Source organism: Nothobranchius furzeri, chromosome 11 (genome assembly GCF_043380555.1).
Source record: "Nothobranchius furzeri strain GRZ-AD chromosome 11, NfurGRZ-RIMD1, whole genome shotgun sequence".
NCBI lineage: Eukaryota > Metazoa > Chordata > Actinopteri > Cyprinodontiformes > Nothobranchiidae > Nothobranchius > Nothobranchius furzeri.
The window spans coordinates 56617913-56759885 of record NC_091751.1 but is presented as its reverse complement, the minus strand read 5'-3'; the positions used below and the strand labels follow the sequence as shown (position 1 = coordinate 56759885).

General features: G+C 40.6%; 9 protein-coding genes and 1 long non-coding RNA gene across 19 annotated transcripts; 5 read left to right on the top strand and 5 right to left on the bottom strand.

The window, feature by feature from the left end:
- Positions 1-915: 915 nt before the first annotated feature.
- LOC107384098 (E3 ubiquitin-protein ligase RNF126) lies at positions 916-6521 on the bottom strand. Of its 2 annotated transcripts, none has more exons than XM_015957156.3 (9): positions 6369-6521; positions 5604-5662; positions 5460-5523; positions 5134-5372; positions 3975-4043; positions 3827-3896; positions 2908-3001; positions 2574-2689; positions 916-1278 (listed from the first exon to the last, which is right to left on the bottom strand). In XM_015957156.3, exons 1-9 carry the CDS (start codon positions 6441-6443, stop codon positions 1120-1122), a joined length of 945 nt encoding a protein of 314 aa, XP_015812642.1. In that variant the 5' UTR covers positions 6444-6521; the 3' UTR covers positions 916-1119. The 2 variants fall into 2 exon arrangements, with proteins under 2 accessions (XP_015812642.1, XP_015812643.1); XM_015957157.3 differs by having other exon boundaries at positions 5460-5520.
- Positions 6522-7146: 625 nt separating this feature from the next.
- sugp1 (SURP and G patch domain containing 1) lies at positions 7147-18327 on the top strand. The gene is made up of 14 exons (XM_015957155.3): positions 7147-7502; positions 7871-8039; positions 8122-8216; positions 8858-9106; positions 9252-9375; positions 9466-9566; positions 10383-10506; positions 10615-10925; positions 11140-11246; positions 11345-11522; positions 11643-11749; positions 17119-17264; positions 17558-17687; positions 17862-18327. The coding sequence occupies exons 1-14, from the start codon at positions 7484-7486 to the stop codon at positions 17886-17888; spliced, it is 1887 nt and encodes a 628-aa protein (XP_015812641.3). The 5' UTR covers positions 7147-7483; the 3' UTR covers positions 17889-18327.
- Positions 18328-19137: 810 nt separating this feature from the next.
- On the top strand, positions 19138-33465 carry stk11 (serine/threonine kinase 11). Its single transcript, XM_015957154.3, has 11 exons — positions 19138-19895; positions 20780-21752; positions 26765-26848; positions 26971-27060; positions 28014-28146; positions 29397-29533; positions 29611-29738; positions 30691-30748; positions 30852-31048; positions 32194-32444; positions 33071-33465. The coding sequence occupies exons 2-10, from the start codon at positions 21469-21471 to the stop codon at positions 32400-32402; spliced, it is 1320 nt and encodes a 439-aa protein (XP_015812640.3). The 5' UTR covers positions 19138-19895; positions 20780-21468; the 3' UTR covers positions 32403-32444; positions 33071-33465.
- Positions 32343-35555, bottom strand: LOC139073149 (uncharacterized). Its single transcript, XR_011521909.1, has 3 exons — positions 35370-35555; positions 32625-32757; positions 32343-32470 (listed from the first exon to the last, which is right to left on the bottom strand). It is a non-coding gene; the product is annotated as an uncharacterized lncRNA (long non-coding RNA).
- Positions 35556-37739: 2184 nt separating this feature from the next.
- Positions 37740-49023, bottom strand: LOC107384095 (voltage-dependent calcium channel beta subunit-associated regulatory protein). Its single transcript, XM_015957153.3, has 10 exons — positions 48685-49023; positions 46686-46757; positions 42324-42469; positions 42144-42205; positions 41881-42034; positions 41642-41813; positions 41445-41558; positions 40329-40527; positions 40047-40251; positions 37740-39974 (listed from the first exon to the last, which is right to left on the bottom strand). The coding sequence occupies exons 2-10, from the start codon at positions 46731-46733 to the stop codon at positions 38216-38218; spliced, it is 2859 nt and encodes a 952-aa protein (XP_015812639.3). The 5' UTR covers positions 46734-46757; positions 48685-49023; the 3' UTR covers positions 37740-38215.
- Positions 49024-53691: 4668 nt separating this feature from the next.
- Positions 53692-58022, top strand: LOC107384093 (midnolin). Its single transcript, XM_015957150.3, has 7 exons — positions 53692-54125; positions 54202-54289; positions 54362-54424; positions 56245-56673; positions 56771-56834; positions 56934-57161; positions 57599-58022. Exons 1-7 carry the CDS (start codon positions 53914-53916, stop codon positions 57793-57795), a joined length of 1281 nt encoding a protein of 426 aa, XP_015812636.3. The 5' UTR covers positions 53692-53913; the 3' UTR covers positions 57796-58022.
- A 1509-nt stretch (positions 58023-59531) lies between these two features.
- On the top strand, positions 59532-63417 carry cirbpa (cold inducible RNA binding protein a). 2 transcript variants are annotated; one of them, XR_008562903.2, is made up of 8 exons: positions 59532-59657; positions 60308-60413; positions 60519-60625; positions 60712-60853; positions 60956-61097; positions 61177-61235; positions 63172-63257; positions 63323-63417. XR_008562903.2 is itself a non-coding variant. In XM_015957151.3 (7 exons), exons 2-7 carry the CDS (start codon positions 60314-60316, stop codon positions 61620-61622), a joined length of 561 nt encoding a protein of 186 aa, XP_015812637.1. In that variant the 5' UTR covers positions 59532-59657; positions 60308-60313; the 3' UTR covers positions 61623-62370. The 2 variants fall into 2 exon arrangements, 1 of the variants encoding a protein (XP_015812637.1); XM_015957151.3 differs by lacking the exons at positions 63172-63257; positions 63323-63417 and adding an exon at positions 61612-62370.
- A 3259-nt stretch (positions 63418-66676) lies between these two features.
- On the bottom strand, positions 66677-68406 carry ndufa13 (NADH:ubiquinone oxidoreductase subunit A13). The gene is made up of 5 exons (XM_015957148.3): positions 68103-68406; positions 67451-67529; positions 67292-67363; positions 67131-67200; positions 66677-66899 (listed from the first exon to the last, which is right to left on the bottom strand). Exons 1-5 carry the CDS (start codon positions 68194-68196, stop codon positions 66780-66782), a joined length of 435 nt encoding a protein of 144 aa, XP_015812634.1. The 5' UTR covers positions 68197-68406; the 3' UTR covers positions 66677-66779.
- Positions 68407-70736: 2330 nt separating this feature from the next.
- LOC107384091 (transcriptional repressor p66 alpha) lies at positions 70737-101613 on the bottom strand. Of its 8 annotated transcripts, none has more exons than XM_070556119.1 (11): positions 101477-101613; positions 77007-77530; positions 75216-75354; positions 74754-74882; positions 74320-74397; positions 74100-74219; positions 73659-73850; positions 72503-72755; positions 71894-72309; positions 71550-71808; positions 70737-71106 (listed from the first exon to the last, which is right to left on the bottom strand). In XM_070556119.1, exons 2-11 carry the CDS (start codon positions 77525-77527, stop codon positions 70967-70969), a joined length of 2247 nt encoding a protein of 748 aa, XP_070412220.1. In that variant the 5' UTR covers positions 77528-77530; positions 101477-101613; the 3' UTR covers positions 70737-70966. The 8 variants fall into 8 exon arrangements, with proteins under 8 accessions (XP_070412220.1, XP_070412221.1, XP_070412216.1 ...); XM_070556120.1 differs by lacking the exon at positions 101477-101613 and adding an exon at positions 101189-101325; XM_070556115.1 differs by lacking the exon at positions 101477-101613 and adding an exon at positions 101076-101298.
- Positions 101614-130789: 29176 nt separating this feature from the next.
- armc6 (armadillo repeat containing 6) lies at positions 130790-134112 on the top strand. Its single transcript, XM_015957139.3, has 8 exons — positions 130790-130882; positions 131103-131269; positions 132175-132260; positions 132339-132909; positions 132989-133134; positions 133221-133352; positions 133461-133598; positions 133685-134112. Exons 2-8 carry the CDS (start codon positions 131149-131151, stop codon positions 133895-133897), a joined length of 1407 nt encoding a protein of 468 aa, XP_015812625.3. The 5' UTR covers positions 130790-130882; positions 131103-131148; the 3' UTR covers positions 133898-134112.
- The last annotated feature ends 7861 nt before the right edge of the window (positions 134113-141973 follow it).

Below are 141973 nucleotides of genomic sequence, written 5' to 3'. Positions count from 1 at the left end.
AATTTTTCTCTCATAAATCCCAAAGTTTACATGGAAAGTTGCTTGCGCAGTTTTAAGACCCTGTTTTGTGCGTAAGCAAGCTTGATAAATGAGGCCCCTGATTATTTGCTTCACCGTTAGCATTGTTAGCTCAAGGTTCCTCATCTCCATTACCATGGAATGCAGTGATGATGTGTTAAAATAGACTATAAACAGGAAGTCTTAAATTCATTGTTTTAAGCACTTTATTGTGACTGTACAAAAGGAATTCAGCTAATAAAATAACACTTGATTTGTTAAATTCATTTGGCAAGTTCCATAGAGGTAAACTGAGCCCATACATCAGTCCTGTTTAGTCTTTTACACTGTTCAATACGTGCTTTAGTGAACACACTTCTGTGATTTTTTTTTTATTTCCTTAGAAGAATAAAAAGATGTGTCCACTGCTAAACTGCAACAAACTCTACTTGTCAAAATACAGCAAATACAATTCAGTCCACTCGAAGGAAAAAGAAAAAACCTATAGAAAAAAAGCATTCTCAAAGTTTTACTTTAAAAATATCCTGCTCATTTTTGTACAGTAGTTTACCAAAATTCACACTCTCAACATCAAAAACTATTTTGTGCAAAGTAAAGATGCAAATAAATTTAAAAAAAACATCAGATACATGAACTTTGTTTTTAGAAGATTGTTTGATCCACTCGATGTATGCGGTTGAAAGATAAAATGAAAAATTCCTATCTAAACATCTAAAAGTCCACCACAGGCATTGTTTTTTTTTTTCTTTTAAAATAAAATGTGTCCCAGCCTTGTGGAAAGAGTAGGTTTTCATCCCAAAGCAAACCTGGTTTAATTTCTACTTCAGGTCTGGTCACAATTCAATTTTTATTTCACATTCTTTCTGGGTTTTCTTTAAACTAAGTCTAAACCACTCACACACTCAGGATCAACAGCTACAAGAGATCAGCACAGAGGGGAGGAATGACGACTAAATGTCAAATTTGTCCCCAAAAATTGAGACATAAAGCTGTCCTGGTCTCAGCTGTGGAGACAAACTGCTGGATCACAGCAGGGGTGCCATGCTTTCAGGTGTGTGTCAGTGTGCAGATGTGTGTGTGTGGTGGTAGACTGGGAGGTGTCTAAGAGTTGCTGGCAGCATTTTCGTTACTAGGTGAGCTTGGGGAGGAGGAGGAGGAGGAAGAGGAAGTTGGTGAGAAGTTCATTCCTGATAATCCCGGAGGATTTGTGGCTGTGTTCTGTCCACTAAGACTCTTCCTGCATACGGGACACGTGTCGTGCTGTTGGGGGAAAAGCATCAGAAAGACTTTAATTTAGGTGTTGTTCCATTAAAATAAATGCTGTTTTATCCCTCTGCAGCTGAGAAATATACTTGCACTGATTAATCTTTCCACAACCCATAAAAAGAAGTTCAAATACAAAACTCTCAATTACTGGATTTGAAGCATCAAATGTGTTACTTTTTATTTATTTAACGTCAATACAAATGAAGTTTATAGGTACAAAGCCAATTTATGCACACACGTAATCTGGTTCCAGACTGGCTTTAAACCTGCAACCTGCCTTGTTGCCATCAGCGTTAAAGGGCGGACTTGGGCCTCTGAGGAAATTCAGTATACAGAGCACCTTCCTTTGCAATTGTCCGTCTTCGCGATAACATCTCCAGCATCAATCGACTAAGCTCTGCAGCCCCCCAGGGCTGCGTTCTCAGTCCATGCTGTTCACTCTACTGACCCACGAGTCACGACTGCACCACCATTCATTCCCAGCTCAAACCACATCATCAAGTTTGCAGACAGCACAACTGTGGTGAGACTTCAAGCAAAGGAATGATTCTCAACTTCAGGAAATCCAACCACACCCCACTCAGCATCCAAGGCTCAACGGTAGAAGCTGGACAGAACACCAAGTTCCTGGGACATCTCAGACGGCCTCACCTGGACCACCAACACCAACAAGAAGGTCCAGCAGTGCTTTCACTTCCTGAGATGTCTGAACCAGGTTCATCTCCTCCTCACTGTTCTACAGGGACACCAGAGAGTGTCCTGACCTACTGCATCTCTGAATAGCTTGGTAACTCCTGCGTGGCCAATCAGAAATACCTTCAACGGATTGTGAGACAGATGGCAATATCACTGCAGCATCTCTCCCCTCGCTGCAGGTCATCTTCCACAAGCCCAGCATCAAGAGGAGATCCTGCATCGTGCTTGACCCTTTCACAACCCCCACATGGACTGTTGACACCCCTCCCGTTCGCTACACACAATCACAGACTGTGCGATAGCATTTTCTAACAAGCCATGATACTTACAACACGCATAACACCCTACTCATCCTCCCACTGCCCCCACACACATCCGACCTATAACCTCTACTCAACTGTTTCAGGCTACAGAATCAGCCTACTGAAACAAGACACTAATGAGTTTTATCACAACTTTTCCAACAAAATTAACACATGATGTCCTTAAGTAGACAAGTAGGTTGTGAAAATAAACAGATGTGTACGGCTGTAACGCCTGATGTAACTGATATCAATACAAATGTAATAAAATAGCCTTAAAGATGTACATACCTGCTCCAGCCACGGGACTATACAATCATTGTGAAACAAATGATTGCATGGTAGCTGCCTAACAGTCTCTTCAACCCCGTAGTCTTCTTTGCACACGGGACACTCTAAACAAGCACCTGCACAAACATAAAACGACACACCATCTGTGTATACAATCCAATCCAGAGTCAGGCAAATGCACTGCAGCTCCTACAGGTTTGGTTTATTTTTGAGAAAGCAAGATTAGGTTGTGTAAATGTATTAAATTACCTACCTTATGATGAAAAAAACCAACATGATCATGTAGAAATAAAAGCCAAAAGAAAATTTTGAGATCACTTTGAGAGAGACTTACTGACGTGTTCTTGTGTGATGGAAATAGTCGGTAAACTCTTGATTCTTTCTCTGTCAGCAGGAGGTGGGCCGGTGTTTTCAAACTGGTTTAATAACTAAGGGAGAAATTACATAATCATAATAATGATCACAAAATCCCTTCTAGGAAAAATATATTTTCAATGAGTGGCAATGTTTAAATTGCAAACGTAATTTTAATAACATAAGTCAGATTAAATAGAAAAATCTACCCGAAACTTGATTTTCCAGCACTAAATGTTTTTGGAAGCATTTTTTCCCCCCTGGGGTATTAAAATTATCCTGAATATAATTTAACCTTCCCACTGTCTTTATGGGTGACCCTGCGAGGAAAGTTGACCACTGAGCATGACTGATGGTTTATCCCTTGAGGTCCACGTGGCAGTGCTCATTCCTCACCCCTGCCACATGGACCCAAGGGAAAAACCATCAACCCTGCTCAATGGTCAACTTTCCTCGCGGGGTCACACCCATTAGAACAGTGGGAGGGTTAACTGGAAATCCTGGGAATCTGTCATTTCTATAATTCATCCATCCATTTTCTATACCCACTTATTCACGCAGGGTTGAGGGGGGCTGGTGCCCATCTCCAGCAGTGTTCGGGCAAGCAGGCGGGGTACACCCTGGACAGATTGCCAGTCCATCGCAAGGCAACACATAGACACACAGGACAAACAACCACGCACACACTCACACCTAAGGACAGTCATGTTTTTGGACTGTGGGAGGAAGCCGGAGTACCCAGAGAGAACCCACGTATGCACAGCGAGAACATGCAAACTCCCTGCAGAAAGGCCCCAGGCCAGGATTTGAACCTAGGACTTCCTTGCTGCAAGGCACCAGTGCTAACCAATGAGCAGCCCAATTTCTATAATATTATAAAAAACATTTATTATTTTTACCTGTGTGATGATTGCATCTAGACCGTTAGCACCCCAAGCATAGTCCATTGGATTGGAATGCAGCATACCCCTGCAAGATGACAGTAATGAGCCAAATTACAACAGATTTTCACAACATGTAACCATTATCGCAGAAATTTGTACTTACCATGATCCCATACCAATGTTGGGCATGGCTGTAGGTGCAATGATTCCATTGACTAGCTGCTGGATTATCCTGAATTAGGACAAGACAAATTTAGTAAGGCTGAGTGTTTCCAAAAAGACTTCTTACTCTCTTAATAGGAAGCACCACTTCTTTTTTGAACAATTACTCTACGTGATACAGGAAAAAAATATTCAATAGGTGCACTTGAGCACACAGAGTCTCAAACATTTGAGGTAAACTCAATAATTAAGGGACCTGCTGCTGCTGCAAGCTGGGCCCTTATAGTTATTCACCGCAGGATTCTCTTCACTATTCTTCTTCTGCGGACATTAATGCGGCTTGAACGACAGAGTGCACCCCCACAAATTATACATCAAACTGAGCAGCTCAGCTGTGGGAGGTGTACTATTACTTTTATAAGCGTTTTGATTTATGATGACAAAGTTTTTAGCAAAAAAACAACAAAAATTTTGGGGGGAGTGTGTGACACTCTAAATTTGCATAATTATACATTAAATATGCACAAAATGGATTGATTAATTTGATGGCAGGCCAGGTGGAAGGTCCCTTTTTAAAATTTCTTCAGGAATTTTCTAGTTAAAGTTTTTGTTTCCTCTGGACTGATGTTTTGCATTCATGAGGCAGTACAAATCATCAACTAACTCAAGTGTTGTTTTGACCACAGACTAAAAGAAAAAAGTGATGTTCAGTTTATAAAATAGGCCAATGAGAAAGAAGGCCCCAACTGAGGGATTCTGGATCAAATATTTTAATTTTAGAATGGTTATATGTTATTAACTTTGAGTTATCTGTGTCCTACCTGCAGTGGACAACTGCCACAGCACTAACACATTTAGAGACTTTCGGAGGAATTCTGACCAGTCCAGGATCCAAACATTCAGAATGGGTTAGAGTTAGGATTATCCGTTTCCTGTTATAATGCCTCCTCATACTGTAGTAGCACAGAAATGTGGTGTAGATATGGAGCTATAATGTTTTGTGAAATTATGCTACCCAGGAATCCCAAGCTCTATATTCTAATCAACACCATAAATCACATTACTAAGCACAAAAATAAAACATATTTTTTTAAAATCATACCATGAAAGAAGCAATTGCATAATATTTCAATGTAAGATTCTCTAAGAAAATGTCTCACCCTTCTAATGTGGGCACTCCTTCATGGCGTGTGCCCTGCCGCCGAGGCACATGTCGACCCCGTGGTTGCCTTGCACTATACCGCTGCCGTGATCCCATTTCCCTTTCTCTCCTGCTTTCAGCCTCTCTGTTGTCCTCTGTGGCTAGCCGTGTTCGAAGGTCAAAGTTTTCATCAAAAATCCCAAGAGCAAACGGACCATAGCCAGAGGGGAATGTGAATAAATGATGGTGGTCCATGTTCTAGGAATGAAAAGAAGACAAAGTCAAATCATGAAGCAAGGTGAAAAAAGGGTCTTGTCATAGCAGATGTAAGGTTTCTATACTAACCTCAAAAGTGGAGCGATTTTGCTCACTGGCAGAAGATGTGGAGGCAGACCCATTTTCAGTGCTGCTTCATCACAAATATTAAAAATAACAGTTAGTTATCCACAAAGAGATCAAACTCACGAGAGGAATAACAATCCACCTTACCTTCTTTCATCAGCCAATTCCTCAATAAATCCAGACTCACAGCGTGGGCATGTGTAGTCCTACAATGTAAAATATACATGCTAAGGTCTAAATTAAACACGTAACAACATCAAATAATAAGAAAAAACCTCCTCCTACAGGCTTTAAAGTGTGGTAATTCAAGTTTATGATATGATGAATATTAATAATACAGCAGCTTAACAAATTTGGAAACTCTAATTATTCATTGACAAAAGAACTTAACATAGTAAAACAGGTGACTAAAGTAAAAGGTGCTGTAACATTCAAGAAGCTTCCCGTGAAAAGCTTGACAACAGAGGCCTGGGTCAGGAAGGCGGCACTGATGTCGACTGACATTTACCAGTGACATTCCTGCTATTATTTACTGGTGTGCTAACTATCATCTAATGGCAAGTTTTGTAGAAAACAAACGATCGAGCAGTTTGTAGTTTGCTGGGTAAAAACAATTAACCTCTGACCAGTTGGAAATACACAAACTGTGTCTGTTACAATTACACAAAACCGCTATTAAACCTGTCAAGGGCGTCTCTGTGTAGTCGTGTCTTCGTGTTACAGTATTTTAAAACTAAATACATAAAGCACATCATTTTAAGTCGACACAGTACAACTTTGTCACTGACACTCAACCATAGAACTAGCTTAAACGGTAGCGAGAGGACATGGCTCTCTTAGCTCAATAAACCTCACGAGCTGCAAATTAATTTTTCGCTCCTACTCAGACAAGGGTGTATTGATGATTCTTACAGGTAAATGCGGAGTAATCTCTGTTGAGCACCGGTGACAAAAATACCGGCAGGGCCGTGGAGGGGCTTCGGCCATTTCTAGCACAAGAAGTACAGTCGGTACAGACGGAAAGCAACGAGGGACAAACAGCAAGCTTTGCTTCAGAGACAGGAAACAGGCGTGACGCAAAACGGAAAATGGAATTGCTGGCCTACATAATAAAAGAAAGAAATGTATCTTTTATATATCGCCTCTCAAGATAAAAATAACGAGGTGCTTCACATGAACAAAATACAAAAAATACTCCAAAAAAATTATCAAACAAAAAGAAGAAGAAAGAAAAGATAAAGAAAATGAATGGGAAAGACGGAAACACTAACATGAAAAAGGACTTCCTGCTTGTTTAGTTTGCAATTAAATGCAAATGTTGTTTTAAAAACAACAACAACAATAACAACAACAATAATAATAATACTTACAAAACAACCTGTGTGTAGAGCATAAAAACAAACACACAAATCATCACACTGATGTTCTTTTTTTTTCAAATATGATCCTGTTTAGAAATTTCATTCGACTCTGAAGTGTGTGTGTGTGTGTGTGTGTGTGTGTGTGTGTGTGTGTGTGTGTGTGTGTGTGTGTGTGTGTGTGTGTGTGTGTGTGTGTGTGTGTGTGTGTGTGTGTGTGTGTGTGTGTGTGTGTGTGTGTGTGTGTGTGTGGTAACATCTACAAGAACAGTTCCTCATTGAGCCTTATCGTGATTTTCTTTTAGCTCCTGTGAGCCAATCCTGATTAATAGAGATGAAGAAAACTTCAGAAATTCAGCTTGATAATTCAGTTGTGAATTTGATTGCGATTAAAAACTATAAGTATTGTAAGGAAAAAAAGGTTGATTAATTGCGACTTGTTGATTATATCATAGGTGACACAACTTTCTGTTTTGAAATACATGAACAGAAATTGACATTCAAGTTGAAAATGGAGTGAATCTTTTATTATGAAAATCTGGGACCGGAAAGGAAAATGTTATTTTTGCTAGCATTTGTTAAATGTGTAGCTGCTATCGTATCGCTAGCGGTATTTTTCTCATTTTTTGAGTTTTGTTTTCCACTTATAATTGTATTCTTGCTACGACCATGGAGTCTAGCGGTGCAGGTAACCATTTATTGTGTCCATGGACCATAATACGTTTTAATTTTGTAACAGCAAGTCAGCGTTGCTACCAGTAGCTTATGTCGCAGCTAGTGTTGGCATTAACTAGCTAACTGGTTAGTTAACCTGTACACCAACCTCTGTTAAGAAAAAGCTTTTAATAGGTAATCACTGAATTTCGGCTGCAGCTAGCAATTTTTCATAATCTGTTATGTAAAAATGTGCAGTTTCATTAGAAATACAGATTTAACGCATTTATCTGTTGTTACATATTCATAGATAAACTAAAAATCACCTGTTAGGGGAATTTAATGTGCAGAACTACCTGTGCTTGTGAGTAGCTATTAACAACGTTCTTAATCTTGTTTTAGGGCGAGGAGGATGGATGTCCAGACCAGCCCAGCCACAGAAGAACAAGATGAATATGAACATTCTTCGTCAAGAAAAACTAATTGCTCAAAAAAAGAAGGAGATTGAAGCCAGAATGGCTGAACAAGCAAAACTGAACGTACAAACCCCCAGCAAGCCTCCACCTTCAAGGTAATACAATTATTAACAATACACAGATACAAAAGTATAATAGAAGTATTATAATGCTTTATATTTGGAAATGTCCCACCAGCTGCCCCAATCTTCAAGGACCCTCTTCCAACAAGTTTGCAAATGACGGAAGCTTCCTACAGCAGTTCATGAAGCTGCAGAAGGAGAAATCATCTGGTAATTTTCTTGATTAGTGGCAAAAAATATTTCTAAATGGTTAAATTTTGTTTAAACAGAGAAATGTTCAGATGCACACATTTGTAGTTTTGGCTAATGTTAAGAGACAGGAAATGTTTAGACAATCTTGCCATTCTACTAAGATTTTAAAAAGTTGTGTTCACATGTGGAATTTTATTTAGAAACGTATTAAGCAACAAGGAAACTGTCCTGAAATCAATCAAGTTTAAGATTGCCATTCGATGAAGAACACAGTTAGATAAAACATTACATCCATTCTGAGAGTGAGTCCTTCAGATAAAGGGTCTGCGTTCTCTGATACACTCTTTTTGTACCCACATCCAGAGATTTCTAACAAGTTCACACAAACTCAAGGGACCAATATCTCCATCTGTCTTTGGTACATCAGATGGGAAAGGAAGTATGACTGAAACCAGGGAAGCAGGCTGGGAAACCTTCATGCATAGCTATCTCAGGGTTTGAATTAAGCTAAAATATGTGTTTTGCAAATCACATTCTTTCATTCACCACAGTATTAATGAAAAATAATCAAATCAATCCACAACAATAATGTCAGTAAGTGGAGGACATTGTAAGGGTAATAAAACATTTATTTAAAAAAATATTTTTCTTTTGTCTAGATTGTTCCAGTGATACAAAGACCCCGTCAGCCTCATCTTCATCTCCAGGAGGAAACTCGATGCAGAGAAAGAGTGTTGTGTTTGGCCAGCGGCCCGGCCTTAAAGTTAGCAAAATGCTTAGTCAGTTCAAGAGCTTTTCACAGCCCAAGAAGAGTCCTGTTCTCGGCCAGAGGCCGAGCGTTTTTTGTTCTCCAGACGATGAAGACGATGACGAGGAGAACGATTACTCAAAATTCCTAGAGATGAAAGGTAATTCAAGGCTCATGTTTTCCAGTGTTTGTTAGGACAACATCGTGACATGGATCTTCTGCGTATTCCTGTGGCGCATTCGCCTTGTGTCTGGCATTTTGTCCTTGGTGACATTTGAGTAAATGTACTCATAGCCTGCTTAAAGTCTCTCCTCCAGAGGATTCAGACACCAGACTTATAATCAACAAGATGGCCTCATTTGTGGCAGAAGGAGGACCTGAGTTGGAGAGGAAGGCTGTGGAGGACTACAAAGATGATCCACTTTTTTCGTAAGTTTGATACAGATCGAGGCTCAGTCATCTCCTTCTTTAACTCACATAATTTCTTACACATTTTTTTTCTCCTATTCTGCTAATCAGGTTTTTACACAATAAGGGCAGCCTGGAGTATCTTTACTACAAAAAACAAGTCGCAGTATTAAAGAGGGAATTGGAGAGAGCCGAGAATAAAGCAGATAATGGTAAAATTATAAATATCTTCTCACATTTACTTTCTGAATACCATACCATACCAGATTATTTATACAGCACATTTAAAAATAGCATGGCAGTTAATTCAAGTGCTGTACAGTAGAGCGAAAGACTCACACACAACAACAAAGACAGCATAGGAGTAAAATATAAAGCTAAAAACGTATAATACACATAACAGCAGCACATACAAGCAAGGCATAAAATTACATTAAAAGTTAACTAACCATAAAACAAGTAAAAATACTAAGATAAGAAATAAAAGAGAAACAAGTAAAATGACTAAAACAACATTTTGCAGCAGCTTTTATAAACATTGACTTTACACTGATTACGTGGTTTACATCCACCGCTTACTAACTCATCAGAAACAGGTCCAGTTAAAGGCATGTGTTGGTATACAGAACCCTGTCGACGTTTAAATTTTTATAATTCAGACCACTGCTGAAACATTACATCTTCACTTACACATTTTTTGCTGTTTTTAAGTTTAAAATCAAATAGAAATTTATCATTTGAACACATAGTAAAGTTTTATGCATATGCATGCAGATGCAGGGTTTACATTACAATCTGTCTGTACACGGGAGAAAATGTCTTTGCTTTATTTGTTCTTTATTTGTTGTAGTCAAAGCCTCACATCCAAACAGTTCCCCATTCACCAGCCCTGTCCCTTCCTTGCCCCTCCTTCCCCTTTCCTCCTCTTATTCCCTATTGGATCTAGACTGGTGGTGTGTGAGGGCCAGTTGAGTACGATACAGTAGTAGAGTGTGAATTGAGTCCCAGTACTAATAGGCTGCTTAAAGTCTCCCCCCCAGTGGACGAGGAAACCCAGCAACTGGTTGAGAATCTGGCCAGGTTTGTGGCGGAGGGTGGCCCTGAGGTGGAAGCCATCGCTGTTGAGCGCAATCGGGACAACCCGTCCTTCAGGTCATTTACAGAAGCTATCTTCTGTTATCCTAAAGCATTTTTGGTTTTTCACAGCCTTCCTTTGCTGAAAAATATCAAAAAATAATCTTCATTCTACTTTTCTTTTAGCTTTTTGTACAACCATCAAAGCCTGGCCCACCAACTTTACAGAGAAAAACTGCGGGAATATCAGGCCACAAACTCTCAGAGCTTTTCGCCTGCAGTGGAAGAATCTAGGGGAAGCATTCACCGACCAGGAATCTCCCCACTGCTCAACAGCACACCCGTGCATCTGAGTCAGGAGTCAGCAACACCGCCTGTCAAACGCAAGAGAAAGAGTAGATGGGGTTCTGAAGATGACAAAGTTCATCTGCCTATTCCTCCAGTTGTTATTCCTCCAGAGGTTAATATCCCAGACCCAAACGCACCTTCCCTCTCCGGTGAGCAAACTTAAGTATCTCTGAAATGTTTTTGTTCGTTATGTGATTAGCTAATATTTCCAAACTTTTTGATGCTAATTTAACCAGTGTTTTTGTTTTTAAAGTCATTACGGATTTTGTTTCCCTTTTTGCTTAAATGTCACACAGTCAGGGACATAACCTAACATTGTAGTAGCGACTGCGGTATTTGAAACTGGCATTTTTCTTTTTTCAGTCCAGGAGCTGAGTGGTCTTGGTTATAAGAAGGGAAAACCTCTCGGTCTGGTTGGAGTGACTGAACTGTCTGAGGAGCAGAAGAAACAAATCAAAGAACAACAAGAGGTAGATACAGACAGCTGTTGTTGTTATTATTATTGTTCACACCCTAACTCAATTTTGGTTTTATATCTCTGTATCCTACATATTGTTTCTCCTCACAGATGCAAGAGATGTATGAGATGATCATGAAGCACAAGCGTGCAATGGCAGAGATGCAGAATCTGTGGGATAAAGCTATGAGAGAACATCAGCATGAGTATGACAGCGATGAAGAAGTGGATGATAAGGCTGGTACCTGGGAACATCAGCTGAGACAGATGGAAATGGAGAAGACGCGTGGTATGATACAGATAAAAACATATTCACGAGAATTTTTAATTCTAGCATCTGTTGATGATAGCATTTTTGTGCTTCACGGTTAGTTACTGCCGTAAAACCTTTTCTTTTCAACATTTGCAGAGTGGGCAGAGTCTCTGACAGAGATGGGTAAAGGGAAACACTTTATTGGTGACTTCCTTCCACCTGAAGAACTGGACAAGTTCATGGAGACCTTTAAAGCACTCAAAGTTAGTACTTCTCTAAATTTGTGTGTTTAGCCTGATTTAACTAAATATATAATTTAGGGGTGTTATGGTAAAGATGGGCAAGCTTACTACAGTAAACATTTTTCGTACATCTGTAGTTTAAAGGGACTCTAAGGAAGTTTGAAGTTTTTATGCTTGCGATCGCCACTCAGGCCTAACGCGTAATGGCAGCTTCAAAAGTAATCTCGTGCATGAGGTGCGCATGCTGTACGTGCACACTCCTTAACGAAAATAACAGCTGAGACAGTCCTGTGTGTGTGTGTGTGTGTGTGTGTGTGTGTGTGTGTGTGTGTGTGTGTGTGTGTGTGTGTGTGTGTGTGTGTGTGTGTGTGTGTGTGTGTGTGTGTGTGTGTGTGCGTGCGTGCGTGCGTGCGTGCGTGCGTGCGTGCGTGCGTGCGTGCGTGTTGCCCGGAGGACAGAAGAACACAGCAAATTAATTAAAATAATGTGCCTCTCTCTGCAGCTGCACTTACTCGTCGGCCTGCCGAATGTGCAGTGTGTGTGTGTTTGTTGGGGGGGGGGTGGCCCAGAGGACAGGAGAACATGCAGCTAATTAATTAAATAATTTGGTTCTCTTCAGCACAGCCGGCAAAGTTTTATGCATGCTCAGATCATTCTCTCCCTTGCTTGAAAAATAGTTCCAAAATGAAAGCTGAACCCACATCTTTTTTATCCTTGAATTCAGTGCCTTTCGGTGGGTCTCAAATAATAATTTGGGCGTCTTATTACCGTAAAAAAATATATCATTAATGTAAAAAAGAAACTCCAAACAAATTATGTTCACACCTGGAATCGAACCCAGTTCTTCTGCATGTAAGTCAGACATCTTACTAGGTGAGCTGAAGCACAAGTGACATTGATTCTATCTGTAACGTTTATATCCTTGATGACAGCTGAAACAGCGTCAATCCAAAGAATGGTTCGGAGCAAAAATCGCTATTTTGTTGCTAATTTGCAGGAAATATTTAGAAGAATGTTCCACAGAAAGTAGCTGAGGGTCCTCAGAAATGTAGCTACAATGTTTCCTCTAGGAATTTTTCCAGATGTGGTGGTGGTGGTGGGGGGGGTTATGACACGTCGTTGTCGACTTCCTCGGCTTATCTGGGTCTGGGCCGTGGGGGCAGCATCCCAACTAGGGAGCTCCAGACCGTTCTCACCCCGGCCACCTCCACCAGCTCCTCCGGCAGGACCCCAAGTCGTTCCTGGACCAGATTGGAGATGTAACCTCTCCAACGTGTCCTGGGTCGACCGGGGGCCTCCTGCTGGCAGGGCATGCCCGAAACACCTCCCCAGGGAGGCGTCCAGGAGGCATCCTGACCAGATTCCCAAACCACCTCAACTGACTCCTTTCGATCCGGAGGAGCAGCGGTTCTACTCCGAGTCCCTCCCGAATGTCCGAGCTCCTCACCCTATCTCTAAGGCCGAGCCCGGCCACCCTACGGAGGAAACTCATTTCAGCCGCTTGTATACGCAATCTCGTTCTTTCGGTCATGACCATAGGTGAGGATTGGGACGTAGATCAACTGGTAAATCGAGAGCCTGGCTTTCTGGCTCAGCTCCCTCTTCACCACGACAGATCAGCTATGACACGTCTCACCTTTATGTTAATATTGTTTTATTTGATGCACTCCACTTTGAACTGCACAAATCCGGCAACTGCTGCATTTTAATAACTAGTATTAAAGGTGAATACACCAATATTTGCACAAGAATAATTTTTGTTTTAAACTCTCAGTGACACACTTTGCAGGGGGGGAGGGGTTGGCATTCAATTTTTCTTGGCATCTGGAAAAACATCTCCTTCTGCCCCCCTTTATTTGACTTTCTGCCCCCTTTATTTTGGTCCAAGCTCATTACTGGGCTGACCCTATTAAAAACGTTCGACACCCCTGCACCTTCTACTTAATGAAGTGTTTTTAAGCCAGTATAAAAATGACTGAAACACAAATTTACATATTTGTCATTACTGACCAATATCTTAGATTTAATTTATTTGTTAAGAACATCAAGATGCATTACAGTGAACATTATAATAAAGTAAATTTTTCTAGTGCAGAGGGGAGACGACCCATAGAAGCACTGATTTGATCTCATTTCAGAGAAAAATAGAACAGATCAGATGCACCAAATAAATAAAATTACTAACATAAACTCAGGAATCTGTTTCTTTGCTTCATTGTTCTGGTGCTGAAAATATCACTAATGCGGATTAAAGGAGATACACGATGAATGCACCTTATTATTTGGAAATCAGGGGGTGTGGTTTACATCAATACATTATTTTAAATCTGAAAATGATATGGATTGATCAGAAGTTGCTATGTGTATTGTTTATTTGAAAACTATTTACAGAGCAGCCTCAGAACTGAGATTAAATATTTTCGATCACAATAGTAAAGGAAATATTACAGAACAAGTTTTTCAGTAAAATCAGAACATTAATATTTAAGTGCATGAATTAATGCATCTGAACTCATGCAGTAGGAACTAGGAAAAATGAAATACTAGAACCATTTTATTTTAATTTGAATAAACTGATTTTTCCTAACGTTGTTGGCATTTTTCCCACACACAGTTAAACAAAACAATGTTGACTGAGGTGTGTGTGTGTGTGAGAGAGAGAGAGGGAGAGAGAGTTAAAATAATTTTAACAAACCCGACCGGAGCGCAGGCAGTGACCGACGTATGCACGAGCCGTTTTCATCTCCGTCTTGTCAAATGCACCACGTACGTTACGGAAAAAGTAACTTTAAATATTCAGCCGAAAAAGAGGCAAGCTGTAGAAAACCTAGGGAGCACTGAAGGAACGTGAGCAATAGTGAGGCAAGCACAGAGATCCATTACTGTGTGTGTGTGTGTGTGTGTGTGTGCGTGCGTGCGTGTGTGCGTGGATGCATGGGCCGGACTGAGCTCCCAGCTGCAGAGTTTTGTGTGTAGGGAGGGGCGGGCGCTCTATGTGACTGGCCAAACACAGAGCGTGAAGACAGTCAGTTAACCAATGAGGATTTTCCTTCAGCACGATTACAGATATTTACGAGTTTTACTCGTTTCATGTTCGTATTCGTCAAAAATGTTTTATCCGTACCGGATACTCGTCTGAAATGAGTATCCGGCTCATCCCTAGCTGTAACCACCCTGCCCTGCCTCCTCCTCCTTGCTGCCTGCCGGCTGTGATCACAAGCAACAACAGAGTAGTTTCCCGCTGCTTCTTCGGGAAACGGCGCAAAAAAAAAATCAATAAAACTTGGGATTTTGTCAGGCGTAGCGCTGAGATTTCAGCCACGGCGTGCCGCCACGGCTACGCCTATGTAAAAGAAACACTGAGCTAGGTTTGTCACTAGGTGTTAGGAACAGCGACAAAGTTGCTGAGTTGGCACTGCCTCTCTCTCTGCCGCTAAAGCTACGGATAGCAAATGCTACGGGCTATGCCTGAGCGTGAACGTGCATGAAGCAGCCTGCTCGACCCGAACGTCTCTTTTTTTGTGATTTTACAGAAAAACAAGCAATCACAGTAAAAATGCCAGGGCTCATTCTACAGGACCAGGGCATTGCAAGAGAATGTATGAAGAAGAAATTTATTATTTCTATACATGCTTTGACTGTCAAACTTCCTTAGAAGTTTAAGTTTAATTTGTAGATTTTTTAAAGAGAGAGGTAAGGTACGGTTTATTAGAGCTAAGGTTGGTTAGAAATGATAAATAAACCAGATTGTAATCAGTAACTCACAAGCTGTTTATCCAGATCTGAGGGAGTTTAGTTATAGCTAGTTAAGGCAGCTATAATGGGCGTTGGTTTCTCTGAAAGTTTTATTTGTTGATGTTGTAGCCAGCACAATTCATATTCCCTTAAAAGATTTGTTTATTAAAACATGTTTATAAATAAGATTTCAACCCAAAAGGTCAGCAGTCACACAGGAGCAGAAAGTTAAAGTTTTTGGAAACTTTTGAAATCAATACATTTGCAGTGGTCTCTAGTATTTGTAAGTTGTACTCGGGGAGAGAAATCTCAGATGCACCATAATCAGGAAGTCCGAGTCAGCTGGAGGAGAAAGGAGCTTCAGATGGCAGGTTTTGGAGTCTTATTTCCCTATATTTGGAAAGCTGTCTTCTGATTGGATAACAGCAACGTGACTCAACCACTGACTCAAGTTTGCTTTGCAACGTGGAGGTTTTATCTCCACAAATAACACAAACCTGAAGGAGTTCTGCCACATGGTGGAGTTGCTAATACTCTATTAGCTTATTTGAACATCTTAGGTGTGTTCTTGCTGTGCGTTATTTCTAATTCCATGTTGTCGTTCTTTTTTAAAACACAGAAACGGTTTTGTTACCTGTTATTGACGCTACAGTTTCGCCGACGGCTGCCAGCTTCTTCAGGCTGACGCTGATGGTGGCGCGTCACTTCCTTCTCCGTTTATCTGCGGGCAGCAGAGGACGTTGTCCCCGGATGGGACTGCATCGTCGGAGAGGGGGGAGCGGGCAGTAGAGGGCGACAACGTCCTCTGCTGCCTGCAGATAAACGGAGAAGGAAGTGACGCGCCACCATCAGCGTCAGCCTGAAGAAGCCGGCAGCCGTCGGCGAAACTGTAGCGTCAACAGGTAACAAAACCGTTTCTGTGTTTTAAAAAAGAACGACAACATCTATTAGCCTCTACTAGCTGAGACGTTCTCTGCTGTTTCCTGGACGCTAAACAAAAAACAGCCTTCCCCGTCATGAGCCAAAATGGATGAATCCATGAATGCTAAGTGACCGTGTGACGTAGATCTGTCAGGCTTTTAAAATCCTAGCATTTCACCATCTATTTTCTATCAAGCTAACGCAGGAGATCAATGTAGAACAGTGTTTCCCAATGGTTTTTCCACCAAGGCCCCTTTGCTTGTGTCCAACCCCAACTCTTACCCACATACACACATTAAAAATGATTAAACATTAAAATGGAATTGTAACTCTTATACAGAGCTTTGATTATACTAATGGGTGTGTTATTGGGATTTTATAAATGTAATTTTTACAAATATAATCTTTGTAACCTCACAAGCTGAGCACAAACAAAATTATGGGGACCCCCTGCATCTTGTGGGACCTCCTTGGGCGGAGTCACAAACCCCAGTTTGGGAACGACTGGTGTAGGAGACTATTTTCATGTTCAACCTGCATGAAAAACTCCCGAGTTACAGATTATAATCACAAATAATAATAAAAAAATGGTTTTTCAGTGTTCCACACCTTTAAAATTTGTCTTTAATTCATTTACGTGACATATTTCTTGTAATTTTTAATAGACAAAGTCTAAACGAATGTGGTAGAGCATGTTGAGTACAAGTGCACAACTTAGTGTTCTGGATTTGCAGGAAGGTCGGGACCCTGACCACTCGGAGTACAAAGAATTTAAGTTGACCGTGGAAAATCTTGGCTTCCAAATGCTCATGAAAATGGGCTGGAAGGAAGGAGAAGGTCTCGGCAGTGAAGGACAGGGAATCAAAGATCCAGTCAACAAGTGAGCCCTTCACCTCAAGTTACCACTTAGAGACTAGTAAAAATAAATGCTTACACCAACAATATATGTTCAAGTGTTAAGTACAAAATTACTAATGGGAAAAGTGGGTTAATGGGTTGAGTCATGAAACTGATGAGGTTTTTATTTGAGCATCTTAATATTTATGATTAATTCTTTGACATGTCTTCTGTAAACATTGGTATCGATTTCACTTTTTCAGACTAACATCTATTTTTGTGGGTTTCAGTCGTGCGAGAAGCTCATTTCGTGTTTCTGTCTCCTTTGCGCTGCAGGGGAAACACAGCCATGAACGGAGCGGGATTAGGAATCGACCGCCCAGCTGAGCTCACAAGAAACGATGATGAGTATGACGCTTTCAGAAAGAGGATGATGCTTGCTTACCGCTTCAGGCCCAACCCGCTGGTAACATTTTTTCTTAACGTTGCTCTAATTTGCATTTGCACTCATTTGAAACTTCATATAGGATCTCGTTATCATGCAGCCACACATTTTTAATTATAGGAATTTTTTGTGTGTGGACAGAGTTTAAGTGTCCTTTGATACTATATTTGAATCTGCTGTGTTATCTTCCTGCAGAACAATCCCCGGAGGCCGTATTACTGATACAGAGGACCACTTCTAAAGCTCGTTTCTGCATCTGCCTCTTGTCTGCTCGCGCATTAATTGAACGTTTTAGCTGTGGAGATGTTTGAGTCCTACGTGTCAGAGAAGTTATTGAAATCCAAAAATTAACAACAGATTAGCTACATTTTATGTTTACCACAAAACAAAAATAACACAGCTCACGCTTTTGTTGCATTTCAGCTTTATAATGTAACGTGTTACAGTTTATAAAAACTTGTATTTAGTTTCTGTGATGATTTTACTCTCATCATTTTGCATCCTCAGAAATCTTTGCCCTCCTGACTATATAACAGTTTTGCATAAGAACACACTCTTCTGTGTAATTTGTGCATCTAGTGATGTTTTCACTGTGCTGTAATTATTGCTTCCTCTCATTGTATGCTGCAGTGATGACAATAAAAAAGATATCTTACTGAAATCTGAAATTGTTACCCAAGTCCTAACAAATGCTGACTTTAGAAAAATTTAACCTAAATCTGTTTTTGTCTTTTTCTCGTTGGTATTTTTTCATTTCTTCATTGCCGTAAAGCAGAGACGATTGGACTGGAGCGACCTGTGAGGAGGATAACAGACCAGTGAAATCAGACCTTCAGTTTGCCATTCCTTAGAGAGGTTTACATGGGATAAATATAACCCTGGAGACCCCAGCTAAGCAAGAGACACCTTTTGGCCACACCAGGAACATCTGAGGTTGATAAAGTTAAAAACATCAGTTGTAGGGGTGGCGCAAACTCACTGGGTTTTAAAGTGTTACAAAATGCAGGTTTCAATAGATACGTTTTGTTTCATTTATTTTGCCTAAATAGTTCCTAAAAATTGTCGATGAGATTTTTTGGGAGTTTGAAATCTTTAAAAATACTTTAATTTTACCATTTTATAGGTTTTGAACGTGCTTGAGTTTTTAATAAGTGCTTTCAAGTAGGAGTGCACTCAATAAATGACTGGTGATGCCAATCGCCCAACATTCAGCTGATTTGAGTCCCAAAGAGTAGATCCCCCCCTTTTAAACAGCAATAAAGTGCAAACAGATTTTCCATGCCAAATTTTTTACTTCTGGTCTTGAAATAAAATAAATTCTGGTAATTATAGTTCTTTAAGATAATGCAGATTATGCCAAAATTGATATTAGCAGGTCAGACCTGTGCAGAAATCAGCATCAGCCCTCGAAACACGAATCGGTGCATTTCTATTTGACTCTAGTTTTAGCACAATAACATTTACTTTTGCAAATAAAACAACGATTAACAAAAGGTGCTTTAATTTTAAAGGTGAAATGAACGAATTGTGGGGGAGTTTTGCAGAATTTATAAAAAATAAAATATAAAGCTGCGCCATATTATACTAAGACTGTCCTATTAGTTTTTAACTATCATTTTTCACTTATGCTTTAGTGAGTTATGAAGAAGGTCACAGATTTGAAAAAATGTTATGAATTTTTCAAAACAAAGCCCTGATCGTTTTATATTAATACCATAAATTCACATAGTTGAAACTGCAAAGGAACAAAAATGAAAGTTAGATAATTTAGTAATTTTTTACAATATACGAAAATAATGTAAATTTAAAAAAATCTGCGGAAACAACAAAATATGCAAAAGATGTTATTTTCCTGTAATTTTCTTTTTGATTATTTTTATTTTCGTCTAACTTACATTGCACTCATTTTTTAAATAAAAATAATGTATTCTTTACTGTGCGTTTTTAGGGAATTAATGACGTAAAAATAAAGCAGACAGGTCAGTTTTGTTGTTGCTCCAGAAGGGGAGGGGTGGGGAGGAGGACTTTGATTTGACGCAGTAACGTGTTGGGGCTGCTAGGGGGGGAGGTAAACAAGATGGCGACAACCTGAGAGGCAAGAGTAGCACGAATAGTGAGGAAATTTTTACTGATATTGTGTTATACTGAAGCGGAACGTTTGATTAATCGAGGACGAACACGTTAAAAGTATTTAAGCCTCACAAAGAAATAACCTTCATAAAGATTAAGGTAAGAGCCGGTTACTGTAGCTGCTTAGCTTGCTAGCTAGCAAATTGCATTGGAATCTGAGCGTCTCCGTTAGCCCGTGTTAGCTGGATCCTTCTGGTGAAATTTAAAGCTCGTTACGTTTTAGAACTGAGTTTGGTTTTATTATCAGACAAACACACTGCGATATAGTTGGATAATATCGCGCGTCTTCTTGTGAAGTTGGTTAATTGTAACGTCTGATGAAGCTTCTGCACATCATTCATCGTTAGCTACAGTTGTGTGACGACGTTTCGCTAGTCTCCCCGCACCCCCTCAGTTGGTCACCGGCCAAACAAGTTACTTTGGTTTTAAACTTTTCATGATTGTTCTAAAGGGGCACGCCGAATAAGTTGAAGTTAATACTGGAAAGCTAATTCATTCAGTCAAATTTTCTGCTAACCGCTAGCTCTAAGGTGTTCACACATTTTTGTTGTTTTTAGTTGTTTCCCCACGTTACTGTTAAACTACGGCTTATTAAGAAATACCCGAGGTTTTTTGTCCACATTTGAGCCCTTATACAAGAGGATTCTAGCTGTAATTCCTCAACCCTTTCTCAAGATGTGAATACCACCTATTTGAAAGCTCAGTTTTTGCATTTTAAGCCCAAACTCTTAAGCAAGTCCCTCAAATATGTTGTGATCAGCCAATTAAGTAGAAAACTTAACAAAACTGTGTCACAGTACTTTCTGACAAAGTTGTTTTTTTTGTTTGTATTAATGAAAAGGATCATGTTCCTGTGTCTGATCACAAGATGTTTACCCAGGTGTTTAAATATGTGTAAATAGATTTTTACTCAAATGTAATTTTGCAAAACAATCAGTGATTGTTCTGATAATTAAATATTTTTTTTTGCCCTTTTTCCTCAGACATCAGGCTGTAGAAACTGTAGTGACATGGAGGACACCTGAGGGCAGTTCAGCGTGGTGGACAGTTCAGTCGATCCCCTGGAGCCTGACTGACACCAGGGATTGGATTGATACTGCTGCATGCTTTGGTTGTCAATTTATGCCTGGATCCAATCCAACTATAAACACTTATGTGTCGGGTGGAAACTATGACATCCAGCAAGGACCTTTGACAGAAATGCTGTGCTGCAAGGCCTTGAAACAAGACTGGTTTCCTTTACCTAAAGTTGTATGGTATTAAACTATAAAACGATAGCCTAGACCGTCGGAAAAGAAAATAATAGTGTAGAATCCTTTTTTTTCCCATTTGAAGTTCTGTTTAGCTGCACTCATCAAAGACGTAGCTCATAATGCACAGTCTAAAGCACTAAATTAGCACTTGAGCCAATAGGTTCTGCACCTCTTTTAGTTTCTGTCTAAAATGAGCCCTAATTTTTACAGGTTTTAGATTTCTCTCTTACCTTTCGTCAGTTCTCAGGCTTTATTTCTCTCCTTCGCATTTTCCGCATTTTAAAACTTCTCTAATGGAAACCCTCGGTTCAGTGCTGAAAGGCTAACAGCAGATTACACCCCAGCAGCAATCATAGCCAGTTTTCAAACGTTTATTTTTTGCACGTAAGGCTTAGGCTGTGGTTGTAGAACCACCAGTCATGAGTGCCAGGGAGCTGCAGCATCTTGATTATCTAAATGAAAACGAACTTATGGAGATGGACACTTTCATTCACCGCATTGACTCTACAGAGGTGATCTATCAGCCACGGAGGAAGAGGGCAAAGCTGATTGGAAAGTATCTGATGGGAGATCTGCTAGGGGAAGGATCTTATGGCAAAGTGAAAGAAATGCTGGACTCGGAAACACTTTGTCGCAGGGCTGTGAAGATACTGAAGAAGAAAAAGCTTAGGAGGATTCCCAACGGAGAAGCCAATGTGAAAAAGTAAGTTGTTTTTATTTTTTTGTAAGCCTGTTATAGATTGTCATTCTTGGAAAAAAAAAAACTTGCAGCGCCGTAGCATCAGACCTACTACAAAGCTGGGTTATTAATTATTTTGAGTTAACACAGTTAAAAAATTAGGCTAACTTCTCTTCATATTGGTTTTTAAAACAGCACAACAATACAAACAACACTTCATGCTCAAATCATCACTTGAAAACATGATAATTTATTAATAGCTGCCTGGCAGACAACTAGCTTTATCACTGTTTTCCTGCTTGCTAGAATTGTTGTTTTAATCCCACAGCGCAAAAACATTTATTTCTGTGTCGCTTGCTTCCTGTTAAGAGAGAAAGGAGTTTTAATCACATTAGTATTGTTAAATATTACTCCAGCCTTTCGCTTTGGGCCTGTGCTAATTATAGTTGGCTTTAGAAAACTGTCAGAATGAGTTCACTCCGAGGGGAAGAAGATGTTTTTAGACCAAAATTCAAAACTGTAGCAGAATAATAGAACAGTGTGTGCTGTAATAGTCTTCAGGGGTTTTGTGGTGTCTTCTTTTTGTAAGAATATCCGACTAACTTTAAAGCTGCTTATTCTGTTTTTTCCTCTTGTAGTTGGATGCTAAAATGAGCTGGCAGCAGCTGTGCTCTCTGCTTGTCTTTAGTATTAGCATAAAAATACCACAGGTCATAATAAACTGTTCAAAGATTCACATAAAGTGTTAAGTATATCAGATAAATTTGATTCTAATGGACTAAATTCTATTTACAATAACTTGTTTCCCTGTTTTTGTGGTATGTCTTTTTTTGTTTGCTTTCAATTTAAACCCTAGTAAACTCTGAATAGTGTTGTGATAAAAGGTTGCATTTTACAGAGTACTCACCTATGGCTGATTATTTGACTGCATGAATATTCAACCTCCAAATCTAAAAACAATTAGACTAATTTCCTGCGTAATCAGAGAACCTGAGCAGTTTTGCAGAGAACTTATAAAGATCTGTCCATGAACGGGTGTAGCAGCTCCCTGCATCTCCATTCAACAGCTGTTTAGCATTCCTGTCAGCCCAAAAACTTCTTGCTTTTAGTGTTGCTTTTGAGATGGGCATGCTCATGCTGACATTGATTGTTCAATGCCACTTCTGTTGCTATGGTAACTTTTCAGGAATGCCTGTGTGGAATGTCGGGAACGTGCTTGGACACATGGCCTATGGAGCTTAGATTTAGGGTTTTAGGTTGTTTTGTGTTGCTGCTGCATGACAGTATCGCTGATTGTTGCACTCCTGTCAGCTCTGCAACCTGCAGGCTGTAAGTGCACAAGGTCCTTTAGTGCAAATTTGAACTCGGACTGCAGATGGACTGCAGTACTCACTGAGCCTTTGTGTCAGCACAGCCTCTATTTTATGAGCTTGTGTTATGGAGATGAGCTGTGGTCTGCATGCAGTGGCACACACACACACACACTAGCAGCACCTATGACGAGTCATCTTTCGTTGTTTAGTTGGCAAAATACACTTTACAGTTTGGAATAAGTAGTCACTTATTCGTCTGATAATGTTTTGATCATATTTATCATCTTCTGTGGCTAAAGAGGCTGTGACACACTGGAGCGGTGATGCAGCAGTAACTTGTGGGTTTGTATCAAAGCAAGAGGCGTATTAGACCCAATATATCTGTCAGTAGCAGGGTTGTGCTAACGGAAAGGGGCTGACAAGGCTCATCAGCTCCACGGTGACTATTACATGCAGAAAGACTCCAGTTTGTTTGTTCTTGTTCGCATGCGTGCACCCGTGCGTGCGTGTGTACGGATGTTTCAGCCACGCTTGGGCCTTAAAGTTTAATTTTAAGCACTGACACACACTTCTCTTAGAGCTCTGACCTGTTATTACTTCTTACAGTACATTATTTGTTGCAAAAGAAGCAAAATAAACATCAAATAAGGAAGTTTTAAATTGATGTTTCTACATTTTTCAAAAATAAAATATTAGTCCTTTTCACCATTTCTTTGCTAAATACGCAGCGATAATACAGCACTCATCAGTGAGCTTATGTATCCAATATGTAACTGATGGCTTCGGCTCACATTAGTCACTTTTAGTTATTATTTTAGTTTAAGTGAGGCACTGTTGATAATGTTGAGCGCCATTGTACACACTTGGAGAAGGTGAATGGCAAGGTAAGACGGTAAAATAACGGGAAGACTAAAACATTAAATTACTCAACAATTCAGTTTTCTCATATCTGCTCGTCACATCACACCAGTTAGTTTCTGCATGCCAAGCGTTCTCTCGTCATATGAAACAGACTGGGAGTAGCCCCTAAGCTGCAGCTCATCTTTGTTTCACATTAGACCGTTAATTACCGTGTGCCTTTGTGCATTAATGACTGTTGTGATTCACTCTTGTGGGTAAAGTAATTTGTTTGTCATGAGGTCGAACTTAGTGAAGTTTGAAATGTAGCCAAGAATCACCAGGAGAAAACACACACATCAAATGAATTTGCTGTCAGATTAATACAAAGCTGTGTGTCTCAAAGCAGCTTTGATGTCAGACCCAGCTGTGGTGGTTTTCATCGATGTGGTTATACTTGAGGAGCTTGCATCATTCCTGTGTGTCTGCACGAGTATTTTCAAATTGTCTTTTGCTCTATGGTTAGCTGGAAAAGACTCAAAAATTGGGATAAAATCAAAATTGGTTCCTTAACATAGTTGTGACGTTAATTTATCTTTATCCATCCAGTGTCATTAGTCTTTGTTGTTGACTTTATTAGAGATGCACCAAAAACACAATATTATGCACAGTTATCAAGTAGCAAAAAACAAATCTCAACATTTTTTTCTCTGTCCAGTAACTCACAGTCGCTCAATGATCATTTACACTAGGGCTGCAACTAACGATTATTTTCATAATCGATTAATCTGTCGATTATTTTTTTCGATTAATCGATTAATCGGTTTGTTATTGTTTAGCTATTTAACCTATACAAGTGATGAATACATTTCAGTTAAGAAAAAGAAAAACATAAGAGAATTGTGCAGTTGACTGCAATCTATTTTATTGCACATGAACACAGTCAGCGGTGTAAAATGAGCTAAACAGTGCAAAATATCAGTCTAGAATAATTTTTTGGCATCAAAATATAAGAGGTTTGTAAGTGGTATGCATTGCTGGGGGTGAGTGTCTTGTTTCCCATGTAGTTGTCCATCGTTGCTTGTTTTTTTCTGCATAAGAAACACAAATAAACTGAATTAAGTACACATATAAAATAAAGCAGCACACACACTACAACACTAAATCAATATTACATTATTTGAATTAATTAACAATATACAGTGATCATTTAATTTGACAAAAATGTGTTGTGAGGCGTTTTACGGCGTTAGATAGTAAAACAGCCTTTTAATAGTAAAAAAAAATACTTTCTGAATTTCTCCTTATTTAAAAATTGAAAGCGTACAACTATGCCGCGTTATATTCACCTGGACACAGCTCGTCTGTATATTTTTCACCGCGGAGTTGTCCTTTTTTGAATGAGGAACATAGTTATGGGTTTGTGCCGTTTTTCTCTTAACGAGAACATTCTTATAAACAGACGTGCTGAATTTGGCAAGCGCATGATTCACAACACGGAGGAGATTCACGATTGCATCTAGTCAATCAGAAGTAGAACACCGTAAACTGACGCGGAAAAAAAAACATGTTTAACATCCACTATAACGAACTCAGCTAACACTAAGTCCCAAATGTGATCTGCGTTAGCTTGTTTATTTTCTGTTACTTACCGGACATTCCTCTGCTGCATCAGCCCCCACGTTTTCGTCTCAAATGTTCACTTAGGGACGTCGTGCTTCCGTCGTGCCATGGTTTTTGCATATTTTGCAGGTCACCGGTCTTTTCAAGGCATGTAGTGAAGTGCTCCCATACTCGTGAGGTTTTTGTCCGGGGTTTCTCTTGTTTTGTCGCTTCTATTTTTCTTCCGTATTTCTTGTTGATCCGCCATCTCTCACAGCAAGATGAGCGTCAGTAACGTGATACGTCATGAAAACCGAGGGCACTTATTGGCTCATTTCTTCTTCTACGGCTCCACTGGTAGATCAGTGGCTCATTACTGCCACACACTGGCGGCAAATTTAACAGATTGTAACCGATGTCAGATTGTGGTAAAAAATAGACTTTATGCGGTAAAATATGATTATTAAACAACTAATCGATGACTAAAAAAGTTGTTAACTATTTTAATAATCGATTAAATCGATTAGTTGTTTCAGCTCTAAATTCAGCTCTGTAAATTTTACACTAATCTTCCATTTGAAAGTTTTTCCTTCCAGATTTGTAATTTTCAGGTTAATCAGAAATTGGAAGGGGAGTTGTGATATTTACAAAGGATGTGAGAAAATATCGATATGGTAATAAATCGTGATACTTTTTCCAGCGATATTATATCTATTTTCAAAAGCCGTGTATCGAAAATATGGTTATAGCAATAGATTGTGATATTTTTTCTAGCGATATTATCTCGATATTCGAAAAGCCATGTATCTAATTTTGGGAAGAATTTGCATGCAAACATTTGTGTATTTTCTTTTCGTACAATTCAAACGCCGACCACTAGTTGGCAGCAGTGTGTAATGGGTTTTGTTTCTACCAATGAAATGTAAATCCCTCTGTTATGTTCAGATACCTTATGGTATTTAAACATGTTAAGTATCAGTTTGGACTGTTTATTGAATTTTCCTACAATAAATTCAGTCTAAAAAATTGCTAATATCATCTGGCTGAATGTATCGCAATATATCATGATATATCGTCTCCCCTGTATCATGATACATATCGTATCGCCAGAATTTCACCAATACACATCCCTAATATTTAGTTTTTTGAGAAAAATCTGAATTTGATGGCATGTAAGAACTATGAAATTTAGTGCCTGTGCTTTAGCCAACATTATAGGATCAAACATCAAGGGCCCAACTCCTGCAGATTTTTTAAAATCTCTTTCCTTGTCTCCTTTTACAGGGAGATTCAGCTGCTAAGAAGACTTCAACACAAGAATGTGATTCAGTTAGTTGATGTGCTCTATAACGAAGAGAAGCAAAAAATATATCCTCACCGCTCTAAATGAATGAATTAAACTAACTGTACTGCTTGTGTACTTTTTTTTTGCGTATAATTATAAAAGACCTGTTCTGAATCTGCATTATTCTCCTTGACTCTTTCCCTACGTATATGGTAATGGAGTATTGTGTTTGTGGGATGCAAGAAATGCTGGACAGTGTCTCAGAGAAAAGGTTTCCAGTATTCCAAGCTCACGGGTAAGTCTTCTTTTCTTTTTTTTTTTTTTTTTTTGCTCCTTCTCCCCCTTCTAGTGTCTCGTACTCTGAGCCTCGGCTATATTTAGCCTGACACTTTGTGCTGTCCTAAGTTTAGATCAGAGTGTGCAGGGCCTGTACTGTTAAAATCACTGACTAGAGATTGTGTGAATGTCTGCTCTTTACTGGAAAGCTGCTGAAGTAACAACTGGTAACACTTGTGACCAAATATATTGCTTCTTCGTACAAGTCTTTCAACAAAGAGGCAGAACCATGCAATTAAGTAAGCAAGCATGCAGGAAAGACCCTGGAAAGACATGTTTACTGATGATCCTCATGGAAAAATGTTGACTTCTTGTAAACTAAGATCACTTAACTGTTCAAACTCAAGTAATTCAACCATAGAAATTTCAGCAATGTTCAGCACAGTGGAGAAAATTCTCCGTACTGCAGCTAAACAGTTTTAAGAAAGCCGCACATTTCTGAGGCTAATAGAAAATAGGTTAAAATTTGTGGAGGAGCATGAAGATTGGACTCCCATAAAGGGTGAAGGGTCCACCAGGATTGGAACATGTGTCGTCATTATGGCTGTGCCTTCAGTGCAAGGTGAATGTTGTTCTATTGGACGCTTTGGTGGTTCGGGTTTATGCTCAGCAACATATGACTCCAAAAACGAGATCAGCTGTTGACATAAACACATCAAATGACCTTTTTCATGTTCTGTCAATATCTCTGTTATTTAACTTCCTGTTGCAATGAACATAATCTGAAATGAAATGGTATACAATCTGACAGTTGAAGGTTTATTTTCTGAGTATTCACTTCGATTAGCGACCAAACATTTTCATGTTTTAATGTAAAATTCAAAGCTAGCAGCGTTAAAGCCAGTTGTATTGGTGTGTAATGTTTTCTTGTCTGGTTTTGTTTTAATTGTTGCCATTTCTTGCTTTTTGTAGGTACTTTTGCCAACTCATAGATGGCCTTGAATATTTGCACAGCCAGGGAATAGTTCACAAAGATATTAAACCAGGAAATCTGCTGCTGACCACAGACGGATCCCTTAAAATCTCTGACCTTGGAGTAGCAGAGGTAAGCTCAAGACCACATCAGAACACTATTATTTTATAGGCGGCAACAGCAACTCTTCAAAACAAGCTAGCTTTTAAATCCAAACACCGTCATCATCGTCTCTTGGCCACATCTGCATATACTGGAACCCACATTGCCAGCAGAAACGAGAGAGCGCTAAACACCAGTCGCTGTTTTCTACATCCAAACATCTTTTGTTGTCCCTGACTTCAAATGTTTTTCTTTTTAGACCAAGTTAAGGTGGTAGCAGCTGGCTGTTTCTCCTCATATTATTAAGCCGCAAACCTCTCACACCAGTGGTGGTGCGTGAGCTTGTAATGAGTGGAGGACCCAGGAAAATGCAGTGTTTGCTGGTTTTGGTTCGAGCCATGGTATTGGCTGAGATTTTTAGACAAATGCAAAAGAACCAATTTATTATTGGTTTTCTTTGTTTATTTTCCTCCACATTTTATTTATAGCAATACTATGTTAGAACATTGTTTAAGGCATACTGTGCAACTTTTTCAAATTTTAAAATCCTTTACTTGAGCCATTATGTGCTAAAATTACCCTTTATAGCATTAATAAAATGTCACTCAGACCCCCACCGCACTCTGTGGCCAGAATACCGCATTTGCAACTTCAGAGTGCCGGTCTGGTCAGTTGGACCTACAAAAAAACTGGAGCTGACATACCTGAAGCTGCAGTCTGTTTCCAACACATTTCCTGCAATCTTTAGATCGTGAACACAGCTGATTTATTTGATTTAGGTATGAACCGCCCCTGTAGACACTAATGAAGGCTGGGGAGACGTTTAGGCTGTTAAATGAAGGTGATAAAAAGACAAATGCGCATGAGGAGATAAGTTTCACTTTTGGTTCTACTAAACGGACACTAGGGGGCGCTAAAAGCAAGCCAAACTGTCAGGTTTGCCTTTAAAAGGCATGGATAAAGAAGTTTTAAACTAGCTTGTTTTGCATATTTGCCATTGTAGCTTTGAGTGTAATGACCTTGTTCGTGATATCCATTGTTTAAATTTTAATGGCGCTCGAATAAACTGGACTGTTTTTACTTTTCTATGTTTTTTTGTTGTTGTTTTTTGTTAAAATAGGATCAAATTCACTCTTAATTTGTAGCTTTCAATGTTTCTTATACATTGTAAAATCTATTTAGCCAAATGTGTTTTTTTCTTTTTACAATAACAGACCTCAGATTGTTAAAGTTTCTAAAATGTAACTAATCAAATGTTGTTTTTCCTCCAACTATGTCAGGCCCTTCATCCTTTTGCTGAGGATGACACGTGTCGCACTAGTCAGGGCTCGCCAGCCTTCCAGCCCCCAGAGATCGCTAATGGCCTGGACACCTTTTCAGGGTTTAAAGTGGACATCTGGTCTGCTGGAGTAACACTGTGAGTAACACACACCACGTCCTTAACCCTATTGTTCACCTTTGAGGTCTAACCCACTTCTGCTACTTCAAATTCAGATACAACATTACAACAAGTCTTTATCCTTTTGAGGGAGACAACATCTATAAGCTATTTGAGAACATCGGAAAAGGCGACTACACTATTCCTGAAGAGTGTGGACCCCTCCTGTCGGACCTGCTACGAGGTGGGTGTTCTGAGCAATCTAAGCAGATTTCGCCATCTTCTGGTATTTTCCTTATTTTGCTATTTGAAAATGGCACTGGATGAATTTCCAGACATCTACAGCCCGAGAGTGACTCAGATCTAGTGTGACCAGAAGGTGGCGCTCTGACATTAGGAGTCACTGTAGCTTCCCAACATGGGTGGCTTCCTCCTAACTGTAGAAATCCCTTTTGCTGCTGACGTGGTTTCCACTGATCTGAAGTGAGCAGCAGAATACTAAGCACTTCATCCCCAGCTTCTGACGAAGATGAATGCTGCAACATAGCCATCCTGAACATAATCACCTTTTTCTCATAGTGAATCAATCAAATTTCTTTTTAAAATAAAAATAGCCTCTTTTTAAAGTCAAGATTTCTGAAATAATTCTTATTATAATTTAAAAAACAGTAACTCTTCAATGATGGCTGAATTCTTGAGATGAAGTCCAAAATTTTGCCCCATTTTTATTCAACAGCAGCTCTTTTGAACCGTTTCTTTGTCCCAATGACTTAAGTGGTTAACAGAAAATAGAAGGTTGTTTTGAACCACACTTCTGCGAATGCGTGACGTCTGTCTTTGATGACGCAGCACCTGAGAGACAGTCGGTCCATAACTGCGTGGTCTAAAATAAGCCTGGCGCCACAAAAGGTGTCCTTCAGCAGCAGGCGCAGCACTACTATCAGCTCTTTGAATTCTGCTCTTTTCTGCCTGGTGGTTCGTGGCTCTGCCTTATCATACTGGCACCCTGCTGTTCGCATGAGTCCAGTCAATTTACAGTAGTTTATGGCCTTCACCCCAGATTGATGGACGTTCTGTTAAAGTCTCTGCTGGTAGCGCTCCCTCTCATCGTCGAGACCTCCCCTGTCTTTGTGGAAAAATAAACTAGGAGTAGACCAAGTAATTCCTAATCCTGTTTCATAATGTGTGTTTTTCAGGAATGCTTGAGTATGACCCTGCCAAGAGGTTTTCCATACAGAACATAAGGCAACACAAGTGAGTCAACATTCGGAGCACCTTTGTCAAATTAGATTTATAAATGTAGGAAACTGAAACATTGCTTTATTATTTGTAACTTACTAATGCCTCTTCAACCTAGCTGGGTGAGGAAGAAACACCCTCCATCTGAGCCCCCGGTACCCATTCCTGCCAGTGCAGAATGCAGGGACCCGTGGCGGAGTATGACGGTAGTCCCCTACCTGGAGGACCTACACGGCTACACAGAGGATGATGATGATGATGAGCTTTACGATGGAGAGGATGAGATCATTTACACTCAGGACTTCACAGTGCCAGGTAAGGGATGGCTTTAAGGTGTGGTTGACTGAAGAAAAAAAAAACATTTTTAAATGTTTAAAAAATATTTTAAAAATGTTTTTCATGCAGGCTGAACATGAAAATAGTCTCCTACACCTCTCGCATTAGCTTCTGATAGAAAATAGATGGTGAAAGTCTAGAATTAGAAAATTCTCACGTATCTACGTCACACTGTAAATTAGCATTCATGAACTCACTGATCTTGACTCACGATGGTGAAGGCTGTTCTTTAAACGTCTGGGAATCAGCAAGGGCATCTCAGCTGGTTTAAGCTAAGGTTAGCATTAGCAGCTTCACCACACAGCAGAAGCTCCTCCAGGCTTGTGGTATTTGTGCAGATAAAACATCCATTTTGCAAATCAGTGGTAGAGTCGCATTGCTGTGTCCAATCTGACGCGAGATGTCCAAATATCAGGAAATAAGGCTCCAAATCCTGCCATCTGAAGCTCAGCTGTCATGTGAGCAACTTTTAGGTCTGATAATGCACTGGCATATTTCTTCATTTAGACATTCAGACTGTTTTACAATTAACCCCTAATCTATTCGGAAACATGAAAACAACAAAGTCAACGAGTTCTGTCACTAAGTCTCATGGCTGAGCTTCATTCAGGCATGTAGAACAAGCTGCTGTCTGTCACTTTCTGTTTGTTTAGTTGGTAGTAAGCCGAGAGGATGCTATTAATTAACCGTGTGTGCAAACTCTGTAACCCATCAATGACAGATGCTGAGATGAACCGACTCCAACAGAATCGTTCAATATTTGATTACACTTGTTCCCCAACTCTGTTTTTATCCATTTCTCCCCCTTGAATTTAAATCCTTTAACTGTTGCTAGGCAACCGCCTGTAGTAATAAATGCAGCAGTCAGTGTCGGGTACCTAGAAGTAGTGCTCCATATAAAAAGCCCAAACGGAGCTGCAGAATGTGAATGGACAGGACTAAAAATAGTCCAGCTGGAATTAGTTATTTTTGGGGGGGGGTGCTATGAATGGTTCACTCCCACGCACGCAGATCATTGTTCCTCACAGGAGGAATGAACAACCCCCCTCCAATTTGCATTGTTGGCAGAAACAATCAGCATTTTCGTTGCGGATGCATTTATAGACTTTTCTTTGATTTTTAAGGGCAAGTGGTAGAAGAAGAGCTGCATCAGGGGAGCACAGACCCCAGTCTAGCTGTAGCCAAGCCAGTTTGTGTGAATGGGACAGAAGGAGGGTCTCTAAACAGCAAGACCAAAGCTGAACGCAGATCCTCGTCCTCATCCAACCCCTCACGTAAAGGACTCTCCACAGCCAGCAAAATCCGCAAGCTCTCCACCTGCAAGCAGCAATGACGCCCCACAACGTGGTCTCCTCCCAAGACAACAACCCACCTGGTGAGTGTGTGTGCTTCAGAGGATGCCTTCAAACAAATAGAAAAGGAAACTATTATGAATAAAGGGGTGGGGGATGAAAAGTGGAGTAGAATGAGGAGGAGGAGGAGGAGGAGTAGAAGAACAAAGCTGGGTTAGAGACAGGATCTGTGTTGATATGCAGCTCGCGGTGCTCTGACTCACCAGCACCACTTCTCAGGCAAACGCCGGAACGTTTTCATCTAAAGTCTCAAATCCACCTCTAGACGAGCCTGTCGAATCTCTCTTCAGTGGGCCGTCGGAGGCTCTTGCTCACATCAAGTGGGACAGATGTTTACTGCAAACATATAAAAAATTTGAAACAGTTGTTCCCCCTTTTTTGTTCTAGTTGCCACCCACCTCTGCTCTTTGTGACTTGCGCACACACACACAGCACTCTCAGCTAGTTTGGCATGGCACAGTGCATAAGAGACACTGTGAATTCATTTGTTCTGGCGATGACTCATCCTGACTCAGATAAAGTAGGTTGTGGGATGTTTGTCTCTTTCTCACCTTAGGGGTTGATTGTTTCCGGTTTAACGCCACGCATTAGAATTCGTGTGTTTAATGCCATCTCATGGACATCTGTTATGTCTTTTGTCTTTGTTCAGGTTTTTGGAGTCTGCTGACATTTATGTCCCCCACACCTCCCCAGACCACAGAGTCTTTGGACGATGAGGTGCAAGTGACCTGAAAGAGGAAGACAGCATAACATTTTTTTTTTTTGTTTGAGACTGAGGCACTTGCTGTGAAGATGGTTTTCATTTCCTGCAATATTTTGGTTCCTCTCAACTTGTGTCATCCACCTCCGTCCTCTGGTCCCCCAGACATCCCCTCTGTCGTCCTCATCAGATGGACGAGTGTTGCACCGGACGTTTTAGACATCATCCTGTCCCTCCACCACCTCCTTCTGTTTATTTGACTTCCTTTGTTTTTATGGATCCCTAATGGCAGTTTTTAATACACATTGTGATGTGTAAAACATTAAAGTGGAAAAACAACAACAGTTATGAATAATTCTGTTTAAATCTTCAGTGTGACTGCTTCTGATATTGTGACCACCAGTGTAAAAGCTGCATGCTGAAGAGCTGAAGGGAAAAGGGAAGTTTGGCTTGTGGAGCGACCAGCAGGATTGTTGACTCCCATTTAGGTTTTAGTTTCTTTTTTTCCAATGAGTAATTTTCTAAAAAAGAAAAAAAAAAGTTATTATTTATAAAGAACGTGTCCCAAACCGGCTGCTTTTGTTTTATTTCTGTTTGTTATTCAGTTTAAACCCCTTTTCATTTATTTTACAGACCCCTCACAAGGTCATGTCATCACGTCTCTTTGTAGTCGGTGCTTCGGCCCTGATAACTGCCTAGTGGTCTGTTTTTAGTGATGCTTTGCTGTACCGATCACATCCGCTGCCACCCGTACCCACTCCGCTCCGCTCTTACGCAGCCAGACCCATCATGAGCTCCTCACCGGGAATAGATCAGAGAGCAGGTGAGTCACAGCTGCAAGGTAGGGAAAGAGCGGCACTTCCCACGTCAGCAAGGTCAGCACAGAGACTCAAACGGGAGGATGGAGAAACGCCTCGCGGTAACGAGCTGAGAAATGTTTCTGTACTGATTAGTGAGTGAGAACACGAGGCTGAGCTGTTAACAGTTTCAGACTCCATGAATCACAACAGATGAGAAATAAGGCAGAGGGGGGAGGAGATAAGAAATAAGGCAGAGGGGGGAGGAGGCATTTTTTATTATTTAGAAAATAAAATACTTGCTGCAGTTTGTTCATCTGTCAAGGCTGCAGGTCTTTATTCATTTTACCATAAAGGGGGTGGTGCAACACAAAAGCCACTGGGTTTACCTTCTCGTTTCCCAGGTGAAACCATAGAGCACTCGACACTACAGCATTCATTTTAATGACCCTTTTTCAGTTAAACACTAGCTATTTTTAAATAGTTGCTTTGATGTGCTGCAAACTCAGTCGCTGCTGTTACTTTCCCTAAAAGAAAGATTTTAAATACAAAATATTAGAATTTTTGAAATCCAAGGATTTGAGACTTGCCTTTTTTGTCTACCTGCAAATTTGATGTTTATAAACAATGAGGTGTTTCACATGTGACATACTAAATACTCTGAATTTAATAGGACTCGGATCTTCAATCGTCATTGGCTGTCTCTTCTCCAATAGTGCATTTATTAATATTTAAATTTTTTTAAATGTGGTGAGATGACATTTAAAGCTTTTCTAATTTATTTTTCAGCCAGTACACAGGCTTTGGGGAGTTGTCCCTTTAACCTGGTGTATGGTGTTGGGAGTAACGCCGTTTAAATATAACGGCGTTCTTTTTTAGGTAACGGAATAATCTAATTACTTTTCCCACTGTTGCAACGCCGTTACCGTTACTGGGGACAGAAGGTTGTGCGTTACTATGTCCTTGTCGAACCTAGAGCAACAGCGTGAGGCTTTCTGACCGCCACACTTCAGCTGCAGCCAGGGAGAGAGAGGTGTCGGTAACGCACTTACAAACACGACTGGCCGGGTGGGCGGAGACCCTCACGGTCTCAGTCGCTGCATACTGTAGACACAACAGAGCAGTGATGGGAATAACGCTGTTTAAAATAACCACGTTAATCAAAAAATATATTCATTTCTTTCTGTAACGAGCAAACTAATTAATTACCGTCTTCTTTTAACAAAACGATCGTTTCTGTTACTGATAAGGAAATGAGTGTGTTAAGCAGCGCGGTGTGTTGAAGCTGTCATCAGCTGATCAGGAGCTAAAGAGGCAGATGTTTTCACCCAAGCGTATCACGGCCCGTGAAGAACGAGGAAGACGTGATGAATTTCTACCCGCAGAACGAATCTGCGGGTCTGCAGCCGTGTCCTTAGCGTGACAGCGGGATGTCCTGAAGGTCTGCTCACCTGTTCACCGCTCAGACGTCCTGATCTTCTACCTTCCTAGATCATCCAGCTGTAACCTGTTTCTGATCATGTCTTTAGTCCCGCTGTAACACTGATGCATCAGTCTCAGACGTCATGGAGCTCAGGTGTTATCAGAACTACCTGTGTGTGTTTACCACCCAGCTTCAGCTCTTCTGTGGTTGGGTCTGACCCAAATTAGTAAATGTAAGTCCTCCTTTAGGCTTGTGCCTCTTCTAGTGTCATTTTAAAGGATTTTATTTATTTATTTAACCGTTACTAGATTACCAGCAACAGAAATGCTGCTAAACACACAATTATGTGAAGCTGGAAACATTAAAATGCTGTGCAAAATTACATTAATTTCTGTAATTTAACTAGACTGAGAGACCATTTAAAGGCTCGGGAACCTTTACAGGTGTTTCTATTTGCAATTTTAAATTTTAGCTGATTGGGGTCTTGTTAAATATCACACAGTAACCTTTTAATAGTCTAGATAAGTGTAATGCTCCTGTTAGTAGTTCCTCCTGTTAAGTGCTTATTTATTTAAATTATTCAGGTTTATAAAAAACATTTGGACATACATTTTATTATGTTCCAGTCATTAGTCATTTATATTTCACTATTGTAATTCTTGCATGCTTTAATGAAAAAAGTAACTAAGTAGTTATTTTTCTTTGTAATTGGTTACTTTTATAATCTTGTAACTCAGTAACTGAGTTACTTTTTTGACAAAGTAATCAGTAACTATAACTAATTACTTTTTTTAGTAACGTTCCTAACACTGTTTCTGACATTCTTCCAAAATTTAAAGTGTCTTTAAAGTAAAAAAAAAACTGTTTAAAATAATTACATTAAAAGTTGAATATGGGTCAATTTAATATGTTTTTAAAAAAATAAAAATTCCATGGGGTGTTAATAGATTTGCAAAATGAAGGCACAGTATTTCCTTTAAAAGCTAAATTTTAATTTAAAATAATCAAATATTTATTTTGACGTTACAACACTGGGTTTATGTTTACATCTACCAGCAAGTAGAGGGCACCATTGCGGGTTGCCAAACAGGCCCAATCCCAGTACTCTCACTGCACCATGTGGTCTTCTGTGAAGTGCTCTTGGAGGAAGTGCACATTACGGCTTGTACACAAGTTGCAAATAATTTGCGTCATCGACCACAACCGAAGACCACAGTGCATGCCAGGATGCTGGTCGCTGTGCTACTTTTTACAAACCTTTAACAACTTTCAAACGAACAACCTATTATTTGAAATAAATGTTCATTCATTGCTGATTTCTCTAAAACATTCAGAGCATCAATTAAATGTCCCAAAATGAAATACTTTAATTTGAAAATGAATATTTTAATAAAAGGCACTTGAACCTTTTATCCCCAGAAATGGATTGTGGGTAATACCCTTCTCCCAAGTCTGCATCGACGCAAACTTGGGCAAAGTGCAGATCAATTGTGCAAATGGGGTGTGGTCAACTTCCCCACTTGAGGATTGGGACACCCTACTCCCATCCCTGACTGGGATCGCTCAACTGAAGCGCACAAGTGTGGAAGTGCGAGTGTTGGGATCGGGCCGCACTCCGCTCAACACAGCGAGGCTGTCGCTGTGGAAGAAGGCGGACTTGGCAAGTCAAGCAGCTGCTTCTGAGCTCAGATGTTATCCTCAGAAGAGGAGCTACCATCAAAGATCTAAAACCAGAGTGAATTTAGGTCAAGCCTATAACAAATGGACCCAAAAAAAAAAGTTGCGTATCAGCAACAAACCGAATCTCCACGGCTGAATCCTTGTTCTATTGTTGCGACTACAACCTCCACACACTAGATGTCGCTGTTGTGTTCATGTTCTACACTCCACCTTTAATCTGACTTTTCTCAAGTTAACATATTAATCCCCATTTAACATGGTTGTCATGAAGTGCTTGATATAATTGAACAAACATTTTTCGTAGTCCGTCTCTTGCCAATCAGCCATTGCATTATGAGCATTTAGTTTACACAATGAAACTGTTCAAATACATCAGGATGAATAAAATATATATATTCTTTAAATCTGGGGTTGTCACAAACAAAAACAGAATCTCAACAGTTTTATTTGGTGTTGGAGTGAGTTTATGTGTTCCTGCAGGGAGCAGATGGTGCCACCGTTTATCAGCTTCAACATCTACATGTCGGCATCAGCTCATCGGTAAGTCATCCGCCTAGAAGCCTCAGAGGCTCCTGTGTCAGTCACTTTAAGCATCATCATTCCATCTTTCTCCAGAAGCTCCTGGATACCTTCTATAATGCGTAACGTGGACAGGTGGTCAACGCAACAAACAGAAACAAACACAAGTATAAAAATCAACACTTCTCCAGCCGTCTGATATTTTCTGCTTTCTTCTCTGGTTTTATTTGAACCGATCTCCATACTGGATGTGTTGTGATGTAAACATGGTCTTCCTCTCACTACATGCATACAGAGTGGCTGTCACTCAAACATTTACCCCACGATGGCTGAGACAACAAGGACACTTGAGGAGATGGTTTTAAAATAAAATAAAAAGCAATGGGTGACAAACATCTTATCTTTTTTCACCATCAACGTGCTCTGTTTAAATGTCAGGCTGTAGAGTATTCACAGACACACCGTTTGGGTCTACAGTAGCATGCTAAAAACTCAGATATGTCAGAAAATAGTTTCTACGTCTTCAGTGCTATGGGATTAGTTCAGTTTCTTCTTGTGATTGTTGAGGGAAGAGGACATCACATGTCACATGGTGTCACAGTAGCAGCTGATGTGTGAGAGGAACGGTGTTTGGGTTGTTTTAGTCCAGAGGTGTGCAGATGAAGCTGGTGGGGATTATGTGGGACTGAATCCAGGAGAGGCTGTGCGAGACACTGTGAGGACATGCTCTGGTTCTGCTTGGTCAGGTTTCTCTGACCTCCTCAGGCTGCCGTAGAGCCTCTCCTCCACTGACGCCACCAGCTTGTTTGTTAGACTACTCTCTTCCTGCAGGGAAATCTCTGACAAGATAGCTTGACTGCTGTTGTTGTTCCTGTTGTCCACTCTTGGGTCCATGTGGCTATTATGTGCTGTCCCCTCTCTCACAGACTGGTTGCTTGTGCTTTCTGTGTCTTCACCTCGTGTTCCTCCAGAATTTCCTGCAGCTCCTTCACCTGACTGATCTTTGACCTCTGCTCTCTCTTTGGCTGCTTCCTCACAAGCTGCAACCTCACTGGCTTCTTCGTCTGCAGCGCTCGCTATGCGTGAGAGGGTGCTGTGGTATCTGGTGTCCAGGGGGTACCCGGCGCTATCCCCCCTCCTCAGCGGGCTGAACCTCTGTCTCTCCAAAGATGGAGAGTACCTGCCCCCCGAGGCTGACCCCGGGTCACTGTATTGCTTATGTCTCTGCCATTGCTTCCGGAGGTGAACTCTGGATCTGTGCCTGGAGCGTAATGGAGAATCCTGCTGATCGAAGCGTGGGTCGTGACGAAGGAACTCGTTGAAAAGAGCATCTGTCTTCTCGTCGATGCTGTAGTCACGGCGTCTAAGACGAGATCGGTGGGGACTGGTGGGCTGGACTGGTTTCATCAGCGGAGAACCCATTTGAGGCTGTGATTCTGGAGCTTTCTGGGGTTGGAGGGATTTCAGGAGGTGACATGGCTCTTGGAGGATTTGACTCAGTGGTTTCTGCTGCTGCTTGTCCTCTACACCATTGCTGTCCATCATCTGGTCCTCCAGCTCCTCCTGAAACAGCCTGGCTTCGATGCTCTCGCAAACTGTCCCTTTTCTTCCAGAGCTGGTGAAAAACAGTCTCCTCTCAGATGCAGACTTCCCCCGTGGAGCTCCAGGAGCTCCGAACAGCCGCACCTCCTCTGGCGCCCTGGATGGTGCTTCAATTGAGGCATAGCCGCTGTCCATTTGAAGCAGCTTCCTGTTTCCTCCCTCCCCGTCTCCTCCAGTACCACCTCCCATCTCACTGTCTACACCTGATGCCCCTCTGGGCACCCCCTCTGACTCTTCCGCTTCACCATCTCCTTCGGGCTCATCATCCAGGTCTTGAGACAGGCAGCTGTCCAGGCCGGAGCGAGCTCCGGCGCCGCCAAAGGACGAGACGCTGTCTGCATCGCTGCGGATGGACTCCCGGTCCGTGCTGCTCTGATCTGAGGCGGCATATTGCTCCAGTGAGGCTCGCAGGCTCCAAATATCTCGATACAGGGAGTGTGGGGGCTCCGAGCTCTCTTGGCGAATCATAAACGACACAGACGAGCCTGAGTCAGTTCTTTGCCTTGCTTCTGCCCCCTGCACCACCTCTTCTCCATCATCCACCTCCTCCCTCACATCTGCTCTGCTGTTATCTGCTTTTGTGTCTTCAGTTTTCCTCAACAAGTCTTCAAACCTTTCCTGCATGGCGGCATTTTGTTCTGACCCAAATAGGTCATCGTCTTCTGTAGATTCTAGCTCATCTCCTGCTGCCTCTGAACTCCCCTTTGTGCTGAACGTTGTCTCCTGTTCTGCTCCCATCCCGTTGATCATGGCCTCCTCCTGCCTCGCAGCAGACTCCTCTCTCCTGGTGCTGATGCTGCCACCTGCCTCCACCATGGCCTCCAGTTTCAGCCTGTGCAGAAGTAGAGTTCTCAGTTAGGAAAAGACTGTAATAGATATTTCGTGGTGACGTGAGCAGATTTACCTTCTGAGAAAAACTGATGAGGAGGATGTGGAGGAAGGACGAGACAGAGACTCTGCAGAGAGGGACTGGAGTCCACTCGCCTGGATGGGAATATGTGGGAATGATTCAAAGGCGTCATCTCGGAAAGGGGAAGAGTCCTCGTCTGTGTGGTCTGTGGTTTCACTCGCTGCTCTCTGTCTCTGGAAAGGCTTTCTCCTCGGGGATCCTGGCAGTAATTTAAAACACATCTTCAAATTTCACACATTCTGAATTTTGTCAGAAGCCTGATTTCCAAACACACACCTTTAGCATCCAGGCTGGCAGCTCGGTGACTGGTGTCAAACTTCCACCGTCTGAAATAAGGCCCAGCTCCCTCCAGGCTGGCGTGTCGCCGCAGTTTGGAGAAGAAGCGCAGAACCGAAGTCTGGCCCAGAGCTTGTGTGGACTCTCCCCTCGGCCCCCTGTCGCTCTCAGCCTCCCCTTCATCCCTGAAAGCCTCCATCTGACAGGAGAGATGAAGGGAGAGGAGGTTGGAGGGAGGTGATGACACATTAAAGAGGGAGACGAGCTGAGATGAATCGTGACAGTCGGAGTCAAACTCTCGGGGGACAACGTTTTGTCATTTTGTCACTCAGGCACTGTGATGATGGATGTGATTGTGCATCGGTTAGCTTGAGGCTGTGGCCATCGCTGAATTAGCACTGCAGAAATTACCTGTGCAAATGCTTTTCTGGTCAAAGGATGCTAACGTAGATGCTAAAAGCTTCAGTCTGAGAAATGTGTCAGTAGCATTTTGTGGGAGGGCGCTGACAAGACGAAAAACAGAGAAATCTTTTGTCTATTTTGTTGCTTTGTTTAGTTATGTCGAGTTTTCTGCTCATTCTTTGTTGAATGTGCTTTCTCAGATATGCTTTAATGTTCTAAAACCATATATATATATATATATATATAGGGTTTATGTTCATTTATATTTTGTTCTGTTTCTTGTTTTTATTTTCTCGTGTCTGCTTTAGTGTTTTTTTTTCTAACGTTTACTTCATTTTAATATCCCGTGTTTCGCTCTGTAAAGCCACAGTAGGAAGTCGGGTGTGTTTAATCGCATTTAGTCTAAACTGATTTCTGGTGAGCACTTCAATGGAAATGATGACTAAGAACAAAACAAAAACCTGTGAAAGTAGCAGGTGTCTGTCCCTCATTAGGAAGTGAATCTGTGACGTTTGGAGCTGAGCACACAGATTTTCTGAACGTGACATTTATCGGGTTCGCGCTTCTCTCTCCATCACATTTAAGACCCACTACTAACCCTGAATAAAAGCTTTTTTATCTATGGGACTAAAATGGACTGATTAAACTTAAAAACGGATATTTCTGTCATTGTTATTGACTCGCTGTCTGGGACTGTGTGTGTTGTGTTTTTACAGTGGATGAAGACAGTCTGCGTTCCTGGTCCAGGACAGTGGAGTGATGGGGGTCTCCTGGCAGTCCCCCGCTCAGACTCTGTCCCATCCAGTCAGGGAGTCGTCTCTCAGCAGGCTGGAGACATTTAAAGGTTTTTTGTTGTTGTTGTTTTTGTTGTTGAAAGCTCACAAATCAAACCCCTCATGTTTATTAGCTACCTGATAGATGGTGAGTGGTGCTGCAGTCTCGCATATGTTGATGCTGCTGCTCTCTGCAGAGTCACACTCCATGATTGTGAGGATCTTCAGGTCACATGGAGCCGGAGACAGGTGGAGGTGAGTCAGTCTGGCCTTTTTCAGGTGGTGGAAGTCTCCTTCGGTCAGCGTGTACCTGAGGATGCAGATGAATCATCAGGTCTCAGCCCATCAAAGGTCTGAGTCCACAAAAAGAACCATACCTGCGCCCTTTTTCCTGAGTGCCTTTTTCCTGTTCGTAAAGAGCAGATTCATTGAAGGAGACTCTGCGGCCGGTGGAGACAAATCTCTCCGACTCTCCATCGTGACAGCTTGATGCTGAGAGAGCATCTGACTCATCCAGACGAATCGTGATTTCTGAGCATCAAGGGCAACAAGGACGCACCAATAAAAGGATGTGTGTGTGACGACACCGGACCAGAATGTACAGCATGTGTGAATTTCTGTTTCTAATCAAAGTGCTGACCTTGTGTGGGCTGAGAGTCCTCGGCATACGTGGTGTTTGTCTTCTCAAGGTCATCGCTCGCTCTGAAAGGAAGAAATTACTTTTTGTGCCTTTTTTCCCCCCACAGAACCAAACTTGTTTAGTCACACTTGATACGGCCAGTGTTGACCTGTCGGCCTCTCCACGCAGACCTGGACCCACCTGGAGTAGTGCCGTCCACCCAGGCAGCAGCGGTGGCAGAAGAGGAGCAGCAGGGAAAGCAGAACCAGTGTCCCACCAGCAAAGACACTCAGCAGCACCAACAGCAGCACATAGTTCTCCACCTGGCCCGCCGACACGTCCCGGTTCTGCACAGCCATGAAACTGGGTCAGGACCTCAACAGCACTTGCTCTAATTCAAATGCATCCAAATACGGCAATGAAAAACTTCTGTGTTAATGGTTAATGTTATTTGTAGCTTTCAATCATTTTAGCAGTTTGTAAGCGTTCTGGATGATCTGATCTTGTCACTTCAACATAATATAATTAAATCAGAAACAGATTAGCTGTAATCAGTAAATATGGAATTTCATGAATCAAAGACAAAACATTTCATACATTTTAGAAACAAATGAACCCTTATTTCAGTATTTGGAGAATTTGTCGAACTTTACCGTCACAAATTAGATCCTCTGAAAAGCTAAAATTTGACACAAATTTTTATAAATATTTTTCAGTTTATAAAATTACTTTAATTTAGATGCCCTCAGGGCTGTGCGGTGGTTAGCTCAGTTGCCTTGCAGCAAGGGTTCAAATCCCAGACTGTATGTTCTCTCTCTGGGTACTCCGGCTTCCTCCCACAGGTCCAATAATACGACTGTCAGGTTGATTGGTCTCTCTATCTCTATTGGTCTAATATTAGTAGACCCTTTGACTTTATTACTGTTTATTATAATCACCATAAATAATCACTTGGTTCAGTATAAATGTATTTTAATTACATGAAATGAATTATTATGCTTTGGGTATAAGATGATCATGGTTGATGACAGTAATGTGTGTTCAGCAAACGATAAGAACAGCTTCCACCTTATCCATCTAACACAGAGTTTATCCAGAGTAAACAATAACTGCCAACACATGTTTTTGACGCATGCCCAAAGCTTTCTTGCTGAGAGGGGGTGTGTTCTGAGGTCTTTGTAAACTAACCTCCACCAGCTTCACGTCAGTTCTTGAACCAACACCATTTCGAGGAGACGGGTCAGCCGCCCGGATCCTCTGTCACGCCGATAAGAATAGCTAAGAATAAACGTAAACTGAAACCAGCTGACGAAAAACTCCTTCCAGAGTTATTGATTTCTGAGTTAAGACGAGAAACTTCTTCAGAGTTAAGCCAAACGCTCGACACTGTGTACCCGGCGACTTCTCTGGACCAGAGGATCGGTTCACTCGCGTCTTCTCTACCGGACCGAGTACCCCGAGGTGGACACCATCCTCCCTGATCTCCGGATCCACAAAGAGGATCTCCTGTTTGGGTGAGGTAGCACACAGGAATGTGTTTGATGCTGTTTTCTCTAAGTAAACAACTCAGGTAGCTCCAAAAGATCATTTCCAGCCAGAACACTTTCCTCTCTCTGAAAGAAACCTTCTGAGAACTCCATTCACGCATCCAAACTCATATTTTCATTTAGCTTTCATCCAGCCACAGGTTTGCCTTTTAAAACAAGTTTAATATCAAAACTGTTAAAAATTATCATTAAATTGTCATCCATGAATCGTCATTTTTAATTGTCGTTCAAATCTTAAAGTTTAAAAATTGTTAGTAATAAAATTCTTCATTTTTAAACTTGCCTCATTCTTTGAAATGGAACACAGAAAGGTATAAATATTTCTGGTTATTGAAAAGCAAAGATTCCTAGCTTCTGATTCAAAAATAAACTTTTGCTATTGAATTTAATTACCTTAAATTAAACATTAATCTTTGGATTAAAAATAGACCAAGTGAATTGGTGTATGAGCTTCTATTGATTATGTAAGTATCTTGGATATTTACACATGATATAAGCTCATATGCTAATATGCTCAGCCATTCTCAGAATCTAACAGCTGAATAGCAACAGTGAAGATTCTAGTATGTAGATTAACCCTACAGGTGTGAGTGTGTGTGGTTGTTTGTCCTGGATGGGTAACCTGTCTAGGGTGTACCCCGCCTGTTTGCCCGGAGTTTGCTGGAGATAGGCACCAACCCCCTTGTGACCCTGCGTGGACAAGCGTGTACAGACGATGGATGGATGGATGGATGGATGGATGCCTGTTCTCTACATTTAAAAGAAAGGTGAAACGGTGCCTTATTTAACATTTTGACAGTATTTTGTTTTGAAGAAGTTGTTGTAATTTTAACAGTAAAATGTTTATGTTTCTATTTTTGAGTGAAGCTTTAAGCCGTTAAATGGTTCATAGTTGTTTCTGTAATTTACCATGTAATAAACAGCAGTAGAATTTGGATTTTGCATGGACTTGTTGAAAAAAGAGAGCGTCAATGGAAAAAAAATCATATTAGACTATAGCACATTCTGCTTTCAAATGCTTTCTGCACTCCAGTGTCACCTATCAAGGTTTTTGAGTCAAAGCAAAGATATTTTTTGGTGTTTGGTGTTTTTTGTTTGTTTTGTTTGTTTGTTTTTTTTGGCATCAAACAGCATTTCTGGCATTCTGACCTTCATGCTGCAGATGACATTTTTATTGCCATTGTTTAGGGGTAAAATTTTGCGCAGTTATCACAAAACACAGCCAGCTAAAGAGGGTTTAAACAAGTGCTGTATTTATTTGAAACTCGATCTAAGGACAGAGTGATTACTGGAGTCACTCAATTATGTTTGTTGTTCCCATCAAGGCAGCGATTCAAACCAGATTACACACAGTGATCCTGTTCCTGGCTGTGTGTGGGTAGGGATGGGAATCATCCCGGCTTTGAAGTAGATGGTGAAAATGAAATGTTCACATAACTGGATGAATAAGCCACAGAAGATCCTTCCTGGACTGTTAAACAGATGTAACCGAAAGCGTTGTCCCTGTACTGACGTGTTTGGGCTGCAGAGCCCCATCTAAAGCTAGCTGAAGTGAAGGATCTCTTTGTGGCATTACGCTGTCAGCTGAGATTTAATGAGTGGAATTAATGCTGAAAGACTCTCCTAAGTCCCTCTCTATACTTATCAAGACACACACTTCTACACGTCCACACAGACAACACTGCCGCTCTCTTCTGATTAATACACTCGGTCTTGGCTGAGCGAGGCTGAGGATGCTAATCGAAACGTCAGCAAGACCCTTAATTCAATTTCCCAGCTCTTCTCAATGAGAGGAAAATGAGGCCTCCGCAGGCTAAAAATGGAAACAGAGGAGGAGGAGGAGGATGCCGACGCACATGAGCAATCCCCGCAGAAGACTTTCCTGGCTCTTTTCCCAAAGTCAGCATCCAAAACAAGTGCACCAGCACAAATGGGAACTTTATCAGTGGCAACATTTATCTTGAGGAAGTAAGAAAGTTGTTGTTCATTTAAGGTAATGATGCTGTCCCATCACCACTCTAAGGGTTATATGGGAGTTCTATGGTTTTTTGCCCTAAATCCCTCTCATAGGAAGTGGTTTAAGCAGTTTTACTCTTGATGTTTTCAGCACCTTCCAGAATGAGCCACTCCAGGGCTCTTTCACTTTAAGAAAGCAAGCTGGCCACGCCCACCCCTCACTCACTCTGGCTGCTATAAGCCGAGAAGCTCCAACACAGGAGGGGCTCAGCGTAGAGCCGCTGCTCCTCCAGCAGCAGCTCTCTTTTGAACAAGACAAGTGGTTCTTTTCTATTTTCAAAAGGATGCAAAAGGTAAGTTTTGCACAACTTGTCCCCTTTAAGGATTCTTCAGTGAGTCTCCACACACAAGACAAGGAGGCTGTTATTTTCTTCTAATGAAAGCAGACAGGGCTGATAATGAGTGTGTTCACAACCACAAAAACACTTTTTCTCCTCTTTACCCTCAGAGACGATTCAGGCCTGGACACGTCAGAAATAAATAGAATAGATTTAGTATTTATAGATGCAGCAGATTGAGCACGGAGTGTGAAAATGGTCCCCTAATCCCTGAGACGATCTGTGTGTAGCATGGAGAGCAAAGATGCTCACGCTTTATCCAACCTCGGATGGATCTCGGTGGTTTTCCATAATGGATCTTAAGTGTAAGTGTTATCAGATTGAGATAAAAGAGAAAGACACAGCAAATCCTCACTTGTGACAGACTCGGTTCTCCATCTGCACAGAAAGCTTCTTCTTACCACTTCAGAGATGAACTCATCCTCCAGAGGAGGCACCAAACTGGCAGCATGTTTGGTTCCAATTTTAAATAAGCTCCTCTTTTGGCAGCAGATGGGGTCACCTGCCAGCGCTTGCACACCTGCACCTCAAAGCTAACACACTCATCTCAACATGTTTTCCTGCACTTTTGGTTTTTGCGTTTAGCTAAAGTCACGACGCGCCGGGGGGCACACGGTGTGCGAAGACATGGAGGCTGATGGTGTTGATGGAGAGGCACTCACAGTGGAGTTCTCAGTCAGACTCGTCAGAACAGGCAGATCATTGCTCATGGTCCACGTCACAGTGAGAGAGACCTGCAGAAGAGAATCACGACTTAGATGATAAATAAGCTCAGATCACTAAATCAGTCTTAGAAAATTATTATTAAACATGGTGAAATAAACGAAACAAGATGTGATTCAGGCCAAAAATAAACAGTTTTTATTTTTAAAGACTTAAAATATCCAATCTGTTCTATTTAGTAAAATTTGGTGGCAAATTAAGCAGCTGTTGGGAAGGTTTTTTTTTCAGCATGCCAAATTAGCTTTTTATTAGGCATTTTAATGAGTTTTAATCAACTCAAAGAAGCAGAAATTAAGTTTAGTTTAGTAAAGTTTCATTTACTGGTGCAGACAGAATTTGTAAGACAAAAAACTGAGGAACATTGTTTCTGGTTAGTTAGAGGTCATTTTATTCTCTAGGTGAATGTAAAAAGGCTGATGACTTCAGTGTGACCTCACTGCAGGTGTGTTTACAGCATTTACCAGATAAAAAATGTAAACAGGTATTTAAATGTGATTATATCACAGCTCTGCAGCACAAACCATTAAAAATGCATCTGACATCTTTGTGCTGAGGTACTGTGGACCAGTGCATGGTGCTGCATCTGAAATCTTCTCCATTTCTGATTTTTATCAACCTTGAGGAGCAGTTTGTGTTCCAGAATTGCAATTAGAAAAGGCCTAATAAATAAATAAAAAGAATGTGCTACAGCGTTTGTAACTCTGGAAGCTAAGAAATTCTGATTTGTGTTGAGGAAGAGTCAAACGCTGCGCTCAGGGCTGCAAGTGAAACCTTGAAATACCAAGTCGTGATTCAGAATTTTATTCTAATTTCTGCCTTTTTTCCCCCAGATTTGATGATTTATTGCCAACCTTGCACACTGCAAAGAGCTCAGAGCCAAAGTAATGTTAATCAGTTTAGCTTTAAGTTGTTTAATTCTTCAAATCCTGCACCATAAACTCAGTTCTGTCCAACCTCTATCGAATCACCTCGTGACGCAACAAGAGCAAAGCAGACAAAGGAATAATGCTAAAAGATAAAGTAGGAGTGGAAAAATCTAAAGTCAACTTCAAGAATAAATCAAATAAGCAGATGTGATTTTAACTAATTCACTGATCACTGCATGTTATAGCTCATTTCCTCATAACTGATTATTAATTACACTGAAATGTTTTCCATCGATTTTTTAAATCAGGTCAGACGCTAAATATCCTCTTCGATAAACCACATTATGACAATTAAACTAATTCCCTCGCAGCATCCATAATGCATTTTCCAACCCTGGTGGTTTACATTTTCTGGGATGAAGAGGTGAATGATGAAGTCATGCTCAGACCAAAATACAACACACTGGTGGGTAAATAAAACCCAAAGTGCACGTGTTATTATTTTTCTCCCCCAGGATTTCATCTTTATCATCATGTCTGCCGTTTCATCCCGACAGAAGGAAGAGGCTCAATCAGATGCACTTTAGTTTGTGCTGCTGCAATAACACTGATGGCGTTTATGTGTTTATAAATACCACTATGCGGTGGGTGGTGTGTGTGTGTGGGGGGGGGGGGGGATGCTACAGATGTGCTGTATCTTACAGACTATGGGTGGTGTTGAGGGAGCTTCCCTCCTCTCTATGCAAGGGGGTGGAGGGGGAGGGGGATTACAGCGATGTGCTGCAGCCGGCGGCGCTCAGCATCCTCAGCATCAGCACCAACAGCAGGAGCATCTTCCCTTCTCCACTGAAAACCCGCCGATCGGAGCTGTTTCGCGTCACCGCATCGGCCGCTCTCAGCCTGCCGGGCAGTAAATCACGTGTCCGCGAGTTGGGGAAGCTCCGGAGCATCACGGACCCTCTCCATAAATCAGCATATTATCTGTCTCCTGTCTCCACATCTTACATAATAAAACACTCTAGGCGCGCCTGTATGAGATCATCTGAGAGGGGAACTCAAAAATGGGACTCACCCCGATGTAGTCTCCGTCCGAAGCGGTCCACAGGCAGCCTGTCCCGTCTGCATACTTTAATTTGGGCTTTAATAAAGACTGTAGTTATGAATGAAACCACACGCGATTAGACACACCCACCGCCCGGTCCTCACGCATCACGTGACCCGCACTGACGACGGTGGTGGTGGCAGTCATGATGAGGGATGGTGGGAGTGATGCCGTCCTCATTCACAGCTGTGGCGGCGCATGAATGGCAGCAGCTGGAGGGGGCAGCGGGTTCATCATCATCCTGGTGCTAAAACAAAAACATAAACACATCAGAAAAGACTGAGGTATGTTTGATGCTTCAGTCCTGGTTTGGAGATGAGATGCTCACGGACGGACGGGTGCGGCAAAGCGTTGTGTCATTCCTCATGTGTCCACTTGGTGGCATCATTGCTTTGACACGTAGAATAGAAGATGTTTATTTCTGTTTCCTTACATCAAAATCATCTCGTTCCTGTTTAATTAAAGAAAACACAAATTGATCCAAAAGCAACCAAAACAAACAACATTTTAAAACAATCTTGACTTGATGTTTATATCATGAGTGGTTTCTGAGAGCTGCATAATTCCAGGTTTTAGGGTTTTATTAGAGCACAGGAAGAAAATTAACCCCTTGTAAAGGTCAGACACTTGGAAAAATCACATTTTTGTCCCTAGTCTTTATTAATGCATGCACAGAGTAGTAGTAGTAGTAGTAGTAGTAGTAGTAGTAGTAGTAGTAGTAGTAGTAGTAGTAGTTGTAGTAGTAGTAGTAGTCGTCGTAGTAGTAGTAGTAGTAGTAGTAGTCGTAGTAGTAGTAGTAGTAGTAGTAGCAGTAGCAGCAGTAGTAGTAGCAGCAGCAGCAGTAGTGGTATTAGTATCAGCAATATTAGCAGTAGTAACAGCAGCAGTAGTATTAGTATTAGTAGTAGTAGTAGTAGTAGTAGTAGTAGTAGTAGTAGCCGGGATTTAACCTGCAACCTTCCGATTACTGGACAACCCGCTAAACCTGTTGAGCAACTCCTGCCCACAGTAGTAGTAGTAGAAGTAGCAGTAGTAGCAGCAGTAGCATTAGTATTAGTGGTATTAGTAGTAGTAGCAGCAGCAGCAGCAGTAGTAGTAGTAGTACTAGTAGTAGTAGTACTAGTAGCAGTAGTAGTAGTAGTAGTAGCAGTAGTAAAAGTGGTAGTAGTAGTAGTAGTAGTAGTAGTAGTAGTAGTAGTAGTAGTAGCAGTAGTAGCAGTAGTAGCAAATGTAGTAGTAGTAGTATAGCAGTAGTAGTAGTAGTATTAGCAGTAGTAGCAATAGTAGTAGTAGTAGTAGTATAGCAGTAGTAGTAGTAGTAGTAGTAGTAGCAGTAGTAGCAGTAGTAGTAGTAGTAGTAGTAGTAGCAGTAGTCGCAGTAGTAGTAGTAGTAGTAGTAGTAGTAGTATTAGCAGTAGTAGCAGTAGTAGTAGCTGTAGTAGTAGTTATGTTAAAAAATGCTGAAAGTGCTAAGTTTTCTTTATCCGTTGGTGTTGAGATTACAGGGTTATTTTTCATAGATAGCTAAAGCCAAAGTAGCAAGTAAAAATATCCCTAAGTACCTAACCATCTGCTTCCAAACCATGTTCCAAACAGGTTATTTATAAGAAAAATAATAGCCAAATAATCAAACTCATCAAATAAATACATGTACAAAAGTTTAACAAATAATTTACATTAGAGATTAGACAAAAAAAAACATACACAAAAGGAGTGAAATAATCCAGTGTGTCATCACAGAGCAGGAGGAAAGCTGGGCATCTAATAAACATGTTGTCTACTTTTAAGCAGCAATATTAAATGAAATCTTTGAAAAAGTGGTTCTTATCTGGAACGGGTGGACTGATGGAAAAAACAGCCCATGCTGGGAAGCTGATGCCACTAACTTCACAGAAAATGACCTAATTTTATTTGTTTGATGAACTGAGACGCCAGTGGCTGCTTTGCGACTCCAGCTCTGTTTGATGTGTGTAGCAAATTTCTCATTTTTTCAACAACTTTTCACTATTATTTTTTCCTTATTCATTAACTGACGGCTCAAACATATGAATAAACTGCAAGCATCATTCAAACAGATGTCAGTGCATCGGGCCAATTTTAGGACAAAAATTTTGCAGTTTTTAACGGTGCAATTCTAATGTTTTTCTGTTGACCTCTTGTATAATTTCATCAAAAGGCGATGTGCCTTATTTTATTTTAAGCCTTTTTTATTTTTATTTTTTTTTTATTTCTGCTTATTTATTCTCAGCCTGGAAAATAATCCATTTCAATTTAAATTCATTTAAATTGTCTGATTTTTGTTTTTGCACTATTGATATACCAACAATGCTTTGCGGGTATTTATGTATTTTTTGTATCGCATCTGAATGCTCCATATTTTTTTTATTTTTTTTTTTGTTACTTATACTGAAGTGAGACTCCTTCCTCTCTGCATCAGTCTGACAACATTACAGGACTAAAGATGGAGACAGCGTGCTGAAAATGGAAGGTCTTTCTTCTAAAATTAGACAAGAGACACTTCGTTTTTCTGACAGGGTTGATTTACCCTTCATGATGATCACAGATTAAATCAAACTGTTAGAGATGTGTGAGTCATTCTGAAGTAGAGCCAGTCGACAGACTCTTAACTTTCAAGTTATATAAGTTAAATTTGAGTAAAAACAGATGATAATAAACTCCATTCTATTCTGTTTCTAGCTAAAACTTCAACATATGTAGTTAACCTTGACTGTTCACATATTTACATGTCATTTTGCTCTGATAATTTGTCAGAACATCAATAAAAAAACAAATGGCTTTATTGCTCATTTAGTTATTCTTCTAATAAAATCAAGCCTGTGAAGTTCTCTCTGAAGACACAGAGAAGTTTACTCCTTAAAACTGAGCTAATTAACTTCAGAGAACCATCTCTGAACTTTACAGGTGTCCTGTTGCGTCTCGGTCATCATAAACTACAGGCTCCTGGGTGAACAGACACAGCAGGTTTGAACCTCCAAAACTGCAGGAGCAAAGAGTTTCCCTTTTTCTTAATATCTGAGTTCTTCTATAACAGCTACACATTTTAGGATACTGCACACACAGATGTCTTGGTATCATCCATCCGTGCATTCGTTTTCCTACGCTTACACGAGGTCGGGTCGCAGTGGCAGCAGCCTGCGCAGAGAGGCCCAGATCTTGGTGTTGTCTCCTTTTGCGGCAGACTCCACCAAACGCTCCCAGCAGACAGGTCCTCTGTCAATTATCAGACCAACTCACCAGGTGGTGGTCAGTTGACAGCTCTGCCCTTCTCTTCACCTGAGTGTTCAAGACATGATCAGATGAGATGACAACAAAATCAGTCATGGAGCTGTTGCCTAAGGTATCCTGGTGTCAGGAGCTGATGGTTTGTGCTGCTCAGATGCTTTGAGTTAATTTATGAGGAACGGTTGCAGCCAACATGTGAAATCAGTGGGAAAGATCATTTTATTCTATTTCATTTCATTTTATTTTGTATCTAACTGCATATTCTATCATGTAACTATGGTGCATGATGGTGCAGTTTGCTTCAGCAAGAAGAGTGCAAGTTCAGATCCTATCTGCTGCTTTTCTGTGTGCAGTTAGCACGTTCTCCTCATGCATGTGCGTGCTTTCCCTGCATAATCCAGTTTCTCCCCACAGATCACCAGAAATGTGCATGTTAGGTTAAAACTGCAAACTGCTTTGAATGAAAGCTAAATGAACAAATGTACACGTTTGGCTCTCCGGCACTGATTCCTATTACAGGCTTACAGAAAATGGACAAAGCTGTTTGGCTTTTCATCAAACTGTGTCATTTTTGCCACACATATTTTGGGAAATTCTACAGTTATTAGAACCAAATTTCTTAAATGGAACAGTTTGACCTACAATTCCAGGATATCTAAAGCATGACAAGCACTGAAAACCTCTGGGAAAGGGTACCAAGAGAGGCCACTCAGGGGTGAGGAATGCGAAGGAAGTGTGTGTGTGTGTGTGTGTGTGTGTGTGTGTGTGTGTGTGTGTGTGTGTGTGTGTGTGTGTGTGTGTGTGTGTGTGTGTGTGTGTGTGTGTGTGTGTGTCTTGCCAGGCTTGACGTCAGCGCTGCGTCTGTGCATGCTCTAAGAAGCAGGACATCCTGTGGAACTGTTCTCGCTGAGGCTCGAGGAATGCAAAGCAGCGGCCTCTCCCATCTCGCTCATCACAGCTAAAATCCTGGATGACAGAAACGGATGCAGGAGAAGTTCCAAGAAGACGAGCTCTCAAGCAAAATATCGTAAGGCATCTGAGGAGGGCTTGGGAGAGCTTCCTTCTGGGTTTAGAGCAACAAATATTTACATGACATTTCCAGTGCTGGTCTTTTTTTCTAGAGCATCTCAGAGTTCAGAAAAATAGAGATTAAAAATTGAAACAGCTGTAAGAAAGAGATCAATAAAAATCATCTCAGGTGATAAACACTACCTCTCTGCATTTATTTCAAAATAAAAGCATGACAGACTATAAATCAGGGGCTGGTGCAGCTATTTTTGGACACTGAGGAGACACTTTAGTGCCATTACTCCACCAGCTCACTACGTCACGTTTTACTCGAAGCATCATGTGACAGCTGCGGCGACATGTGAGCGACTGCAGAAAACAAAGAGCTGGTACACTCCGTCAGCGTCTCCTCCCATCGGCTCAAGCATAAAAAAGCAATAATAATGCATCTGAGGGTCCATACATGCAATAGTATGTTTTGGGTTTGATAAATTAAAGGTAAACTACACCCCATAAAAGCACAAATATCACTAAAATCATGAGTTTTTTTAATTATTGTTTGTGACTTATCTTTATGATTCTCAGATATTTATCTTTCTTCATTTTCATTTGATTTTTATTTTATTAATTCAAATATTTCGACATTGCGACATCCTGTGCTAAATGTTGTTACGGGGTTTGCATCATTTGTGAATGGTGAAGATAGAACAAATCAGGGAGGAGACGGACTCCTCTGATTGGTCCGTCTGAGCTCAACGGCCTTGTGTCTGTCTCTGATTGGCTGTCTGTGGTCGATGGGCGGGGTATTCTTCTCTGACGCGTTCGGCGTGTTTTTACTCTCGGAGTAACACTCCTTCACCCCAGCGGCTTCCTCACTGATATACTCCGCGTAAAGAAGAAAGAAAACACTTCCGGCTGCTTGGATCTGGTTTAAACCGGTTATTCCTGATGGAGCATCTCGGATTCACCCCTCCACGGTCTGCAGGCGGTGCTGGAGTCTGCACCGCTTCGACCACCATGAGTTTGTCCATCACTTCTACTACTGGTAGCCCGGTGGAGCTCACCGTGCCCCGAGGGGAGACCCTGGAGAGCCTGAGGACACGAATCTCCCACAAACTCAGGCTGCAAACAGACAGGATGGTCCTGGTGCACAGAGACAGGTGAGTCACATCATCCTGCAGTCAGAGTCTGGGTGTTTCTGCTCTTATTTCATTATGAACTCATCTGTTCCTACAGGCACCTGACTGTAGGGAGGCTGATGGAGCAGGGTGTAAGCGATGGCAGCAAGCTGACTCTAGTCCCAACTATTGAAACAGGATTGACTGTAAGTTAATGCTCATTGTTTACTTATGGAAAAATACAATAAATGCAACAAAATGTACTTTATGCTTTACAGTGCTGCTCGAACTCAAGAAAAACAACAGTGATGGACATGTTGGAGAGTTTAACAGACACCCAGGTGAGAGGAAATGTGTTCGGACCTAAGATGATGTGAGGAAAGTCTTAGAGTGGAAACTGTGATGTGTTCCTGGGACATATTAGTTGTGTGTAAATAAAAACCAGGGAGAACTGAGAGTATTATTTACTATTTTGGTGTCAAAGCTTATCTGAAAACTTCAGTGATGTGGTTACAGGTGGGTGATTCAGTTATGGGATGGAGGTTGGACATGCTCTTGTTGAGTCTGATTGAATACACAGGGCTGTGAAAACAGATTTAATATGTTGTTTTGATTTTTTGACACATAAATTTTACATTTTAAAATCCAACAAAGACAGCCCGGTGTAGTTTTCGATGTATGGTTTTGTTGAATGAAAAATATCACGCCCTGATTTGGGGTGAAAAGGTAACCCTCCTTGTTAAATGATGAGTGAATGACCAAATTATGTTGAGTTTGCTTTCATTAACCACACCCAGGCCTGAGACCAGTTCTGTAAGAATTAAGAAATCACTTCAACTGAAGGCTAAACAATATCTAACCCTAACCCCATCACAGAAAAAATAAGAGCAACAATGAAAAAACTCAACATAAACACACCAACAAAACCATACACAACAGTTAGAAACAGACTAGTACACCCAAAAGACAAGATACCAGCTGGACTTAAATGTGGAGTCATTTACGAAATCCCATGCAAACTCTGCAATAAAACATACATAGGAGAAACCAGACGCCAACTCAACACACGAACAATAGAACATAGAAAGGAGTGCGAGAAGAAAACAAGTCGAAAACACACAAGAGCAGCAAAACAAGAAGCAGAAAGCACAATAAAGAAGTCAGCCGTAACGGATCACTGCACAAGAGAAAACCATGTAATGGACTGGGACAACACAAGGATCATAAACACCAAACAACAGAAATAGAAAAGATGGATAAAGGAAGCTATAGAGTTAAGGAGACGTGGATGTGGGACCATGAACAGACACGATGGGGTCTACACATTTGATCGTGCATGGGACTGCATCATCGGAGAGGGGAGAGCGGGCAGCAGAGGGCAACAACGTCCTCTGCTGCCCGCGGATAAACGGAGTAGGAAGTGACGTCACCATCAGCGTCAGCTCTGAGGATGTTTTGCAGTCGGCAAACGAAACTGTCAGCAAGGCAAAGAGAAACCTTTCCTGTGCTTTAAAAAGAACCAAAAATGGAATTAGATGCCAAACACAGAAAGAATGTACCAATAAAAAAAAAATGAAAAGATGTGTGTAAGTATGTCCCTTTAAGAAGCTGTACCACCTTGAGTCACGTAAAAATGTGACTCCGTGTAATTCATGTGATAGCCCCATCTAGTGGACAACTTTTGTTTCTGCGTATATGGTTATCGTCCATTTACTGATGGTTATTGTCCATTTACTGTGATATTGATTTAAGGCCGTATCGCCCAGCTCTACTGCCGACCATAACTGTGTGTAAAGGTTGTTTCATAAAATGTCTGATAACCAATAGTGATATTTTCCGATATTAATTTTTAATGCTAATATTAATGGTAGACCGATAATATTGAACATCCCTACTAAATTAGCATCATGGATTTACGATATTTTTCACGTTCTCTGAACACAAATCTTGACAATAGTCCCCAAACAGTCTCCTTATCTTCAGTTTTGGGGATTGTTTCAGTTCAGTGGCGCATCAATAGGACATGGGTACTAAAATAAAATTCCAGTGGTTTTCTGGGATTTCCCTTGTCTTCCACCAATCCAAGCTGCTCCCGGTTCCCTCCACATGATTGAAACTTGAAGGAACATTAAAACCCTTCTCTTTTCTGACTGTCCTGCAGATTAATGACTTCCTGTCTGGGCGCTCGCCTCTGGCCCTCAGCGTTGGAATTGGCGCCCACACGATGCACGTGCAGCTCCAGCTGACACAGAATGTGAAGAAGCTGCAGGAGGATGAGGACTCAAAGACATCCGACTGCTGCCCCAGCTCCTCTACCTCACAGACTTTCTGTCCAACTCTACTGTCACATTCCTCCTCATTGTCTCCCCACTGTAGCACTCAGAGACCCAAAGTTTCATTATCCTCCGCAGGTGTCTCACCTCTGAGCCGCTTTAGCCTTCACTCACACACCGATCACGTGCCTCCTTCGCTCTCGGGTTTTCCTCATTCCAGCTTTCTACAGCAAGCGACTACACCAGTGGGTTCAGACAAACCCAGCAGCTCCATCCCAGAGCCTCGGAGTCCAGCAGCAGCTTCGACCTTCACACAGGTCAGGCACCCTGTTACGTTATTATTACTCTAACCCTCTTTCACTGTGGGGGTTTATTACTTTTTCCATACTGACTGATATTAATCTGCCAAAGCAGCCAGGAGCAGTCATTGAGAGTTTTGAGAGTCACTCTCCAGGCGTCTTTTCTGGGACGTTTTCTGGTAAGTCAGATTTGAAGTAACACAAGTTTACATACAATATATTACCAGGGTGATTTTTTTAAAGGTTGTATTTTAACCATAATCTTCCTTTTCTATCAGGAACACTGACCCCTTGCAGTCAAAGCGACGTCGGTCATCCTCGTCGTGGCATTTCAGTCATTCTCCAAATCCTCAATGACCTCCTCAGAGCTGCCTACCACCACAAGGGGGCTTCAACTTCTCCTCTTCATCACTGTCCAACCTCCAGCCCTGCAGTCAACCACCCCTCTTCAGATGAGCCCTGCAAAGCAAGAAACAGACCACCAACTAGGAGGGCAGAACTCAAAGGTATGAACACTTTCACACTGAGAGCATGAAATTATGTACACATAAGATTAAATCATGTAAATCCAGCTTTTCAAAGATTTGCACTTGGAAATTAAAGCATATCACGTAGGTGCAAACACCCAGGAACCTGAATTCACAAGTTAGAAACTTTGCGTTGTTTTAGAGAACCATATATGGTCATGCAACACCACAGGAGTTGTACAGGCCCGAAATGGTCTCAGGAAGTCCATTCATGGTCACTTTGTTGCTTTGAATTTTTGATTTCTTGAAATTTGTTTAATCAATTTGACGTTTCAGCTTTTACAACCCTTTTCAGATCAATGCATTTCTGTTGTGTTGGCAACAAAAAATTCAAAAATATAACACAAAAATTCTTTTTAAGCAAAAAAAAAGTAAACTAATCATGGATAATGTGTTGTTTCTTCTGTTTCCTGCAGGTGATGAGCTGCTGCCTTCATCCTTAGAGGAGATCAATGCGCTGCAGTGTAAGTTAGAGCGTCTTCATTTCTTGATGCAGCGGAGGCGTCTCCGCAGGAGGACTCGGAGGAGTCCACAACTTCATCACCCCAGACCCCGTCAACGCCATTGTTCTAGTGTTGTCAATGAAAAAAGGTTCAGCAGGAGAGCTTCCTAGCAGTAAAGGGCTGTGGTATTTTATGTAGGCCTCTGTGAAATGTGTGTTATGAGGTTTTGTCACACTCGTGTCTGTTTGGATGCTAATTACTTTTTTGGTTCTTGCTAACATTTCTCTTTGGTTCCTCCTATCTTCAGCCTCTTAGATAAATACCAGGTGGTTTCAAGAAGCCCTGATGGACTGAGGGATGAAGAATCTGGATGTAGGAACAATGAATGTAGCTGATAATTATTAGCCTAGTGAACTAGACCAAATCCTTGCTTTGCAAAGTTTGGTCTAGGCATGCTCCATTGGAACCTCCACAGCTCTACCAGGACTCTGGCTGGCCAATCACAGCTCTCTAGAGGGGTTTCAAACACATAAAGAGCTGTGATTGGTCCATAATTGTGGGCCAATCATAGTGCTCTATCTGCTTAGTGAACAAATCACAGAGCTTTATCCGCTTTGTGGGCCAATCAGGGCACTCTATGTGCCTGGTGGGTGGGATGATGCAACAGAGTGAAACAAGAGTCACATTCATTGTCCAGTGGAATGCGGAGATCATTTGAAAGACAACGGTAGAACCCGCCCCACAACCGAGAGCCGTCAATGGATCGTGGCCAGACTAAATAATACATTTATTTAGTCTGGCTTGCCAGGCTAGATAATTATATCATCACACTGTAAATATAAATGGTGGGGTGATCCACTGGTTTGGGTTTCTACCTCATTGCTGAGACCTTTAATGTGCACAGTGCTGTCTAAAATCAATGTTTTTGTCTCCAAATCTCATGTGTGTCTTTATCTCATCTCAACTCAGCCATGGTTTTGTCTGTATAAAAAATAAATTGCACATTAAAATTATTTGTTTTGTTTGTTACCTTGAATGCAGAGCAAGAGTTGCTCTCATCAGACTGTTTTATTTTTTTTTTTGTGTTGTCTAAGATAAAGTCCACATTTCTGAAAGAAAAATAAGATGTACATGCAACCAAATAAATGAAAACTGAATTTTCAAACTGTGAGTCAAAGATGCCGTTACAGATCAAAATGATAGCTTTCTCAGTATTATTTATTATTAGGATGATTCGCTTGAACCATCAGGAAAAGGACAAATTGCCTCTGACCTCTTTCGGATGACGCAACACTACATTTCTCCCTGATTCGTCACACTGAGACCACTCTGCAGGTGAGATATGCTGACTACTCATAACTGCTGTAGAACATCCATCCATTTTCTATACCTGCTGGTGCTTATCTTCAGCTGTCTTTTGGGCAAACAAGCTGGGGTACGCCCTGGACAGGTTGTGTCACAAGGCAATCTCTAGAAAATCCCTTTTAAAATATCCTTGATTTTTTTTATTAATCACAATATCTCATGAGATCTCTTAATTTATTTCCTTTTTATAATACATTGTCAGATGTTCAATGGATGTGATGATTTGAGCAAGTTTTCCTTAAAAAATACAATTGAATAGGTAAATTTACAAAATTCTAAAATATTATTAAACGTGTAACTTCCCAATAACTAAAGCAACAGATATTTTTGATTTACAATGATTGCGTTTCACAAAGGGAACCTCCATTTAGAAATTACACTAAACTACATTATCATTCCTGCTACTAGCAACAAGCAGTCAGTGTTTTACAAATATAACCAAATAACAGTTAATTGTACAGATAGGTAGTAACAAAGACGCATCCTAAGTAATCGTAACTGGCAGTAATACCGTACTTTGACCAGTAGGAAGCAGTAATGAGTTTAAAATTTGCGAAACACCAGAAGAAGCGCAGCAAAGGTTTAAAAGAAAGCGCCCCTCTTCCTCTTCCTCACTCGTCTTGCTGCTTAGCTCCGTTTCTGTCGCTCCCACAAGCTCAAACAAAAGGTAAAGTTTTTTTCCGCGTAATTTCATTAAGTTTGAAAAATATATTTAAAAATAACGGTGCTTGCGTTGATGATTCGTGAATATTAGGTATTTTATTTTTGAGATATTGGATAAAACCGTTAAACTCGTGTTTTTTATGTAGCAAAAAAGCCGACCTAGTCTGCTGAATTACGACGTTTTAACTAAAAATATGTAAAAGCAGTTTGCCTATGTTTTGATGTACTGGCCTATTTACGTAACCTTGAAAGTGGGTCATCGTGTTGGAAATATGAGCTACATGCTAAGTGGGCCACTGAAACAAAGAAGACAGAAGCGCTATGCTACAAGATGGCGCCGGAAGGAAGAGCACGCCATCTGGCCTCGATTTCCATTCAATATTTTGCATATTTATGGCTCCGCAGATAGTAAAAAATGCGTTATTCTTTTTGTTAGCAATTATTTACGTTCACCAAAGAGGTTCCCATTTGTTTTTTGTCGTGTTTTAACTTGCCGCTAAATCGCAGAACGGTACTGCGGATCTGCGCAACGTGTTCGCCATTTTGTAACTGGCATGGTGACCTACTTTTTAATGCTGCGTCACCCTGCTCTAGTTCTGTAACCAATTAAGGAAATTGTCATATTTAAGCACTTAAACTTTTTTCTTTTTTAAGATCACAATGTCTGACGAAGGCAAGTTATTTATCGGAGGTTTGAGCTTCGAGACCACCGAGGATTCTCTGGCCGCCGCCTTTGGAAAATATGGAACCATCGAAAAAGGTAAAGAACGTAGAAGCGCCGCATTGTTTTTTTCTGTTTTACGTAAGTTTTAAATTCTATTGCATTAAATTGTGCTTTATTTTTATTTTTTTATTTTTTTTTTAGTTGATGTGATCAGAGACAAAGAGACTGGAAGGTCGCGTGGGTTTGGCTTCGTCAAATACGATAATGTTGATGATGCAAAGGATGCGTTGGACGCCATGAACGGAAAGGTAAGTTGGGATTGTGGGAAAGGGTTATTGATGCAAATTAACTGGTATGTAAATGTTTGTAATGTTATGGCAATTTTCTCCGTTAGACTCTGGATGGTCGTGCCATTCGTGTTGATGAAGCGGGGAAAGGTGGACGCTCCAGAGGAGGATTCAGCTCAGGGCCACGAGGCGGCAGATTCAGCAGCGGGTCCCGGGGGAGAGGCGGACGAGGCTTCTCCAGAGGTGAAGGTTAGTACATGTTTTCTATCTTAAAAAATATCCACACACTTATATAAACAAATATTTTCTATAATGTCCCTTTGCAGTACTATGACAAAGTGTCTTTAACAGGTGGATACAACAGCGACAGAGGATATGGAGACAGAAGTTACGGGGACAGAAGCTTCGGTGGTGGTGATAGGAGTTTTGGTGGTGGATACAGGAGTGGAGGTGGTGGAGGAGGATACTCCTCAGGCGGCTACAGAGAGAGCAGGTCAGTAGTCGGACAACAGATTTTCATTTGCACTTTAGGAGGGACCACAGCACTAACTACTTCTGTTTCTGACCTTCAGGGGACAGGGTGGATATGGTGACCGATCAGGATCCTATCGTGATGGATACGACAGCTATGGTAAGCTGTAGTTAAACTGAATAGTTCAAGTTTGGGGCTGACTCTACAGAATGTTTACATGAATTGTAAAAAGTATGTTGATGGACTTCATCTGAGGGACCTTCAGGCTAGCTTCACAGCCCTAGCATTTCCTGCCTCATAAGTGTGCCCTTCAGTTTTGTACCTGAGCCCAAGTAAATGCCTCTGTTGCCAGTTTTGCCCGGTTTCACATGAAGACTGGCGGAAACTAAAGCACCAACTCAAATGCCTTCTCAAACTGCTCATTTCTCAACTGACGGAGCCTCTTAAAAAAGGAGTTTTGAGATTAGGTCTGATGGGTTGAGGGGATGTTGTAAAACTCCAGTGTCTTTACCTGTGCCCACTTCTTATCCTCCAGCACACGAGTAAACGTCACCCTGATTCAAGATCCATCACTTGGCTGGCTGTATTTGAAAGCTGCGCTCCTCAAGAAAAATGTCCACGTGTTATTGACTTTAGTTATGTAGTTCTGTTGTAGTAGCTTGGCATCAGAAGAAACTGAATTTTGGTAAAAACCATGTTACAAATGCAGTTCAGAGATCTTTGATTGGGCATCCTCTGATCATTCATGACTTTGTGTGAACTCCTGTACAGTCCTGGGCTGAAACAATTCTCCACATGGCTTCTGGTAAATCGGCTACAGTGGCTGGAGATTTCTTTTGTCCAGCAATACAGTTTCTAAATTAAAGTTTTTTTCTTCTTTAGCCTAAGACTGACCTACCTCCTGGTTTTTTATTTTTAACTGAGTAAGGAGCTCTTAACTAGAACTTTTGGGATTTTAATTGTTAAATTCCTTCATGAGAATCTTAGTTTGTCCAAGCTTTTGTTAAAATTTCCCAAAAGAACTCCTTCCAGACTGGTGAACTACACTTCCGAAGCGGCCGGCTGTTCATGAAGTTGCAAAATGCAACATGCTACAGTCCGTCCAAGGTATCTTCTGTGCTCTGCAGTTTATGTGCTGTAAAATGGACTAAAGTGATCGCAAATGTAACTTCGTTTTTCAGAGTTTAAATATAAATGGGAACATTTTTGTACTTATGTTTGTATGATCCAACTTTTTTTTTTTTTTCCTGTTCGTTGGCTTCATGGAGCCTATTAAACAAAATGTGGAAAATGATCCTGATTCCGTTGCCTGTTCAAAATGATCGCATGGGGAAGTAAAACTAATGGCTCTTGATCCTGCTGGATTGGAGAAGGACAGCCACTTGCACTACTGAACAAGCTAAACTTGAGATTAGCTTAATACCACAGCTACATGTAAAAATCTAGGTTCTCTCATTTGATCTGTTTGTGAAGTCTTCATTGAGGAACTTGGCTCAGGTTTGGGGTATTTAAGTACACGGAGATGGTGGGGGTCGTCCTATTTTCATGTCACTGCTGCATAACGTTCAAAAACTCTGCTCCTTCAAAAATCTTCCAAGCCCTTGGAGAGTGAAGTGTTGCGTCTGCCAACAAGTGCTCAGAGATGAAAAGCTGCTCTTGCCTAAGTCAAATGTGAAGAAAGTAGGCCAATGCACGTGAGGTAAAGCTCCTTTTGTTGCTCACATCCTTAAGTCCAGTTCTAAATGTTTCCATGACTACCTCAAGTTTTACATCCTCTGCTTCAGATGTCTCCTACAAACATGCCATGGCCTCTTCCCGTATTCTAAGTCCATCTAGGGAGGAGGAACGGTTTCTAAAGCTCTTCTGGTCTCCCAAAGTCCACAAAAAATTGCCTCTTAAATCATGGATAACATTGTGCTCAGTCCACTTCATTGTTGCTCAGTTCCTTAGCAATTCTCTAGCACTCCCAAGACTATATACACTCAGGCTCTTTCTGTGCTTTTCTCTTTAAAACTACAATGTATCATGTTGCATGCAGTGTTACACCGTAAGACTTGTAATTTGCCCAGATTTGATCTATTATTTCACTCTTCAGAGTAAGAGGACCACCTGAAGGTTGACTAGATGTCTCGAAGCGTCGCTTGTGCAGTCGCTGGTGATGCCTGACAGATGCTGCATCAGGTACATCCTAGGATTATGTTTGAATTAAGTTCTGTTGGAAGTTACTTACCTTGCCTGTGTTCTAGGTCCTGGATGCAGCATGGGCGTATTGGATGGGAGCAACTACATGAAGTGGAACAAATGTTCATTTTGTATCATTTAATAAAGCTGTGGAACAATATTTTTGTGGGATTTTTGGAATTGGTTTTACTTAATATGGTAAAATTTTTGTATTGAGTCTTTAAAAATGCATGAAGAACTAATTGAGTTTATGAACAGCCAAGACAGTTGGATGGGAAACATTGTTTTTAGACCCAAACTAGAGAACAAACGATTGATTCTTAAAGGGGGTATTTTTATTTGTTAGTGTCGCTGTCATTTTGGATGGGTCTCCTCACTCAATACAGAATGGCTTTTTGTGCAGCTACAGTTAACCAGTGTGCCTGATTGCATTTTAAATTATGCCATAAATTGATATATGTATGTTTTTAAGTATCTTGGCAGCAATGAATTTGTTTCTATACATATCTTGTATGTCACAACCGCTGGACGGGCAGTGTGCTCTGGCTTCCAAACCAGGTTTGGGTCAGGTATCCAGTAGGGTCATCGTATTGGTTATGAAATCAAGACTGGAGCAGGGCAGGGCACCGAATAAAAAACAAATATATTTTTCGAAGTTGCTGTTACAAACTGCAAAGCCCAGATCCTCGCTGCTGCGGTTCTCTACAGACGTAGGCTGCTTTCTCGATCAAACATTAAAACATTTGAATTCGCAAACTAGTATACCGAAAATGTCGTTTTGTCTGCATCATGTGAAAGCAAACAGCACCAGAGCTAAGCACCTCATTCATCTGTGAGCCTAACAAGGGGAAAACCATTTTAATGTAAAATATGCAATGACCTCTGCTTGTAATTCCAATTTAAGTTATCCTAATCTAGATTGTACTCTTAATAATTGAAAATAGACAGCTATTTTACTAGAAATTCAAGTATAATTAAATAGTATTTTTATCAGTTAATAGGTCTACAGATGGGAGGGTTGGAACCAAATATTTCAGGCGGCGGTAAAAAAAAACAGCAAAATTTGACCTTCGATTTAATTGTATATTTTTATATTATTTTTATTTAGTCCCTGCTTTGTGAAATATTACAAGATAATGTTCTGATCACAATATTTTGCGCCAGATACCTTTTCAGCAATCCATCTTCATTTAGTTATTTTTAATGTTTTATTTGTTACTTAGAATGGAATAGAAACTTTAAAAGGGTTCAACTTCCTGTTTTCATGTCATTTCCTCAGTTCGGCTGCCCAAAACCATCACTCATCACAAATATTACCATGACTGCACTCATGTTGCAGCTACCAGGGTAGAGCTGCTCGCTCTACCCTGCACACCTGTAGTGGTGGATGAATGATGACGAGAAAGCAGTTCGGTTTGCAACCACACAGTCATCCAGTCTGATTAATATTCTTCCATCTTGGTTATGTTTTTGCTGTACGTAGGCATTTTGTGTTTAGTGTATCTTTGGTTTTAAGGTGACAGACTAGAAAAGCTAAAAGCGGGCAGGTCAGAATTAAAACTAAGCCATTTTTATTTTGTTTGAAGAGCTGTCTGAGGATAAATTTAAAAGGTCACGCTAGTTACAACTGCAAAGCTCTCCAGAGAGTAGTGCGGTGTGCTGAAAGGATTATTGGAGGTGAGCTTCCCTCCCTGAGGAAAGCAGGGAGGCTCATCAAGGACTCAAGTCACCCCAGCCATAAACTGTTCAGACTACTTCCATCAGGAAGGAGGTTCTGCAGCATCTGGTCCAGAACCAGCAGACTGCGAGACAGCTTTTTCCATCAGGCCATCAGACTGCTGAACACTTCACAGACACCTCACCCTCACTACTGAAACTCCAACATTACACACTCCATATTGTACATTAATGCCACTGTTTTGCACATACCAACCACTGTATATTTTATATCTCTTATCTTATTGTTTACTTTATTCATTTGTAAAATATGTATATACGCATTATACACACTCACGTAGAAAAATAAAAAACTTAGCACACACATTTAGTAATGTATATACCTTACATACTATATATATTATTACTTAGATTATCCATTTTTATATTTTGCTTGTTTTTACGTTATATTTTTTGCACAACTCTGCTGCTGTGAAGCTCGCACACAAGAATTTCACTTGCATGTACTGTACCAGTGTACCTGCACATGTGACGTGACAATAGTGATTTGATTAGTTGCTTTATAAGGTTATTTCTGATCTTTTTCATCTGAATCTAATAATTTTAAAATAACGTGATCAGGCCCTACTTTCGATCCTATGATCAGGATCCCTTTTAATAACTTAAATGTGAGGTGAGGTTAAACTGTCCTTATGTATTGTTTTGTCTTCACCGTATGGTGCTTGTTAAGTTCAAATTTTTACCATGAAATGCTTGAATTTGTCATTGGGAAAAGTGTAAGAACCCTGTATACAACCAGAGGGTATAAATCTGGTTTTGTAGTAACAAATAGCAAATTCTTGTTAAAATTAGTCTCAGTAAGTTGTCTCCTGAAAGCATGCTAAGTTGAAACTGTACATTTCAAATGTAGCTTGCAGCTAGTTTATCAAGGCAAACCTCATTGAGGAAGGGGCATATCGTGCTGAGCTAATTAAAAGTTGGTCTTGGATAATGGCATCTTTCATCAAAAACTGGATGATTTTTTAAAAGATTAAATTATATATAAATTCTCCCAAATTCCTTTGCAGTTGTTAATTGCCGTGAGTCTTAAGGATTTAAAAGCTCTCAGACTCCCATTTCAGAAACCGGAAGGGAGCTTTTTATTCCCATCCAGTGTTGCATTCATTTTTCACCAAGATCTTGCATTGATGATGGTCTGACTGCTGCACAAAGCCTTCTCCAGCACTTCTCAAAGATTCTCAATGGGTTTAAGGACTGGACTCTGTGGTGGTCAATCCACGTGTGAAAATGATGTCTCATGCTCCCTGAACCACTCAACCATTTGAGCCTGATGAATCCTGGCATTGTCATCTTGGAATATGCCCTTGCCATCAAAGAAGAAAACATTGATGGAATAACCTGGTCATTCGGTATATTCAGGTAGTCAGCGGACCTCATTCTTGGACCACATCCTGTTGCTGAACCTAGAGCTGACCAGCTGCAGCAACCCCAGATCATAGCACTGCCCCTACAGGCTTGTACAGTAGGCACTAGGCATGATGGGTGCATCATTTCATCTGGCTCTCTTCTACCATCATTCTGGAACAGGGTCCATCTGTACTCAGACCAGTTTTTAATAATGTGCCATCTAGAGTTATTTATATATACACATATGAACTTAAAAGGTTTCTATGCGCGAAGTTGGTTTAAATAATCTGGAGTCAGACATTAAATAAGCTAAATTGATGACAAATCAGAGATGGTACAGGAAAAAAAGTTGTTTTATTTTACATTTACAAGGTGACGTGAGCGAAGGCTAAAATTCACACAAAAGTTGAGGCTAGGGGCTTTTTTCCCCAGTTGTGATTACACGTACCACGCAAAGCCATATTTCTGGTGCAAAAGCTCTTCGCGTGGCCGGAGGTTGAAGAGCTCTTCTGTCAGAGGCGTGACCCAGCGGTCCGTGTGGAAGACGCTCTCGCCAACCTGCATTCATTTTAAAATTACAGTTTGAGTTAGATCACAGAACTAAATCAGTGGATTCCAATTAGACACAATAAAATGTTAATTTGCCCGACTTATTAAAACAATCTAAAATACATTTTATTGTATAAACAAAAAATAAGAGCTGTTTAATTAACCTGATAGTTTGTGGCTTTGTAAAACAAACTGCTGACAGGAACTCTTTATATTTATTGAGCATTTTAATAACTTTACCTTCCAGTCTGGAACATCTTTCATGAGGATCGCCTCCTCCTCTAAGTTTTCTCTCAGCATCCTCAAGGTACTAGAAGAATGAAAACCCAAAACGATGAAAGAACTGATTAGTTGCTCCTGATATTAATATGAAAAAACAGATAAATGAAGTTGTTTTTTACCTTCGGTCAAGCTCTGCCTGCATCAGAGGCATTAATGCTATTCTGGTCTCCAGTTCCTCCATTTCGAAGCGCCTGTGATACGAACCAAATATACCACTATCATCAGCTCAAATGTGACTACTATACAACCTGAAAGCTACATAATTGAGATTTTCTTACCGCCTCTCTCTGTTCCAATTGAACATTCGCCAGTAACCAACCAGCATGACACCGATGCCAATGCCAAACATGCTATAACCTGTTGATTTGTAAAATATATTAGTATAAAATTTTACATGCTCAAATAACTACTTCTTGTTGGTCTGATGTTACAGACGGAATATGGTCAACTTGTATTCATAGAGGAGGAAATGTTTTTATTAATACAACAATATTATTTATTATTGTACAACTGTGTATTGAATTTACAATAGCTTTGGTATTTTCCTATGGTTATTTCTAATGGTCACTTAAAAAGAACACTAGTTATTTTCACTTCTGGACCGAACACTAATGACTAGAGAACTAAACACTGGTTCGTGTTAGCCACCAGTTAGCTTTCGATGTCAGAAACGATTCATGGAGCGATTATGGTATTTTACAGACTTCCTTCTTGCTCGGATATTTGACAATTACCTCTTAATTAAGAGGTAAACATACCAATTCAAGCCTCAAGCCCCCGGGTAGTTTAATTCTGACTTGGAATAATCAGTTTCATGTTGACGCTGAGCAGCTAGCATTAGCCACACCGACAACAAACGTGAATGGTCAACATTTCACCTCCGCTGCGTGGGTCTGTGAAGGTAAATAGGTGAGGGAAATGCGCATTTACCCGAAAGTCCTCGTTTAGGTAGGTTTCTCTTATAGTCAAAGGGGGCATATCCTCCTGTAGGAGGCATGTCCTGCTTCACCTTGGAGCCCGACATCTTTATCCAGCCTCCTCCAACGAACCGAACGTCAGCCTGCTTGATCCACGGAGTCTTCTTCTGTTGGGACACGGACTCTGGTGCTCCACAGCTCCCCCATACGGCCGGAGCCCCTCCTTCTTCTTCTACTTGGTGTTTAGCAGCGGTTGGCAACCAGCTTAATGGAGCATTACCGCCTCCAACTGTTCCGGAGTATGGACCAGACAGTGAGCTCACAATCTAAAACCTACACCTTCACTCTCCATTCCCTCTCATTTAATCCTCCTTCCTTCTTTCCCCTTTTGCACCCTATTTCTTTCCCCTTCCTTATCAACAGCAAAAATAACTATTCCTATCTACACCCCATGAAAAACCCCTACACTCTTAAGAAACTCCACCAAATCCCTCATCTGCACCCTACAACTCGTCAACACGCTCTTCATTGTGAATTCCTCAATACCCCTCTCCCTCATCCTTTTCCGCAGAAATTCCCTTTCCACAAAATAACCCTTACACCACAGAATTACATGCTCTACCCTCTCTTCCTCCTCCTGTCACACTCCACACAACCCAGTCTCACGTTTACCTATCATTTTTAGAGTTTTGTCCAACGAGCAATGACCCAATCTGAGCCTGGTAACAACTACCTCTTCTCTCCTATTGCCCCTATTCACCCCATGCCCTAACACCTCCTTCTTAACATTATATAAATGCCTCTCCTTGCTCATATAATCCCACCTTTTCTGCCACTCCTTCACAATCCCCTCATTCCTCTCCCACAACCGAGTTTATCTCCCAACCTCCTCTGACCTATCAGCCCAGAGGACTCCGTCCTTCACCATCACCCTCCCCTCAGCATCCGAGGACTCCACCATTCACCATGGACAGGAGCCATAATGCAGATGCTGTTTTCAGAAAGGGTCAGAGCTGACTCTAGCTGCTGAGATCTCCTTTGGAATGCAGGGGAGTGCTCCTAAGGACCTTATTTAGTTTCATTCATACCAAATGTGGAACAGATGCGGTCCTGACTCTGTATGGCTTCCTTATAAATCAATCGGTGTGATCTAGGTGTTTGACTCAGTGGTGGCATCAGCCATCTTTTCTGGTGGGGTTAGTTGGGGGGAGCAGTTGGGAAGCCCTTATCTACTGCTGAGACACAGAGATTAGATAAGCTCATTAAGGTGGTCAGCTATGTCCTACTTGATCCAGTGCAGGTGAGAGATGGAAGGACTAGCAAAACTAACATCACTGAGACAATGTCTCCAACCCATACATGAAGCCATTGTGGAGCTGGAGAGTTTCTTAAGTGACTGCATGAGTACACGGACTGTTACTGAACGTCAAAATTTACAACCACCACTTCAAATTTTTGTCTGCCCCCCACACATTTTTGTTATTTGCAGTTATTTTTTGCACCCAGTCATATCTCATTTGCACATTTCTCTTTTCATGTTATCACTCCATGTAAAAATCTGCAAGTCTTTTAATATTTATTTTTAAAATGTAAATTTTTTTGAGTACTTTAAGGATTTTTGTGTATTTGGTGCAATAAAGGGATGTTTTATTTTCAATAAACATTGTGAAAGCATCAAAAATACTTTGCTCAAACTATAACCTGTTTTTCAGCGGCATTATAGAGCTCCTCAAGTAAAGCTACTTGAATGTATGAAGTAAATTGAGAATAAGACTATTTTAGCTTGATTGCGTGGTCTTTTGTTTAAACCACCAAATAACTGCACTATAGTCAGCTGAGATATTTTCCTTTGTAAGTCAATCAACAAATAAATGCAGATATTTAAAATTTATTTATTTATTATTTCTTAAGGAGCTAGGAAAAAAAAAGTAAACCAAAGGAACACAACTTTGAACAATGCAATTAAGATTACTTGAAAGCAGAGAACTTATACAAGATGGTGATGGATTCAAGTTGTCCTTTTGTAAGCCCAAGTCTTTGTAGCTGTCATTTAATTTCTACTAACCGCCTCAGGGTTGCATATATCCCACGTTATGGAATACAAACAAATGAGCTTACAAAGGTGACACCAATATAAAATAAGCAAATTACAGATGGTAATTACAGATGAGCTGAGCAATGACACAGTGCTTTTTCAGCTGCTAAACAGGCGCAGGGATAGGCATGCTGTCAAACAGGAAATAAAAAATAAAAATAAAAAGCGAGTGAGAATGAATTCTTCATCCATGGAAGCCACATTATACCGAGTGATTTTTAACATCAGTCCAAAATAAAATAATTTACTGTAAATATAAAATAAATTCAAACCTTTAACTATACGGGTGATGAAATGGAAATTTTACAAATTTTTTTCTTACCTAAAAAAAGTGAACTTTTGAGTTATGACTATGTCATCATTCAAGTGTCAAAATGACGGGTCCATCTGACCCATATAATGGCAAAATAAGGCTAAGCAGCCTAAAGCAGAGTACTCATTTATAAAGATGTACTCACAGCAGACATAGCCTCCCAACTCACAATGTAACTATCCAGTCTTGAGGACAAAGCTCAGGGGAAGCCCTTCAAGTATTTTTTTTTCTTTGTCTCACCCAAGTCAAAATAGTTTTTGTATAGTTCTTACAAAACGTGAACTTCAAAAAAATAAACAACATAAATGGAGAAAACTAAAAGGTAAAATTATACAAAGGAAATTAAGGAACGTTTCTTCACTTTCAGATTGTAGATGCTTAACAGTCCTGCAGGGGGCGCTGTGTGCCACGTTATCAGAGCTGAGGAACTTGTGGACAAATTCTGAAAAGCTGAGTGTTGTTTTTCTGTTCATTTCCAAGTGTTTGCAGTCTGGGAGATCGAAGAGCGAGAGGGGATCATGTCCAGCAAGTATTCCCTCTGGCGCGCGTCCACGGTCGCTGAGGTTTTGTGACCCGTTAGGCTGGGGTTCACGTATGCCATCGTTACACCTGAGCAGACAAAACACAGCAGCACATCAGGCAAGCAGCTCAATTCAATGTTTTCAGAGTGGAATATATAAATAACGGTAAATTGTTCACTGAATATAAAGCCACACATGTCACCACAACACAGACACATAAAGGAGAAGTTACAGTTTCGACTCTAATGTTCTTAAGACATCTGGGAAAACAGGAAACCACCGGAGCAGGAGGCTAAAGTAGGAAAACAGGGATCAATTCCAGGAAAGGAGAAGGAAAGTGGAGTTGCCTTGTCCGAAAACATTTCCTTTTACAACTTTTAATATAAATGAATTATTTTACATTGGTGGAATTTTTTCCAAAACGTGTCAGACTTTTGGATGAAGCTGGGTAAAGGATTGCTTTTGGACCAGACAGGAACTGATAGAGAGATGTCAGGCGCCAGAGTTGGGCTGGTTTTAATGCCAGTCTACCTGCGTTGCTGTTGCTCTGCTTCTTCCATGCAGTGGACGAGGCACTACCTCCGCTGATATTCCTGCAGCCGCCGATCCCACTGCTGCTCACCTTTGAACTCTGGACAGAGCGGCGGGAAACTTGGGCGTGCTTACCTGGCCGGCTGACCAAAGCTGCGGCAGCCACTGCGCTCTGCAGCTGGGAGGAGGACGAGAAAGAGTGGGGGACGCCTCTCACCCCCACTGAGGTGATACCGTGGGACAGGTGGCCCAGCGAGCTCTGAGTTCAAAGACAAATAGGAAGTCAGATTTACTACAGCAACGAGCCCACCATGTTTCTAAAAACAGACGAAAGCTTTTCCAACCTGCTTAATGGAGTGATGGTGAACAACGTTGGCTCCCCGGCTGGCCTGATGGTGGTGCTGGAGGGAGGACACTCTAACCTGCTTCAGCTGCTGAGACACCAGCTGTTCTGCCTTCAGTGAGGAGGCAGTTGAAGAGGATGATGAGGTACTGAGGGAGAGTGGTGAAGATGTCTGTTGAATGATGCGCTGCTCTATTTCTTGTTCTTGCTGTAGTGCTTTAACAAAAGCAGCTTTCAGCCTATTGGTGTGCTCGGCTTTTAAAGCCTTTTTCTGATTGGAGGACATGCAGTCTTCACAGAGCACTACCCCGCCTTTAGCCTTGTCCTGCCTCCAGCGACAGGTGAAGTCAGTATTGCACTGGGTGCAGATGAAAGGGTCTTTGAGCGTGGACTTGGACAGCGGTAAACCCGTCTTTCCTGTGTAGGAAGGAGGGAAAGAAGAAATGTGTTTAAAACGAGAAAAAAACAAAAAAGTGCTCAGAAGTTTCTCACTCAAGTTTAAAACCACAAAAAGTCTTTATAACTGTGGATGACAGCGATCGATGACAATTCTTTCATTTAAAACAGTTAATTAGTTATTTATATCTAAAGTATGCAAAAAAAAAAAAACCTCTGTGGATGGTATCAAGCAGATTTTGCACCACTTCCTCTAGTCCCACCAGGTAGATGAACTCATTATTGGCAGCTGAGGGTAGAAAGTTAAACTCTGGGGCGGGTGGCTTGGGTGGGGGGATCTCCAGGAGGGTCTTCTCCAGTTGCTTCCGAAGGGCGAGTTTTGCTGCAGCCTGACGGCTGGCTGGAGAATCATTAATGCTTACCACAGACACGCTGCTGCTACCTGAGGAGCCCTTCAAACCAGAGGCCTTGGGAAAGAAGCAGAGAGGAAAATCCATCAGTTTTTGAGAATCATCAACCTGATGACCAAGAACTTGCAATTAAAATGCGACGCAAACTATAAACGGTCATCAACCAGCTCTTATGTCATTTATTCATTTTTAAAGAGACAATATGTAGTTTTAACCGTTGATCTCTGAAACTGTCCATCAAAACATTGTCAATAATGAATAAAAAAAAAGTCCAGTTGTTGAAAAATATTGGTGGCTTCATAACGTATAATCATAAAAAAGGGTCTAAATTACACAAGGCACGGTTCTCGCATCTTTAGATGCTGCGTTTCATTCTGGCTGGCTGCGCCTGACGATGACGTCACACTCAATGATTGGCTGGACGTACGACTGACGGAAGTTACATTATCACGTTCAAAACATTTAGGCAGTAAGAAACATGAATTTCATAACAAAACTATTTCCAAAACTGATGTGAAAGAACACAGTCGAAAAAGAGATACTATATAATTTGGCCGAGCGTTATTGCCATACTATGATGACGTACGTCAGCGGCAGGCACAGGACCCAAAGCAGTTCCGGAAACTACAACACCAGAAAACTGCAATCAGCATCACATTCTCTCGATAGAAATTAACTGAAGGACCATCAAAGTCTGAGGAGTCACACAGAGGTTGCATGCTTTCAACTCCACAGGTAACAACATTTATTTATCATGTTTTTTTTTATTAGTGACAGCCACAGAGATATGGTGTAAAACTACCCTGAAATGAATGTATGCACTGCCCCCTAGTGCCAGGAAACTACACACTGTCACCGTTTCAAGCCTAAGCTAAAGCAGCAAACTACACATGTGACAACAAATTTCCTTGCCAGTCAAAAACCTGATATTTAACGTTGACTCCTTTATGAGACACCAACCAGTGCATTGGCACCACTGCCCACTCTGATGAGGCCTGACTGGGCCATGCCTCTCTGGCCCTGGCCTGCAGGGGCTGATGTCCTGGAGCCCAGAAGCAGAGGAGGAGGTCCTGATCCTGAAGATGCAGCCAAATGCTGCTGCTGTTGCTGCAGGCGGAGAGCCTGGATCTGCTGTGGAGATACAGAGATGGGCTAACCAAGACAATGAGAGGGAGGACATGGAGTCATATCCCAAACGAGGGAAGTGGAGGACAAGGGGAGGGACACCAAAAGCACCAAAGCAAGAGCACAGACAAAGAGACAGAGGAGCAACGAGAAATCATAAGTCCAAATTATAATACTTCATTTTTAACATTAGTTTAGCTTATTGTTCTAAAAAAATCCACAATTATATAAAAAGAGAGAATTAAAAAGTTGCACAAGCTTTGTCCCATGACTCACCTGTGCCCCCCGAACCAGAGGTGGCATGATGATCTGGGAGCTGTGTTTAGAAGACACTTGCTGGCCTCCTCTAACTAGAGGTGGAGGAATGACCGTGCTTGAACTTCTTCCTGTCAAAACCTGGTTAGAGAAAAACCCAGAAATGTATTAAACACTGCATGTGCTTGTTTTCACACCAGTAATGTGCTTTTATTCATGTGAGTGGAACCAAAGCAATAACCTGCTGAGAGCCTTTATTGCTCGCAATCGTTCCTCGAATTAAAGGAGGAGGTGCAGAGGAGCCCGATACACCAGAGGGCTGAAAAACAGAGGATTACATTTAAATAAGGTGCATCAATCCTGAACATTGCCTCAGACAAACAGCTTAATGCTCCCCAAGGTCTATGTGTAAACCACATTTATGCAGCAGTTATGATAATATCTTAAGAGTTGTGAGCATAAACAGAGTTGATTTGATTATTATTCAATAAATCAGGTAACAGAAAAATTCCTAGAAACATCATGACCAACCCACACTCAGTGGTCACTGCACAAAGGGGGGGTGTAATGGCAACAAAACAGCAGTTATTCATAGCACCCCGCAGTACTGCTCCTGAACAGTGGGAGTCACTGTGAAGAAAACAACAGCTGTGGTGAGATAAGATTATTATTCACCTTCTGCAGGTTGTCCCTCTGGATTTGGCTCTGTCGGAGTTTCTTCAGCAGAACCAGCTTGGCCTCCTCCAATCTCAGCTCCTCCTTCAGTTCCTTTATGATGCGCTCCCTCTCTGCTGAGCTGCTCCTCTGCTCCCAAAGAAAGACCAGAACATCACTTACAAAACAACAACATGTACTTTATCTCATCTTTTATCCTGAATGAAGGTCCTTGAGCGTGACTACAACAAAGCTCGCAACTGCAGCCATAGGTGTCAGTTTAGCCGGGGACGGTGGGGACATGTCCCCACCACTATCTGATGTAGGTCGTTTCGTCCCCACCACTTTTGAACAAGAAGTTTCTTAATGACGAAAGCACACATCCGTGTTTCCTCAACAAGATCCGCCCTTCAACACCAAAATTAATTCATTTAACCAACTCCAAAGCATAGCTCCTCACGAAACGCTGTGTTTTTGTCTGACCATGAGCAGATCTGTGTCCAGCTCTTTGAAGTGGCTCAGGCCGTTCATCGGTGGACTTGGGGAGTCATCGGACAAGATGATGACATCGTCATCGTCGTCATCGTGAGGGGATGGAGGGCGCTTCTCCATTTTTACACTGCTGGACAAAACGGGGACATGGGTAAAGTCAAAAACGCAATGATAATACATAAAATATCTGATTTTCTTGTGTGAAAAAAGATGATTTTGAATATTTCTAAAATGTTTTGCTTTTTTTTGTGTAGATTCCACATTGAAAAGACAACTAATACTTTCCCAGCTTCAACATTCTTTTAAACTCAATACCAGGGAGCTGTTTCACAACATTTTATTCAATGTTTTAAAGTTTCTCTCTATATTAAAAAAAAGTTAAGAAATATTTGATTTAACCTTTTTAGGTGAAAGATCCAGAGCTCACCAAGTGAAGGTCATCCAAATAACAACTAAACTACAAGTGAACATTCTTCAAACGCTGACTAGCATTTATGTCTGCTTCTTATCCACTGTTCTAATTTGTGACGGCAGGTTTATCTGCTGTTCTATGATCCAACAAGTCCAGACACATCTCTACTGCTTCCCTCCTCTTTAGACCAATAGATTTTAATGCCACAAAGGGGCAAAGCAGGGCTTAAAGCTCCAGTGAGTATCTTTAAGTCACAATGAAATGCCTATGTGGAGAGTGTTTTTCGTTTTGTAACAGGATGCCGCAGCAGGCGTCTGGGAGAGACCGGCACAGGGTTAATCATGTCACACAAAGCATGCTAACAAAATTAAACCAGTTATCCTTACAGACTGAAAAAAAAACTCACAGTGAGGACATCGTTATGAGTATTTTCCTCAAATGTCCTATCAACACTCCCAAGTTCAGCTGCAGGATTTACATCACTCATTTTTCTCATCTGCTCAAAAACCCAAGTTTCAGGAATAATGTTTCTCCAAAAGCAATGATGACCTCATAAATGCAAACATTATGCATTTCTGTGACGCTAAAACACCTCTGAAGTGAATCTACAATTATTTGTGCATGTGTGTGTGTTCTAATCTCTCCTCGGGGCTTAGCACCATTATCACTTCCTGTGGATTAATCACTACTCTTCCAAAGAAGTCACATGACCTCAAAGTCTTCATCACGTGACACATTTACTCCCCCCCACTGTTCTACTGTGGAAACTATGGCAACAACCGGCTGGAACCAGTTTGTGACACACGACTTCATTTTGTGCAAGGGGAGCTTTTAGGGTTCAGGTGGAGAGGGAAAATGGAGGTAGGTCTAAAAAGATGCAACCCCCCTCCATCACCGCATACACACACACACACACACACACACACACACACACACACACACACACACACACACACACACACACACACACACACACACACACACACACACACACACACACACACACACACACACAAGAATTGCCCTTCCTGCACATCTACATCTCTTCATATTCAAATGAAGCTTAGTTTATCATTGAGTGAATTTCCATACACGTGGATCTACGGCCCAAAGTCAACACAGGTAGCTAGCTGGCAGCTTTCCAAAGCAAGAGAAACGACGCCACTCTGGGGTTGTAACAGCTGACCAGTCAGGTGCTGCTGAGTTATAAAAGTTAAATTTATTTCATAAATCTGCAGAGAAGGTTTAGCCTAAAGCACATCAACTCTTTCTCTTGTTGCTTTCCAGGAAGCAGAAACATTTCCAGGAACTGGTTCTTGTCCAGTGTGAACATTTTCACTGGTAACACTGGTTTGTGTGCAGCTTCTCACCCTCTGCTGGTGCTCATATCCACTGGCTGCTCAGTTTGAACTTCTACTTTAATGGTGGCCTTCACCTCTCCTGCAGCCAGCATGCCAGTGAATACCTTCGGTTCCGTCTGCCGAACCCGGCTCGGTGTGTCCATAGCCGGCTCCGTCCTCGCCTTGTTGGCTTTGTCATTACAGTCGGTCCAATTGTCCAGGCTGGGCTCAACTGTGTGCTGTCTCTGTGTCCGATCCTGATCATCCTTCGTTGGTGAGAAAGCCAAAGGCAACTCTAAAGGTAATGGAAACCGGTTCTGTTCTGACTCCTGCGCTTTGTCTGATTCAGATCTAGTCCGGCTCTCATCGTTCTCTGCCAGTAAAAGACCTGGCTTAGATTTAGTCTGTAACTCTGTTGTAGGTTCAGACGGGTCCAGTTTGGGCTTTTTGCTTTCAATGTCAGTGTTGGGGTGTTCCACAGACTGTGGAGCAGCCTCTCTCTCCAGCGCCCTCTTCTGGCTGCGTGTCTGGCGGACAGCCTCCTCAGACATTCCCTGAACACAGAAAAAAACAAAATATCACCTGAATTGTTCAACAATATAACAAAGTTTTATCTCATTTACAGCTACTTTTTTGTACAGTATTTATTTATTCGTTTTGTTTGCAACTTTTTTTTCACGCACGCACACGCACACACACACACACACACACACACACACACACACACACACACACACACACACACACACACACACACACACACACACACACACACACACACACACACACACACACACACACAAGGGTTCAAGTCTCTTTCTCGGCTCATTTTGTGGTCCACTTTGCCCCGCACCCTGAATCACACAGACTTAAATTTAAATGCAAAGTAATGATGTGTGTTTCTACTGTGTCTTATCAGGTAATCGAAGATTCATCAGCTTGTAAAAATTGGCAATTAAAATGACAAAAAATTAGACGTCGCATATATGATACCACCACAGAACTTCTTCTCCCTTAGTGTAGCTGCTACTTACCCAGCAGGTCCCTGAGGTCCAGTGATCAAAGCCTACTGGTTGTATAGCGCACCAGGCTAAAGACCAAAGGTGACAGATCATTTGCTGCTGTGGCCCCCAGACTCTGGAACTCTCTCTCCCTGAGCCTGAGATCAGAGGACTCAGTGGTCTTCTTCAAAAAGCAGCTGAAGACTCACTTGTTCAGGCTGGCTTTTGTATGACCTTCATCACCCTCTCCTTGTTCTGCTCTCCCCACCTATTCCACCTTCCTCAGGATCCACTGATTTCCCTCTTTCCTATCCACTCTCTCTCTTTCTTTACATTTTAAATCACAATTGTCTATTTTTTGCTCATTTGAAATATATTTTTAATCATTTTCTAAATTCTTTTTTATATTTTTACATTTTTTTGTTTTTGTGAAGCGCCTCGTGATTTTTATCTTGAGAGGCGCTACAGAAATGATATTTTCTTCTACTTACCACCTATTTCTGGTTCAATGACGTCAATTTGTTGAGACGCACATTTGTAGTTTGTTACATCTTTTCAAACAAAACCTAAAAAATGCACTTTCTTGGCATCAAATGTGTTTAAAATTCACAGACATCATATGTGAAATCCATGGCGCACATCAAACAGGATCAGAAAATAGCTTCTTTTTTTTTTGGCCCATAGAGTCCCATTCACTTTATTTGGCAGTAGGGGACCTATGGTCTAGAAGTAGATGGGCGTGACTTAGTTGAAGGTTGAAGAAGTTAAAAATACATAGAGCAGAAAAAAGAAAAAGTATTTTAACACTCACAATCAGCTGATTTATGCAGGTAAATCTGTTGGTCTCCAAATAAAATGATCCCAGTTTAACTTGGCGTGATTTTGTCACATTCCTTTTTGCGAGCATACTTGACTCTGCCACCCACAGGTGTAAATGAATAACTGTAATCTCTTTAAAAGTTGAAATCTGGATTGTTGTGGCTATTTGCAGTGAACATACATATTTTTTTAATTTTGTGAAGTGACCACATATGTTATACACTGCCTGGCCAAAACACAAGTCGCCACTCAAATAAAATGTCACACACTAATATTTCGTTGGCCCGCCTTTAGCTTTGATTACAGCGCACATTCGCTGTGGCATTGTTTCGATAAGCTTCTGCAATGTCACAGGATTTATTTCCATCCAGTGTTGCAGTAATGCTTCACCAAGATCTTGCACTGATGATGGTAGTCTGACCGCTGCACAAAGCCTTCTCCAGCACATCTCAAATATTCTCAACAGGGTTAAGTGCTGTGGTGGCCAATCCATGTGTGAAAATGAAGTCTCATGCTCCCTGAACCACTCTTTCACTATTGAGCCTGATGAATCCTGACATTGTCATCTATCTATCTAGATGTATATCGAGAGAGAGAGAGAGAGAGATAAAGAGATAGATAGATAAAGTTATTAAAATATAGATAGTTATTAAAATAAAGCTCAATATTCTAACAGTATTTTGAATGTTTTTCTTTTACTGTTACTGTGATAACATACTTTAATGTTTACTTACCTTTAACATTATGATTATTGTTTTTACTCGGAGGCCTGCTAGGATTGTGCACCTATCATTACACACAGCAGCAGACAAAACTGACCTTGAATCAACAGGAGGCTACAGAGTCGGACTAAAATGGCCCCCAGACAAAATACGCTGGATTATCATGGTCACATGATTTTGACTTATGAAACATCCAATTATCTAAATTTCAGTCTAAACTACAAAAAAAATAAATAAATAAAAGTTATGGATGAAAAATAAAAACAAATCTGTGAATAATTTCTTTCAAAATGTCATGGTAACGTTAAATGATTATAAAACGGGTTAGAAGTGATTTAGAGAACATTTAGACATGCACAGTATCAAACTTTAACATTCCATAACCTGCACGTTTTTGTAGTTTACGTCCAATGGGAATCTTTTCTCCACCCTTTCTTTCTGTGTTGAAAAACATCAGATCAGTTGCTTCTCTGTGCAGCAGATGCAGTCCCATCAGATGCTGGCAGGTCAACAGGACTGGATGTGAAGACACACAGCAGCTCGCTGTGTCAGACACAATGGTACACGATGTCACACGTTTCCCTGACAGAAGCTCCTATGAGTTCCTCAGTCAAGTCACAAGGAGGCCAGTCAGCCACCCATTATCTATCTACAGTTAAGGGTTGTGGCAGCTTAGGTCTGAAGCACTTTTTATATCAATAGATATATTAAAAATAAAGCAGCAAACTGGTGTTTTTCCCATTTTCAAGCCTTATGTATGTTTAAAAATCTTTAAAAGTAATCGTACTGTGACATACGTTTTATTTTTTTTGCTAAGCCTGATAACTATCCCATTGAGCCCCAGACAATTTTACTTTACCTCCTCCCATCATTAACCCTGCATTTGCCAGTATTGTTACACATCCGCTACAGACAGAGCGCATTTGCATTTGCGGAAGTACCTAGCCTGAGTGACTAGGGTTTTTCCTGGCTCAAACTGAGGCAGAGGTGGTACCATCCTGACCATGCACCAGCACAAGCATGCTCTGTGCATTCAACTGCCTCACTTTTTAAAAGGCAAAATATTATAAAAGGCTCAATAATACGCATTAGATTTGTGTTTATTTCCCCTTTCCCCATCTGATATTTATAGTTAAAAATATTTTTAAACATTTGACCTACATTTCAGTAACATTTTAGGTTTGTATTAATTAGGGTTGTCACGGTAACCGGTATAGCGGTAAACCCCGGTAAAAAAGTTGACAATAAAAATAACCGTCCAGTTTTTAAAAAACTAAATTATCTCGGTGGATTTACCGTGGCCGCGGTTTCGGCGCGGTGACCCTTACCAGCCACCGTCGCTTCAGCTGAAGTTCCCGCGGCGCGCACACGCACTTTTTAGTTTGCAACGGCACCAAAACTTTGAAGCTGAAATAATGTCCGAAGGAGGAGACGGCAGCGCCCAGGACATCCATCAGCCCTCAAAGAAGACTAAATCGGAAGTATGGGCATATTTTGGATTTCTGAAAAACGCTGAGGGACAGTTAATAGAAGACGGCTATCCCGTCTGCAGAACGTGCAGGAAACAAGTGTCTGCAGAAGGCAGCAACACTTCAAATCTCATGGCACATCTGCGTGACGATCACCCACGTCTCCACAGCCAGTGCAAGGTAGGTTAACATTAGCATTTTAGCTTAAATGCATGACGCGAGGACTTTTGGTTGAGGGAGAATGCAACGAGTCACTATATACTGCAGCCGCAGCGTCCTCTGCCAGCATTTAAACCGTGTCACGGACACCCTGTTGCTGGATGAAGCATCTTATTTGTTGATGATGAAGAGAAATATACAATTAGTTCCTTGTCATTGATTTGTTTACTTATTCAATGCCATTTATACTTGAACATTTGGATTTGATTACATAGTGTAGTAGTTATTTTAGTCATTTGTTTAAAGTGGCTATTTATTTTAAATACATATTTTTTAAGGTTGACTTGTACAGCGCTCAAGTCAAGTGTGGACTGGAGTTTTAGATTTTCATTTTGATAATGAAGAAAACAAGTATATGAGAAAACAAGTGGTGTTTCTTTGATTTGTTTACATATTGTTTATGTTTTGAATGTTTGGATTTGTATCATTTAAACCTGCACTGACTACTGTAACATGTTCCAGAAAAATAAGCTATTTGTTCCTTTACTTGTGAAAAGTTGCACTTTTGCTAAGGCTTTGTGTTATTTTAGGTTTAATAAACACTGTTAAACCTTTTCAGAACTATTTCAGTTTGTGTAGAACAGGACCATCAATGCTTTCTGAACATATGCAACACCGTTTAAAAATACCGCGATAATACCGAAAACCGTGATAATTTTGGTCACAATAACCGTGAGGTTACATTTTCATACCGTGACAACCCTAGTATTAATACCACTCATCTTAGTCAAAATAACACATAAATATATCCAGTAAAATATAATGCATTTCATTAACATGCATTTGTATTGGAAATGGTAATAACATTTAATTTCTGCTGCTAACAATGTAATGGTGGCATGTCTATTATGTACAGGTTAGGGTGGGTGGTGGTGGTGGTGGGGGGGGGTCTGTTTTGCCTTGGCCCCCAAAATGCCTTGAAACGGCCCTGGCAGTGTGACTTTGCTTAGAAGGTGATCTGAATTGTATCTGATGTATAAATATGACATGTGTATTACATATTACTTCATACAGCTAAAAACGTGTAGTGGAGATAAATCTACCTACATTTAACTTTTCAACACTTTGTTTTGTTTTCTTGTTTTTATTTAACTATTTTCCTGCCCTGTCTGTCTCTCATCTTCCTGCATCTCCTCTAAATTCTCTAGAAAAACTGCTGCCTGGATTCTTACTTTTTCACCTCATCAGTTACTTTTGAGCAGATCAAAGGGATCTCCTGACCGCAAAGCGGAGTGCGCGTTTCTGCGTCAGTGAGGTGAAATCCCTGCAGCACACAATGAGTGGAGCGCGTCAGGAACGAGTAAAATACAGAGTACCAGAGGATTTAAACAGATATGAACGATCATGTGTTAATAATAAGATTTTGTTGCGCTACCTTGAGAATGTATCATGCACCGGACGCAGCGGGCGCACCAACGATCAGCGCTCTGCGTCCTCTCCGCTCAACAGAATCTCGCTACGCTGAGAGTCCATAAATATTGTAATATAGGCAGAAACTGAACCTTTCCCTGAAATACATCTAGCCCCCATAACTCGATCCCTACTCCTGGATGAAAAACCGGACATTTTGATCAATGTAGGAAACCCCCTCTGACGCCCCGAACAAAGAGTGGAAAGTGGACATGTCCTGGGGAAAGAGGACGTATGGTCAGCCTACAATAGCACCAACCATAGATATGTACCAACTAGCGAGAAAAGCAATTTTTGATCTTTTTCTGCAGCGGTTTTAGCGCTTTCCGCTGCTGATACAGAGCTTCTATGGTGGCACAACGCTGCAACTGTAGTTAAAATAACATCCATATAGCTGGGGGCAGAGTGAAATCAGGCTGGGGCGGCACAGAAATAGCTGGAGGCAGCCGCCACGCAAATTTGAACGCAGGAAAAACTCTGGTGACTGTTTACAAAGCTGCAGACACGACGAAACATGGAACGGTTATGCTAAGTCAAGTCAAGGCCATCTTTGTATTTACAGGTACAAAGTAACACCAATGCGCTGCATAAAGAAAAAATAAAATAAATTAAATTAATTAAAAAAATATATATATATATATATATATATATATATATATATATTAGGGTTGCACCGATGTGACATTTTTGGGCCGATACTGATATCTGATGGTAATAATCACTGTTATGGTAGATAACTGATATTTGCCGATACCGATTTACTGACATCAATGCTTCTAAAATGAGCAGATTATGTATAGAATGAAAATTACTAAAGCTGAATTTACATTATTATGGACACACACCACACACATTTGTGCTTCTGAGATGATTACAATCACTGTCACATGACTAAACAAATACACACCACTCCCCCACCCTTTGAAACAGATTAACAAATAGAAACAAGATGGAAAAAAATATTGGTTGTTAATATTGGCCCAGTTTTATTTATTGGACCAATACAGATATGTTAAAAAAAATACATCGGCTCATACCAATATTGATACCCATTAAATGTATGTATGTATGTATGTATATATATATATATATACACATACATATACATATATATATATATATATATATACATATATATATATATATATATATATATATATATATATATATATATATATATATATATATATATATATACACACATACATATACATATATATATACACACATATACATATATATATATATATATATACATATATATATACATATATATACATATATATATATACATATATGTATATATATATATATATATATATATATATATATATATATATATAATAAAGCTGGTAAAGGTAATATATATATAATAAAGCTGAAAATGTAATGTAATGTAATCATAATGTAAGAAAAATATTTGTAAAAAAGTGTGTTTTAGCTCTGTTACGTAGCTAGAGGTGCAGGTTTACAAATGAGAGCTGTCGCTTACAGCGATATAACTTGTGTTTTTCTACAGAGCATCTGTCTTCTTTTGTATGACGGAGTGCAGCTCTAAAGGCATTTGTGGACAGGCTGGCTAAAAATGTGCTTTATAGTTCCTATATTTAAATGTTGACTCACTCTCCTTCTGTAGAAGTAAAAATGACTTTCAGTAGTTTAACACATTCAAGGTCAAAAATAGCATCAGTCTAGTTGTAAAACACAAATCTAAGAGTTTGTGTCCACAGGCACAACACACACATAGACAAGAAAACGATATTGCCACGTTTTGTCCAATGCTCCAAAAATGATGAGATGGAGATCCTCATGTCTGTCATGAAGAGGACTCAGATTATGGTTTACTTCCATTTATTTGACGTTCTAATTTACATGAACTTCACAATCTTATTTTGGTGTTTCACTTGCTGCTTATTGCAGTACACATATACACATTTACTTTTAAAAACAGGTCACTTGAGTAAACGTGCATGAACTGGTAAACTCCAACACAAATGACAAAACCGGGGCCTGAATTCTACAAATGCACAACATTCCTATTAAATGATGCATAATGCTTCACAACCGGTGGCTTGGACAGAGGTACTAAATCAAGCGGCGTGGTTATTGCACAACTGTGAAAGCAAAACATGTTTAGATTTAACTCCTGAGTTAATTCAGAAATAACTGCACAGAAATTTAGATCACGCTAAAATCAATACATAACTTGGGTTGGTCTGCAGAGTATCAAAAAATTTAAAGTTTGTAATATTTGCAGATGACACAAATATACTATGTTCAGGTGTGGAATTGCCAGTTCTTGGAGTTGATCACACAGGAATCAACAATATAAAAAAAGTGGTTTGATATAAATAAATTATCATTGAATCTAGATAAAACCAGATTTATGTTATTTGGTAACCAAAAGAAAAACATCAAAATAGAAATTTGTGTGGATAATGTATATTCAGAAATAGTAAATGAAATAAAATTTCTTGGTGTGATCACTGACCATAAGCTCTGTTGGAAGCCACACAGTTATTTATGTCCGGGGGAAATTGGCACGGGTCGTTGCCATCCTGGGGAAAGCAAAGATGTTGGATCAGAAAGCCCTGCACATATTATACTGTGCTTTACTACTGCCATATATGAGTTACTGTGTAGAGGTCTGGGGAAACACATACAAAAGTAACGTACAAATGATAACTATAATACAGAAAAAGGCCATTAGAATAATAAATAATGTGGGGTACAGGGACCATACAAATGCATTCTTTGTCGAAATGCAAACTATTAAATTCCAAGACATGGTGAAGCTCAAAACAGCGCAAATAATGTATAAAGTATGAAATTGCTTCCAAAAGAAATCTGTTTATTGTTCAAAGAAAGAGAAGGTAGGTATAACTTAAGAGGGAAAAGGAATTTAAAAATACAAAGTGCTAGAACAAATTATGTCAATCGTAATTGCAGGAGTTAAATTATGGAACAGTCTAACAGAAGAGATAAAAAAGTAAAAAACATAAACCAGTTTAAAGTAAAATATAAAAACCTAATTTTAAATAAGTATAAGAATGAAGAAAACAGGGTTAACCCAGGACGGTAATGTTTCTGGTTATGCTGTTGTGCTTCTTTTTCGGTGTTTTTTGGTTAGATTGGTTTTTCTTTTTTTCTCCATAACTGGTGAATCTGCAAATATACACATTCTTTTTTCCATATGTTGTTTTGTTTATATATATATATATATATATATATATATATATATATATATATATATATATATATATATATATTTTCCCATATGTTGTTTGTTTAATTTAAGATTGAAGAAAATTAAATGAATAAGAGGTCAAATCAAACTTGGGGGTGGGGACAAATAAGTAAACACTTCTGCCTACTCCTTTTCAAACAAATAACAGAATTATATTTTGTGATGATACATGTTTGAAATGTTTGAAATAAAAATGAACTGAACTGGTTTTTGTGTCCAGAAGATGGTGAACATATAAGGGTTTTATGGTGGATGAGACAAAATCTCACAAACCTTCACAAAATGTCAAACAGAAAGCACAAGCGACAGTAAAAAGCATCTAACTAGTCACTGGATATGGAGCAAATCTGTGTGGTTGTTATTTGGATTAACTTTATGAGTTCACTGAGCTGGTTTTAAAAAACTGAAAGACCCAGCCCTGACAATCTGTTGAGGCATGCCCCGTGCTTACAGGAAACTATGATTTTTTTTGAGGAGGTAGAAAAATGGCTGCAATTACCCAAGCAATCTGGGCTGCCTCTACACACCCAGGCAAATTTCTGCCCCCTCCTCTTCCTGTTCTCAAAGTAGTTACGTCAACGAGTACCAAAAACACTTAGTGTATTCATGGCATACCTATACAGTGCCACCGTACACACACACTCAGTGCATCAATGTAGCATGTAGAGCAATGATGTGATATTCTGACATCACAGGCACATGACATGACCCTTCCCAGGATTCAGTGGGACGCACAAAGCACTTTTCCTGGGAACCGGTTTAAGCCGGTTGACTAGTGTGTGTGTGTGTGTGTGTGTGTGTGTGTGTGTGTGTGTGTGTGTGTGTGTGTGTGTGTGTGTGTGTGTGAGAGAGAGAGAGAGAGAGAGAGACAGAGAGGAGAGAGATTGAGGCTACCATTAACCCTTCAGGTGCCAAAGAAGGTGCAGAGCTTCTCCAGTGACAACCATTGTAGACTCTGTGTGTGTGTGTGTGTGATCCATTCTGGAGGATAGAGCAGACATATGATGCTGGTGGAAGACATTGGCACATGAAACACGCCACCCAGCAGGCTCTCCCCAACCTAACCTTACACGGACACTGAGCCTATCTTTGTAATGGGGGACGTGAATGGCTGACAGGTTTCACATTTCATCTCCGTGGCAGTTTACACATAATTCCTTGTACCTCACTCACTCGCACATAAAGTGGAGCAGGCCAAAACCGACTGAAGAAACTGACCTCACAGACAACCACTGAAAGGAGCCTTAAAGTTGAGCTTTTCATTCTACTTTAACCTCAGACAGAATACAGACAAACATACTTGGATCTTGTTTTTAATTAGAAGGTATTTGTGATTATGAAAAAGCCTTGTGTGAGTGGTTTTACTGACAATATTATGCTGATAGAACATGATGGTGGACCTAATTTGGTTCTTTAAGATGAGTTTGGGTTACCAGCTGCTTATCCTGTAGAAATACTAAAATTTGGTTTATTGATGAGTCAGCACTCTGTGCAACAGGTAGAACAAAGGCATCCAAACAGATGGATTTCAATTAAAATTGCACCCATAGTTACTTTACCATGTCTAAAATTGTGGATTCTTTCTGTAAAAAGGCCTTTTATAACTAATACATCCAAGCCACAGCTCAGCATTTATGCATGAAACAGCTGCACACTTTAAGCATCCTTAAGAACAAATTCAAACAGCTCAGGTTTCGTAAACAGACCTAGACTGCATCAACTTGAAGAGTGGAATCCATCAGGACTGGCAGCCGGGAATGGGATGTATTAGCAACACACTATTAGCCATTTGCTAATCTGGTCAGGCATAAGAATCCAAAGTGTTTTAGCACAGAGGAGGGTGAGCAGCTGCATCCAGGTGAGGAGTAAGAGTAGAGGCATGACTAATGTTCTGTTTATTATCTGATCTGCAGAACTAAGCAGTTTTAGGACTGAATGGACACATTTTCCTAGGATTAAAAAATATCTACAAAGGTAGTTTTGCTGAGTAGAGATAAATTTAGGGGCTTTAACAAGTGTCAGGAGTGGGAGCTTAAACAAAAACATCTGCACAGTGTCTGCCATTACAGCCAGTGTTAGCATTTGCTGCAACACTGTCACTATCACATCGGAGCAAATTTTACTGATTTTTTTACCCAATTTTTTTCAAAGCTTGACAAGCTAACCATAGTTTTGACTGTTTCCAGTTTCTTTCCATGACTAATTATTAAGCATAAAGGTTTATTCACAGTTAATTCAGCCCAATGTGTTCAAAATAAGACTTAAAATTAGGAACAATTGGGAGATCTCATTCAAATTATAAAAAATGGCCTGTATTTAATTAAAATTACATTAAAGTTAATTAAATTAAACTAATTATTTTTTCATATTTTTAAATCATTTTCTTGAGCCAGTATGTGCTAAAACGACCCTTTACAGGGTTAATGAAATGTCCTTCAGATCCCACCACCTCATGTGGCCAGATTCAGTGTTGGGAACGTTACTTTAAAAAAGTAATTAGTTATAGTTACTGATTACTTTGTCAAAAAAGTAACTCAGTTACTAACTGAGTTACAAGATCATAAAAGTAACTAATTACCAACAAAAGTAACTACTTAGTTACTTTTTTCATTAAAGAATGCAAGAATTACTACAATAGTAAAATATAAATGACTAATGACTGAACATAATAAAATGTATGTCCAAATGTTTTATATAAACCTGAATAATTTAAATAAATACGCACTTAACAGGAGGAACTACTAACAGGAGCATTACACTAATCTAGACTATTAAAAGGTCACTGTGTGATATTTAACAAAAACCCAATCAGCTAAAATTTAAAATTGCAAATAGAAACACCTGTAAAGGTTCCCGAGCCTTTAAATCTCAGTCTAGTTAAATTACAGAAATAAATGTAATTTTGCACAGTATTCTAATTTTTCCAGCTTCACATAATTGTGTGTTTTTAGCAGCATTTCTGTTGCTGGTAATCTAGTAACGGTTAAATAAATAAATAAATATCCTTTAAAATGACACTAGAAGAGGCACAAGCCTGATGGAGGACTTACATTTACTAACGTGGGTCAGACCCAACCACAGAAGAGCTGAAGCTGGGTGGTAAACACACACAGGTAGTTCTGATAACACCTGAGCTCCATGACGTCTGAGACTGATGCATCAGTGTTACAGCGGGACTAAAGACATGATCAGAAACAGGTTACAGCTGGATGATCTAGGAAGGTAGAAGATCAGGACGTCTGAGCGGTGAACAGGTGAGCGGACCTTCGGGACGTCCCGCTGTCACGCTAAGAAGGGCACGGCTGCAGACCCTGCAGCAACAAATCTGCGGGGGGTCTGCAGCCGTAGATATTCATCACGTCTTCCTCGTTCTTCACGGGCCGTGACACACTTGGATGAAAACATCTGCCTCTTTAGCTCCTGATCAGCTGATGACAGCTTCAACACACCGCGCTGCTTCACGCACGCATTTTCTTATCAGTAACAGAAACGATCGTTTTGTTAAAAGAAGACGTAATTAATTAGTTTGCTCGTTACAGAAAGAAATATTTTTTATTAACGCGGTTATTTTAAACGGCGTTATTCCCGTCATTGCTTTGATGTGCATGCAGCGACTGAGACCGTGAGGGTCTCCGCCCACCCGGTCAAGCATCATCGTGTTTGTAAGTGCGTTACCGACACCTCTCTCTCCCTGGCTGCAGCTGAAGTGTTGCGGTCAGAAAGCCTCACGCTGTTGCTCAACGTTCGACAAGCACATAGTAACGCACAACCTTCCGTCCCCAGTAACGGTAACGGCGTTGCAACGGCGGGAAAAGTAATTAATTCGATTATTCCGTTACCTATAAAAGAACGCCGTTAGAAACGCCGTTATACTTAAACGGCGTTACTCCCAACACTGGCCAGATTACCGCACTTGCAACTTCAGGGCTGCCAATCTGGTCCCTGTTGAGGCAGTTTCCCATCTAGGCCAGCATGAAGTGGGCTGGTTGGCATTGGTCCAGCTCCAGCCTTATTGAAGCAGCTGCTTACAGTATTGCTGCTGCTGCTGTTTGGATCGCTGGCTGTAGTACACATAACACACTAGCTTGCAATATTAAGAAGGACAACACCTGTCCCCCTCCAGCTCGGCTGTGTGACTGCAATAACCTGTCCTGTGTGACCCTCACCATGTAACCCTTATGTCCATGCTGGCTCTGGAGGAGCAGATAGGAAACAAGATCTCCTGTAACTTAAAATGAACCAAAGCTTCCTCCCGGTTTCTCTTTAAGCTGAATTCAACATCAGTTTATCATCATGAAACAAAAGAATAAAATGGAACAAAAACTTCTATCTTCTATTTCTCTCTCCTATTAATTTCTCCATGTCCCTAAATAAGAGAGATAGACGATTACGCTGCAGTCTCTCTCTCTCTCTCTCTCTCTCTCTCTCTCTCTCTCTCTCTCTCTCTCTCTCTCTCTCTCTCTCTCTCTCTCTCTCTCTCTCTCTCTCTCTCTCTCTCTCTCTCTCTCTCTCTCTCTCTCTCTCTCTCTCTCTCTCTCTCTCTCTCTCTCTCTCTCTCTCTCTCTCTCTCTCTCTCTCTCTCTCTCTCTCTCTCTCTCTCTCTCTCTCTCTCTCTCTCTCTCTCTCTCTCTCTCTCTCTCTCTCTCTCTCTCTCATTTGGTGATGAACCACTCCTGTAGAAACTAATAAAGGCTGAGAAGACTTTTCAGCTGTTATAAGGTTAAAAAGACAAACTCACAGCGAAGAAAGGAGTTTTTTTTTTTACTTAGTGTAGCTCCGGAAATGGTCTGTTGTTCAATCTACAGGTCAACCTCTTCGGTATCGGGTCACATGGAGACATAAGCCTTAACTGGGGCTTTAATCTGCAAGAAAGATACTGTGCTTGCCCAAGGTCCCTCGCAAGCTCCCTCTTATCTAAGACAGCTTTGCTTCACAGCACAAGATGGATGAACTTTCATAATTAATTCATTTAATGAACAAGATGAGTAAATAATCATATGGTTGAATGAACAATAATGGCTGAAGAATAATAACAATGTTTTTATTAATCTATGCTTAAATTACTGTGGTTGAAATAAATATTATGTTATGATCAGTAAAGTTAGATTTAACAAGTGAATCACTATCTACTGACAGCTCACGCACTCAGACACATGACGATGACAAAGGTTAAACTAATATCATGACACATTGCTTTCTGTTCCACCAATCAGAACTCCTGTATCTGAAGCAAGGTGTTTTCTGAGGTTTGTTGGTAAAACCCTTTTTACATGTCAAATTCTGATTTGTTAGTAAATCAAAATATGACGATTATTAAAACAGAGCTCACTTCACCGTGAGTCAGTTGTTGAGAAAGCTTTGGACCAGCCATCCGGAGCAAAACCTCTTTAACCCAGAGCATCTTTTGACAAGCTGTCAAAATCCTGTTGCACGCTACAGCTGACCACAAACGGTTCCTTCAGAATAAAGCTGAACCAACTTCAACTCAAGAGTTATTCCTAAGACGCAAATAACAACTGTTGTGACCTGGAGACATCTCGAGACCGGTCTAGTCGGCACTGCGGTTTCTTCTACAGACTTCGGTACCTCTGGGGTCCCCGGACCTCAACACATTCCGGATCTACCACGGGGATCTTCGAGGGTACGTAGACTCGACAGACTGCGTCTGATGTGGTTTTATAAACCATCACTATAGTTATAGCAGACCAAATTCACTCCCACTCAGAACTCACTTTCTCCAGATACGAAGGTTCTGATAATATCACATTCACACACATCATCACACCTCACATTCCATCCATTTAAATTCATTCATCACATAAAGTGTTTCCTTGTTGTCATGTTTTTAATTGTTTAGAAAAAAAATCTTACTTTTTATAAACTTGACTCTCTTATTGAATTAATACGAAGTGTCTTACACTCCCTGAATTAAAAAAGAATTCTAAATCTTCTGGTTAAACATTTAAAGACCAATCAGACTGTATTTCCATATTTATATAGAAATTCACATCATATTGGTCAAAGTGTAGGGTAGTATATCAGGCTTTAAAAGCACCCAAATGCATACGTATGCAACTCCTACATTACAAACCCTAGGGGGTGCTAAAAGCAAGCCAAAAACTGGTTAGTAGCCCTTTCAAAGTGTTTAAATATGTTGTACAGTGGGGCAAAAAAGTATTTAGTCAGCCACCAATTGTGCAAGTTCTCCCACTTAAAATGATGACAGAGGTCAGTAATTTTCATCATAGGTACACTTCAACTGTGAGAGACAGAATGTGAAAAAAACATCCATGAATTCACATGACAGGATTTTTAAAGAATTTATTTGTAAATCAGGGTGGAAAATAAGTATTTGGTCAATAACAAAAATTCAACGCAATACTTTGTAACATAACCTTTGTTGGCAATAACAGAGGTCAAACGATTACTATACAGGTGCTGGCCAGTAAATTAGAATATCATCAAAAGGTTGAAAATATTTCAGTAATTCCATTCAAAACGTGAAACTTGTACATTATATTCATGCAATGCACACAGACCAATGTATTTCCGATGTTTATTACGTTTAATTTTGATATTTATAGGTGACAACCAATGAAAACATCAAATCTGGTATCTCAGAAAATTAGAATATTCTAAAGGCCAATGAAAAAATGTTTGTTTCTCTAATGTTGGCCAACTGAAAAGAATGAACATGAAAAGAATGTGCATGTATAGCACTCAATACTTAGTCGGGGCTCCTTTTGCCTCAATAACTGCAGTAATGCGGCGTGGCATGGACTCGATCAGTCTGTGGCACTGCTCAGGTGTTATGAGAGCCCAGGTTGCTCTGATAGTCGTCTTCAGCTCCTCTGCATTGTTGGGTCTAGCGTATTGCATCCTCCGCTTCACAATACCCCATAGATTTTCTATGGGGTTAAGGTCAGGCGAGTTTGCTGGCCAATCAAGGACAGGGATACCATGGTCCTTGAACCAGGTGCTGGTGGTTTTGGCACTGTGTGCAGGTGCCAAGTCCTGTTGAAAGGTGAAGTCTGCATCCCCATAAAGTTGGTCAGCAGCAGGAAGCATGAAGTGCTCTAAAACTTCCTGGTAGACGGCTGCATTGACCCTGGACCTCAGGAAACAGAGTGGGCCAACACCGGCAGATGACATGGCACCCCACACCATCACTGACGGTGGAAACTTTACACTGGACCTCATGCAACGTGGATTCTGTGCTTCTCCGCTCTTCCTCCAGACTCTGGGTCCTTGATTTCCAAAGGAAATGCAGAACTTGCTTTCATCAGAAAACATAACTTTGGACCACTCAGCATCAGTCCAGTCCTTTTTGTCCTTGGCCCAGGCGAGACGCTTCTTGCGCTGTTTCTTGTTCAAGAGTGGCTTGACACACGGAATGCGACACCTGAATCCCATGTCTTTCATGAGTCTCCTCGTGGTGGTTCTTGAAGCGCTGACTCCAGCTGCAGTCCACTCTTTGTGGATCTCCCCCACATTTTTGAATGGGTTTGTCGTCACAATTCTCTGCAGGGTGCGGTTATCCCTAGAGCTTGTACACTTTTTTCTACCACATTTTTTCCGTCCCTTCGCCTGTCTGTTAATGTGCTTGGACACAGAGCTCTGCGAACAGCCAGCTTCTTTAGCAATCACCTTTTGTGTCTTGCCCTCCTTGTGCAAGGTGTCAATGATTGTCTTTTGGACAGCTGTTAAGTCAGAAGTCTTCCCCATGATTGTGGTGCCTTCAAAACAAGACTGAGGGACCTTTTAAAGGCCTTTGCAGGTGTTTTGAGTAAATCAGCTGATTAGAGTGGCAGCAGGTGTCTTCTATATTCAGCCTTTTCAGAATATTCTAATTTTTTGAGATACCAAATTTGGAGTTTTCATTAGTTGTCACTTATGAATATCAAAATTAAATGTAATGAACATTGGAAATACATTGGTCTGTGTGCATTGCATGAATATAATGTACAAGTTTCACGTTTTGAATGGAATTACTGAAATATTTTCAACCTTTTGATGATATTCTAATTTACTGGCCAGCACCTGTAGGTCTTTACCAGGTTTGCACACACAGTAGCTGGTATTTTGGCCCATTCCTCCATGCAGATCTTCTCGAGAGCAGTGATGTTTTGGGGCTGTCGCCGAGCAACACGGACTTTCAACTCCCTCCACAGATTTTCTATGGGGTTGAGGTCTGGAGACTGGCTAGGCCACTCCAGGACTTTCAAATGCTTCTTACAGAGCCACTCCTTTGTTGCCCGGGCAGTGTGTTTGGGATCATTGTCGTGTTGGAAGACCCAGCCACGTTTCATCTTCAAAGCTCTCACTGATGGAAGGAGGTTTTGGCTCAGAATCTCACGATACATGGCCCCATTCATTCTGGCCTTAACACGGATCAGTCGTCCTGTCCCCTTAGCAGAAAAACAGCCCCAAAGCATGATGTTTCCACCCCCATGCTTCACAGTAGGTATGGTGTTCTTGGGACACAACTCAGTATTCTTCTTCCTCCAAACACGACGAGTTGAGTTTATACCAAAAAGTTCTACTTTGGTTTCATCTGACCACATGACATTCTCCCAATCCTCTGCTGTATCATCCATGTGCTCTCTGGCAAACTTCAGACGGGCCTGGACATGCACTGGCTTCAGCAGCGGAACACGTCTGGCACTGCAGAATTTGATTCCCTGCCCTTGTAGTGTGTTACTGATGGTGACCTTTGTTACTGTGGTCCCAGCTCTCTGCAGGTCATTCACCAGGTCCCCCCGTGTGGTTCTGGGATTCTTGCTCACCGTTCTCATGATCATTTTGACCCCACGGGATGAGATCTTGCTTGGAGCCCCAGATCGAGGGAGATTATCAGTGGTCTTGTATGTCTTCCATTTTCTGATAATTGCTCCCACCGTTGATTTTTTCACACCAAGCTGCTTGCCTATTTTAGATTCACTCTTCCCAGTCTGGTGCAGGTCTACAATTATTTTCCTGGTGTCCGTCGAAAGCTCTTTGGTCTTGGCCATAGTGGAGTTTGGAATCTGACTGTTTGAGGCTGTGGACAGGTGTCTTTTATACAGATAATGAGTTCAAACAGGTGCCATTAATACAGGTAACGAGTGGAGGACAGAAAAGTTTCTTAAAGAAGACATTACAGGTCTGTGAGAGCCGGAGATTTTCCTTGTTTGAGGTGACCAAATACTTATTTTCCACCCTGATTTACAAATAAATTCTTTAAAAATCCTGCCATGTGAATTCATGGATTTTTTTTTTTCACATTCTGTCTCTCACAGTTGAAGTGTACCTATGATGTAAATTACTGACCTCTGTCATCATTTTAAGTGGGAGAACTTGCACAATCGGTGGCTGATTAAATACTTTTTTGCCCCACTGTTACTCTAAAGCACTTTACACTACTGTGAATTACTCATCCATTCAAACACAATTTATACATGATGGAGCTACATCATGGCCACAGCTGCTCCTGGACACACTGACAGAGGCGAGGCTGCCAAACATAGGTATCACTGGACCTTCCAACCACCAAAAGAAGACAGAAATTGAAGTGTCTTGCCCAAGGACACGACGACTGTGACAGAATAAGTGGGGCACAAACCTGCAGTCCTCTAGTTAGGGGCGATCAATTAACTCCTCTGCTACCGCCTTCAAGGTCTTGTTTATGTTTGAACAATATTTTCCATCTGAGTAATGCTATGGGAAGAACCACCACAGAACATCAGGTACAATGCTCCACAAATATAAATATAAGTATCTATATATATACACCAAACACACACACACACACACACACACACACACACACACACACACACACACACACACACACACACACACACACACACACACTAATCATATGCTGGCTTATTAAAAACCTTAAAACTAACGGATTTTTGTGCTTTCACAATGAACTAATGGCATACAGTTTTATCATTATTGACTGTTTTATTATGATAGACGTTACAATTTAAATTGTTGCATCTCCTGTCTTCAACATTTTATCTTGTTTACCACCAAATACACATACATATACATGACTTTTAAACTTTTCATGAACTGCAATTGAATAGTATTTTTGTTTTCCTCAATTTAAATTTATCAAGAAATGAATAAAACTAGTATGTTTTAAAGGAGCTCCAGAACACATTCTTTAAACTAACTGTTCTTTTTAGTCTCTTTTTAGCAGGGATGCATCGATGTGAAAATGTAGGCCGAAATCGATATCCAATATTAAGATAGCTGTTATATCCAATAGCCGATATTTGCGACATTATTACAGTAGGGATGTAAAAAATAATAATACACTGAAATATTGTAGTATTTTGTCTTCAGATATTGAGTCTATTTATAAAAGCAATGTATCATTTTTTATTGATGATTTACATACAAACATTAACTTTATTTCTTTTGTGTGGTGCAATTAAACTCCGACTGGTGGCAGCAGTTTTTTTTACACATTCATTCGAAAGAAAAAATAAAATCTCTTGATAACACTGAAAGTGTTCCCGAAGCGTCTGACCTGAGATTTTCAATTAAGTTCGGTCTAAAAATATTGCTAACATTGTCTGACTTTTAGTATTGCAATATATTGTATCCTCTCTTGTATTTAGATATTTATTGTATCGCCAGACTCTTGCCAGTACACACCCCTAAACATAAAACATAAATATTATATAAACACTACACACATTTACACTTCTGAAATGATTACCATCACTGTCACAAGACTAAACATTTACACATTATCACCCCCCTCACCTTCTGAAACAGATACACAAACAGCAATAAAATTGAGAAAAAAACATTGGTAAATATCGGTCCAGTGTTGCTTATCGGACTGATACTGATATGTTTTTTCTTTCTCATCAAACAAAGACATTAGCATTAGCTTGTGTTACTATTGTTTTGCAGTTAGCATCACACCACCAACATTTATAACTTGTAAAATCAAAGTGGGTTGAGATATACACATTTAAGGGTGTGTGTCTATGATTACGATACCCACTTTCCTCAGAACAAACCATTTCATAGTGGCCATTACAACGACGCTAATTTACTTATGAAAGAAGATCAGAGAGGGCACAGATGTTTTGGTATGCTACATTAGATACCCCAAGCTGCCTAAGTAATTAGGGATGCACAGATACCGATACTGGTATCGGTGCCGATACCAATACCAGTGTCTGTATCAGGTACCGATACCAATGCAGTTGCTTGAAAATGGCTTCACTGTAACTTGTCATTTCTGTTCACCTAATATTTTTAGTTTTGTGATGATTTCCATTCATATATTTAACTTTTTATCTACCTCACAGTCTTTTCCTGTTGAAAGCAGAGAAGAAAATAAAATCTGTATTCCAAATCATTGCATTTTTTTGTGTGGTGGAAGTATCGGTATCGGTAATCGACAAGCACTCAGATCCAAGTATCGGTATCGTATCGGTTTGGAAAAATGAAGTATCAGTGCATCTCTATAAGTAATCTTTGGTATATGAAGTATTACAATTCATCTGCAGCCCTCGCAAATGTGAGGATTCATTGCTCAACATATTAAGACCACTAGGGTTGTCACGGTAACCGGTATAGCGGTAAACCCCGGTAAAAAAGTTGACAATAAAAATAACCGTCCAGTTTTTAAAAAACTATATTATCTCGGTGGGTTTACCGTGGCCGCGGTTTCGGCGCGATGACCCTTACCAGCCACCGTCGCTTCAGCTGAAGTTCCCGCGGCGCGCACACGCACTTTTTAATTTGCAACGGCACCAAAACTTTGAAGCTGAAATAATGGCCGAAGGAGGAGACGGCAGCGCCCAGGACATCCATCCGCCCTCAAAGAAGACTAAATTGGAAGTATGGGCATATTTTGGATTTCTGAAAAACGCTGAGGGACAGTTAATAGAAGACTGCTATCCCGTTTGCAGAACATGCAGGAAACAAGTGTCTGCAAAAGGCAGCAACACTTCGAATCTAATGGCACATCTGCGTGACCATCATCCGCGTCTCTACAGCCAGTGCAAGGTAAGTTAACATTAGTATTTTAGCTTAAATGCATGACGTGAGGACTTTTGGTTGAGGGAGAATGCAACGAGTCACTAAATAGTGCAGCCGCAGCGTCCTCTGCCAGCATTTAAACCGTGTCACGGACACCCTGTTGCTGGATGAAGCATCTTATTTGTTGATGATGAAGAGAAATATACAATTAGTTCCTTGTCATTGATTTGTTTACTTATTCAATGCCATTTATACTTGAACATTTGGATTTGATTACATAGTGTAGTAGTTATTTTAGTAATTTGTTTAAAGTGGCTATTTGTTTTAAATACATATTTTTTAAGGTTGACTTGTACAGTGCTCAAGTCAAGTGTGGACTGGAGTTTTAGATTTTCATTTTGATAATGAAGAAAACAAGTATATGAGAAAACAAGTGGTGTTTCTTTGATTTGTTTACATATTGTTTATGTTTTGAATGTTTGGATTTGTATCATTTAAACCTGCACTGACTACTGTAACATGTTCCAGAAAAATAAGCTATTTGTTCCTTTACTAGTGAAAAGTTGCACTTTTGCTAAGGCTTTGTGTTATTTTAGGTTTAATAAACACTGTTAAACCTTTTCAAAACTATTTCAGTTTGTGTAGAACAGGACTATCAATGCTCTCTGAACATATGCAACACCGTTTAAAAAATACCGCGATAATACCGAAAACCGTGATAATTTTGGTCACAATAACCGTGAGGTTAAATTTTCATACTGACAACCCTAAAGACCACAACAAAAAATCTGATCTACACAAGTGAATTTTGTGGGATTATTGTTGGAACTCAGATACCATAAAGCTATACATTCCCTTTTAGATGGTGCTTTTTGTTTCTGCATGTATTCATAACATAAATCATCCCACTAACATTAGCCATGTAATTAAATCAGTTATCAGTATCACGTGGATGACGATGCATGACACAGGTGCTTGAATCTGTTACAGAATTCATAAAAGTAAATTTGGCATCAGGTCCGTTTACAACATCAGTGTCTTATCTTCCTCCTTGGAGGTGGTTATGTATTCATCCTGTCACTCTTGGATCCTGTCAAGCATCAACCACTCAATCATCAACCATCCACACCGACAGACCCCCTCTGAACCCTCTGTGATGTCTGGTGACACATACAGTATGTATTTACCCACCAACAGACCTTTACGCTGAGAAAACATATTTCTGCATCACAAAAAGATTTAAAATACTGTGCAAGAATGAACTACACTACTTCTTAAAACTGCCGCCCCAACAATGAATTCTTTGCTGAAGCACTTTTTGTATCAGTTGTTTTTGTTTGAATTATTGATGATATTAAAGAGTTTCCATGCTCTGACTTTAACCATCTAATAACTTGACGATTTGACAAGGGTTGCTTTTAGCTTAAGCGAGCTGTGTTGATGAATTATTTGACTCAGCTGAATAACTCCACCAACAGATCTGTTTTATACACCAGCTAGCAGCATTATCTTCCTACGTTTCAAAAGAAAAATCTGAAAATAATCTGCAGCCTCTATTTTAGATACAGTTTCTGACACTTGACCAGAAGCACTGCCCTATGCCTCCTGCTGTTCTGTAAAGAGACGTAAACAATGGCCAACAGACGAACCTTTACAAAACACTGACGATTACACAACTTCTCTGGAGCAGCTTTGTGTGACTTTGCTGGAACAGAGCTTTCTGGGAATGCCAAAATGTGCCAGCAGAATCTGACTTAGTCTTGTAATTTTAGTGACATGAAAAAAGAAAGTAAAACACTCAGTGGCTGGGAAATAAAAGCAGAGCTTCACACTATAAATATGCTGTCAGTCAGGACAGGTAGATCAGTAATCTGAAGGACACCTGGCATATTGTTTACATGTAAATAACCCTTTACAATGCTTTTGTTCATGTGAATAACTGAAAGTTCATTCCAGATCCCCATAAAGAGGTAGAGTGTCATATACTGGCCTGAGTGTGGATTGCATCAGTGGTAGGGTTTTACAGCAGTCTGGCTGTAGTACTAACCAGTGAATAACAACTGATAACAACATCCATATGAGCTATCATCTGATTACTCAGCAACAACTTAAAGTAAACTGTGTTAGGGACGTCTATTGCTCTGATTAAAAGAAAAAAAAAATCTGCTAGAATTGTCTTAAAACCACAACTAAAACTGGAACAGTTTAATTATTATTGTCCGGTGGCATGCAGCACATAAAATTTTACCAAAGAATGTATTAAAGCTACTAGATAATGCATGCTGTACTAACACCAGCTTCAGTCTTGTCCCTTCAACTACTGAAAGGGTTTTAAATCCATCTTAAGGCGTCCACATAAACCAGGGGTGTCCAAAGCTGGTCCTTAAAGGCATGTTTTAGTTCAACACACCTGGTTCAATGGGTTCATTATCTGTCCATCACGTAAGCAAGCGCTGTTAATCACCTACTGATTAAAATCAGGTGTGTTGAAGCAGAGAAATCTCTAAAACAGGCAGGACGGGAACCCTCGAGGACCATGACTAGGAATAACTGACAAACATGATATGTACGTCTTTAAAAAGGAAACAAAAATGGTTTATTAGAAAAAATACCGAGACACAGCATTGTCCTGGGGCAAGCCCATGTGGAGAAATGCGTGCGTGTGTGTGCGCGCGCGCCCAAGTGTGTTCAGCTTTAAGAGGAGGAAGACTAGGGTTGTCAGAGAGAGAAGTAGGAAGATTAGCTATCAGATAGCCGAACCAACAGCGGTGCCACGGGGCTTGGAAGCGGGCAGCCGTGTCCACCATTACCGTTTCACCAGGCAGCACACCGTCCAAAGATCAGTTAGCCCTTTAAAAACTAAACCCAGCCCACCCTACATGTGCAAGTAACCGGCTTTTTTATTCCGGACACCTCCTGACGTTAGCTACACGGCACAAACAAAAACACGTAGCCGTTTATTTATTTAGCCTAGCTTAAAAACTAAGCTTTCCAGGTCCGAGCATCAACGGCTAGCAAACACATCAAGTCCCAAAAAGAGAAAAAAAAAGTGAAAGTCCTCCAGCTCCAACCAGATCCGCTCGACTACATGACCAACCAGAACCGAGCCCGAATCTTTGACCTGCCTGCACCCCGATGCGGGACGCCTCGAAAGAAGACAAACTTTCCCACTAAAGCTGTAAAAGTATGGTTGTATGGAGCTCACTGGTGCTGTTTACCTGTGTCAGCCCCCTCCCGAGGAGAAACAAAACCTTCATAAATTTCACCAACCGGCCCGCGGACCCAAGCGAGCCGCCGACGAGCTGCCGGCGATGTACGTCGTAATCCTCACCTCATTTAACGACTTCTACCGAACAGAACCAAGTCCGGCTGTCATATTTACAACCCGGTCCGCCGGTGGAAGGGTAAAATAGAATTATTTAGGTTGAGCTAGCCCCCCTCTCCTCTCCAGGGCTCAACCTTTGGCTCTGCGGAGAAGTGTTACTTTTCAACAGCCCATCAGCTTCTTTATCGTCACAGATAGGTGGAGGAAAACCTGGCTCCTCTCGTCGAGTCCGAATAAAAGGCTCCCCTCGATTCACTTACTAAAAAAACTTAAGCTTCGCAGAAGTCAACTTACTTTGGAGCTTTGGCACCCCTTCTTCGCCGATGGTCGAACAAGGAGTGTTTAATCTGCAGTTAACCTCGATAAATCGTTGCTTTTTTGAAATCCAGGGGATATCCTCTTTTTTTCGGCCCTCCCCGCTACCGCGTCTGTTGCCAAATAATGCGCCTCAACACACATGGAGCCGCTGCGTCCTCTTAGTGGGCATGCGCACCTCGGCATACCAGAGCGACCGGATCACATCATGAAAACCAGTGGTCAACCAAGGGCCAAAGCAGGGGTCCTAGGAGGGACCCATTACACTGTAATCACCCCCAATCACACACTGTCACACTTAGACACACGCATACACAACATTTAAACAAACACCACAAATGTTTTATCCCATATCACCCCACAACACACCTTAGAGTCATTGTAACCCCCCAAAACAAGAGGGGGGCCATATGCCACACAGGTACTATTCCAACCAAGCAGGAGAAAAGCACACAAAAAGGAAATCCAATAAGGTCCAGACATGGCAGGTCTTCTGAAGACCAATGTCCAGTGTGTTTGACTCATCGATTAGCTGCTGATATATGAAAAAAAAAATGCATTCGGTCAGCTAATGATGTCGTTAATGATGTAACTGCATCTGACAGAGCCGCTGGGAATAAATCTGTTAGGATAACTGTAATCTATTAAAAATAAGACTATTTTCACTGTATCAGCTATAAAAGGTTGAGGTGTGTGGGTTAAGTGTTACCCTCATAGATTAATAAAATAAGTGCTGTAATACACAATTAATATGAATATAAATTTCTCTCTGGTCATAAACTCTTCAATGGTTATTTCCCTAGTCTCAGATTAAGATCTAAATTATCTCACTGTCTCATGTTACATCCTTTGTTATCTGTTATCTCCTAGTTCACCATTGTTGTCTAGGGTCAATGAATGGCAACACCATCCCCTATGTATGTTCCACTCTAGAGGAGATCAGAGGAGGTTTGCTTTAATGAAAGACCAGCCAGACACAGGGTTACAGTCAGATTCAACATGCAAGTCCAGAACACTCACAGCAGGGTTACTACATCAGTGGCAGAGCTGCCTCTGCAAAGGCTCCAATTGGCTTCCTCTTTCAAGACAGGACCTGCATCAGTTCAAAGCATCCCTTCCTGCAAACTGAGCCAATCCCCCCATGTACAGTGATCCAAGTCCAAAGTCATAAAGCCTGGAGTGGGGATGCTGTTCTCCAACAGCTGGAGAGGGGGGTTGGGGTGTTTTGTCGGCCTCATCGTCACTCTTTAAATGACAGAGGGGAAAAAATGAGCTTTTCTAATAATTGCTGTGTCACCAGGTCAGATTGTTGGTCCTCTCAATCTCACTCTACTGAGGTTAGATGTTTGCAATCAAATCTGCTGGAAGGGTCAACTTCTGATGCACAGAGCTAAAAAGCTCTCCAGAGTTAGAAGATGGAAATGACCTTCTGTCCGGAGGCTTGTAAAATTCAACAAGTGTCAGTCATCAAAGGATCACTGAGGCGTCTTTCATGATTACTATTTTGAACAGTCTTGACACATGTATAGTACTGTGTAAAACATGCGGTCACAAAGAAAGCTTTCAGATAATGGTTGTTCATTTTGATCAATTTACAAAATGCAAAGTGAGTGACCTCAAACAGCTAAAAGTCATTAAGAGCTATCTCCAGCATAAAGGAGCACAAGAAGTCCAGGAAGTGATGGTGAGCCCTGATCTCAGGCTAAGCGGGAGAGAGTTCCAGAGTCTGGGGGCCACAGCAGCAAATGACCATTGCTCTTTAGCCTGGTGCGCTTCACAACCAGTAGGCTAGGGACTGAGAAGATCACCAGTGTCAGAGGGTGCATGTCCATGTAAGACCCTTAAAATCTGAACCAGGATCTTTAAATGAAACGTGAAGTTAACCAGCAGCCAGTGAAGCTGGAGAAGCGGGATGATGTGGCTGTACTTAGAAAAATTGGTCAGAAACCGAGCACAGACATTCTGAACCACCTGCAGACAGTTCAGGGAGGTTTTGCTCAGGCAAGCGAAAAGCCAGTTGCAGTCGTTAGTGTGAGGAGATGAAGGTGTGCGTAACGGTCTCAAGAATGGGACTCAGTTTAACAACATTCCTGAGATGGAAGAGCGAACGAGAGAGCTGACATGAGAATCCAGTGTGAAAGTTGAGGTTGATTCTCCAAGATGTTTGGAACAACCCACAGACATATATACGTAGACGCCTTGTGGACTGGCGCTGCCCATTGGAGCTGCCGTAGTGGCCGGCTGCCATCTTAGATGGGTCTCCATTTGCCCCCAGTGCATTAATTTCTACTGAGGAAGGTGCTTACCCAACTAAAAAACACATTTTATCAAGATTTTCCATAAAATCTGACACATGGTATTGCATGATAATAAATGAAATAAATTAAAATATAAAATCCCATCAGGTAGACTAAAAAAGTCAAAAGTAATCCCAAATGATCGTTTTTCAATAGTACACCGATTACTACAACCTTAATCGGGCATTGAGGCCCACTCTGGAGAATAAGGAGACCCATCCAATATGGCGGCGATACTGTTACGCCCTCTGGTCCCCAATGGGGCGTCTAGTACGGCAAAGGGTGGTCACACCAAGTATTGATTTCATTTAGATTTCTCAAATTGCAAGTCACTTTTTGTTGATTGATGAAAATACATAATTAACACTTCCATTTTTGAAAACATTATTTGTTTACAGCCTTTTTTTTTTCTTTCTCTGTGCAGAATTAAACAGAGGATGAGTCTGGCAGGCCAGACTAGCATTTTTTACCACACCTGCCCAAATCTTTTGCATATGTTTCAATAATATACTATAAGAACCACTAAGTTTTTAGTCAAGTAATATAATATTTCAGGAATGTGCCACAAGGTTTTACTCTGAAAAATCTGTTGTACAACTTATCCTCCTCATGATGGCACTGTGAGAAAGCTCCGGCTCACCAACAAAGAGGGTACAATATACTCTGCTGAAATTAATCTCCTGAGGAACACAAAAGCCAGTAAAAAATTTTAATCAGAATTTTACTTTGCAATAGACCTATTCACTTTCCCTAAGCGTGATTGACAGCATTTTAAAAATATATTTATTGGCTAATTTTGTTACAATTTCTAGACTCTGTGAGTTGGTACCTTCACGAGGATGACAGCAAAAATTACAAAAATGAAATCCAAATGTTGGTCAAATAAAAGTTTTGATGTTTTCTTGTAGATAGAGGCTACAAACACAAGAAAATGCAAATGATTCATTGTTCTTAACAGGCGCATCTGATGATATAATCCAATAAAATAACATTTACAATGTCTATTGCACACTTTTAAAGGCTTAAAGTCAGGAAAACCACAACATTACCAACCAGTGATGCACTCTGAGGCAGCTCGATGCTGTATGTTCACGAAAAGATCACAAAAAAAAAATAGATTAAATATTATTTAATCTGTTTAAAATAACATATGTTGAAAAAAGTGGAGGACTTTCAGGTTTTAAATGGACCCAAAATGAAGATTTTCACGTGCATCAAAACTGGCAGGAGTGAGCTTCAGTGCATGGAAGATCAGATCAGAAATCAGACGGAGAGGAGGCGAACCAGCCTCCAGCTCCTGTCTCCTCTGTTTCTCCTTCTCCACGCGGAGCAGGCCTAATGGCCGCCAGTTTCGACATGACAGCTTCAACTTAATCCTCATTAAGCACTGTAACAATGCAGGAAGTAGCTGCTGCAGTCACGATTAGACGGGCTCACTATTTGGCAGGAAATGACTCCTTTCAGCTGCGGCGACCAAGTCACCGAGAACGTCCCAAAACTTTTCACTTCTCACAAAACCCGTAACCTCCTTTAGCGGAACTTTTCCGACAGCCGAGGTTTAAATGAAGGATATATAAAAGATTTATCAGTTTAATGGAAGTAGAGTTATTTATTAAAATAGGTTTGATAAGATTTCGGAGACCTAAACGAAGGAATGACTTCTAACGCCTTTTTCAAACTAATCGAGTCAAATGCAAAAGTTATGGTGGATAATCTCATGAGTAATTTACAATATGTTTTCATTTAGGAGGACAACATTTCAGAAATCAAACTGAAAACGGTACTTCTAAGTAATAACAACCACTTTTACCTTTGATAATTAATTCCATTTATTAGAGCTCATGTAGCCATTAGTCTGTGTCCCAATTAGGAAAAATCTAACTCCACATTTTAAAAAAGTTTTAATACAAATTTCCAAAATATCCCCAAAAGTGATTGAAATCTAAGGCTGATCCTTTTCCCCACTCATATTATGACTATAATGATATTTCATGAGAATGACATTAACAAAATTGTTTTAACCCTCCCAATTTAGCTTGGTAACACTTTCCATGAATACAGTATCTGTGATACATCTTAAAGGAATCAGGCCCAAATGCTGCAGTTAAATTAAACAGTGGGGGAATGTTTTTGTGCCATTTATAAAGTGTTAATATATCTTAAATAAAATCTCTAAATTTTCAGTCACACAGAAATCCATTTCAAAATATGCAAACTATTCCTTTAATACTGTAGTTTTTAAACTGCGTGTGTGTCCCAGCAGCGACTCTGCAGGTCGTATGTTCTTTCACTACAGTGGCGGCACCAGGGGGCGCTAGGGGGCGCTATAGCTACCCCTGGATTAGTCATTGCACCCCTTATCACCCCCAAGTAAATATTAGATAGTTTTTTTTTACAATTTAATTTTAATTTAACGTGTGGATGTGATAATATTTAACATACAAAACAAAAATAATCAGTGAATTATCATATAGATAGTAAAAACTTAAACCAAAACAGGTAATTGATGTTAACCTTTGACCTCATTTTCCACCTGCAAACGAGTGAAAGGTAGAGCTAGTGGTAAAATGGATCGGTTTTTGTTGCCCAAATTTCCACAGGTTCAGTCAGAAACGGATGAATCTTTGGAAGTGATCTCAGACCCACAAAAACCTACGGATCTGGATGAAGAGTCAACCCTCAACCACCGCAGCAGTCGAGGGTTTAGCTGCTGGAAATGCTAACACTAACGTTAGCTAACCTTGCAACATTATAGCTGGTTTTCTGTGTGGCTGTATGTGTTTATGATTTCATGGAAAAGTCAGCGATTGTTCATATGTTTATGATGCATATTAATGATTGTTTCAGGTGTTGTTGAGGTTTTGTGCACGCATGTGTATCTGCTAGTGATGAAGGTGTTTTAGAGAACAATATGTACGCATGACCACTTCCTTCATAGCACCCTCAATAAAAAGACTAGCTCCTTCATAGCACCTGCAGAAAAAAAATTCTGGAGCTGCCACTGTTTTGCCATAACACCTTTTTACCCTTTATCCCTTGAGTGTCTTCATTATCCCCCCACACTGTAGGACAAGGTAGACGTGATAAAACAGCAGCTTCATAATTGTGTGTCACAGAGGGGCAAGCAGCTACATCATCCTGAATAAACTACAACCATCTTGAGTGCAAACATCTGGTGTTGCAACATACACCACATTCTTCTTTTTTTTTCTTTTTTTACCCAGGATCCTCTGCCGCTCATTCATTCAGACAACCTTAAATAACCTAGCAGACAGTTGGAATTACCCCCTCTACCTCAAAACACGTGGCGACGTTTTCCCTCAAACACCTGATTATGGGTTAGCTGTCTGAATTTTTAATACAGGCGTTTGCGGCTTTGGTCCTGATGTCTGTCTATCATCTCAAGTGCAGGAAAATTGTAGAGTTTTACCAGTTCTATCAAATATTTCTTTTCCTATATAATATATTTATTTATTTAAGGTTTTTCTAAGGCTTCATGATGCACCATAGATGTTTAATAGGAGACTGATGAAGACTGAAGACACATTATGTCTTTGAAGTTGGCCTGCTTCATGTCATACAGGATGAGATAATGTGACATCGTCCTGCTGAGGTAACTGACCTCACCAGAAAAGATGTCACCCTGATGGTAACTTGTGTCTTTTTAAAGATGATATTTATACACCTCCACCTTCACACTTCAGTCACAATTACAGCAGCTGTTAGCACCTTGAGCTGATAAAAACCTTCATGCTCTTATCTCTGTAGAACCAGCTTAGCATGTTTATTTCAGTTAAAGCATGGATGTATTGTCCAAATTGTTTGTTTATTTCGGTATTTCTCAGTAGTTTGATACAAAGTGGGGAACGATGATACACACTTTATTGGATAGATTAGTAGAAATTTTACCCAGTCTCACCAATCAGTCTGCATATTTTAAAGTTTTCAAGGACAGTGATATTGTTTAGATGTTGGTGCTTTTCTTTGTCCTTCACTTAAAAGAAGGTTGGTGTACGAATTATAATAGAGGCACTAATGATAACATGTTATTTGGTGATGTTGGTGCACATTCTTAGTTATTCAGGATATGACAAAAATGAAGTCTGTAAAACTGAAAACAGACAACTGGACATTTCTTCTTCTTGGAAAGCATTTGTCGTAAAGTCCAAAACATGTGAAATATAAAATTAGTTTAAAAAAAGTCAGGTTTACTTAAAATCAACCAACCAACATACAAACAAACGTGAAAGCCATTCACAAATGTCCCAACAAAGTACACAAATTAAACATTAAATGTTAAGAGTTCTCATCCTGGAACTTCAAAAAATGGAAACTTAGTCAATCACTTTATCTGAACAGCATTAAAATACTGTCAGAGAACAAAATAATGAACCTTGGTGTTATCTTTGACTAGGATATGTCATTCAAATCCCATGCTTAAGAGGTCTGTAGGATTTTCTTCTTCCACCTCCTGAATATTGCTAAGATTAGAAGCATCCTTTCCAGGAGTGATGCTGAAAAACCAGTTCATGCATTTGTTACATCAAGACTGGATTACTGTAATTCATTACTATCAGGAAGTCCACGGAATGTAGTTGAAAGTCTTCAGCTTGTCCAAAATGCTGCAGCTAGAGTTCTGATGCGAATTAAACAGAGAGATCATATCTCTCCTGTCTTAGCTTCCCTACATTAGCTGCCTGTAAAATTCAGAATAGATTTTAAGATCCTCCTTCTCACATGTAAAGCTCTTAATAATCAAGCTCCATCATACATCAGTGATCTGATTATAACCGAGCACCTCGCTCTCAGACTGCAGGTTTACTGGTGGTTCCCGAAATATCTAAAATAGGATGGGATGGGAGGCAGATCTTTTAACTATCAGGCTCCTCTCTTGTGGAACCAGCTCCCAGCTTTAGTCCGTGCGGCAGACACCTTGTCTACTTTTAAGACTAGGCTTAAAACATTTTTATTTGATAAGGCCTATGATTCAAATCTGATGTTATCCCAGATCTGGACAAGTGGGGGAGTAGAGGGAGATGAAGTGTACAGTGGAGAATACAGTCGGTAAAGAATCATAGAAACACTGCTTGATATGTTGTGTGTGTGTGTGTGTGTGTGTGTGTATGTGTGTGTGTGTGTGTGTGTGTGTGTGTGCATGGGTGTTGATCCTCTGGAGGTTTCTTCCTGTTAAAAGGGAGTTTTCCTCTCCACTGATTGCTATAAAGACACTGACACCAGTCAGCGACTCATTGCTATCTGCTGGGTTCCTTGTATAGGAAACTTTTTACTGGTTGGCCTAATGAACTGAACTCTTTTGGAATGTTTACTCTGTGAAGGGTCTTGTGACAATTCTTGTCATGATTTGGCGCTACATGAAAAACTGAATTGAAATTGAATTTAATTAATAGAGCATGGGCAACCATGGATGTAATGAGAGTGGGGTTGCCACTTTTCATAGGGCAGTTTGATCTATTCATAGTTTCTATGTAAAGCCTTGTGTCCCTCTCCATTTTTTTAATGAAAATTACCTAATTGTTGGTAACACATATTAAATAATAACATATTACACAGTTTTACTTTTTTCAAATGATATCAGTCATCAGCAATGAGCCCTGATTCATATCTCCGCCAACCATAGGCGTCATTTTAACCGGGGACGCCGGGGACATGTCCCCTGCAAAATTTGTGATTGGCAGCTGTGTCCCCCCCACTTTCAAAAAAAGCCTGCTGATGAGGATTTTTGTTTTACCAGCTCAGATCTTATACCAGGGGTCGGCAACCTGTTCCCATCAAAGAGCCATTATTACCCGTTTCCCACAGTAAAGAAAACACCGCAGCAGCCGCGGTGTTGTGGGCAGGGCCTACCCTCAGACAGCAGAGAGCTGCTCACAACCAAGTGACAGCAGCAGGTATCGGTCGCCCGCATGGACATCGCACCCGTGGGGGATTCAACACCCACACTTTTCCAGCTGTTTTGCTCACCTCCACACCAGTCTGGTTTCTTTACGTCGCACTAACTCTGTTTGCCTCATCTCCTTCTTCACCTCCCGCTTCTGACAGCTGATGTCGGGTTTCCAGAGAGCAGGAGAGAGAGGGAGGGAAGAGCTCAACTGAATTCATAATTTTACATCTTGACATTAGCTGTACAAAGTCTGAGTTTGATAACGTGAAGAACAACAATTTGCAGAGGTTTATAACAGGCGAGGTGCCAGGTTTTCATTTTTGGGTGGGCCACGGTAATTTTGGACGGACCTTAATAAGCAGTGACTTAAGTGAAGCAGGCAGGTCGCGCTAGAAAATGTCGTTTAAAAAGACGTCATAAATGTGTTCCCACGTCATTTTTATTTCTAAAATATGAAGTAAAAACTCCCAATTTAATTTTCATTTATTTGTCATTAATATGTAGTCTACACCCGTGCGTTAAGTGGACCATCTTCCAGTGAAAGCAAAGGATCCAGCCCGCCTCTCCAAATGCTTAAAATGTGCACCACAGCCGTTAGGCGCGCTGTGCGCACCGTCAGCTACATCAGTCCAGACAAGAGCAGAGCAAATAGAATAGAGGATCATTCTGTCTGTATGTGGATGGAGATTACATTTTACAGCAGCCTGATCATCATTTAAATAAAACCATCACCTGTCTTCTAGTCCATCAGCATTATTTTAATTGGTGTGTGTGTGTGTGTGTGTGTGTGTGTGTTTTCCACTTCCAACACTGGTCTAACCAACCAGACCTGCATGTCCAGTAACATATTAATGTTACAATTAAACAGTTTCACTTCATGTAGGCTAGGAACGTTTCACCTGCCGTGGCCCGACCGCTTCTGCTCCACATAAACTTTGTGCGTGATCAAATGTCTCTACAGGTGCTTTCTGAGCTGAAGAGCTATTCTGCCTCAGACTGCGTCATGCGTCTCCATATTAGAGACGGGAAAAAGCGCTGTTCAGCCAAAGTTGAATAATTTCATAAAAAGAACATTTTTCCAAGCTCATCCATGCGCATCAGTGTGCGTCGGGGTAATTCTTTCAAAACAGCCAGCATCCTTGAGTTTATCCGTCAAAATAAAAGTCTAATATAAATATCTGTAACCTGCCATTTAACTGTTTTGCCTTCTTGTGAAGATTGTTGCAAAGAGAAACAACTAAACTTGATTAACCCCAGAGCCATGCGCACTGCCCTGTGCGTCGTGACTGTAAATGAGGGGAAACGATTTAATCGGATCCTTTTCTTTTCAACATGGTTTAATGTAAAGTTTCATTCAGTACAAACTTTAGTTACACCAATCTAACGAGACAGAGCCTGGATTTGTATTCTGAACAGTTTAAACATGTTTAAAACGGAGACATGCGTGACGCGTCTAAAATTCGCACCTGCTCCGCTATTATGGAAATTAAATTAACAAGGTGTATAACATCAAATTATTTTAGGCACAGACAACATCTCCCACACTTTTGAAAATCTTGCAACACGCCTGGTCGCTCGTGTACGTCAAAGTTATCTTTCATAAGAAGATATTCAATAAAACGATTTATATAAAGTGGATCCAGAAGTTGTAGCCCGTCTCTGCCTACAATATTTTGATATTTTTCACCCTGTTGGTGGTTTTACTGAGCAGGTGCCACTTTTGTCATACGTTTCTTTTAAAAACATGTTTAGACTGTTCAGAATACAAATCCAGGCTCTCAGAACCAGAGCGCATGTGAGAAGGTTCCTCCCACTGAAGCGAGTGTTTTCCAAACCCTGTCTCTCAGAGACTTGTCACTTAGAAAATGTTCCCTGATTATGAAACTTTGGCTGAATAGTGCTTGTTCCTGTCTCCAATGTGGCGACGCATCCAGGAGCCGTCTGAGGAGAATCCCAGAATCTGACATCCTCCAGCTCAGGAAGCGCATATAATTACGCACAAGCGTGACGCGTCAACCCGGTCTCACAGTAAGACCGGGTTGGACCTGTTCAGGTTTACGCAGACAATCTTTACATTTAGAATTAGCATACAGATGTAAAATTAATGCAGTAAAATATTAAGCTTTTTATTTAAATATCCATTCATTATTTTACAAGCACAGAGCATCAGATGGATGGAAGAGCCGCATGCGGCTACAGAGCTGCCGACCCCTGTGCTAGCCTATATTGTCCCCAGCAATTTTTAAACCCCACTCAAGTGTATGGTTATTGTCCCCAGCAATTCTGAAAACAAACTGACGCCCTTGGCGGTACAGAAGTAATTAATTACTGTAATGCATTGCTTTTTGTTGTGATGTGGTAATGTAAGGCATTACAGGGAAAAAAATGGTAATATTTACTCGGTACAATTGTCAGTAACGCAGTAATTACAATGCATTTTAAACCCAGAATCAAGATGCGTTTCTTAAAAATTCAAATTGCGGGTAACCCGAAGAAAGATCCAGTATCTGCATATATTACGTCATTTATGGACTCCGCTTTGCAGGCAGAGAGGACGCAGCGGTACCGGTGTTCTTTTCTGCACCCGGCTCAAATACTCCAGCTGCATCCTCCACGCGGCCGCTGCAACATTCACAAAATCGCTCCACTAAAACAAAATAATTCACCTGCGATCGTTCATATCAGCGCATGCTCTCTGGTATTCTGTACTTTTCTGACGTGCTTTGCCTCAGCTGAGTTAATCTGGGCTCCGGTGATTTTAACTCATTGCTGCTGGAGCGCCGCGCATGTGACGATTCCTTTGGCTGATAGTTAGAAAGTAGGAAGTCTAGGAAACAGTTTTTTCTGGAATACAGAGAAAACATGCAGCATGCAGGAAGGTTAGAGAGAGAAAGGGCAGGAAATAATTCAAATAAAATCAAGAAAACAAAACAAAGTGCTTGAAAAGAAAAAAGTAGGTAGATTTATCCCCAATACACATTTTTACCAGTGAAAAGCAATAATATATAAGCATTCAATATTTATACATGTGATAGAATCAGATCACCCCAGAAGCCAGTCCCACATCCAGGGCCGTATCAAGGCATTTGGGGACCAAGGCTAAATAGACTTGGAGCCCCCACCACCTCACTCCCTGCTCAGTTAATCTAAGATGGCAGCATGTTGAGAGTACAGATTGTTGTTTCATTTATTTCATAAACAATCCTTCTAAAGAACTGTTTTTAACAGCAGTCCTAGCTCAGACACCACATCACCTTCCACCGGATGTGTCATGAGTTCACCGGGCATCAGATTACCAAACTCATACTGAAGTTGTTTTGTTGAAAGTAACTTAGAGTAATGCAAAAGTAGTGTAATGCCTTACATTTTAAAATCAGTAATATTGTAATGTAATGAATTACTTTAAAATGAGGGTAACAAGTAATAATTAATGTATTACAGTTTTGAAGTAACTTGCCCAACACTGGTAAGGGGCCCATGTCTGTGTTCGCCTTGGGCCCCTAAATTGCTAAATCCGCCACTGCGTGAAACAACCGTCACCTGGTGCCAGAAAAACAGAACAATCTCTAAGTACTCATTAAAATGCATTTAAGACCCTCTACCTGTGCCAGAGTGGTGATTACGCACATTTACTAAGAAATCACAATGTAACTATAGAAACATTACTTGGTATGTATAGGAAACTTTTTACTGATTGGCTTAATGAACTGGGGCCTCATTTATCAAGCTTGATTACGCACAAAACAGGGTTGGAAAACTGCGTAAGCAACTTTCCACGCAAACTTTAGGATTTATGAAAGAAAACGTAGCGGAAAAATGTGCGCAACTTTAAGCTGACTAAGGACCTGGCTTATGCACAAGTTGGACATGGGCAGCACCTGCAGTGCTGCTGCTGAGAAGATACAATTATGAAATCCAGCAGCATTATCTCTTTTACAGCTTCGTTTTCACACAGACAAGCGCCCCCCCCCCCACACACACACACACACACACACACGCACGTGCACACTCACACTCACACACACGCACACACAGCCTGAAGCGCAGAATACGGAATGCAGAATATCAGCAGGGGGGCAGATTGAGACAGAATGTCATGCGTCTGACAGTGCGTGTCCTTTCACTGTGACCCGATTGATCATGCGCCCTGGCTAGTTGAACAGGGGAGATTTCTGTTTGGCTGACTGGTTAGCGTGTGTGACTTTCACCTGGTAGTCTGGGGATCGAATCCCAATTGGACCATTTTTTTTATATCCGCCACAGATCTCTCTGAAGAATTAACAACATTGACGGCTTCAGCAACACTGTGCCACTCTGTGGATTTTCTCTTATTTGTTTTGCAAAAGCACTTCCTTTCATTTCTCCACCTCACCAACAGGTACCAATTTCTGCTTCTGTGAAATTGCGCTTCCTTGATCTGCCTTGATCTACGGTCGCCATCGTCATTGGCGGAACGCTGCAACAGCCGGCTTATGTGTATGCATGAGATCCACAAGGCACTTTGCATTGACTATTTATGGCAGTAAGTGGGCGTGGTGAGGGCAGGATGTGACTAAAATGCAGCTGAGAAACATTCTCGTTAGTCTCTGATTTATGAAGCGGAGATTGCGTGCAGTTGTGCGTACTCCATGTTTGATAGATCACAAACCTACTTGGGGTAAGTACTTTTTTTTTGCTGAGCTTAAGTACGGTTTTAGTAAGGATTCTACGCAATGTTTGACAAATGAGACCCCTGACCTGTATTGGAATGTTTACTGTGTGAAGTGCCTTGAGACGACTCTTGTCGTGATTTGGCGCTTTATAAATAAACTTGAATTGAACTGAATTGAATTGCTGATGGGAAAATCAGCCACAGCTGAGACTCTCCGACACACCCACCTGCAACAAGCTCAGTGGAGCAAAACATGATGAGTCCATGTAGAGAAATACAGATCCATGAAAGAACCGTGACAATGATCTTTAAAACCTATTAAATTAACTGGATTGATGTGAGATGTTTGATAGAAAGTATATTTTCATCGTGTTTAAACCCTCAGGAGGCAGGCGTTGCAGATTTGCAACGTATAAGCCTACCTACCTGGTTACTCCACATACGTGTTTCGTGAGCACTTTTAACTCAGAAGTACCCCTGAAGGATTTAGTTGTTCGTCCTTTTATCAAAACTTATTTTGAGCCTGAGAGGGTTAAATGTCCTAGCGGGGAATTGCTTTGCAACACTCCCCAGGAGACAGAGAAGTCTGAGGGCAAATTGTCTCCATCCGTGCGAGCGTGCCTCTCCCTCGTGGCGATGACGGAGAAGTATAAATTAGGCTTAACGTGTCAGGATTTTAGGATTTGGGGTTGGGGGTGAACTGGAGCACCCAGAGAAAACCCCCACGCAGCACACGGAGACACAGAAATGATTTGATCGGTTGAGATGTCACCTGTGCTGCGTTTTTTTTTTTTTGTGGTAATTTTTTCGTTTGTATTTTAAGTACCTGGTGGTGGAAGAAGCTACATCTTAGACACATAGTGTAAAAATTCTCTAATGTAGTGGCATTTTAAATCAAGAGCCAACCCATCTAAGGTACTGACTCTTATGGGCCATTCCCATCCGTACCTGGTCGGCCCTGCTCGGATAGCTCCAGTCGGCCCCACTTATTTTGAGCCTGAGAAAGTTAAATGTCCTAGCGGGGAATTGCTTTACAACACTCCCCAGGAGACGGAGAAGTCTGAGGGCAAATTGTCTGCGTCCGTGCGAGTGTGCCTCTCCCTCGTGGCGATGACGGAGAAGTATAAATTAGGCTTAATGTGTCAGGATTTTAGGATTTTGTGTTGGGGGTGAACTGGAGCACCCAGAAAACCCCCACGCAGCACACGGAGACACAGAAATGATTTGATCGGTTGAGATGTCACCTGTGCTGCGTTTTTTTTCTTCGTTTTTATTTTAGTACCTGTTGGTGGAAGAAGCTACATCCTAGACACATAGTGTAAAAACTCTCTAATGTAGTGGCATTTTAAATCAAGAGCCAACCCATCTAAGGTATTGACTCTTAGTCTACGGAAACTAGAAGCTCTGATAAGCGTAATTGTTAGAGCTAAAATCTTTAACCCATTCCTATTTCCTCCTGCAGAAGCTCTTGAAGAACTACAGGTTAATTTTCTGCTCTTCTAAACTTTGAGCCTTTGTTTAACCCCTCGTGTTACTGTGTGTTACTACTTACTAAATTTAGATTGGCTGCTCGTATTATTTCCTCTGCCTGCAATCCTGTTCCTGCAGGTCTGCAGCATCTACTCTCTCACCCATTCAGTTTCTTCTCTCTGAAAATTTTACGTTTTCCTGATTCAAATTCTCTGTTTCCTAGTTTTAAAAAATCTAAACCCATGCCAAGCTCCCTACTTCACTTTTATATGCTTTTCTGATCTTCATTGGTGTTCTGGAAGAAGTCGTCTCTAGTAGAAGTCGGAATAGTCCCAGCTGGATCCTAGGCCAGATGTAGAAGGCGTTGGCTCTTCAGCCTCCCAGTCTTCTTCAGCCTCCCATTCTTCTTCAGCGCTCCCATGGGCAGGCCCGGGGTTCTCTGGAAGCTCGTCGTTATCATCATGAAGACTGGGAACAGTTGGGTTCCCGTCACTGGGTACCTGGGTAGTCACTGTTTTTTCTAAATTCAGTTCCCCCAGATCTTCAGACGCAGCTGTGGGACTGTCTGACTCGTCCTCCACAGGTGGCTGCTCGTCTTCGACATTTAAAAATGCTGCTTCCAGCTCCTGCACAATCTGATCTAAATCCCCCTCTTCCTCTTGAAGAAGCTGGAAACATTGTCCAATATGTCTGTCAATTTCATCCATTCTCGCTTCCAAAGAATTAATTACCTCTTGAGTCAAAAGTTCAACCCCTTCTTCCAGAGCTTGTTGTTTCTCCTTTAAAAGGTGAGTTTCTGCTTCCCTTTTTTCCATAAACTCTAGTTTCTCTTCCTCCAGGTTTTGTGGGAGCGTTACTAAACAGTCTCTCTCTTCCTGAAGAACCTGTTGAATGTCTTGAATGACCTGCTCTGAGTTTATGTTTCTCTCTTCAGAGTCTGTCATCTGTTTGATGAGAGTTTGTTGCCTAATTTGGAATATTTCCAGCTCTTTTGCCTGTATTTCCTTATTCCCCTCTTCCGATCTGAACTTTGTTAACTGGAAATTTGTCTTTTCTTCCTCCAGAGTTTCTCTCTGAAGTCTCAGACCCTCCAGCCCTTCTTCTAGAGCAGTTTCTTTCTCTTTTAAGATCTTACCTGCTGCAGCAATTTCTTCCCTAAAGTCCGTCACTTGTGTTTCCAGACTTTGTTTTCCCAAACGCAAATTGTCTAATTCTTCCTGGAGGAATTTGTAAATCATCCCTTGTTCCTGCTCTGATTCTGACTTAGTTATCAGGAAACGTTGTTTCTCTTCCTCCAGGTTTTGTCGGAGCATTACTAAACAGTCTCTCTCTTCCTGAAGAACCTGTCGAATGTCTTGAATGATCTGCTCTGAGTTTATGTTTCTCTCTTCAGACTCCATCATCTGTTTGTCTAGACTCTGTTGCCCAACTCGTAATTTTTTCAGCTCTTGTTGGAGGTAAGCCTGTATTCCCTTATTCTCCTCTTCCGATCTGAACTTTGTTAGCTGGAAATTTGTCTTTTCTTCCTCCAGAGTTTCTCTCTGAAATCTCAGACCCTCCAGCCCTTCTTCTAGAGCAGTTTCCTTCTCTTTTAAGATCTTACCTGCTGCAGCAATTTCTTCCCTAAAGTCCATCACTTGTGTTTCCAGACTTTGTTTTCCCAAATGCAAATTGTCTAATTCTTCCTCGAGGATTTTGTAAAGCCTCCCTTGTTCCTTCTCTGATTCTGACTTGGTCATCAGGAAACGTTGTTTTTCTTCCTCCAGACTTCTCTTCTCAAGACTCAGAAATTCCAGCTTCTCCTTCAAATCCTGTAAACTTTCGTTGAAATCTTTCACAAACCCTTCTGCTGTTTTCATTACCTCCAATTTGTCCTCCTGCAGATTTTCTCTCAGAAGTTGAACATCTAGTTTGTCTTTGAGCAGAATCTGTCGGATCTGCTCTGATTCAGTCTGAAACTCAACGATCTGGTTCTGTAGAGTAATTTTCCCAGCGTTTAAACGCTCCTTCTCATCGCGGAGAGCCTGCTTTTCTGCAGTTAACTCCCTTTCTGTTTGTTCCTTAGATTCGATAAACTCTAATTTCTGTCTTTCCAGATCTCTTTTCAAGTTGTTAATTTCTTCTGTTGATCTCTCTTCGCTTACCTGTAAAGCTTTCCATAAATCTCTGACTTTCTCTTGTGTCTTATTCAAGTTTTTGGCCATCTCACAATTTGCAATTTGAGTTTCTTTAATCTTATTCCACTCATCTTGAATTTCTTGTCTTTGTTTCTGCAGTTCCCTGTTTTCCAACTCAATCTTTACTCTGTGTTCGTCGAGTAACTGAGTTGAAACAAAATTATCTCTTCCTTTCTGAGAGCTAGTCTTTAGTTCATCAACATGATTCGTTAGTTTCTTTTGTTGATCCTCAAAGTGGCATTCTCTTTTCTCCAGATCCTGCGTTTTTGTTTCCAATTTCTGTCTTTCCTCTTGGAGCCTTTCCCTGATGCAAGCTATGTTTTTCTCAAACGCATCCACCCTTTGTTCAAAGTCGCGTTCCTGGTTACCAAAAACTAGTTTTTTGACTTCCAGATCTCGTAATTCTCTTTGTAAAATGTCATATCTTTGGTCTAATTCAGCTTCATATGTGTCTGAAAATACCTCCATGTTTCCCTCGTGTGGTCCACCAGTAGCCATTGTAGGTCTGTTCAGGTCTAAAACCAATCTGCAAATGAAGCTGTCTGTGTGCCTGCTTTATGTTTGCCCTTTATATAGGACTGTGCCCTTTATGACATCATCAAAGGAAGCTGATGCTGGCAGATTCCGTTTCCCTGACCATTATTATCATTATTTTTTTTGTTCTCCCGGAACTGCACTGCTCTGTGCGGCTGCATGTTGGAGTAGCTCTGTTGACTATATGTAAGTTATGCCTTTTCTTGGACATTTTTTCTTCCAGTTTCTCAAGAAAAACTGTATTTTTTGGACACTTTACTTTTCTGTTTCTGGTGCTGTGAAGCTTGGAGGATTTTTACTGCTATTTTTTTTAGCTTTTTTCAGTTTTTGAACATTTGTTATGATGCGTAACCATGGCAACAAGCTGGTTTAACATCGGGAGCAGCTGATTGACCACTGGAGGAGATAATGCAAAGGAGGATTCTCCAGAGAATCAAGAAAATTATGGACAACCCTGAGCATTCTCTTCACAAGACTGTCCGACAACGGAAGAGTGTCTTCAGTCAGAGGCTTCTTCAGTTTCGCTGCAACACTGACTGCTACTGGAGATCCTTCCTGCCAACAGCCATTGTAATATACAATAACTCTTTGATGACTTGATTATTATTATTATTCTGAGCTACTACAGCAATCAATTTCCCTCTGGGCTTAATAAAGTATTTTTTGAATTGAATTGAATTGAATCTTTTTTTCTTTGTTGTTATAGTTCTGATTACAATTAAACATGTCCCCTGGTGACCTGTTGATGTTGTGGTGTTGTGGTCCTTATGCCTGATGCTTTGTACCATCAACAGAACATTTATCGTATGGATGTGTGTGCTTATTTAATACATCTGATTCCTGGTTGTGTTGTAGAAGATCCTCCAGGTCTGGGTCAGTTAGAGACTGGGACATTTACAAAATAACACTGATTATTATTTTACGAAATATACAATATTTTAGTCATATTCTTTGTTTTTGGTTGTCAGCTGAAAAACTCAATTATTTAAAAGTATTTTGGCCATAAAATGTTTGAACCATTGCTTTTGTTCTTTTGTGATGAAGTGGAGGAAACTAAGCTGCTTTTTTCTTCATACAAAATGGACCACACACACATTAATTAATGCTGCATTTAGTTTTATCCATTTTAATTAAACAGATTTTCCATAATGTGTTTCATTATTTAAAAATAAGGGGTGTTTAATCATTTACTGTCAATCTGAATACAAAATGATAAATGTTGTATTTTTATTTGTATGACTTTATTTTCAGGACAGATAACTGCTGCTGCTGTCATGTATTGATTTGCAGGAAGTGCTCAGACTCCTGTTCCCTTGTGTGTCTCTCACAGTGTGTGTGTGTGTGTGTGTGTGTGTGTGTGTGTGTGTGTGTGTGTGTGTGTGTGTGTGTGTGTGTGTGTGTGTGTGTGTGTGTGTGTGTGTGTGTGTGTGTGTGTGTGTGTGTGTGTGTGTGTGTGTGTGTAGGACAGAGGACAGGTGAACACGCAGCAAATTAATTAAATAGTTTGGTTCTGTACTTTTCTCTTCAGCAAAGGTTTATGATGGGTCAGTTCTCCTGCATGCTCAGATAATTCCATTCCCTTACTTGAAAAATTGTTCCAAAATGAAGTTGAAGCCACATCTTTTTTTATCTGTGAATTCAATGCCGTTCGGCGAGTCTCAAATAAAAATTTGGGCATCTTACTGTAAAAAAATATATAATTATTGTAAAAACGAAATTCTGAAACAACTATGTTCACATCAAGAATCAAACCCAGGTCATCTGCACAAAAGCAACAATTTACTAGGCGAGCTAAATCACCAGTGGCATCTTCTTCATCTGTAACATTTATATCCTTGATGACAGCTGAAACAACGTTCAAAGAACGGTTCGGAGGGCTGTGCCTGAGCGTGAACGTGCATGAAGCAGCCTGCGCGACCCGAGCAGCTCTCTTTTTCTGCGATTTTACAGAAAAATAGGCAATCACAATAAAAATGCCAGGGCTCATTCTACAGGACCAGGGCATTTCAGGAGAATGTATTAAGAAGAAATGTATTATTTCTATACATGTTTTGGCTGTCAAACTTCCATAATGCCCCTTTAAATTTCAAAAAGTGCTGAAAAGATTAAAAATGGGGCTTTTCGTACATATACAATGCATTACGGTAGCCATCGGCATTCCCTGTCTTGAGCGCAACAATCACAACACAGATTCAGAGACGTGCTGAGTTTGTCATCCAAAATGCTCCGTTTTATAACTATTCAATGGCTGATCAGATTCAACAAATTCCAACGGTTCCTAAAAGTACATAAAAGCAGCTTTCCAATGATCTATAGCATGAAGCAATCAGAGTTATGGAAAATATCGCTACAAGGGGAAATCCTGCTGTACAGCCTGATTGAAAAGGAGCACAGCTCAGCGGTGAAAGTGGATAACGGAACAGGGAAGCTAATTAGCATAAAAAGCCGGCATGAGATTATGGAAATGCCTCAAAGAAAAACAACACGATCTATTAGGTGTCCCAGAAGGCTTATATCTGAAGACAGTGACCACGAAGAAGGACAGATCTCCGGTGAACCAGGGTATGAATGTTTGCTCAGTCTTTTTTTTTTTATTTGAACAACCCTCAACTATTTTCTAATTGAAAGATTCAGCTTCATTCCAGCATTATTTATCTTTTTACAATAAATGATTATTTTGCTAAAACAAAATTTTTTGGTATAGCAGTGTACGGTGTGCAAGAGAAGCACCCCATGGTAGTGGGAGGTGTGCAGAGTGGGACTCTGCCTGCAGCTGGAGAGAAACTGCTTCAAGGTCTACCACATCAAACAAAACCGTCTGAAAGTTTACAAAAATAAATGGTCTTAAAAACTGCTAAAAAAGATACCAAGGTTCAAACTTTTTTAAGAATAGATGCATTACAGTTCGAAGTTTAAAGTGTTCGTTCCAAATTGTTTGCCCAGTAATTTTGAAGTTCCTGTTCAGTAATAAATGTAAAAAATTCTAATCATTTTTTGCTTTTTTCACCTTTAAGCAAATTTTTTAAAGGCTTTAATACAAATAAATTCTAAATACAAACCATACACTGAAAGCTGAGGTTGTTCTGAAAAAAGGAGTTACACACACTTTGCACTTTTTATTACAAATTTACAGCCATAAGATTAAAAAAAATACCATGCGGCCCTGTTATAATTATGGTCATAAGAGGGTTATTAAGACGGTGATGCACAAACAGGAAGTGATTGGTAGTCATTCCACTCCAATCCAGTTGGTGGTGGTAATGCACCAAATGGTTTGTTGCCAAGTGCCATAAGACCACAAATAATAATAATAAGAAGAGAGGCGGGAGCATTCGTAACAAACTCAAAGCGATAGCCAAAACATTAAGCATGAAATTGAGTTATCCTAGTGGCTCCAATAAGAGAAAGAAGCAGCTTGCTTCATAAAAGCTTTTATCTTCACTTCTGAAAGTGACGTCGTTTTTCGATGTAAACATCAAAAGGAAGCAGAAAGGAAAGACAATGGAAAATGTTTAAAGGGAGGAAAACATGGACCAAAATGGAAAATAGAAAAAAAAAACAAAGGCAAAAGCACAGGAGCACTGACAGGAAAAAGAAAGCAGAGCAAATATTGAAAGCGCTCAAAGGGAGGGAAATACAGGAAAAAGAGGAGGACTAATAAAAAGGGAAAATAATTCATGTCAGAAGAGGGGAGAGTTTCGCAAATCCAGTTAAAGGTAAGATTGTCGAAAATTTTGTGTAAGGGGCAGTGTTGGGAGTAATGCGGTACACATAGGCGTCATTTTAACCGGGAGCGCCGGGGACATGTCCCCTGCAAAATTTGTGATTGGCAGCTGTGTCCCCCCCACTTTCAAAAAAAGCCTGCTGATGAGGATTTTTGTTTTACCAGCTCAGATCTTATACCAGGGGTCGGCAACCTGTTCCCATCAAAGAGCCATTATTACCCGTTTCCCACAGTAAAGAAAACACCGCAGCAGCCGCGGCGTTGTGGGCGGGGCCTACCCTCAGACAGCAGAGAGCTGCTCACAACCAAGTGACAGCAGCAGGTATCGGTCGCTCGCATGGACATCGCACCCGTGGGGGATTCAACACCCACACTTTTCCAGCTGTTTTGCTCACCTCCACACCAGTCTGGTTTCTTTACGTCGCACTAACTCTGTTTGCCTCATCTCCTTCTTCACCTCCCGCTTCTGACAGCTGATGTCGGGTTTCCAGAGAGCAGGAGAGGGAGGGACGGAAGAGCTCAACTGAATTCATAATTTTACATCTTGACATTAGCTGTACAAAGTCTGAGTTTGATAACGTGAAGAACAACAATTTGCAGAGGTTTATAACAGGCGCGGTGCCAGGTTTTCATTTTTGGGTGGGCCACGGTAATTTTGGACGGACCTTAATAAGCAGTGACTTAAGTGAAGCAGGCAGGTCGCGCTAGAAAATGTCGTTTAAAAAGACGTCATAAATGTGTTCCCACGTCATTTTTATTTCTAAAATATGAAGTAAAAACTCCCAATTTAATTTTCATTCATTTGTCATTAATATGTAGTCTACACCCGTGCGTTAAGTGGACCATCTTCCAGTGAAAGCAAAGGATCCAGCCCACCTCTCCAAATGTGTAAAATGTGCACCACAGCCGTTAGGCGCGCTGTGCGCACCGTCAGCTACATCAGTCCAGACAAGAGCAGAGCAAATAGAATAGAGGATCATTCTGTCTGTATGTGGATGGAGATTACATTTTACAGCAGCCTGATCATCATTTAAATAAAACCATCACCTGTCTTCTAGTCCATCAGCATTATTTTAATTGGTGTGTGGTGTCTGTGTGTGTGTGTGTGTGTGTGTGTGTGTGTGTGTGTGTGTGTGTGTGTGTGTGTGTGTGTGTGTGTGTGTGTGTGTGTTTTCCACTTCCAACACTGGTCTAACCAACCAGACCTGCATGTCCAGTAACATATTAATGTTACAATTAAACAGTTTCACTTCATGTAGGCTAGGAACGTTTCACCTGCCGTGGCCCGACCGCTTCTGCTCCACATAAACTTTGTGCGTGATCAAATGTCTCTACAGGTGCTTTCTGAGCTGAAGAGCTATTCTGCCTCAGACTGCGTCATGCGTCTCCATATTAGAGACGGGAAAAAGCGCTGTTCAGCCAAAGTTGAATAATTTCATAAAAAGAACATTTTTCCAAGCTCATCCATGCGCATCAGTGTGCGTCGGGGTAATTCTTTCAAAACAGCCAGCATCCTAGAGTTTATCCGTCAAAATAAAAGTCTAATATAAATATCTGTAACCTGCCATTTAACTGTTTTGCCTTCTTGTGAAGATTGTTGCAAAGAGAAACAACTAAACTTGACTAACCCCAGAGCCATGCGCACTGCCCTGTGCGTCGTGACTGTAAATGAGGGGAAACGATTTAATCGGATCCTTTTCTTTTCAACATGGTTTAATGTAAAGTTTCATTCAGTACAAACTTTAGTTACACCAATCTAACGAGACAGAGCCTGGATTTGTATTCTGAACAGTTTAAACATGTTTGAAACGGAGACATGCGTGACTCGTCTAAAATTCGCACCTGCTCCGCTATTATGGAAATTAAACTAACAAGGTGTATAACATCAAATTATTTTAGGCACAGACAACATCTCCCACACTTTTGAAAATCTTGCAACGTGCCTGGTCGCTCGTGTACGTCAAAGTTATCTTTCATAAGAAGATATTCAATAAAACGATTTATATAAAGTGGATCCAGAAGTTGTAGCCCGTCTCTGCCTACAATATTTTGATATTTTTCACCCTGTTGGTGGTTTTACTGAGCAGGTGCCACTTTTGTCATACGTTTCTTTTAAAAACATGTTTAGACTGTTCAGAATACAAATCCAGGTTCTCAGAACCAGAGCGCATGTGAGAAGGTTCCTCCCACTGAAGCGAGTGTTTTCCAAACCCTGTCTCTCAGAGACTTGTCACTTAGAAAATGTTCCCTGATTATGAAACTTTGGCTGAATAGTGCTTGTTCCTGTCTCCAATGTGGCGACGCATCCAGGAGCCGTCTGAGGAGAATCCCAGAATCTGACATCCTCCAGCTCAGGAAGCGCATATAATTACGCACAAGCGTGACGCGTCAACCCGGTCTCACAGTAAGACCGGGTTGGACCTGTTCAGGTTTACGCAGACAATCTTTACATTTAGAATTAGCATACAGATGTAAAATTAATGCAGTAAAATATTAAGCTTTTTATTTAAATATCCATTCATTATTTTACAAGCACAGAGCATCAGATGGATGGAAGAGCCGCATGCGGCTACAGAGCCGCCGACCCCTGTGCTAGCCTATATTGTCCCCAGCAATTTTTAAACCCCACTCAAGTGTATGGTTATTGTCCCCAGCAATTCTGAAAACAAACTGACGCCCTTGGGTGAGGGGGTTTCTCAACTAATTTACCCATGTCAATCCTTGTTTACCTCTAATCGGAAAATTAAGAAAGTGAATTCAAATTTGTTTCAATTTTTATAGAGGAACAAAACTCATTACCTGAAAAGATCTCAACTTGTTAAAGTTAAAGACACAGCAACTTGGTATTACTACCCTGTTAACATGTCCCAATGCTCCATATTGCCAGTCCACAAACTGACAGTATGCTGCATGTCTGAACTCACGATTACTCTCACCAGGAACGGGAAGATCTTCTGCAGCACAGATGTCATTCAACATTCGTCTGGCAAGCCGGAGGACCCCCTTCTGCAAAATGTATGCTTCCATTTGAGGGAGGTTGGAAATGCAGGATTGAGGTTGTTGATGACAGCATTTTTTATTCAATGTCTGTTGGCATTTCCCTGCAATTTGTGCATATACACTAAGGAGCATCTGATGCAGGAGGACCCACTGGTGGTGCACCTGATGTTTCATCCATAATGTCAAAATGAAGACTTGGGTCTCGTGTTAAGCAACACTCCAGCAATCTGTGTGATGACTCCAAGTTTAGGGATCTGATTTGTGCCTGTTGAAATAATTGATAAAAACATGACTTGGTTAATTATTTGCTACATGCTTATGAATAGTGGTACAAACTGTGCGAACATAATATTTACTTTCCTAATGTAGAATGTCTAGAAAATTGTCAAGCTCTAAGCAAATTAATTATACCTATTTTATTATCTTTAAAAATTACTAGAAAAAATTAAGAAGAGCTATAACATTACACCAAATACAACTACGACGACGATGACGATGTTGGTATATGAATGCTTTTAATAATAATTGATGTGATGAAGTTTAATTTTGATCCAGCCTGCGTAATTAAATAAATTATTTTTCACAAGCAGGTGACTCGGTTCTGCACACCAGTACACAAAGAAAAAATAACTATAAATTAATATACCCTCTCTTCAGCAATCCTTTGTTGTTGTAACTCCTCAACTCGACGTGCATCTTGGATAGACAGACTTTCTCCAAGAAGTCCTCTCACACCTGATCTGGTTCTCCTCCCTCTGGACTGTTGCTGCGATTTTTGAAGAGCTTTTCCAATTCGAACAGCTGCTCTAGGCTCCGGTATATATTCTGTATCAGACCATGCGAGGCTCTCGTCATGGAAACTCTAATGTTGAAACAAGAATAAAAAAGAGAACCCATTTCAGTAAAGAACAAGAGGCCACAACAACATTTGTCAGACAAAACAAGCAGTAAGCAGTAGCTTACTAGCAGGCTACCATGCTTTTATTACTCTGTTCTGAAAATAATCAATAAATTAATATTTTAAAACATACTTCGTTACCATATGTATGGGATTAGATTTGTGCCAATAGGATCAAGAAAAAACACTTTGGAGAGCAAACAAATTTTAAGACATTGAGAGAAAAACACATTTGTTTCAAAAGAAAAACTTACGATCTGAATAAGATTCTTAAAATGATCAAGAAAAACACTTTGATGGTCAAACAAAAATTAAGAAATTGACAGAACAAAAATATTGACTAAAGGAAAAAAAAACATGTTTCAAAAGTAAAACTTACTATCTGAATCAACTTCTTAAAATGAGTAACAAAGTATGTTTCCTTTTTCTGTTTGCCTCTATGTGTTTTTGTTATCAATTTCCTTAGTTTCGTTCACGCAGCTCACAGCTTAGCTCTCTCTACCAGATTTGCACTTACACTGTCTGGCTTTCTCCTTTGCAATCCCTGAGTTTTTGGTTGCAATTCTGACACAACCATCGGACACAACCCTTTTGGGTCAGAAGTAGTGTTGTCAAAAAAATCGATACCTAGATATAAATCGATACTAAAAGTGGTATCTAAATTAGATATTCCATCCCTGTGGTATCGATATTATGGACTATTATACACAGCCTTCTTCAAGTACACCGACACGCACGACAGCCAGATGCCGTAAAGCAGCCTCCGCCTCCCAGACAAACAGAAGAAGATGCCGCATGGCTACATTGCAATTTCCCACGCGAGTTGTCTCCGATCCAAGTTTTGTCTGCCAAATAAATAAACAAAAACATAAACAGCGAATTTGGGAGCCGCTTCACAGCCCAACTTAATTAGCATACCAAGTCCGACACGTAGTTGTATATTCACGCTTATGTGCTTAAAGGAAACTCCCGTTTATTGCAACCCGGACTTAATTTCTAGCATGCAGTACGTTTGTTTACTCACGCTGACAACTTTGGTGCTACTTGGATTCCCCGGGGTATTTAGATCATTGGCGAATCGCCATCAGTGTATATCCATATAACGGGTGCGGACGGGCACCCATGGTGCAGCCTCGAAATAAGACATTATCTGCACCAAAACATCTTCATGTCGAAAGGTTTTGTTAGGAATCATTAACGTGATCCCCCTGTTCGTTTGGAGCGGGTCTGGTCTGGGATTTCTAGGCGTAAACAGACTAACTGCGGCTAATCTAACCGGCGCTTTTAATGACGTCACTGCCGTGCGCCAGTCTGTTTTTATTAAGATTACCGGTAGATGTACCTTTGTCCTACTGTGGAGAAATTCGTTTTCTCCCTTTATTGACCAACAGAGTTGTTCAAAAGTACAGAACAAAACATATGGCATTACATCTTATGACAAAAATGCACCTTAAACAGAGTTTAAGCAGCAAAACATCACTGTGCAAATAGTGTATATATAGTGAGACAATTCATGATTTAAAGTGTTAACTTTCACCAGTTTTTGTATGCACGTTTTAAAAAATGCTGATACTTGAAAGGTTTAAGCACTTTATACACTTAATTCTTAACATTTAATTTTTGTAATATAAATTGAGGAATGTTATTTTTTTAATAAACTTGTTCGATAAATGGGTGTTTTTGTAAATAGTATCGAAATCGAGTATCGAGTATTTTTTCAAGTATCGAATCGAGTTTGAAATTTTAGTATCGTGACAACCCTAGTCAGAAGTCCCACCCACCCGAAAGGGTTGTCTCCGAATTGCAACCAAAAACTCAGGGATTGCAAAGGAGAAAGCCAGACAGTGTAAGTGCAAATCTGGTAGTGAGAGCAAAGCTGTGAGCAGCGAGAACGAAACTAAGGAAACTGAACAAAAACACATAGACGCAGACAGAAAAAGGAAACATACTTTGTTACTCATTTTAAGAAGTTGACTCATATAGTAAGTTTTTCTTTTGAAACAATTTTTTTCTCTCTCAATGTCTTAATATTTGTTTGATCTTCAAAGTGTTTTTCTTGATCCTATTAGCACAAATCTAATCCGATAAATATGAATAAGTTAAAACAAGTTATTAAAGTTAGATGTTCATATTGTTTATTTTTCACCTACCGGTGACTCCACCATATTGATTAACGTGAACAGTGGCAGAACCACATCTGATGTTACAGGTTTATTCACAAATGCAGTGAATTTCTGTTTATGAAACAAAAAAAAATGTTGAGGGTTTAAATGACAATGAGGCAAGCACAAATAAAACATTAATATAATCCATATCCTTTAGGATCTTAACATAAATACAAAAACAGTTGTTTATATTTTAAACATACATGAATGTGAATCTTCATGCAACTAAATAAGACATATTGTTTAATTGAAATCAAACAGAATAGGAGTGTGTGTAGTCTTTATGCAATAAGTCAACATAAGCATTCTTTTTCTAAGGAGTCATTTTATTATGTATCAAACCTCAATGAGGCCAAAAACATAGTTAAATAAATGCAGAGCTGCAGCGCCATCATCTGGAGAAAAGGAGGTAAAAAGGTTTACATGAAAATGATGTAAATATATAAGCAGCGTTTCATTGGGTAAACTGCGCCCAGCATCTCATACAGATTTAGGCAGTTTTCAAACCTTTTTATTCACCCAACGACACCACTAATTAAACATCAAGGACGCAAATGCCAGGAAGTAAGCATTGTTTTATAGCATTTTGGGAAAAATGTAGTTCATTATTAAGGATAAACTCGTGTTATGATTGAAAACTATATTAGATTCAACTTGGGGAAATATTTGTATGTATGTTTTTTAAATGTTTACTGAACATTTCTATTTTCTTTCGTTTTAACCATAAAATCTTTAGTACCATCATACATCAGCAATCTTCTCAGTCCCTACACCCCCAGCAGGTCCCTGAGGTCCAGTGACCAAAGCCTACTGGTTGTGTAGCGCACCAGGCTAAAGACCAAAGGTGACAAATCTTTTGCTGCTGTGGCCTCCAGACGCTGAGCCTGAGATCAGTGGACTCAGTGGTCTCCTTTAAAAAGCAGCTGAAAACTCACCTGTTCAAGCTGGCTTTTGTATGACCTTCTTTACCATTCTCACCTTATTCTACTCTCCTTACCTGTTCACCTTCCTCATGATCCACTGATTTCCCTCTCTCCTATTCACTCTCTTTCTTTACATTTTTTAATTGCAGTTGTTTATTTTTGCTTATTTTAACACTTTGATGCATGCATTATGAAATCTTCAACAATGATTGGTTGTCGTACTGGAACCTCATCTAATACCGGGATCTCATGAGTTATTACATTTGTGCATCCCACATCTAGATCTGTTTTAGCAAATACTCCCTTGTACTTATTTAAAAGTACCCTTGCTTGTTGTTTTTCTCCTTCATCTAGATGTTCAAAGCCATGCAAATCCAGCTCTGTTTTGTTAAGACTAACATTCTGAGTTACCATAAATGTTGTGCAGCTATGTGCATCAACCATCACCCGTACACACGGATCATCCTCCAGCACAGCACCAGCTGTCTGCACCGTGGCAATGACCCTACGTGGTGTTAACCATACATCTGTTGTGCCCACATTAGTGACTGGGACATAAGCTCGACCCTGATATGCCCTTACCAAGGAAGGTGAAACCAACAATCCTTCAGGCAGACTATTGTACTCAGGCCCAAGAGGTTCAACCATAAGGTATATAGACTGGTGCAAAGGTGTCTCGGGACAGTAAACTGGGACATAGCTTAAACTACCCGCCGAGATGCAAAAAGACTCCTTACCCTGCACTCCCACTAGGTAGGGATCTGGAGAACTGGCCATGCTCTCCATTATCTGGCAGTAACTTAGCACCTTCCTCAACCCCGGTGGCGCTGACTTAATGACTGCTGCTTCCCAGAGGTCATTGCCAAGGTGCCTGTGTAGTTTGGAGTACAAAAGACTAAGCACATTCATCCCCAACACTCCTGGAACAGCAGCTTTCTTCTTTTTCATATTATCAGTTGGATCCTTAAGAATCAGGGGAGAGGCACACCAAAAACAGTTACATCCAACTCGATATAGCCTAGATAAGGGATATTTAACCCATTAGCAGCTTTTAATCCGATCCACCCACAATCCCTTAAACCCTCTTCAGACAAATGGCAAAAGTTATTGTTGAAAAAACACTCAGTCACTGTGGTAACCACACTGCCACAGATTATTTTAATTTTCCTCAGGATTTAGAAAATACAGTATGTCTTTTGTACAAATTAACGCATTTTATAAAAGTCAATACAAAAGTTCATGATCAAAAATGCCTCTTTTATTTTGAAAAAAAAATTGTCAAAATAAAAACTCTCACTTTAGTTACTTTCTCTAGTTTCATTATATTCCGTAAATGTATCTTATGAATTAATTCACTTGCCTTTAGAAACAATTTTTATGCTAAATTTATTTATTTAAATACTTCTGTAGTCATTCAGCAACATGTAAAAATGCAAGTAGGAACCAAGAAGCATGGTCTTTGTTGCGCCGGAGCAAATATGAACGTTTGGCGGAATTTGCTATTCACGACATCACTACGCACAATTCTCTACATACTGCGCTCATGATTCACATGTGTTCGTGTCTGTGCGTTACAGCCGCTGCTACGTAAAGTGCGTAATTTCATTCATAACAGAAGAGCTGGTCGTCTGTTGCTGGGCGGAGGTAACTGTTCGCTCTTTTATCCGAATTTCATTTAAGGGAATATTCTATAAAAAAATATGTTTTTACTAAATAAACAGCTTAAGTGAATGATACATATCGGAAGTGAAACCGTAATGGGTGTGGAAAACGTTCAAACTAGCGTGTTAAAGCTAACGTATCTAGCGCATCCTGAGTTTAACACCCATTCCCATACTAATGAACGTATTTAATTTTCTTACAGGACAGTTGTTGAGAGTTTTATAGTGAAAAAGAAATAAAGCGGTAAAATGGCGAAACGAAGGATCACACAAGAAACGTTTGATGCTGCTGTCCGCGAAAACATGGAGGAGTTTGAGATGGATCCAGACGAGGCTCTTAACGATGCAGTGGAGCAGTTTGAGTCACAAGGTAAACGCCCCAGAAGGTTAAGTATGATGTATAGCCAGGAAAACGTAAATAAACACAGTTTGGGCGGTAAAAAGAAAATCTTTAAAAATGGTCTTGATCAGTAGTTCTTTTGGCTTACTGGAGGGCTTTTCAAAATTGTTGGGCTTTGGCATTTCCCCCCCCCCCCCTCATTTTTACTTCAATCTTTCGACTTGAACATGCAGAATTGCGTAGATTGTCTGCTAAAATTGCATACCAGTTGGTGACTAAACAAGAAGTGTCTAAATAAAATTATCTAAAGATAATCAACATTATCTGGAAGTCGTGTTCCAGATACAACTTGTCCTACTTGGAAAGTAATCCAAGAAGGACATTACACAATCCGAATGCCGAATCTTCCATCAATTGATCATCAGTTACCTAAACGCCTAAAACATTTCATAATAATTTTGTAATGTTAAATGAAAACTTGGTTAAGTTTATACTCAGGCATCAAGTAGAGAGAATCTGTCATTTCTTTCAAAATAAGGACACAGAAGTAATACAAGGACACTCTGCAACCAATATTTGTGTCAACAACAAAAATGAAAGATGAATAAACAACCGATATGAGACAGAAAACAAACACAAGTAAACAGAAAATTATAACAAACAATATAGAATGATGTAAAATGTCCACGTGATACCAATGACTGTAGAACACAATTGCAGACACAGATTTTGTTTGCTTATAAGGTTTTTCAATTTGGATTCCTTTCTTATGGTTACAATGAGAAAGGGGTTTTTGCTTGATCTCTTTTTAGGATGTTTATGTGCCTTTAAACTGTAGGATAATTCATGAAAACAATAATTTCAAATTGTTTATAAAGTGCCTTTCACAGTGTGAGTCAGAGCTCTAATCTTTATATTATCTTTATATTACACAGGTGTAGATCTCAGTTGTATAGTCAAAGCTGTACCAGCTACATCAACTGATGTCAGTCAAGAGGACCAAACACATGAAGTCTTAAAGGTGAGTTCTAAGTAGTTTCAAAGGAGGAACAGTCGGTTGTCTAAATGTCTGTACGCTTACTTTATTTCTCGCCTGCAGGCTTTAGATTCTCTCAGAAATGGAAAAGACTCTGCTCCCATACCAGATGTGACAGCAGACATGATAAACTTCACTGAGCAGTGCTCACTTGGATTTGCACAGAGGTACCTTGCTGCTCAGAAAGATGCCTATCCCGTCATCCTCTCTTACTGCAAGAGGAGTGTGGAGGAGCAGGGTGCAGCGTTGGCTGCTCTGTCTGCTCTGGCTTCACTGACAGATGGACAGCCAGACCTGCTGGATGCAGAGGGACAGCAGTTTCTTTTGGATGTCTTTAAGAAGTACCAGGCAGATTCCTCGGTGATGTGTGTCGCCATCTGTGTGGTGCGTCAGTGCTGCTTGAAGCACGAACAGAACAGGCAGGACCTGGTGAAAGGTGGCGTGCTGCCGCTGTTGACCAGCGCCATTACGCGTCACAGCGGATGTGCTGAGCTGATCAAGCAGGCTTCGTCGACTCTCAGGGTCATGACTTTTGATGATGATGTTCGAGTTACATTCGGGCATGCTCATGAACATGCTAAGAGTATTGTCCTTGAGCACAATGGACTGAAAGTTTTAGTTGAGGCTGCAAAAGGTAAAACCTGCTGCAGATCAGCAAATATTTTTGGCACATTTGATGAATGCAGTGAGTTTATTTCATGTCTTCTTAACAGCTCATCCTAACAACACTTCTGTTCTAAGTGAGCTGTGTGCTACGTTATCCCGCCTGGCTGTCCGGAACGAGTTTTGTCAAGACATATGTGATCTGGGTGGATTAAAACTCATGATGACTCTGCTCGCAGACAGCTACGAGTCAGCGGTAGTGTACAAGAAAATAAAAATTTATGATGCACACAGATAAGAAACACACCTTTTTCTACTCACTGAATTACTTTTGTCTTGCAGGAATTAGTTCGGCAGGTCTTAAGTGCAATAAGAGCCATAGCAGGAAACGATGATGTGAAGGATGCTGTTGTTAACGCTGGTGGCGTCGAGGTCATTGTCATTGCTATGAACGGACACACGAGCAGCCCCACTGTGAGTTGTCATTTCTAAATTCTCGTGAATCGTGTTTCTCGTTATTTACCTTCGGACATTACATCCAAATAGTTTTGTCTGACGCGATTTTCGTGTAACATTCTGCAGGTGTGTGAGCAGGGATGTGCCTGCTTGTCTGTTCTTGCCTTACGTAAACCAAACAACTGCAAGGTCATCATGGAAAGCGGAGGCGCCTTGGCCGCTGTGCAGGCCATGAAGGCTCATCCTGATGCAATCAATGTACAGGTAACATGGAATAATCATAAAAAGAATACAAAGAAAGAGGTCATACCACTGTGTTTTCATGTATGTTCTCTCTTTTACATAAACAGAAACAAGCATGCATGCTGTTGAGAAATCTGGTCGCACGGATGCGTAACTACAGCCAGCCAATATTGGAGATGGGGGCAGAGGCACTGATAGTTCAGGCAGTACAGAACCATCAGGACTGTGGGGATGTGGGTAAAGCGGCCCTCAGAGATCTGGGATGCAAGGTGGAACTTCGAGAGCTGTGGACTGGCAAACATGGCAGCCTTGCTCGCTGAGAGTGGAGCTGAGTGTCACCATAAAACACACAAGTAGAAAATCACTTATGTAACGGTCTAGCTGTAGATATTTATGTGTCTCATCAAAAGGAGCATCTTCACTGTCACAAAAGCCTCAAGAGGATGAAATGAGTCCAATCAAATGCAAACATGTTTTAAATTTAAACATCTACAACATTTTTTTTAAATAAATCCATTTGTGTGATTCCAGTTAATCTGTGCCACATTGTGGGAATTCTTTTAACCAGACCAAATTTAACATGTATTAAATGCCTTATTTTTACTGATTTTGTTAGTTTTTGTTTTTCATTTATGGTTGAATTTTATTTAAATAGTAAAATTCTGACAACAATCATGGACGGCCCACAGTAAACAACATTAAACCAAACTGAGGTGATTGAAATTTTTTGGACAAAAAAAAATCTGCATAAATCAGACGCGAGAATCATTCCTGAAACTTCATGAAACTGTAAAATATGTCTGGTTAAATCATGGGTAGGTCTGGTGCCTATCTCCAGCGGTCAATGGGATATATATATATATATATATATATATATATATATATATATATATATATATAAATTTCTTATTCCACCACAAGGTTTCCACCCGCACCAAAGAGCAGACATGAAAAAGATAAGTATTAAACTATTGTAGGGGGTCCGAGGGCATGCGCCCCAGAAGAAAATTTTGGACATTTTATAAGCATCAGTCTGGTGCATTTTGGGAAAAAATGTAGAGTTACAGGTAAGAATGTATAATAAAGTATCTTTACATGTTCATGGCATAATTTATTTGATTGATTATTTCTCCTGTCCTGTCTAATCCATTTTGATTAAAGCAAAATCCTCTGATGCATCCATGCTGCTCAGTACCAGAACTGCATGATGTCACTAGTTACTAGTTACAGCTGGCAAAAATGCTGTTGAATGTGTGAGTGTGCAGAACTTGCAAAACTACGTGACTCAATTTAAGGAACAAAGTAGAATCCAGCTGCTGTTATTTATTTGTTGTTGATGTTTATAGAAACTAAATATATCTGCAGCGCTTTAGGCCCAGGACAGAGTTTTGTAGACAAAACCATATCCAGACCTGTTATTATTAATATCACGTGTCCTTTACACCAATCAGAATATTCTGTAATGTTCACAGACATCCAAACTTTAGAAATGAAATAAAATCAATATAAAAAAATTAAAAATGTGTAATCTGTGAACACTATATTTGATATTGTCCAGTTTAAGCAGACATCTGCTTATTTATATCAGAGCCAGTGGCAGATTTAGCAATTTGGGGGCCCAAGGCGAACACCGATATGGGGCACCCTTACACTAAATTTTCCACGATCTTACCTTTAACTGGATTTGCGAAACTCTCCCCTCTTCTTCCATGAGTTACAGATCCTGGAGATTACATTTGTAAAGACGGAGAAAAGGGTAATGCTTCCAGAAACTGATAATTAAGTAAATGCACAAAATGAAAATTATGTTTTTAAATAAGATTGTCCTCAAATAAAACACTTGAAGTTTTGTTCACAAGGAAGATCTGAAATAGGTTTTTCTGCAGAACTTTTGCTGTTGGGTCATTCTGTCAAATCTTCTTTTACCTTCTTGCTTTGTTACTTTCATCTCCTTCTGCCTCTTTCTTCTTCCATTTATTCTAAATCTATAGATGTCTGCCTTTCACTCATGTCAGTGCATCCTGTTCTCTTTTCAAGGTTTCTTTATTTTCCCTTTTTATTAGTCCTCGTCTTTTTCCTGTATTTCCCTCCCTTTGAGTGCTTTCAGTATTTGCTCTGCTTTCTTCTTCCTGTCAGTGCTCCTGTGCATTTGCCTTTGTTTTGTTTTTCCTATTTGGTCCATGTTTTCCTCCCTTTAAACCTTTTCCATTGTCTTTCCTTTCTGCTTCCTTTTGATGTTTCCTGACTCCATTCTTCCTCTTTTTTTCCAATTCCATACATACTTATCCCCCTTATATTTTTCTTTGTTTCTCTTTTTTTGGAGTTAATGTGTTTTTCATTCCCTAAATCATTTCCTTTCTCTCTTTGAAATACTCTTTCATCTTTAAGTCTTGTCATTCTCTCGTTTTGATACTGGTTAGGCATTAGGCCTTGCCCAGAGGTAACTCCGCCACTGATCAGAGCTGAGCTGTGGGAGAAAATATTCAGGCTTATTTAATAATTTTCCATCACCTGTGGGTTTAGTGCATTCCCTTAATATTAAGTATAAAATTATAAATAACAGGTCATGACAGTTTGGGCAAAGAAAGTGTTTCTAGGAACTAAAGCTTGTTGGGTTAGGGTTAAGAGCAGCGCACCTGTTCCACTGACAGGAGAAATCCTCTCATCAGCAGCAGCTGATCAACAGAGTAACACCGGCCCTCAAACCAAGCCACCGAGAATTTCCCTGGTCGGGGCCTGGTTCCGCCCGCTGCTCCCCTTAGACAGGAGCTGGTCATCTTGTTAATGCGACACCAGAGCTTGGCTCCGTTGGCGCTCATTAGTGCGACTATAGATTCTACAAAGTTTTCATAAATAAACACAACTTAGATTTGTTGCTTAAATAAAACCAAAACCAGAGCTCACTGCATGAGTGAGCTTGTAATGAGCTCGCACATTTTTGCCGCTTGCGGTGCGGAGCGGTGGGGAAATGCGTGTCATCAATGGAACTGACCAGAATACTGACGTAACACCGGAGAGCAAAGGTGTGGGTTTTAATTAGCAACAGGAGAGGGAGGGGGAGAAGGCAAGCACAGTGACAGAAATACAAAGGGACCAGACTGATACTAAAGTTTTTGAGCTAAACTGCGGGAAGAATGTGTGTGTTCAACATCCTCGTTGGAAAAAGTGTGGGTACACCCACATTCCCCATGGGTGCGACGCCCATGCCAGCCATCCCCGTGCTTCATTATTGGAAGCATTTCTCTGTGTACAATTAAACAGAAGACGTCTGGCAGGCCAGGCAAAAAGTGAACAACTTTCATGAAAAAAGTACATACTTTTAGAAAAGGAACTTAAGCCCTTTCCCACGCATCAATGAATTGTGAATAATAATAATAATAATACATTTTATTTATAATGCACTTATTCATTTACAAAAGAAATCCCAAAGTTTTACAAGGTTAAGAGATTAAAAGAAAAACAACTCCTAAGGGTAGATAAAAACACATCCATTACAGCAGAAAACAAGCTATATATAAAAGGACAGCACAATATAACAGGTCACACAATAGGTCATAAAAATGGCTCTGAAAGGCCTTGCTAAAAAAAATATCTTAAGATGTTTTTTGAAAGCCACAGATTGTTGGACCCTTAGAGACTCAGGGAGAGAATTCCATTGTTGAGGGGCCACTGCCACGAAGGACTTGTCTCCCATGGTGGAGAGTTTTGCCTGTGGTTGGTGCAGGTGGTGAGAGGAGGCAGAAGAGCAGAGGTTTCTTGTAGCAGTGTGTGGAGAAAGAAGTTTGCTCAGATAGACAGGGGCAGTTCTATGAATGCACTGGAAGGCAAGAAGGCGAATTTTGTACTGAATTCTATATTGAATAGGCAGCCATGAAGGATCTCGGAAGGGGAGTGATATGATCATATTTACGCTTTCTCGTCGGGACCCGGACAGCAGAGTTCTGAATGTACTGGAGCTTTTATAGACTCTTGCCAGGGGTCTCAACGAGGAGGGCATTGCAATAGTCCAACCTAGAGGAGGTGAATGCATGGATTAAGTTCTCTGCATCTGTCTGAGTAAGAGAAGGACGAAGTTTGGCAATGTTTTTGAGGTGAAGAAAGGAGACCTTGCAGAGGTGACGAATGTGGGTTTTCAAATGTGAGATTAGAATCTAGTCTGATTCCAAGGTTTGTTATAGAAGAGGAAAGGAGAATGTCATGTCCAAAAAGGGGGATACTGCTAAGGGGAAAAGACTGTATTTGATGTGGAGTGCCAATAATGATAGCTTCAGTTTTATTGCTATCTAACTGTAGAAAGTTTTTAGCCATCAATGCCTTAATCTCCTCCAGGCAAGCCTGAAGAGCAGATGGGAGGGCTGTAGTTATTGTGGAGTCCATTTTCATGTATAACTGAGTGTCGTCTGCATAACCATGAAATGAAATATTGTGTTTATGGAGAATGTGTCCTGGCGGAAGCATGTAAATTGAGAAGAGGGTAGTCCCAAGAACAGATCCTTGTGGAACTACACAATTTACAGTGTGTGGGGATGACTGACTCTGTCCTAAGGCCACATATTCTGTTCTGCCTGTAAGATACTCCTAGTATCTTAAAGGCAATTTATTATTTGATGTGGTTACAGAAAGGTCAACCACCCTCTGGAGCCTATGGAGTAGAATGGTATGGTCCACAGTATCAAATGCAGCTGACATCGATGCAGACTTGGGTGAAGTGCGGATCAAGAGTGCAAAAGGTGCGTGATCAACTTCTGCACTTGAAAATCTGGACGCCCAATGCACAAGTATTGTGATTGGGCCTAAGGGTGTTTCTCAATGTCAAGGCGCCTGGCTTTGCAAGGTGATGTCTTGCTAGGCCAGGTGCCTTCCTTACAAGGACACTGTCCTTTCTTGGTCAAAGAAAAGGGATTAATAAAACAGACTTACATCATGTGGTGTGATATATACCCATAACCTATAACCTTTCTCAGTGACCTAGTGGTAGAGTGTCCGCCCTGAGACTGGGAGATCAGGGGTTCGATTCCTGGTCGGGTCATACCAAAGACTTTGAAAAAATGGGACCCAATGCCTCCCTGCTTGACACTCAGCATTAAGGGGTTGGATTGGGGGATTAAACCACCAAATAGTTCCCGAGTGCGGCTGTGTCTGCAGCTCACCGCTCCCCCAGGGGATGGGTCAAATGCGGAGAACAAATTTTGCACACACACCTGTGTGTGTGACAACTAATGGGACTTTAACTTTAATATGAGGTAATGTTATTTTCATGAGCTGAACTCAAACATCTGAAACTTTTTCTACATGCACAAAACACCCGTGACTCTCAAATATTGTTCTGAAATCTGTCTACATGTGTGTTAGTGAGCACTTTTCCTTTACCAAGATAATCCATCCCACCTCACAGGTTTGGCATATCAAGGGGCTGATTAGGCAGCATGAATAATGTACAGGTGTGCCTTAGACTTTATTGATCCCACAGTTGAGAAATTCACTTGTTACAGCAGCACCAACACTTAAGAGAATAATTTGAAGATAAATAATAACAAAGGTACATGTATTTATACACATAGGTGGTAATCTAGTATTGTAGCCTTCTGCGATTGTTACCGGGCACCGTGGCCTCAAATTATATCAGCTCTTGCTACATGGTCGGAGATAAGCGGGACACTAGCTACATGCTAACCCAAAGCTAACAGAGTTTTTCTAGCTGTTTTGAGCAAGAAAAAATTTGGTAGAGCGACTCCAATCTTTAGGCACCTCCGGCCTGCTTAGTATCGAAATCATAACTAGGTAGATATTCGGGCTTCGTTGGTCCACTGCGGTGAAAGATCTGCGTGTCCGCCGTTGTTGAAGTTCCCTTCTCTGGGAGCCGGAGATCAGCGGGACACTAGCTACATACTAACCCAAAGCTAACAGAGTTTTTTTTGGGTGTTTTCAGCTAGAAAAATGCGGTTGAGCGTCTCAAAAGTGAAGCAGCTTCAACAAAAAGAGTTGCGGTGTTTCTGTGGTCTCCCTCAGAAATCCAGCATGATTACAGCCTCGCTTTGGAGCTGGCCCGGCTGCCTCGGGAAACGGGAACTGCAACTGCCTGCTATTCTCATACAGGAAAAGTTGGGCACCCGCTCAAGTTTCTTATACAGCACCACTAACATGTTTGACAAAGCAGTTAATTTCCCCCCATTCATCCAGCAAGATAAAGTACAGAAATATAAATTTACTTAATGATAAAAAGAAGCAGAAGCTGCTTGGATGGTCTGATAGTAACCACAGTTTGCCCTTTTGTCCAAATAATTCCATGATTAACATCCAAACACAAACACACAGACAAAACTAAAGTTCAGAGAGTCGAAAGGGTCAAACATCTATTAATGTGAGGCCAAGGCCCAGGCTGAGGTCACTAGGATTCTCATTAATTATTCAGATTTTAAAGAATTAAATTTCAATGAGGATTTGCTCTCTTCTGTTGCCAGACCCTAGTGGATGAGGATGGAACTGCAATGTTCGCCACTTCCTTGCTGGCTTTATATGTGCTGCAGAATTAACAGGGCTTGGTTCCAACACTAAGCAGCATACTGCAAGAGACACAGACATGCAATGAGAATCTGGTTTTGTACGAGTATTGAACACATAATGAATATTGCATTGGTGTTATTGTGTAACAGGATAATGCCAGTAAAACTTAAACTGAGTAGTTATACACTCGTACTGCAGAGGGGATGAAAGATCAACTGTAGCGTTCTGTTTTAAATCTGGGATGTCTTAGTCTGCCTCTGAAGTAGCTTTCCATTGTTTCCACAGTGGAATGCAGTGGGTGGGAGGGTTTTTTCAGATGGTGTTTCGCCATCCTTTTGAAAATACCACACTGTATTCTGGAAAATTTTTGACCAACGCCAGGCTTCAAAGGCATCCTTGCTCATCTAGCTAAATGGCTAACCAACAGAGAACAGACGCCTCTGTAGAACAAAAACATTGGAACACGCCTTGGTGGTTCTTGATGTTGTATCGCCTAGGCAACGGGGGTGGGACCAAGATAACAAGGCATGTTTCCTTGGCAATGTCAAGGCGCCTTGCCTTGCGAGGCGATGTCTTGCGAAGCCAGGCGCCTTGCTTACAAGGACACTGTCCTTCCTTGGTAAAAGAAAACGGTTAAATGGAACAGACTTGCATCACGTGACCACGGCTTCCACGGCGGTCACGTAACGTCACGTGACACGGGAGATAACATTATATTTTATATGTATATAACAGCCTTTTACTTTTTAAATTGTGTATATACTTATCTAATTAAAAATATAAGTGAGTTACTATCCGCTAGCCTCCGAAGCTGCAACTACTAAGCAACCAACCAACAATAGATAACTTCTTTGGATCTAAAAAAATTTTTTAAATTAGCTGACTTACTTTTAAACTTGAAAATTGTCCCCGAAGTAGCTGCCGGCTTCTGATCCGCCGTCCTTTTGAAAATACTGTGGTATATTGTGGGTAATTTTTGGCCAAGGCTAGGCTACAAGACACCTCCCGTGTGTCCTTGCTCAGCTAGCTAAATGGCTAACAAACGGAGAACAAATACCTCGGTAGAACATGAACATCAGAACCGAATGGAACACGTCTTGGCAGCTCCTGATGACGTATCTCCTAGGCAACCGGGGCGGGGCCAAGACATCAAGGCAAGCTTCCTTGGCATTGAGAATCACCCCATGTTTCCTTCTGGCTGGCTTGGGGTCCTGTGCCTGTTGATGACTTCACACTAGATGACTGGCTGGACGTACAACCTCCGGTAGTTAAGTTACCATGTTCAAAAACATTTAGGTATTAAGGAACACAAAGTTACTAACAAAACTACTAAACTCTTTCCAAAACATATGTGAAATAACAGAATTAAAAAATGCAATATATTTTAGTTGAGCTGTATTGCCATAGAATGATGATGTAATCAACAGGTGCAGGACCTCGAGCAGATCTAAACTACAACGCCAGAAAACTACAATCGGTATTGCATTCTTTCAATGGAATTAACTGAAGGACCATTAATGTCTGAGAAGTCACGCTGAAATTGCAGACTTTCTGTTCCACAGGTAACAGCATTTACCGTACTGTTTTTTTAAACTAGCGGCACTCACGGCAATATGGTGTAAAACTACCCTGAAATGTTTGTACTACTCCCTAGTGCCGGGAAACTACACACTGCCACTTTAAACAGTGTAATCTTTTTTCAGACTTTCATTGTTTACTGAAAAAAACATTTAAAAATAATTTATAGAGAATATTAAACATTTAATAAAAGGTTATCCAACATCAAAAACAATTTCAGGCGATTCATTTCTCCAAACGTTTTGGTAGTATGAAGATCATACTCCATCTACTCAGTATGTTATCAAATAATATTAAGGTATATTCTTCTGTAG

Coding starts and splice junctions, on each gene's coding strand:
- LOC107384098 (XM_015957156.3), bottom strand. CDS start 6,443: ATGGCCGAAGCCCCTCCACGGCCCTGCCGGTATTTTTGTCACCGGTGC. Junction 5,524..5,603: donor GAATTGGCTGATGAAAGAAG/GTAAGGTGGATT, acceptor TTTGTGATGAAG/CAGCACTGAAAATGGGTCTG. Junction 5,373..5,459: donor AAAATCGCTCCACTTTTGAG/GTTAGTATAGAA, acceptor TTTCATTCCTAG/AACATGGACCACCATCATTT.
- sugp1 (XM_015957155.3), top strand. Junction 9,376..9,465: donor AAAGATGATCCACTTTTTTC/GTAAGTTTGATA, acceptor TCTGCTAATCAG/GTTTTTACACAATAAGGGCA. Junction 11,750..17,118: donor AGACCTTTAAAGCACTCAAA/GTTAGTACTTCT, acceptor CTGGATTTGCAG/GAAGGTCGGGACCCTGACCA.
- stk11 (XM_015957154.3), top strand. CDS start 21,469: ATGAGTGCCAGGGAGCTGCAGCATCTTGATTATCTAAATGAAAACGAA. Junction 29,534..29,610: donor TGGTCTGCTGGAGTAACACT/GTGAGTAACACA, acceptor CTTCAAATTCAG/ATACAACATTACAACAAGTC. Junction 29,739..30,690: donor CCTGTCGGACCTGCTACGAG/GTGGGTGTTCTG, acceptor TGTGTTTTTCAG/GAATGCTTGAGTATGACCCT.
- LOC107384095 (XM_015957153.3), bottom strand. CDS start 46,733: ATGAGCAATGATCTGCCTGTTCTGACGAGTCTGACTGAGAACTCCACT. Junction 42,470..46,685: donor GTCTGACTGAGAACTCCACT/GTGAGTGCCTCT, acceptor ATGGCTGTGCAG/AACCGGGACGTGTCGGCGGG. Junction 40,252..40,328: donor TGCCAGCCTGGATGCTAAAG/GTGTGTGTTTGG, acceptor AATTACTGCCAG/GATCCCCGAGGAGAAAGCCT.
- LOC107384093 (XM_015957150.3), top strand. CDS start 53,914: ATGGAGCATCTCGGATTCACCCCTCCACGGTCTGCAGGCGGTGCTGGA. Junction 54,425..56,244: donor AGAGTTTAACAGACACCCAG/GTGAGAGGAAAT, acceptor ACTGTCCTGCAG/ATTAATGACTTCCTGTCTGG. Junction 56,835..56,933: donor CTTTTCTGGGACGTTTTCTG/GTAAGTCAGATT, acceptor CTTTTCTATCAG/GAACACTGACCCCTTGCAGT.
- cirbpa (XM_015957151.3), top strand. CDS start 60,314: ATGTCTGACGAAGGCAAGTTATTTATCGGAGGTTTGAGCTTCGAGACC. Junction 60,626..60,711: donor TGGACGCCATGAACGGAAAG/GTAAGTTGGGAT, acceptor TTTCTCCGTTAG/ACTCTGGATGGTCGTGCCAT. Junction 61,098..61,176: donor GGCGGCTACAGAGAGAGCAG/GTCAGTAGTCGG, acceptor TCTGACCTTCAG/GGGACAGGGTGGATATGGTG.
- ndufa13 (XM_015957148.3), bottom strand. CDS start 68,196: ATGTCGGGCTCCAAGGTGAAGCAGGACATGCCTCCTACAGGAGGATAT. Junction 67,530..68,102: donor ACCTAAACGAGGACTTTCGG/GTAAATGCGCAT, acceptor ACAAATCAACAG/GTTATAGCATGTTTGGCATT. Junction 67,201..67,291: donor CAGGCAGAGCTTGACCGAAG/GTAAAAAACAAC, acceptor TCATTCTTCTAG/TACCTTGAGGATGCTGAGAG.
- LOC107384091 (XM_070556115.1), bottom strand. CDS start 101,114: ATGAAGGTTTTGTTTCTCCTCGGGAGGGGGCTGACACAG. Junction 72,310..72,502: donor GCTTGATACCATCCACAGAG/GTTTTTTTTTTT, acceptor CTTCCTACACAG/GAAAGACGGGTTTACCGCTG. Junction 71,107..71,549: donor GCAGAGCAACAGCAACGCAG/GTAGACTGGCAT, acceptor TTGTCTGCTCAG/GTGTAACGATGGCATACGTG.
- armc6 (XM_015957139.3), top strand. CDS start 131,149: ATGGCGAAACGAAGGATCACACAAGAAACGTTTGATGCTGCTGTCCGC. Junction 131,270..132,174: donor GGAGCAGTTTGAGTCACAAG/GTAAACGCCCCA, acceptor TATATTACACAG/GTGTAGATCTCAGTTGTATA. Junction 133,353..133,460: donor GACACACGAGCAGCCCCACT/GTGAGTTGTCAT, acceptor AACATTCTGCAG/GTGTGTGAGCAGGGATGTGC.